The sequence below is a fragment of the Quercus robur genome, chromosome 12, assembly GCF_932294415.1.
Source record: "Quercus robur chromosome 12, dhQueRobu3.1, whole genome shotgun sequence".
NCBI lineage: Eukaryota > Viridiplantae > Streptophyta > Magnoliopsida > Fagales > Fagaceae > Quercus > Quercus robur.
Window position 1 is genome coordinate 11069374 of NC_065545.1, and position 115801 is coordinate 11185174.

A 115801-nucleotide genomic window follows, 5' to 3' on the forward strand; every position below is an offset into this window, starting at 1 on the left:
TGACATCATGGAACTGACATATGGTACTCAATAATTAAAATTTGAAATTGAAACTTTGAAAGTGACTTTCACATGGGTTTGGCAGAAGACACAAAATAAAGCAGGGAATTTATTAGGCAAAAATAGTCAAATATCACATTTTGGTAAAATTTTCGGTAAATTAACACTGTTTCAGAAATATGAAGTAAAATATCACTTTTTTAGTACTCGAGTTCAAAATAGTACTCAAGTTCAGTGAACTCGAGTTCTTAGATGAGTCGTTAGAGTAGCACTGTTGACCTGGAATTTAATCAATTAAAAAAGCAATAGGGGTATTCCATATTGTGAAAATTGAGTACTTTTTTAAGGTACTCGAGCTTAATAAAGTCGAGTGCTTTTTTTTTTTTTTTTTTTTTCTTCTACTTTTTGCTTGGAAATCCCTTTTATCCAAAGCAATCATGAAGAACTACAGCATCTCTCAAGGGTCTTCAAACAAACATAGTATATACAAATAGTTCACTAGATGATCACAACCATCCATCTGGAGAGGGTGGATCCCATCATCTGTCCTTTCATGGTCTTTTAGGTCCAAGTGCCAAGTTCCACCCCCTTCCTTTCGAGAAATTATTGGTTCCTTCGGGAGGACCACTGATGTGGTCCTCCCGGCTCCTGCAGCCAATAAGAAAATGCCACGTGGCCATTTTTCTGATTCAGCTCCACATCAGCACTTACCCATTACCTTAACTCTTGTTAACAAAGTGCCCATTTGGATTCAAATGAATCCAGCGTTTTCAGAGTTTGCGTTTTCTGATTTTTTTTTTCCAAGCCGCATTATTTGACCAAGTTAACCGTGAACAATGCATCCGTGCATTATTCACGGACTCACAAATTCCACTTTTTAACAACTTTTTCATTAAAAATAGGTCCCACGACACTATTCACACATTTAAAAATTATTTTGCTACAGTGTTTTCAGTTTCAGCAAAAATAAGCTCAATCCAAATGGACCCAAAACCAAACCAAGGATAAAACTCAGCTCCACTTACCCACAACCAAAAACCTAAAATCAAAATCAAAATACAGTTCTACTCCTCTGATATGCCGATACTATTGCAAGAAAAACCAAAGGCGACAACAAATCGGTAGAGATCCATCTCTGTATTTAACGGCACGTCTTTTTAGCACATTCCAAATTCACAAGCAAGTTTTTCTTTCTTTTCTTTTGTACTATTATAATACAAAAATAATTGAAATTCAAATCCATTCACAAATAAAGTTTTTTTTTTTTTTTTTTTTTAGAGAATCCACCACAACAGAGAGAGATGCTTCTCTGAATGAACTAAAAGTAAATTTCCTTATTCAGAATCCTTACCAAAACAAACTTGAAAATGCCAAATCCTTTAGGAAACAAGAAAAAAAATGTAGAGAAAACAGAAGAGAGAAACTTTAATTAGTACGCATCAATCTCTACACATGCTTCAACTTCAATACGCATACACTACCAGTTACAATTATGCTATTTCCTCTGTTTGGCTACCGAGAAAGTGTAAGTAAAAAAAGCGAAGAAAATACAGCTTCTAATCTCAGATTCTGCTTAACTTGGCTGAGGCGAGTTATTCCAATCCAAAACCACTTAAAATCTTTTAAAAAAAAAAAAAAACTCAGTTATGCTTTTTCACTTGCTTTGTTGTAGTATTTTCTTGGTAACCAAATGGAGAGCAAGAGTTAAAAAGACCTAGAGATTGGAAATGGGAAGTATCTTCCGAGAAAGCCATTGTAGAGGAGAGAAATTTGGAGGCAACAACGGTGACTCGGATCATGCATGAAGAGAGTGGAGTCACGAAGGACTCACCGGAGAACCCATGGTTTCTGGCAATGGTGGATTGGAATCCCAGAAATCACAATAAACAACAACAATAAACAATTTCCACAGAGAGAAAAAAGAAAAGAAAAAGAAACAGTGAGTTGAGACCGAATATCAGAAGAGGAAGGAAGAAGAAGTGAGAGCCTGAGGCAGAACAAGTCTTTGATTTTGGGTTTCCGGCTATGGGTAAGTGGAGCTGAGTTTTAACATTGGTTTGGTTTTGTTAACAAGAGTTAAGGTAATAGGTAAGTGCTGATGTGGAGCTGAATCAGAAAAAATGACCACATGGCACTTTCCTATTGGCTAGCAGGAGCCGGGAGGAACCAATAATTTCTCCTTCCTTTCCTTGCTTACACCACAGTAGCACAGTTACCTAAGCTCCATACTAACTAGAAGTTACAACACTTGACTGAAATAGAAGAAAATGAACCAAACCAAAGAGTTCAACTTTTAAAAGTAAAAAACTAGCTGACTGACTGACCCATAATGAGAAATGACAAGCATAGATAGAACTTTGTCAAATCAGAGCCAACAAATCCAACAGAGCTAGATTTGGATAGTCCCAAGCGCCTCTTAGTACACCTCCATGCCGGTACATTTTCCCACTATGCTTTGAGATGATAAGATAATGATGGTAGCGTGGGGTACACTAAAAAAGTTTTGAGTTTTTACACAAATAATAATTAGGTCTATACCTGGATTCTAGCTAGGGCTATATGTCGCTTTTTGTGTGAATTAAAATGTTCCCAACTTTGCTTGTTAGTGGCAGTGTTAAAACTCCTACACTGCTTGTGGGTTAGTGAAGTTAACAAACGCATACCCTTTGTTAAACCCTGTGCTGCAAGAAAAAGAAAAAGAAAAGGAAAATCGGGATCCTTAGAGTAGTTAATGCATTTGAATTAATTGTAAGTTAGGGTGGGGAAGCTAATTATAAGCTTAAGTACCTTCGAAAACACTTCTCCCTCCCTCGATTTAAATATTAACATATTATTAACATCAATTCCCACTTTTTTTTGTATGGTATTTTACTTTCCCGAAATCAAGTACTGGGTAAATTTTTTTTTTTTTTTTTTCACTTTTCGTTTTGTAAATTTTATATTATTAAGTGGATTATAAATATTTAAGACAGTAATTAGTATTTAGAGTGTGGACTGTGAAGTGATTTATCTTTTTCTTTTTATCTTTTTCTTTTTATCTTTTTCTTTTTATATGGTACTTTACTTTCAAGAAATTAAGTACTTATACCGCATTACTTTTTTAATCGATCAAATTTTAGGTCAATGGTACCATGTTGGCGACTCACCTAGAAACTCGAGTTCACTAAAAAATGGTAGTTCACTGAACTCGAGTATTTAAAACTTAATTTTGTGAAATTTGAGTACTAAAAAAGTGATAGTTGCTACATATTTTCGAAACAGTGCTAGTTTGACACAAATTTTGCCAAAACGTGGTAACGGACTATTTTCACCTGGTTTGTTGAATGGGCACTGTAGCGACAGTGCTTTGGTTTCAACATGTGCACTGTTGCTCTTTCTTTATTTTTATTGCTGCTTTCTTTTCTTTTCCTTTTTTTTTTCCTCTGTTTTTTTTTTGGGTGTAATATGTCCTGTCCACTTTATATATATATATATATATATAAAGCTGTTAGTTAATACAATAAATTGTCACAATATTTTTGTAATTATTTATATGTTAATTCCTTATAGATTAAAATAAAATATCATACTAAAATCCTTCATAACTAAAATTAAAGATTATGAAAAAAGAAGTGTTGCATCCACAATATTTTTACAACACTTACAAAAATTAAAGGTATTATGAAAAGAACCAAGTTGGTGAATTTGTTGGCAAATAGTCCTCCAGGATGGAAGTCTCGGAAGGGTCCATCTCCCATGTGGAAGTGAGGTAATCAATAAACATCCCCACCACTGCCAAGTTGATCATGCTATGGCTCGCAATCAATCCTGAAGTTCATTGAATTAGAAAACAATCTTTTTATTTTTAAAAAAAAAAAAAAAAAAAAAAAAGAGAGAGAGAAAAGAATACAAATCTATTCTCTGTCAACTCCAACATTAATTAAACTTTTACTTTATTTTCGGAAATTATTACCAAAGATGAATGGCACAGCCTTTGAGAAGAAGATATAATCGTGATACCATTTCCCGACTTTGCCGTAGATCCTCGAGAACCATTCACTACACATTACCATTATGGGTGGGAATCAGAGATTCAAGTACCTAAGAATGATAGAGTTCTTAAAAAAGCAAACACGTTTGGTTAGTGAAACTAAACATAAGTGAACAGGATAGCCTTTAATACTAAAAAGTTAAATTGTTATTTTTAGTACTACTATGTACAAAAAGTGTGCAGCAGTAGAGTATCTTTAATGTTGTAGTTAAATGCATAAAAATTTCTAAAATAGAGGATAACATTATAAAAATAGTTTCTAATAGACTTTCTATACCCGAAATTTTTTTGGCTCATAAATAATAACTCATCAAGTCTAATGGACTATTGTTTATTCTTTAAATATTTTTTTCTATTATAATAATCAGTTATTGAATAAAAAAATGTTAGAAGATATATAGTTATTAAAAAAGAATAAATAATGAATGAATAAATAATATTTAAATGAGATAAATAATGAGATAGAAAATCAGTTGAAAAGTGTATTTGAAAAAATAGATAGATAAAATATAAAAATCACTATTTATTTTCGAAACAATACAAAAATTTGTCCAATATAATAGAGATGCTCTTGGGGGTTATATAAGTAAAAACCTTTACTTAACTCAGCTAAAAGTAAATAATATTTTTTATTCCCGTCGTTAAAATAATATTTCTTTCTTTCTTTTTTCTATTTCTTTTTTTCCTTAGCCGTTTTTTTTTTTTTTTTTTGGCATAACAAAGGATTTTATTGGATAAACATAACAGAGTTTGATAAACAGTACAAGACTACATTACAAGACGCAAATAACAACACAAGACATACACGAGACATACAACACAAGACATACACGAGACATCCGCCATTTCACTCATTCTCTCTTTCTCAAAAACAAAACTCTCACATCTCTCTCAATCTCTCGCCCATCATCCTCCTCATCAAACTCTCACCTCCAATTCATCCATCATCCTCACCGTTTCGGTCGGCCTGAAGCTTAGTTGTTGTTTTTTTTTTTTTTTTTTTTTTTTTTTTTTCAGTGATGGAAAAGAGAGAGCGAACTGAGGGAGAGAGAGTGAAAGAAATTTTACAAAATGAAGACTATAGACTCACCTGTTTCTACTCTCTAAAAGTATTGTTGCGTAAGCTTGTAAACTGAAGGAAAGAAAAAGAAGAAGGGTGCGAATTGGGAAGAGGGAAACAAATAACTCAAGAAGAAGAATGAATAAGGAGAGAAGAAGTATATTATATTATTATAGAGTGGAGATTTTTTTAAGGCCTTGTGGTGCAGATTAAACGTTGGAAGTGAAGCATTATATCATAAAAGTGGATGTGATAAGACATGAGAGTGATAGTTTGCAGGTGAATTACGAGAAAAAGAAAAGAAAAGAAATAGTAATTTTTTTTAGAATTTTTGTTGAGTTAATACTTTATATAATAAACTAGTTAAAAGGTCATGCGATACAAGATTTACTTAAAAAAATATTTGTAAATAAATTAAAATATTTAAAACTATATTAATAATTAGTTAGTCACATTATAAAACACATTAATGCTACAACATATAATTAATGCATACATTTGAGTCATTTTTTATGAGCACAGTATGTAATATATAAATTTTACATATTCAAACATAAAATTATGATGTACAATTAAAATAAATATTAAATTTGTTTTAAATTACTTGAAACTTTTGCTAATAGAATCTTAGATGAAGTAGAATTTTATATTTCTTATAGTTTAGAAAATAGATTGTTATTCATAGTAAATTATTAGTAAAAGAGTTTGATCTGCGTTAACTATCTGTTGTCACTAGGGCTGTCCAAATAAACCGCCCAACCCGCCCCACCCGACCGGATCCGACCCGGAATCACCCGATCCGACAGCTCCGGTGGTCGGACTCGGGTCCCGATTTCAAAAACCCGATGCCGGCGGGTCGGGTGTTAGATCTCTTCCTCTAAAACCCGTGAAACCCGACCCGCCTGACGTCCATTAAAATTCGGCCATTTTTTCTAGATTTCGACCAGTTTTTCCCAAATTCCGACTAGTTTTTCCCAGATTCCGACCACTTTTCCCAGATTCTGACCACTTTTCCCAGATTCCGACAATTTTTTCCCAGATTCCGACCACTTTTCCAGATTCCGGCGGCAACTTTTTCCAGATTCCAGCAACTTTTTCACTTAAATCCGTTGATTTCTGGCACAATAAACATCGGATCTGGCCGAACCAGTGATTTCTCATCACGATTTGGCAGAAATCTCGCCGAATCCAACTGGATCTCACCGGATCTTGGATGGCTCGCTGCGTTTCGAAAGATTCCAGTGATAATCGGGCTCACCCGAAACCGACGACCACCCGCCGGCAATCCTAACCGACGAACCCGTTACTGCTGTGGGTCAGTTGCGGGTTGAAAAATGACCACCCGATCTTGTACGGGTCGGTTGCGGGTTGGGCAAAAACCCGACCCGCCCGACCCATGGACAGCCCTAGTTGTCACTATATTAATAATTAATGACAGTATGCATTTAGTAGTATAACCTATTACCAAAACACTTTAATTTTGAAAGGAAAAAAATTGAAAAGGAATGGGCATTTTGAGGAGATAAAACATGGCATTTGAGGCTCATGAGCATTATTTTGACTTTCCTAATGCATAATATAAACAAAGAATAAGTGTTAACCTTATGTGTGGAGTAAAGTTGCTTGAGATGATTATATAGAGATCTTCACGTGTTTTGTAACCAAATTGACAAACAAACTCTTCATAAGAGTGTCAATACAACGTAAAATAAATACAAAACTAAAACTCTTAACTCATAGAAAAAAAAAATTATAAAACTTAAACTTTTTCAAGTGTGTGGATTGAAAATTTTAACAGTAGATAAATTAACACTTAAATTAAAATTGATGACAAAAAAAGTGTATTGACAATATAAAAATTGTAGATTATTCATATGGTGATGAAGAGGAAAAAATAAGTTGATGTCAACAAATAAGCTAGTTATGATTAGCTAATTATGATTTGTGAGTAGATCGAGTTCAATGTTCCAAGGATGTGTGTGGAAATACTTAATCATAATTTTCATACTTTATTTACTACAAGCTTAGATTGTCTTCTACACATGCTTAAACTGATTTATATGTTTATATTTCACATCTAAAATTATATATTATTATAATAGACACCTTATTCTGCAACCTAGATTTTTAATCTCATATAAAGGGTAGAAGGGTAATTTCATACTTGGAGATATTATATTAATTATATCCATCTGATCTTCAATTGTCCCTTATCAAAATGATGCTAATGTCTTAATGATCAAAACAATTGGTCACAGGCCTCAATCGGACATCTGAATGGAGAGTTATCATTAAATCAAATTTCAATAGCTTAGATGCATCTTCATAAATTGAGTCTAATCATATTTGATAATAAACAAATAATTTTATTGGTCCCATGAAAACTGGCACATGTCAAGCATTTGAAAATTTGTTGGGAAAAACATTGTTCCACTTTCACCTAACCCTGAAGATTTACGATTGTGGCAGCTGTTTGCAAATTGATGGAAAGTTCCTTGTCCCAGGTGAGGTAATCAATCAACATCTCCACCACTGCCAAGTTGATCATGCTATGGCTCACAATCAATCCTGAAGTTCATTGAAGAAAACAACATTTTTTATTTTTACAATAAAAAAAAGAAAAAAAAAGAGAGAAAATAATACAAATCTATTCTATGTCAACTCCAACATTAATGAAACCTTGTGAGGTTGTAACACATACTTTCCATCTAAAATATTTACCCCCAAGAAATCTATAGAGGATTGTCCAATGATCATCTTCTTTTCCGAGAGCATGATCTTGTTCCAAGACAACTCAATAGAGAGCAGATGACTTCTCTTTTTCCAGAGTCATGGATTACGAAATATGAGATGCTCCATCAGGCGGCTAAACCAATTCAATCAAAGACTCCTCTTTTTATCAGAAAAGAGAATGGGGAAGTAGAGACAAAATTCCTGACAGCTCCTTCAGAAAAGAAAGATGTAACAGTCTTTCCAACACAGATTGCTATGTTCCAACCAGTCTCGTATGTTAAAGAAGATGGCCTTGAGATCCAAGGATTTCGAGAAGATGGGAAGCCTTGCTATGAAGGAAAATCATCCACTGGACACATCTGGTGGGATGTTTGTGATTGTATTGATTGCCAAGAAGAAGAGATGTTTGAGGCAGATCCTTCGCAAAGAAAGAAGAAATCTTTCCAGCAAAAACTTAAAGAAAGATATGAGGCAGGAGATCCAGAAGTTGACCTTCTTGGAGAACCATCTGGAAAATTTGACTATTATGTTCTTTACCCTAGAACCAGAAAACAAACCCTTCCCTCCTTCCCTTCTTGCAAAGAAAATCTAAACCAGCACCAGAAACCTTCATTGATCCCATATTACCAAAAGGTCCTTCCACAAATACCAAAATACCAGTCACTCCCTACTACTCAAATACATAACCCACCATCTTGTTACATGTTTGACCAAGCCTCACCTTCCTATTCTCAGAACTTTCCTCCACTAGAAAGTTTTGATCATCCCCAAACCAATACCAAACATATCTGGAAAATCAAAAACCCTGTCGGAACCAATCCAGATGGAACCAAAAAACAAGTCTCTTCTGCAGAAGCAGCCTAAACTGGCAAGCAGAAAATGTTGTGGCTCAAAATAAAGTCCTCTCAAAGATACTTGATAATCAGCAAAAGATGGCAGAGGTGGTTACTCACACCTTCTCAGCCTCAAACGCTTTGGTCCAAGACTTGAAGAAAAAGATTAAAACTATTGAACAGGAATTGGCCACAATTACATCCACAGTCAAAGACTTGTCTGTTTCTTTTCCTCTCATTGGAAAAAAAGAAAAAGAAAAGAAGCAGTTGCTGCTACAGCTTCAAACTATGGAAAGATCCCAGAAAGAACCCACTCTCACTCCTCCCATATATGTCCAAACACCTCTCCAGCCATGACAATCACTATACAAAGACTTGACGGTACCACCGACCTCCCCATTTTCTCTAACTTCTCCTTACCAAAATCTCCAGCCATTGGTTATAACGCATCCTGACTACAATCCCTTCAAACCAAGTGGAATCTTTCCGGCCATCACATATTCTACCTTACCAGAGTCCCAAAATAAAACACAAAATGAGTCCTCCCCAATAAAAAGGGACAAAGAACCATTATACCAACCTCCAGATCCAACCATAGGAGCCTCTTCAAAACCCCCAGACATGAATATGTTAGCCATAAATCCTGATCCCCCAAACCCAATTTCTTCATTTCTCAGAACTCTCACCCTTGAAGATCCCAAAGAACCCTTTGTGCTTCCTATAATAGAAGACTCAGACTTAGACTTGTCTGGTCTTGGTTTGGAGGAAATATTCATGACTGATCCAAAAGAAGAAGAGGAAGAGGAAGATGATGTTCTCCGTCCCCAAAGGCCTCCATCTCCGCCACCAATCTTTTCTCCACCACCTTTTGTCCCAGATCACCAAACCAGATTGTCTTACTCACCAACTACAGATTCAAAACATTTGTTTACCTTTGATAATGTTCCTCCCTCTAAATGGCATGATGAATTTTTTAATATGTACTCCTAGTGCATAGTTGAACTTCAAACTCCAAATGCCACTGTTTCACAGATTATTGCTAAGTTTGTTGCAAGGATTACAGGAAGACTACGAGAATGGTGGATCAATTTGGGAGAATACAGACAGAGACAAGCAGCCCAATGTAATACATTGGAGGATTTATTTACAATTGTCCATAATGAATTTTTGGGTGCACCAACTCATTATAAGGAGGTAGCACGAGAAGAATTCTTGCTGATGAAATGTTGCTCATTTCAAAGAAAAGATTTGGAGAAACATTTTGACAAGATGTCTAGAAGATATTACTCTTTCAATGGTATGGACGATGTCAATGCCAAGCATACCTTCGTCAATTCTCTCCCAGAACCATTAGGGGACGAGACACTTCGCATGATGAATTTTCAGAAAATAACTCTACAACAAGCCTCCTTGGGAGAAATTTATCAGCATGCTCTCATAGCCCTTGAAAAACTCTGCAATCAGAGAAAATTTCTTTCAGAAATAGACAAAGTTCATAGCAAGCTCAGAGATAATTGCAAAAGAAAAGATTTGCAGATAAAGTGTTATGACAAGAATTGTTCCTGTTCAACAAAAAGAAGAGATCATTTCAAGAAATACTCCTGGAAGAAAAAACATTATGCAAGTTCCAAGAAAAGATTTTCAAAAAAGAAAAATTGGAAGTTTCTTCGACGAAAGCAGTTTAAAGGAAAAACTTCAAAAGTCTGCTTTGTATGCAGAAGACCGGGACATTTTGCAAAAAATTGCCCAAAGAAGGAGAAAGCAGCCAAGCTTCTTGAACAAGCCCAGATCCATGCAGAGGATACTCCATTTTCTGACGTAGAATCACTTTTCTCGTTGGATGATGAGTATTCCCCTCAAGCTTTGGTTGTCATGGCTTATTCCACTTCAGAGGAAGATACAGATCTAGACAATGATGAAGACTCAGAACCAGAAATCCAGACCATCTATACATCCCAGCCTATTATAGCTCCTTTAACCAATCCCACCCCTATAGCCCAGGTACACATCCTCCTAGACACCTATTCCAGACCCATCCCAGTAATAGCCCTGTTTGATACGGGAGCAGCAGCCACAATTCTCCACCCCAAAATTTTGCCTACAGAATGTTGGCTACCCCATAATCAAATGTTCAGAGCGGCAAATGGTGAAACATTCCTTATCACTTTGAAAAGCAAACCTCTGTTCATCAGAATTTTTCCGACTCTCATCATTAGACACCAAGTCCTTGGATCCCCTCTCACAGGTAGAGACCTTCTCATAGGATTTGATCTCCTACACCAAATTCCTAACCTTAGATGGTCCTCAAAAGGACTCATGCACAAGCAACACCTTCTCACATGGACCCAAGTTCCTCATCTGTTCACAGTTGACCCCTTTCAGTCTTTAAAACTCCAGATTATCCATGACTGTTGTGCAAATACCCACTCTGAATTCCTTCTTAAGAATTCAAATCCTCTGTGGAAAAACCCCAACTTTTTCATATCCCTTCCCTTCAAGAAAAATGAAGATGTTAATCCCACAAAAGCCAGTCATCGGGGAATGAATCCTGAACATTTAACCTTAGCCAAACAAGAGCTTGCCACCCTCCTTTCCGAAGGCCTTATTGAACCAACAACTTCTCCATGGGCATGTGAAGCCTTTTATGTTAATAAGCATTCTGAACAAGTCAGAGGAAAACTCAGATTGGTGATTAATTATCAGGATCTCAATCACTTCCTTGCAGATGATAAATTCCCCCTGCCAAACAAAAGTGCACTCTTTCAACATCTTTCAAGTGCAAAAATTTTTTCAAAATTTGATCTGAAAGCAGGATTTTGGCAATTGGGAATCCACCCAGAAGAAAGATACAAAACAGCTTTTTGTATCCCTGATCACCACTATCAATGGACTGTTATGCCCTTCGGTCTAAAAAATGCTCCATCCCAATTCCAAAAGGCAATGGTAACGTTGTTCCAGCCACTCCTGAACAATGCATTGATTTACGTCAATGATATCCTCCTGTTTTCCAAGGATGAAGAATCCCATGAGAAGCTGCTCGCTGAATTCTATAATTTAGTGAAATCACAAGGGATCATGCTCTCGGAAAAGAAGATGATCATTGGACAATCCTCTATAGATTTCTTGGGGGTAAATATTTCAGATGGAAAGTATGTGTTACAACCTCACATAGCTGCCTCTCTTGGTCAATTCCCAGATAGGCTCACAAGTGCTAAACAGATACAGCAGTTTCTTGGAATTGTTAATTACATGTCAAATTTTATTCCTAAAATCTATAAGTATAGAAATTCTCTAGCCCAACTGCTGAAAAAAATCTCCCCCAAAATGGGATTCTGTCCATACAGAAGCAGTCCAACAGTTGAAAAAATTGGCAGAACAACTCCCTCCTTTGCAAATCCCAGGAACAGGTAAACGGATTTTGCAAACAGATGCAAGTGATGAGTATTGGGCAGCAACTCTGTTTGAAGAACTTGATGGTAAAAGAAATATTTGTGGGTATAAAAGTGGTGCATTTAAATCTTCAGAATTACACTACCACTCTACTTTTAAGGAGATTCTTGCAGTCAAACATGAAATTGAAAAATTCCAGTTTCATCTTCTTGGGCATCACTTCCTGGTAGAAATGGATATGTCTTCCTTTCCCAAAATGCTTTAGTTCAAAAAGAAAATGCTTCCACACCCCCAGTTACTCAGATGGTCAAATTGGTTTTCATAGTGGTCCTTCCAAGTCAAGCATATCAAAGGAAGAGATAACCTTATCACTGATTATCTTTCCAGAAAGCCTCCAATCCTCAATACCACAATTCTTCCTTCCCCCTTATGTGTATACCCTGTTACAGATCCTTCCTCATCATCAAATCCTTCTCTTGCAATTCCCAGTGATATCCTTAACATGATAGATAATCTCCCTCTAGAAATAAAAGACCAAATAAAGACCTTGACCCTTTAAGCCAGAGCCAAAAGAATTATCAGAATCCTTCATAATTATCTCAGAAATCACCAACCCCACTTCCTTGCTATTTTCCCTGATATTGACCAACCATGGAAAATCCCTTTTGCCTTCTGGATAACAAACTGGACGGTTGCACATTATCTCTACATGTGGTACTTACTTAATGAGTATCATTTGTGTGTCCATTTTGAACCAGAATTTTACAAATATATTTTCCCATGTGAAAATAGATATTTTCATAAATTCTGGTTTAACATTTTGAAAAATGATGCCTATGATGGAGAATGGATAAAATATCCTTCCACAGAACATCCAAGATTTGCAAGCAAGATTACTTCAGCAACTTTGATTGTTAAGCTTAACTCCAAAAATGATGTTCGTACAGAAGGAATTTTCAACCCTGCAGAAATACAGTGGCTTACCAATCCAGATGGCACTTTGCACACACATCGAGACCCATCTTGGCCTAGATCCATGCAGAGGATACTCCATTTTCTGACGTAGAATCACTTTTCTCGTTGGATGATGAGTATTCCCCTCAAGCTTAGGTTTCATTAATGTTGGAGTTGACATAGAATAGATTTGTATTATTTTCTCTCTTTTTTTTTTCTTTTTTTTATTGTAAAAATAAAAAATGTTGTTTTCTTCAATGAACTTCAGGATTGTTTGTGAGCCATAGCATGATCAACTTGGCAGTGGTGGAGATGTTGATTGATTACCTCACCTGGGACAAGGAACTTTCCATCAATCTATTGATAAGAAAATGAGGGATTTTTTGTGGGGGTCCACTGAAGAGAAGAAAAAGATGCACATGGTTAACTGGCATACAGTTACACAGCCTAAGGAGTTGGGAGGGCTGGGGTTATTTCAAACAAGACACAGGAACCAAGCCTTGTTGGCCAAATTGTGCTGGAGATTGGCTTCAGAGCATGAGGCCCTTTGGGCTCGGATGCTGTCTGCCAAATACTTGTCCACAAGAAGACTAACGGAGGAAGGTAGGAAGTTGCCATGCTCAAGAATTTGGGTTGCGTGCAAGGTTGGCGGCCCAGTATATGTTAGAGGCCTTAAGTGGTCTGTTAATAATGGAAGATCAATCAACTTCTGGAAAGACTTCTGGCTACCCTGTGGTCCGCTTAGAAACTTCATTGAAGGACCTCTTGCCCGAGATGAAGATCACCTGACTATGTAGCAAGGGGTGAACTCAGGTTACAATGGAGATGTTTGCAACATCTCTTTTGAGCTGCCGGAACACGTGCTGAGTTTAATCAAGGCTATTCCTTTTGCTCTGAACCAAGACTCCGAAGACTCACTCGCCTGGGCTTTTTCAAAAGATGGTTTCTTTTCTCTCCAATCTGCATACCTGTTAGCAAGGGGTTCAAATCCTTTGAACCTGGGCTTTTCTTCCATGTCGTGGCTTTGGAAGGCTGATACACACCCACAAATCCAATTTTTCATGTGGCTGTGCTCTCATAACAGCCTGCCTACTAGAGAAGTCCTAGGTTCAAGAGGTTTAAACCTCGACCCTTTATGTGCAATTTGCCACCAAGGAAATGAATCGGTGGACCACTTACTAAGAAGGTGTTTTGTTGCTCAAGACTTATGGAAAAAGCTTAAGGTGCCACAAGGCCTCTTACACACGTTTGATCTTTCTCTTGAGGAGTGGCTGGAGGCGAACTGTGTTACTGGGTTTGTCTCTGAGCAGTTGGGCATTCCGTGGAAGATCATTTTTCCTATGGGAATTTGGCATTTGTGGTTAGCCCGCAACATGTTTCTCTTCAGGTTAGGTGTTGTAGATAATATGATCTATATGAAGTGTATTAAGGAAAGTGCGGAGTATTTCGCTATAGGGGCTAAGGTTCGGTGCAACAGAATGAAGAAGGTAATCCGTGTTGCTTGGGAAAAGCCTCCTTTGGGATGGTGGAAGCTCAATTCAGACGAGTCTGCATTGGGAAACCCGGGTAAGGCAGGGGGAGGGGGTTTAATTTGTGATCATCAAGGAAATTGGGTCAGAGGTTATGCAAGGGCCCACAGAAACTCCAACAGCTCCTTAGCTGAGTTATGGGCTCTCCATGACGGCCTTGAAATCGCCAAAGAGCTTGGGCTTGACAACCTAATTGTTGAGATGGATGCCTTGAGCATTGTCATGCTAATGAATAATAATAAGGCTAATCTTTTAATGGAACCTTTACTCTCTGATTGCAGGAGACTGTTAGCTGCTATTACCAACAAGAGGGTTGTGCACATATTCCGCGAAGCTAATCAATGCACGGACACGCTGGCAAGATTTGGGGGAAGCTTCATTTCTAATTTTGTTGTCTTTTTATGCCTACCGCCTGTGGTGGCTGACCTCCTTCTTGCTGATAAGGAGGCTTCTTTTTGTAATAGACTTGTTCCTGCTTAGTTTTTTGGTATGATCTTAATTTACCAAAAAAAAAAAAAACATTAATGAAACTTTTACTTTATTTTCAGAAATTATTACCAAAGATGAATGGCACAGCCTTTGAGAAGAAGATATAATCGTTGATAAGGATAAAAGAGTGGTCAAATAAGAGATATGTGCCGTCAGTCTTTATTTATCGACTGACGGCAGAGTGAAGTGAAGAGTTCCACAGGCTGACGGGGTAATAAAGCTGAAGGTCATCCTGAAGCTGACGGTATGAAGACCGAAGGCACAATATAGACTGACGACACTAGTCAAAGAATGCTTGCTAACCACGTCTGCGTGTATAAGTAAATGACTTGCTCTCCACGTTTCGTGAAACCTAAGAGGGATTCCTATATGGAAAGGATCCCGCGAAATATGCCTAAGGAAACTCCTATAAGGAAAAGACTTCTATTTCAAGGAAAAGGGGTCAAGCCCTACTACTATAAAAACCAAGCACCCTCACGAACAAAGGTACTTATAATTTACCCTCTCTAGCACTCTAGAGCAGTGAGAATAGTTCTGACTTGACCTTTGGAGGGTATTTGGCCGGTACCTCACCGGTACTCTCTGGTAGGTACTTTCTTTTCGCTGTGCAAGTGCTATTTGGAGCGCGCGTGGACCGTGTGGCTTACTGGTGGTATTTTCGGCATCATCAGTTGGCGCCGTCTGTGGGAAACGTGTAGTGTAAAGTCATATTACCGCTTCCCGGACAAAAGTCGCATGGTGCTCACCCGCTCAATGGCAACCACTAACGATATTCAAGAAGAAGAACCACCCACGACCACCCTCGAGAAGCAAGTTAAGACTCTTGCCGCGGCCGTGGAACGTCTCACCTGACAAAACCGCGACCTAGAAGAGCAGCTACGCCAGAAAAACGCAGTGCCAGACAACCAAGGAGCTGATCAAGAAGGAACCAGCGCTGACAGAAGAAACCAAGAGGGACCCCAGGCCAGCAACACCCCGAGCAAACCAGAGCGACAGAATGTGAGCCTCCCTTCCCTCGCAGATACAGCTCCGCCACCTATTATCGTAGAGATGCAGGCAATAAAGGAACAAATGGAGGTTATGATGAACGCTCTCAAGGGACAAGTGTCCAGTGATCTTGACGACCTTGTCAACCGGACTGACTCGCCGTTCACCGCCACCGTCAACTCCTTCCCCCTACCGAGTAAGTTCCGCATGCCGCAGATAGACAGTTATGACGGAGTCAGGGACCCTCTGGACCACCTGGAGACCTTCAAAACCTTAATACACCTTCAAGGAGTAGCAGACGGGATCATGTGTAGGGCCTTCCCTACAATGCTGAAGGGCGTAGCAAGGATTTGGTTCAGCCGATTGACATCAACCTCTATCAGTACCTTCAAAGAACTCAGCGCTCAATTTACCGCACACTTCATTGGAGGCCATCGGTACAAGAAGTCTACGGCTTGCTTGATGAGTATGAAGCAGCGAGAGGATGAAACTTTAAGAGCCTACATATCCCGCTTCAACAAGGAGGCACTCTAGATCGACGAAGCCGACGATAAGATACTTGTCGCAGCATTCATCAATGGCTTGAAGAAGGGAAAGTTTTTGTTCTCCCTATATAAAAACGACCCAAAGACCATGTCGGAAGTACTTTATCGTGCCACAAAGTATATGAACGCTGAAGACGTGCTGTTAGCCCGAGAAGAGAAGCTAAGGAAAAGAGAGAGGTAGGAAGACACTCGACAGGACCAAGGCCGAAAGAAAGCAAGAACAGGAGACCGAAGGGATGAGAGGCGCCCTAAGCCCCTGGGGGGAAGATTTACGAGCTTCACTCCGTTGATAGCCCTGATAGATCAAGTCCTTCACCATCCACATGACGATGCGCTCGTCGTCAGCTTACGGGTAGAAGACTACAACATGCACAGGGTGTTGGTCGACAACGGCAGTTCAACAGATATTTTATACTACCCAGCTTTCCAGCAGATGAGGATCGACAGGGAGCGATTGATTTCGACAAATGCCTCGCTTGAAGGCTTCGGAGGGAGCCGGGTATTCCCCCTGGGTGCGGTCACATTGTCCGTCACTGTAGGTGATTACCCTCAGCAGATAACCAAGGGCGTGACATTCTTGGTGGTCGATTGCTCGTCTGCCTATAATGCTATCCTCGGACGGCCCACGCTCAATTCATGGAAGGCGGTAACTTCAACCTACCACCTGATGATTAAGTTCCCTATTGACTACGGAGTAGGGGAGCTGCGCGGAAGTCAGATGGCCACTCGCGAATGCTACATAGCCATGATGGAAATAGAGGATCAGGTTCAGGCTTTAAGTATAGAAGAGCACCAGACGGTAACGAAGCCGGTAGAGGAGTTAGAAGAGATACCCCTTGACAGTTCCGATCTTGGCCGAACGACCAAAATTGGAACACTCGCTAACCCCGCAATTCGTCAGGACCTCATAACCTTCCTCAGAGGCAATCGAGACGTATTCGTTTGGAGTCATGAAGATATGCCAGGAATAGATCCTTCAATCATGGTGCACAGGTTGAATGTATCGCCCGCCTTTCCACTTGTCTGACAAAAGAAGAGAGTGTTCGCCCCCGAACGAGATCGGGCCATAGCAGAAGAAGTCCGAAAGCTACAGGAAGCAAGCTTCATTAAGGAAGTATACTATCCCGATTGGCTAGCGAACGTAGTAATGGTCAAAAAAGCTAGCGGGAAATGGCGGATGTGTGTGGACTTCACCGACTTTAACAAAGCCTACCCCAAAGATAGCTACCCCCTCCCAAGGGTCGACGTCTTAGTAGACTCAACGGCCAGACACCAGTTGCTGAGCTTCATGGACGTTTTCTCAGGGTACAACCAAATCCGAATGCACGAAGCCGATCAGGAAAAAACGTCATTCATGACTAGCCAGGGCCTCTTCTGTTACAAAGTGATGCCCTTCGGCCTGAAGAACACAGGCACAACATACCAAAGACTTATGAACAAAATGTTCGCACAACAGATTGGGAGGAATGTCCAGGTCTACGTTGACGATATGCTAGTAAAAAGCCGGAGGGAGGAAGATCATCTGGAAGATCTCAAAGAAACATTCAACACCCTTCGCTCTTACAACATGAAGCTCAATCCAGGAAAATGTGCCTTTGGAGTGATGGCAGGAAAATTCCTAGGATTTATGGTGTCCCAAAGGGGAATCGAGGCAAACTCGGACAAGATCCGGGCCATTATGGAGATGGCGCCACCAGGAGAAGAGCTTTTTCTCTATCTAGCCGTCTCCCTCGCAGCCATCAGTGCTGCCTTAGTCAGAGAAGAAGAAAAAGTACAAAAGCCCATGTACTATGCGAGCCGAGCGCTTTGCGGTGCTGAAGAAAGATACCCGCTTATAGAAAAACTTGCCTTTGCATTAGTTACGGCGGCCCGGAAGCTCAAACCGTACTTTCAAGCCCATACGGTAAACGTCCTGACTGACAAGCCCTTGTGGCGGGCGATGAGCAATCTTGAGGCTGCGGGTCGATTGGCGTTATGGGCTATAGAGTTGAGCGAATTTGATATCCAGTACCGCCCACGCACCGCAATCAAGGGACAGATCGTCGCAGATTTCATAGCAGAATTCACTCATGACGAAGACAAGGGGGCAGAAATGTCCCCTCATTGGAGCATATATACGGACGGGTCCTCCAACCGACAAGACAGAGGGGCCGGCATCGTGCTATTATCACCCGAAGGAGATACAATTGAATGTATGGTCCATCTTGACTTCCCCGCTACCAACAATGAATCAAAGTATGAAGCACTGATAGCAGGACTCGACCTCGCCAAAGCAGCAAGAGCCGCGAGGGTAGTCATCTACTGCGACTCTCAGGTCATCACTAACCAAATAAATGGAGACTACGAATGCAAGGGCGAAAGGATGAAAAAGTACCTTGATCAAGTAAGGGCGAGAGTGGATGACCTAGAAGCCAAAATCGTCCAAATTCCCAGAGGAGAAAACAAGCGAGCCGACCGCCTTGCAAAGGCCGCTTCAGCAGAACATATGGTCATCCCTGGTAATGTACTCTCTTTCATTCAGCTTTCTCCGCTAATAGATCCTAGCAACGTGCAGGAAATATGCTCCGACAGTAACTGGACCACGCCGTTAGTTTCATACTTAAAAGACGGGGTATTACCAGACGGAAAGGAGGCTGTAATAAAACTGAAGGTCCAGGCGGCAAGGTTCGTCCTAATAAAAGACGTCCTGTACAATAGAGGCTTCTCCCGACCATATCTGAGATGCTTGGGTATGGAAGAGGCAGACTACGTCATGAGAGAGGTACACGAAGGAATCTACAGAAACCATTCAGGGTCTAGATCATTGGTACATAAGCTTATGCGAGCGGGGTACTATTGGCCCACCATGCAGAAGGACACCGAAGCCTATGTCAGGGCCTGTGACAAATGTCAAAGGTTCAGCAATATTATTAGACAACCAATCGAAGAGCTGACCCCGATGACGGCCCCATGGCTGTTCGCACAATGGGGGTTAGATATTATGGGACCATTCCCTACAGCAGTGCGACAGCTGAAGTTCCTGGTGGTGGGCATTGACTATTTTACAAAATGGGTGGAAGCTGAAACTTTGGCCACAATTACAGAGAAGAACGTGCGAAGCTTTGTCTGGAGATGCATCATATGCGGGTTTGGCATTCCTAGAGTCTTTGTCTCGGACAACGGGAGGCAATTCGACAACGACTCCTTCTGGGATTTTTGCTCACAGTTAGGAATAAAGAACCACTACTCCTCCCCCGCCCACCCTCAAGCTAATGGCCAGGTCGAAGTCATGAACCGATCCTTGCTAAAGATTATCAAGACTTGGCTCGAGGGGGCAAAGGTTATATGGCCCAAAGAATTGCCTAGCATACTATGGGTATACAAGACGATGGTAAAGACACCCACAGGAGAGACACCGTTCCGACTGACGTACGGAGGCGAAGCGGTCATCCCGGCCGAAGTTGGGCTCACGAGCTACAGGGTGCACAACCATGATGAGAACAAAAACGACGAGGCTATACGACTACAGCTCGACCTAGTGGACGAGATCAGAGCAGCAGCAGAACAAAGGCTCGCTAGGTACCAAGACTGCATGGCCAAACACTACAACTCTCGGGTCCGACACAGAGACTTCCAAGTTGGAGACCTTGTTCTTAGAAAGGTCATGGGTTCCGCTAGGAACCTTACCCAAGGGAAACTTGGCCCCAATTGGGAGGGATCTTACCGAGTTACGTCGTGGCAGAGGAAAAACACTTACCACCTGGAGACGTTGGAAGGGCAGAAGCTGCCACACCCATGGAACACCGAGCACCTACGAAAGTATTACTAGTAGGAGCGGCAACATGAAGACCAACCTTTTTATTTACATTCCAGCAAATTTTAGTCTTACTCCTCAGATTTATCATTTACTTTAGTTTTTTGCAAACAATACCTCTTTTTTGTTTTAAGCCCAAAAGACAGGATTCGGTTTTAGAATTACTTTTATTTACGAATGCATGGCAATAAGAGGAGTTTATTAAAAATTGCTGAGTATCTGTTTTAGAAATCTACGGTTTAAACTCCACAGAAGTGGGCAACTAAGTTCACGAAAGTGAACAACCAAAACGACTAAGTCCATAACACACGGACTAAAAAGCTGACAATCCCATAGATGAAGCTATCATCATGTGGACGAGGTCCTAAAACCAACGGACCTACAAAGATGACAAGGTCATCAAGGCTAAGGCTAAAAAGCTGACGGTCCCATAGATAAAGCTATCATCATGTGGACGAGGTCCTAAAACCAGCGGACCTACAAAGATGACAAGGTCATCAAGGCCAAGGCTAAAAAGCTGACGGTCCCATAGATGAAGTTATCATCATGTGAACGAGGTCCTAAAACCAACGGGCCTACAAAGATGACAAGGTCATCAAGGCTAGGGCTAAAAAGCTGACGATCCCATAGGTGAGGCTATCACCATACAGACAAGGTTCAAAAACCTATGGACCTACAAAGGTGAAAAGTTCATCAAGCCCATAATGAACTAAAACCAAAAAACTGACGGCCTCACCAAAACAGATTGGGCCATTATATAGCCAACGGACTTACACTAAGCCCATAAGATGACTAAAAATTAGGAAATTGACGGCCATAAAACAAACAGTGCAACTAACGGGCGAAGCTGCAAGGCCGACGGGCTCCAGGAGACAGAACCAATGCTTGACAATGCAACTAAACTGATGGACCTTGAAAAATGATGAACAAGGCCAAAAATTGAAAAGGAAACTCGTAAAACTGACGAGGTAAGAAGGATATACACATTAGTAGCCAAAAAGTTATACCGACGGAGTCTTCCAACCAGTTCAAAACCTGACGGGTTCCCAAGACAGACGGGAATGTTTACCAGGACTTCGTCTCAATCATTGATTAAGAGATATGAAAGCGATGGAAATAAACATAAACACAGCTGTATATAAACAAAAGCCCGAGAAAACCAAACGGGCACTTAAACAATTGTTTGCCAAATAATTAAAATACAATGATTATTTGCAAAATAAATGAAATACAAGGTCGAAATGCAAAAAAAACTAAGGAGCAGGAGCGTCAGCAGGATTCCCATCGGCTTGCTGATCTTTAACGTTTAAAGTCGCAGCTGGAGTTTTGGAAGTAGAAGGGTTTGCAGCAGGCTGGGCTAGGACAACAACGCCGTCAGGCTCCGGAGTAGGATTAGGCAGAGAGGAGCCGTCACCTCCATCATCCATGGTAATCACAAAAAAATCCAACTCTGGGAAGGCCGATGCGACCTGCTTAAGGCAATCATCAAACCCAGTGCAGTAATACTCGGCACAGGAGTCAATAAAAGATTGCGTCGTTTTAAAATCTCGAATCGCGTCTGCCCCCGCCGTCTGCAACTTTTGGCCTAGATCCGTCACTTCCTTCTGGAGCTTGTCATTCTGACGGTTAGCCTCCACCAGCGTCTCTCTAACTTCCTTCAGCTCCTGGTTTAGGGTACGGACGACATCCTTATACTGAGCCTATTCATTCATCAGATTTGCGTTATGCTTCCGAACTCGGGTGACGACTCCCTCCTTCACAACGCAACGGTCTTGAAGGGCCTTGACGCACACCAAGGCCTAAGAAAAGAACACAACTGTCAGTCAAAGTTTATAAGAACAAAATAAAATCAGTTCAACCGAAAAGTAGTAAGCATACCCTGGTGAGATCAAAAAGGGCTGACGCCCCTAACTCCTCCGTCTCCAACTGATCACAAGGCTCTATGTCCATTGGTTTTATTAGGGACTCAACCTCCCCAATGGCGTAGTCCTTATGGGTCAAGAGGCGGCAGGGATCCTCGTTGACGGGACCAGAAGAAGTCATTACCCCCTTGCCCGCACCGTGGCTTGGCTTCAGAGGGGATTTTTCCTTTATAGCTCCGTCCACAGGAGTGACGGTGGCCTTTTTAGATGGATGGCCGTCACTCCCGTCGGGCTTCCTCTTCGCCACCTTAGTGACGGCCTTAGGGGTTGACGAGGCCTCCCCTCCTGCCTCCTTTGCCCTCTTCTCCTCCTTCTGACGAGCTGCGGCAGCCCTTATCCTTTGTTTTGCGGATTCCATCTCTACAATACAAAAAAGAGACGGTTAAAGCAAGAGACGGAGGAGTAAAATTGACGGAGTCAATAAGAAATCTACTCACGTTGACGTGAAAATTCCTCCAACCTTCGAGCTTCAGGTGACGGCTCTGGACCCCCACAGTATAAATGAATTGTGTCAAGGGTGATCAAATCCCTACACTTACGATCCTCCAAAGGGATTTCCAGAACCTGACGGATGAACTCCTCCTGTTCGTCGGTTATGTGGGGACGAGTATAAGCTGAAAAGGAAAAAGAGAAGGAATGTTAGTAGAGTCACTTCAAAAACAAAAAGAATATAGTTGACGGGATTAACCTGAATCCCTGACAAAAGCCCAAGTATTGTCAAAATAACCATGGGGCATTGTCGCCCATTCCTCCTGATGGTAAACCCAATCCATCCCTTCAACAAAAAAATACCTACTTTTCAAGTTTCTATTGGAATCTGGCATGTCTGATACCAGTCTCAAATTTTTCTCCCGGGCATTAAAATGGTATGTCCCCTTAGACGAGGCGATATGATGGGGCCTGTAGCAGTAGAAGAATTCATCTAAGGTAAGCTGACGGTTTCCTCCACTTAGACGGCCCCATAAGATCTCAGCTCCTATGAAAGTCCTCCAGGCATTTGGGGCAATTTGAGTGACGGATAGGCCTAGGAAGTCAACTAGCTGACGGTGTAGGGCTGTCAACGGTAATCTCAGACCCGCAGCAAACATGGCATCATACATGCCCACGTCAGCGGTTCTCCCTGAGTAACAACTCTCATTCTCCTTAGGGAGACGGATCGGGATATGGTCTGGGATTTGGTAACGAATGCGCAACTCTCTAAAAACCTTATCACTCATCCTAGGTAAAAAATTTTGACGGCCTAATCCTCAGGGAGAATGAAAGGACGGTTATCTCCAGGACCCTCTGAAGTTCACTTGGTCCCTCCTCCCCGTCACTATCACCTCCGTCAACATTTATATCACCCCCCTCACCTTCATCCTCTCCTCTTCCCTCTTCTACTTCATCCTTATCTCCCTCAGTGCAACTCTCATCGCCGTCAGAAGATCGGGCCGACGTCTCTCTCTCTGACGAAGGTGAGAAGTCCTCTGACTCATCGCCGGAAACAAAGGTCTCGTCGTAGCCCGCTTCTTCATGGACTGACGACTCCTCACATGACACGTCACTTGACATCTGACTACCTACAAGTGACGGATCCAATCTAAGTACCTAGGCTGACGTCCTCACAAATGAAATAGACAAAAATGAAAAAGAAAGAGGAAATGGAACTTACTGGTAAGATGACCTTCTGGAGAAGAACTGCTTCAAGGATAGCGACGGATAAGTTGACGGAAGTAAAGGTTGCATTGACGAAAATAAAGGCGATGGTCTCTCTCTCTCAAAGATCAGCAAGAATGAAATCGAGAAAAATGAGGAGGTGGTGCTGCTTTTATACAGGATAAAAGAGCGCGGAAGACGAAGCGACGCCCTCGTCAAAAGCAAGGCCAATAAGAACAAGCCACCTGTCCAAAGCATTAAATGCACGGCGGCTCGAGAAGAATCCTGTGAATAATATTCCCGCCTCTTCAAAAAATAACACAATTGCCAAAAACATAACTCCATAACCCGTCAGTATAAAAAGTGACAGAGATATGGAGTAGGGGCCAACTGATAAGGATAAAAGAGTGGTCAAATAAGAGATATGGGTGACGGTACCTACTGTGCCGTCAGCCTTTGTTATCGACTGACGGTGGGATGAAGTGAAGAGTTCCACAAGCCGACGGGATAATAAAGCTGAAGGTCATCCTGAAGCTGACGGTATGAAGACCGAAGGCACAATATAGACTAACGACACTAGTCAAAGAATGCTTGCTAACCACGTTTGCGTGTATAAGTAAATGACTTGCTTTCCACGTTTCGTGAAACCTAAGAGGGATTCCTATATGGAAAGGATCCAACGAAATACGCCTAAGGAGACTCCTATAAGGAAAAGACTTCTACTCCAAGGAAAAGGGGTCAAGCCCTATTGCTATAAAAACTAAGCACCCTCATGAACCAAGGTACGTATAATTTACCCTTTCTAGCACTCTAGAGCAGTGAGAATAGTTCTGACTTGACCTTCGGAGGGTATTTGGCCGGTATCTCACCGGTACTCTCTGCTAGGTCCTTTCTTTTCGCTGTGCAGGTGCTATTTGAAGCGCGCGTGGACCGTGTGGCTTACTGGTAGTATTTTCGGCATCATCAATTGTGATACCATATTACCATTTCCCGACCTTGCCGTAGATCCTTGAGAACCATTCACCACACATTACCATTGTGGGTGGGAATTTGAGATTCAGGATATTTTTCTGGGGGCGAATTATATATTCTTATGTTAAATTTATAAATATATGGTATACAAAATGATCAAATTTAAAATATAATAATATTATTTCTAAACTCAATCAATGTATCTAAAACTAAAATTGAAAGATAAAATTAGCTAGGGAAAATATGAAATGACGACGAAAGATCAAATTTTTGAAGAACAAAACTCATAAGTTCAAGCAATGTTGCCAATGCACAAAATATACAAAGGAACACAGTGCATTACACTTGTATGCTTTAATTGGATAGGATTTACTTGATAAACTAACATTGGGGCAAACTAACTAAATAGGTCATCGTTTGATTTTAAAGAAAATAATAGGTAAGCTCACGTAAATTGTGATTTATGAAATTTTCGTGGGACCAATCATTACAATTTTAAAAATCCAGCCTATTTTAATAGGGTCCAGTTAGGACACACATTAACAAATCTATTATTGGAAAGGTTTTATTAAAATTTTTTCAATTTTCGATAAATTTTTTTCAAAATTGGTGTCAAAACTTTTCAATTTTGAATAAACTTTTTTCAAAACAGATTAGTTAAATCCATTTTAATATACTATTATAAAAGGATTTCAAAGTTTGGGGGTGGGGGCCATGGCCCCCCAACATTACATGTGCCTCCATCCCTGAATGAATGACTGAGTTCTTAAAAAAGCAAACATGTTTGGTTTTTTGCCTTTTGGATTCATTAAAAAAGCAAACATGTTTGGTTTTTTTGTGTTTTGGATTCACGCGTTTGCATCTGTGTCTAGTTTTTTTTTTTTTTTTTTTTTTTTTTTTTTTTTTTTTTTTTTTTTTTTTTAAACCAGTGCCTCTTGCACTATGTTCATTAAGGAAAATAAACAGTATTTTATGAGTGTGAAGTAATTGAAAATTATTTTTTTATAGATTTCAGTTTTCAACAAAAATAAGCAGTATCCAAACGCAAGTAAAATTAAAGATAAGTGAATAGGAAGAAAATGAAGTAGTGTTAACTTTTTTTTTTCTTTTTTTTTTTGGGGGGGGAAAATGTTAAAGAATTACAAACTATTTTTCAATATTTTTTATAAATTGCTATGCGGACCAGCTATTAAGATTTCGTATTATATCAGCTAGTAAGGGGATATCAGAGCAAAACAAAGTTTTGATTTCTTTGCAAATTTTTGGGAAACAAGAGGGTTGAAATGAAGTAGAGTAAGAAGAAGAGGGCTTGGTAAAACCAGATTTAGCAGACGTTGTTGCTGCAGCACACCATTGCTGCTACTTTTGCTTCTTCTTCTTCTCAGTCTCACTCTCACCACCACATTTGCCAAGCCTCTTCTCTTTTTTCCATTTCACCTTTTGGTTTTCACCCCACATGAATTTCTAATGGAAAGTGAGAGGACATTGTCTTTATCTTCACTCTTTACCCCACATGGTCATGTGACCAACAGACCAAGTGAAAAGACATATGGGTTAAAGCTTTAACAGATGGCCTTGAGGCAAGCTTTCACTCAGGTGACACTAGTCCACGTAAATGGTTTCCACTATTCCATTCTCACATCAATATACTTATATTCACCTATTGTAATAAAAATTTCATATATATATATATATAATTAGTTTTTTAAGTTTTGAAATCATAGATTACCATTATTATCATTGATTGATAGGGTAGGTGACATATGTATTCTAAAAATAAAAATAAAAATATATAAGATGTAGACTTATCATTTTAAATATTTTAACTAATTATATATATATATATATATATATATATATATATAAAATTAGTAGTAATTCTGAAACAGTATACCGATATCGAAATATTTCATTTATTTGACTAAACTGAAACGGCTGCCGATACGGTATTAACTCCCTTAGTGATTATTGGTAAATAAAAAAGTGATATTAGTGGTGTATCTAGATCAGAGGCCAAAATGGCCATATACCACATTTTTTGGAAATTTTTAGCAAAAAAACACTGTTTCGGAAATAAATGGCAAACTACCACTTTTTCCAAAACTCGAGTTTCAGAAACTCAAGTTCCTCATCAGTTCTGCCACCGTGGCACTGTTGAGTTGGATTTGTGCGATTAAAAAAAATTATGTGGTACTCGAGCTTGGTAAACTCGAGTACCATTTACACAATACTCGAGTATACCAAGCTTGAGTACCTTTTATAAATAAAATGCAAAAAAAAAAAAAAAAAAAAAATTTACACAGTACTCGAGTTTACAAAATTTTTTGTTTTTTGTTTTTTTTGTTTGGGGATAAAAAACAAATAAACATAAAGATAAAAATAAGTAGCTTTTTTTTATGTTTTTATTTATTTAAATAGAAGCATTGTAAAATATAGAGATTTTAATTTCGAAATATGAATTTAATTTCTACATTAATTAAAATTGTTCATTGTTTTCTCATAAAAATTGTTCACTGTTTTTTATATAAACAATTTCTACGATTTTGCATAAAATTATTTTCTGTTCAGCATTATTTAAGAAATTGTTCACTCTCTTTTTTGCATAAATTATTTTTTGTTCACTATTTAAAAAATTGTTCACTGTTTTCTCATAAAACACCTAGTGAAATCGTGTTTTCTAAATTTAAACACTAAATCTGAATGTTTTTTCATGTTTGAATTTCACAATAATCGAATATATTTTTCTGAATTGATAAAATCTATTTCTACATTAATAAAATTTTCCCTCTGCACATCATATTTACTGTATATTCAAATTTGCTTACTGCATTCATAAAATCTGTTTTCTGCATTAAGTAAAACTGTTCACTGTTTTCTCATAAAAATTGTTCACTGTTTTCTGCATAAACTATTTCTAGCATTTTGCATAAAATTATTTTCTGTTCAGCATTGTTTAAAAAATTATTCACTCTCTTTTCTGCGTAAATTATTCTCTGTTCACTGTTTAAAAAATTGTTCGCTGTTTTCTCATAAAACACCTAGTGAAATCATGTTTTCTAAATTTAAAAGCCAAATCTGAATGCTTTTTCATGTTTAAATTTCACAATAATCGAATTTGTTTTTTGCATTGATAAAATCTGTTTCTACGTTAATAAAATTTGCTCTCTACATGATGCATACTTGAGCTTGAGCATAGCTAAAAGGCTTGCAGCTTAATTGGTTGGCACCTCTTGGTGTTTTCAATGGGGGACATTCAGGTTTTGAACAATGTTGCACGGACACGGACACGGACATGGACAGGAACACGGACACTGACACGGACACGGATACAGGAATACGGCAATTTTTGAAAAATAAGGACACGACACAGCGGGGACACGACAGTTAAATAATTAATTAAATTTTATATTTAGGCATATTTTTAAATATTTTTAGACATAAAATACGTTTATGTCTAGAATTTAAATTATGTAAGAACTACAAATAAGTAAACTAATACCCAAAGTAGTACAATAATACACATAAAATCTTCAAGCACTTTCAGTATTCATTTTAGTAAAATCACCTACAATATTTAACTTTAATAAATAAATAAAACTATAGCAGGACACACAAAAACAAATTTATAAGTTATAACTAATATATAAAAAAAATAAAATAAAATAAATAAGACAGAGGGCACCCACAGGCCACAATAGCAATTAAAAAAAAAAAAAACAAAATGCATTATAAATAAGTGAGTAACAGTACATTCACCAAAATTAATATCGGAAAGAAAGAAAGAAAAAAAAAAGAGAGAGAACAGAGAAGAGAATCAAGAGATCGGTCCGCACCGAGAGAGAGAGAGATCGGAAGGGACAGAGGACAGAAGGCACGGCATCGACGTCGAAGCTCGCTGATTGACCCGATCTAACTCTGGTGAGGGACAGAGGGCAGCGACAGCGACAAAGGGAGGGTGGGTTGAGAAGAACTTGAGATGTGGTTTCAACTTTTAGTCTAAGAGACTCTAAACTTGCTTTATTATTTTAGGGTTATCACAAAATCAATGGTATTGGTAAGTTTTCCGGTCAAAATCTGTGATTTTTTTTTCACTGCTAGCGTGTTGGAACCACGTCGGTGCCGTGCCGGAGAAGCGAAAAAAAAAAAAAAAAAAAAAAAAAAAAAGGGACACTGCCGGACACTGGAATTTGGCGCGTCGTCCCCGTTCTGGTGTTCGACATGTGTAGGATGCGGACACGACGCCAAAAATGGCGTGTCCATGCAACCTAGGTTTTGAATCCCCCCACCACCAACTATTAAATTATCAACAAAAAAAAAAAAAAAAAAAAATTGAGCTTGTGTATAAATGTAGCCTTCTTCACTTGAGGTTCTCTAGTGTATCCTTGCAAACACCTTGTTGACAAACTTGAGTTATATATTTTCGCATTGAAGTTTTTTGAGTGATTCATACTTATCAAAAGAAAAAATTTGTTAGAGTGATTCTTGTTTGTTTCTCCTTGTAGTTCAGTTTTTATTTTTTGGTGCCAACTCAGTTTTGGCCTTATGGTTTGACTATATTGATTTTTTTTTTTTTTTTTTGGTTTGTGTGTATTTTCACAAAATCAAGAAAAGCTTTCTCGTTTTCTTATGTGGGAAATTTCACTGCTTTAAAATTAGACTCTGCATGAATGCTTCAGCTTCAAGAATCTCATTCCCATTTAGCCATTTTTTCGAAGGATGAGATCCATGAGGATTCTTTGATATCTAGACTTTTATGATGTGTAACTACTGCTATTATTCTCGGGAAGGTTTCTTGGAAATCTAATGGTTTTGACCCCAAGATTTGAAAATTCAAGAGAAAATTGTGTACATTAGATGTACAGATCATTTGAATTTGTAAAAACAAAATTTAGATGTACAGATTGTTCAAATTTGTTGATTGTATAAAATCTTGAAAGTACAAAATAAATTTGTGTAAATTAGATTTCGAATTTCTCAACAAGTCTAGAATATTTGTACATCTAATGTACACAACTTTCCATTGAATTTTCACGATTTGGTACGTTCAACAATTTCGATTTTCCATTAAGATTTCACGATTTTGTACGTTCAACAATTTTGAAATTTTCATCAAATCAAGATGATTAGTACATAGTTTTAAATTGAATTTTCACGATTTTGTACATTTGATGACTTCAAATTTGGAAACAATTTATGCAGAAAAGAGTGAACAATTTTTATGAGAAAACAGTGAATAGTTTTAATTAATGCAAAAAACAGATTTTATGAATGTCGTAAGCAGCTTCGAAAATACAGTAAACATGATGTGTAGAGAGCAAATTTTATTAACGTAGAAACAGATTTTATCAATGCAGAAAAACAAATTCGATTATTGTGAAATTTAAACATGAAAAAGCATTCAGATTTGGTTTTTAAATTTAGAAAACACGATTTCACTAGGTGTTTTATGAGAAAACAGCGAACAATTTTTTAAACAGTGAACAGAGAATAATTTACGCAGAAAAGAGAGTGAACAATTTTTTAAATAATGCTGAACAGAAAATAATTTTATGCAGAATGCTTGAAATACTTTATGCAGAAAACAGTGAACAATTTTTATGAGTAAACAGTGAACAGTTTTACTTAATACAGAAAATAGATTTTATGAATGTAGTAAGCAGATTTGAATATATAGTAAATATGATGTGCAGAGGGAAAATTTTATTAATGTAGAAACAAAATTTATCAATGCAGAAAAATATATTCGATTATTGTGAAATTCAAACATGAAAAAGTATTCAGATTTGGCATTTAAATTTAGAAAACACGATTTCACTAGGTGTTTTATGAGAAAACAGTGAACAATTTTTTAAATAGTGAACTGAAAATAATTTATGCAAAAAAGAGAGCGAACAATTTCTTAAATAATGCTGAACAGAAAATAATTTTATGCAAAATCATAGAAATTGTTTATACAGAAAACAGTGAACAATTTTTATGAAAAAACAATGAACAATTTTAATTAATGTAGAAATTAAATTCATATTTCGAAATTAAAATCTCTATATTTTACAATGCTTCTATTTAAGTAAATAAAAACATAAAAAAACTACTTATTTTTATTTTTATGTTTATTTGTTGTTTATCCCCAAAAAAAAAAAAAAAAAAATTTACACATTACTCGAGTTTACCAAACTCGAGTACTGTGTAATTTTTTTTTTTTTTTTTTTTTGCATTTTATTTATAAAAAGTTCTCGAATTCTAGAAAAAGTGGTAGTTTGCCATTTATTTCTGAAACAGTGTTTTTCTGCTCAAAATTTCCAAAAAAGGTGGTATATGGCCATTTTGGCCTAGATCAGAACCACTAAGAATTATCTACATCAATAATTTTTAAGAATGTTGTAAAATAATTTGTAACCTTAGTATTACGTGTTTTTTATTTTCTTTTTATTTTTTTATTTTTTTTAAGGAAAATGTAGCAGTAATTCTAGTGATACTTATAGTTTGATAGTTGATACCATTACCTGGACGAATATTTTTTCCGCAACAATAGGAAAGTGGGAAGCCAGTAAAAACTTTTGGTTAGTCAACTAATCATCCGTTAAGCACGTGTTTGGAAAAACAAATTCCTTGTGAAGTATAAACTAAGGGAGTCAATACTATACCAGAGACTATCTCGGTTTAGTAAAAAAAACAAAATATTTCGATAATGATTAATACCAGTATACTGTTTTGGAATTATGGCTAATTTATTTATATATATATATATATATATATATATTTCCGTTGAGAATCCAAACCCAAATACTAATACTAAGAGTCTGTTTGGATACTGCTTATTGTCAAAAACTGAAAACACTGTAGCAAAATAATTTTTAAATGTGTGAATAGTGCCGTGGAACCCATTTTTAATGAAAATTTTGCTGAAAAAAGAAGTTAGTGGGTCCCATGCTGTTCATGGGACCCACTAATAGACGCATTCTAATGAAAATTTTGCTGAAAAAGAGATTTGTGGGTCTCGTGAACAGTGCACGGACTCATTGACAGACGCATTCTTCAGTCTTGGGCATTTAATGGATGCTATTGTAGCTGTGGGTCCCACTGACTGCAAATGCCAGACGCAAACGTTGAGGGAAAATGCTGTATCCAAGCACTCACTAAGCCTTCGTTTGGATACCAATGAAAAATAAAAATGATTTCACTATTCTGTTTATTTTTTTACTATTCATCGGTCCCACTGCACTTTTTAGTATTATTTATGGGCCTCACTGTACTATTTCAGCTAACTTTTACCTTTATTTATAGTATTTTCAATAATAAGTTTTCAGTTTCAGTAAAATAAGCAGTATTTAAACAGAACCTAATACTAAAAATGATAGTCACAATAATAGTATAAATTATTTTCTTTTGGATCAATGACATATCAATGACATCATGGCACTGACCTATGGTACTCAATAATTAAAATTTGAAATTGAAAGTTTGAAAGTGACTTTCATGTGGGTTTGACAGAAGACACACAAAACAAAGAGGGGAAATATGAAAAAGTATGCGAGTAAATTTAGCATCATTTTTTATCAAGAATATATGAATAAATTTAATCAAACTTATTTTTTTCACCTTTTTACTTTTCAACTCCAAACCAAACAAAAATGAAAGCAAATAAAATATATTTTCTATCATCCTATTTTTCCATCATCTTACAATTTTTTATCCTCCTACTTTTTTACCCTTCTAGCCATTAGGACCCTTAGAATAGTTAAAATGAACTAGACTAGAAGATAGAAGGCATTTGGGCGAGAGAGCAAAGAAAGAGAAAAAGAAAAAGAAGAAGAAGAAGAAGAAGAAGAAGGAGAGAGAAGGAGCTCGCCAAAACCTGAGCTAACTGCCACAAAGGCAAAATGGTGGTGGCAACGTCAATGTGAGCAGTCAATGTGAGCAACAATAAGTTACTGTGGGAGGAGAGAGAGACTAATTTTTAGTTTTTAGATTTAAATATGATTTTGTAACTTTTGGTTTTGTTTCGGTCCGGTACATATTTTTCATCCAGAATCCTATGTTTTCTTTGGAATGGACGAAACGACCCGGTATGTCCGGTATTCAAACCGGAACGAAACAAAGGTGTTTCTATATCGGCAAAAGTGGAGGAACGGAAAATACCGTCCATACCGGCTAGGACGGTACGGTATTAACTCCCTATGAACCCAGCTTGTCTTTAATGCAATTGGACTATGCAATTCACTTAATTCCCTTGCAACTTTTTAATTTTTTATCTTTAATTTTTTACTTTTACTTATTTTTATCTTTAAATTTCATCCATCTATACCAATTAGAATTACATCAGGTGCAATATCTATCCAAGATATTGCACTTGATCTCAGTCCTTTTCACATATCTACAAAAAAACCTCATGATGATTGATGAGAATGGGAAATATCTCACGTAGCACTGTAGCAGTAAAGAACAGCCATTTTGTTTGATATGTTCCAAGGAAAAGTTATCCTTTTTTTTTTTTTTTAATGGGATGGACTGCAAACTTTGGTCTGTCTTATGCCATTTCTCCCCCACATATAAACCTCCCCTACTTTGGAAAAAAAAAATTTGAGAAAAAGGAAACAAAGCAAGGTGTAGTGGTTGGTCCATTTAAAATCCGACTTAAAACTCACAATTTTATGCCTGTGACACGTTTTTCACTTTTCTAAGTCTTTCTTACAAAGTACTTGTTATTTAATTGGTATTTCCCATATACAAAATTTTTAGAGATTTAAGAGAAAGTATTTGAGCTACGAGATTAGCATCATGTTATTGTATATATTTCTAACTAGGATCAGCCTTCCCAGTAGTCAACTTAGGCAGTTGCCTAATTAAGCTTGGTACAATGGAAAATGTTAAAAATTTACTGGATAATATATCGAATTTACTGGCTTGTAAGTATTTCAGTTGGTATTGAATTTTTTAAAAATTGAAAAATATATGTTAAAAAACATGTTATTTAAGTTAATACATTTGGTTAATGTACCTGGTCTAATATTTATACTTATAAAAATAAGTGATTTTTAAATCATATATTGATAAACATTGTTAAATATGCTAAAATAAATGTGTAAATGGAAACATAAATAGAGCAATACAAGAACAAACAAGGGTTACATGGCTTAACTTGACGGCCTATGTTCACGAATGGAACCTTTAAGGACTATATCTTTTATATATGAGTGTAGCATAAATCATGTGCTACAATGAACTCAACATGAATATATATAGTAGGCTAAGGGTCATCAAATAGCCCACGGCCCATAACCCGACTCAGAAACCCGACGGCCCATTGGGCTAATGGGCGGTCCGGCCCATTGTTATTGAGGCCCATGGGTAGCCCACTAGCCCAGTAGGTTAGGCAGTGGGCTAGTTTTTATGCCCATGGATACCCGGTGGGCTAGCCCAATAGCCCAACCCGTTGCCCAGCCCGTTGGTCTAACCCATTGACCCAGCCCAATAACTCATAATTCATAACAAAAATATATAGGAAGTGTATGAAGGATCGATCTTGAGATATTATAGAAGAACTTCTTAAGAGAACTCCCTCAACCACTAAGATACTCAAAGTAATTGAGCTAAACTTAGTATATTAAATATATATTTTTCTAGTAGTCTAGCAAATTTGAATTAACCATTTGTAGGAACCAAGTACAAGACTTTTGGGCCTTAGGTTACTTGGGCTCACAATTTATTTGTAGTGGGCTTAAGGATTTCCTACAATGGGTCGTTCTCGGCAGAGAGACTCAAAGCAACACTCAGTTTCTACTCTCTCCTTGACTGTTTTCTCTCAATTTTTATGAACCCCTTCTTCTCCCAACTTTCTCCTATTTATAGCTAAGGTTAGTGCGGAGATTATGATTACAGCCACCGTTAGTGCTACTAGAGGTCCAATATTATCTGATTAAAGTGGATGTTTAGGTGAAAGGGCAGTGCAGCATTTATGATCTTGGAACTTGGCTCCATTTTGACCGACTATGTTCGGCAACTCAGTTCCCCGGGAATATCACAATTTCCCGGGAACAGTTCGTATATTTGACCGGGAACGTTCGTCCGATCACCTCTCGGAATTCAATACCCTACGCTTGTTCGTACATGAAGGAAGCTCCAAGAAGGGTGCAGGACAACCGGACCTTTCTGCTGGACCTTTGCCCAAGGCTGGTATGGGATTCGGCCCAGGGCCTGTGTGGGATTGGGCCCAGGGCCTGTATAGGACTGGGCCCAGAGCCTGTATGGGCCTAGGATCTTGGTGCCGTACAATAGCCCCCCCTTGATTCATACTCGGTCGCCGAGAAGAATCAAGGAGCTGTTTGGGCCTTTTGACCTCGGGAACCTTCTCGTCTGGGACTTATGACTGTTACTTTTTACTAATATTCTCAAAAGACGCGCCGTCTCGCGGCGCCAGGCGCAGTCGTCATTATTTCCTGACGGTTCATGGACCGAAGCGGCACGCGAATCGGTTACGTTTGGCAGTCGCTGGGTCGCTCATAAATTGTGCCCATTTATTGCTTGATTAAACGTTTCTTCTCCCCCCACTTCTTTTTGGCTTTATAAATAGTCCCTCTCTGAACACCATTCCATTTTTCCTTCGCCTCTGATCTTTAGTGCTTACTCTTTGCCGACCACATTTCTGTGCGCTTGCTTGCTCAGAGTTCTTTTCCTCCTTAGAACCCAAAGTAAGTCTTTCTTCCCTTTCCTGTTCCTTCAGCTTTGTTTCTTTGAGTTCACTTTTGTAGTTTTAGGCTTTATAGATGGGTTACTCTTACCTTCTAGAATCCCCGGCAGCTTTGGCCACCTTTAGGAGTAAATTTAATATTCCCGATGACGTGGACGTGGCTTACTGCCATGAGAGTGATATGGAACTCCACCGAGGGCAGGGTACAGCCTTCTTTCCTTTGATGTCCATTTTAGAAGGTGGGGTCAGGTTCCCCGTAGATCCACTCTTGATAAGCACACTCACTTACTATGGGCTGTGCCCTGACCAGCTTCCCCCCAATTTTTACCGGGTAGTTAGTTGTGTCAATAAGTTGAACCACACCTTTAACTTACAGTTAGACCACCATGATATTGACCAAATGTACAGCCTCTGTGGGAGCAAATCCACCAATTATTACCTAAAGACAAGGGATGCTCGGGTACGGCTGATATCGTGCCTACTCGATTCGAACAGGAACTCCGCCGGGGAGTTCGTCAGGGTGCGCGGCAATTGGTTTGCCGGGGAGATCCCTTGCCCCCTTACACGGCGTGAAGTGGGTTCGTACATCCCCTCCATATAATTACTTTCCTCCGCCTCTTCTTTTCTTCTTATTGGAGTAAAAAAAAAAAAAAAAAATTTTATTGTTAAAGGCTAATGCGTCACCTGTTATTTTGCAGACGGCAAAGTGTTTGTTCAGGACCTCAGAGCCGTCCACGTCAAGGATTTAAACTTCGTCCTCCGTTCCACGATATACGTGCATTGGGACGGACAACTTCGGGCCTCACACTTGATCCTCGGAGTGGAGCCGGTTTATTCTACTTGGCAGCCTTTCAAGCAGGCATTGATAGTTGACAGCCCCTTGCTATCATACATAGACGTCCGGTACGTAAATTTTTTGCCGCCGAAGCTCACAACCGGGGAAGCGAGGGAATTTGGTCCGCGGTTCACTGCCTCGGACGAACTAGCTCCCCTGCGAGACGAGTCCGTGGAACGGGTATCTCAGCGCCTTAGAGAGAGAGCCCACGAAGCCATACAACAAGGGGACCAAGCCCAAGAGCAGCCCCATCCCGAGAATCCACCCGCCGAGCCTCAACAGCAAGTGATAGAAGCGGCTGCCTTGCTAGTTGAAGCGATCCAACCCGGTGTAAGAATGGTGGCAAGGAGAGTCATGACCCTCGACCGGTTCGTGCTTGGTGCCCGGCAGCCCAACCAGCCCCCGCCTACTCAGGGTCGGGGTCAAGCGTCTCAGCCTCCTCCCCCTACGCAGTCCGGACGGGCCCGTAAGAAGCAGAAAGTAACCGAGCAACCTTCCACGGGCCCGGGGGATGCCGCAGTCCAGACTCCTCCCTGACCAACAGGTGGAATCATTATCCGCGAGCCGCCAACCGAAGCTGGCACGGGGGGCGCGTCCTCCTCCCAAGTGGCTCCAGCGTGGGAGCCAAAGTTCCTTCTGGACGGCAAGCCACTGCCCTCAACCACCTCTGTTCGGATGTGGGATAAGGGCGAGGGCGGCCGTATTGCCCAAACTTTGGCTGAAGCTCTCCAACTTCCCGAGGACGTGCGCGCTTTCGAGGATGGGTCCGAGGAGTCTGTGGGGCGCCGGTTAGAGTGGCACGCCATTGCGGTAATTCTTTTGTCTATCTACTCCTTCATATAGATTTCCTTTTGTTTCTTTTCTAACCTCCGTGCTTGCTAGGCCGCTCAACTGGCTCACATTGTGGCTGCCCGGGCACGGGAGCTTGCCGAGGAAAACGAGCGCGAGAAGGGGGCGCGGGAGTCAGCAGTTAAAACGGCTAAGGAAAAGCTGAAAATTGCTGAGTCTGCTGAGAAGAAGGCTGCTGCTGCGGAGAAGTACCGGGCATTGGCCAAAAAAAGGAATGCGGAGCTTCTGACCAAGCAAAATGAGATGGAAGTCAAATTAGCCGAAGCCATCAGCCTTAACACTTCCAATGCCGAGGAGATAGCCGATCTTAGGGCAGGCTTGGCGGCCGCGGAACAAAAGTGGTATGACGTAGGTTTTGCCGATGTCGAGAATTCCGCAGAGCCGGTGGTTGCTCGGGCTCGGAACATGGGTTTCGAGGCCGGGTGGTTTGCCGCTCTTCAGGCAATGGGAGTTCCTGAAGATTCGCAGCTGAGAGACCCCGGCCAAATTCCATTTCCGAACCCTGTACCTGCCGTCCAGGACGCCCCGGCTGCTTTTGTCGAGGAGGAGACGGCCAGTATGAGGGAGCTGGTTGAGCAAATCGATTCTCACGCCAAGCCCGAGGAAATGGAGGCCACGAGCATCCCGACTGTGCAGGAGCTTCTCGGTGAGGGCCCGCCTTTTCCCCTGACCGTCCAGCAGGAAGTGACACCGCCGACCCAACCTCCCAGCTGATTTTACTTTTATTTACTAGCTTATTTTTATTTCATTGGTTTTATCTTCCTATGTCACCGGGATGTGGTGATTGAACAATTGCCTTAATTTATTGGTTTTATTTGCCTATGTCACCGGGATGTGGTGATTGAACAATTGCCTTAATTTATTGGTTTTATTTGCCCACGTCACCGGGGTGTGATGGCTAAACGATTGCCTTTATTTGTTTAATTAGTAGTCCGTTTTCTTTTTCTGTTTCAATTTGTTGAATGAATTCATATCTATTTGTGTTTTGCTTGAATCATGCCAGTGCTATGGCCGCTTAATAGAATGGTACCCCCGAAAACCTGTTGTGCGGCGCTGTGGGTGATTTGAGAGCGCTATTGGACTTAGTATTTGTGAAAGGGTTAGGTTTTTATCAGGTTTTGGTTTAACCGAGAATTGTGTTCTCGTCCTTAGAGTATTCGTTTGTAAGGTTTCCACCTGTCCGGATATTCGATTTTAACCGAGAGTCAAGTTTCTGTCCTTATAGATTTATTTGTAAGGTTTCCACCTGCTCGGCGATATTGATCGAGCCGAGGGTCAGGTTTCTGTCCTTAATTTGTAAGGTTTCCACCTGCTCGGCGATATTGATCGAGCCGAGGGTCAGGTTTCTGTCCTTAGGATTTATTTGTAAGGTTTCCACCTGCTCGGCGATATTGATCGAGCCGAGGGTCAGGTTTCTGTCCTTAAGATTTATTTCTAAGGTTTCCACCTGCTCGGCGATATTGATCGAGCCGAGGGTCAGGTTTCTGTCCTTAGGATTTATTTGTAAGGTTTCCACCTGCTCGGCGATATTGATCGAGCCGAGGGTCAGGTTTCTGTCCTTAAGATTTATTTGTAAGGTTTCCACCTGCTTGGCGATATTGATCGAGCCGAGATTTAGGTTTCTGTCCTTAAGATTTATTGGCGATTCTCTTGGTGTGCGGCTACAGAGTCAAAAACAGCATATGCAAAAAAGTTCAACATGCTCTTAATTTTATGCAAAAAAGTTCATCATTATGCAAAAAACAGCATATGCAAAAACAGCATAATCTTGCTTACACCGATGATTATGCGTAGAATTTCTTCAAGTTGTTGGCGTTCCATGGTCGGGGGAGCGGCCTCTCGTCAAGGTCTTCCAAGTAGTAGGCCCCTGCACCCGCGATGGCTGTGACTCTGTATGGTCCCTCCCAACTCTGAGCAAGCTTCCCTGCAGCCATGTCCCGCATGTTCCCCACTACCCTTCTTAACACCAGTTCCCTAGCACGGAATTCCCTGGCCTTTACATTTCGGTTGTACCTTTGGGCCAACTTCTGCTAATACTCGGCAAGCCGTACGGTCGCGGCCTCCCTGCATTCTTCTAGCCAATCCAAATGCTCTATCATCAGGTCGGTGTTCTGTACGGGGTCAAACCCGGCGACCCGTGCACTGCATAAGCTCACCTCGGTCGGTATCACTGCTTCTGCTCCGTATGTCAGAGAAAACGGGGTTTCCCCCGTGGATCTCCTGGGGGTCGTGCGGTAGGCCCATAAAACACTGGGTAGCTCTTCTGCCCATCTTCCTTTCGCTCCATCCAACCTTTTCTTGAGCCCGTTCAAAATAGTCTTGTTCACTGCTTCAGCTTGGCCGTTGCTTTGTGGATATGTCGGGGTTGAATACTTGTTCTTGATGCCGAGCTCGCCGCAAAAGGTCCGAAAAGCATTGCTGTCGAACTGTAGCCCATTGTCTGTCACTAGCGAATTCGGCACCCCAAACCTTGTAACTATGTTTCTCCATACAAATTTTTCACGTCAGTATCCCGGATATTAGCCAAGGCTTCAGCTTCAGCTCACTTTGTGAAGTAATCTACAGCCACCAATACAAAACGGCGGTTCCCCGTTGCTCGGGGGAATGGCCCGAGGATGTCAAGCCTCCATTGTGCAAATGGCCACGGGCTGCTGACAGGATTTAGACGTCCTGCCGGCTGATGGATCATTGGGGCGTGCTTTTGACATTGTTTGCAACTCCGAACGTATTCGGCGGCATCCTTCTGCATCTGTGGCCACCAAAACCCCTGTGTCATTGCTCTGTGTGCTAAAGATCGTCCCCCAGCATGCGCGCCGCACACTCCCTCATGCAGCTCGGTCAGAAGCTCCTTGACTCTTTCGGGATGCAGGCACAAGAGGTAAGGGCCCGCGAAGGACCTTCTGTACAACTTTCGGTCCGAAGACAGCCAGTACCTGGGAGCCATTCGTCGAATCTTGTTGGCCTCAGCCTCACCCTTTGGAACTTTATCTTCGGAAAGGAAGTCTATGATCGGGTTCATCCAACATGGCCTGGCCACCGCCACCTGCGCAACCTCTACTCCGGCCTGGTCGAGAACACTCTTTACACAGATGCTTGGCTCCCTTATAAGTTCTATCGTGATATGCCTTGGCGTGTCCTCGGTAGCCGATGAGGCTAACGTGGCAAGAGAGTCAGCGTGCTTGTTTTGTGACCGGGCTACCTGGGATATCTTTACCGTTCCAAACTGACTGATAATCTGCTTTGTCGTACTTAGATAAGCTTTCATTCGGGGGTCCCGAGCCTCGAAGTCCCCAGTGATCTGATAAACAACCAACCGAGAGTTCGAGTAGATCTCCACGTCCTTTGCGCCCAGATGCAATACTGCCCTCAACCCGGCCAGTAGGGCTTCATATTCGGCTTCGTTGTTCGAGGCTTTGAACCCTAATCTGAAGGAGTGTTCCAGTCGTATACCCTCAGGGGTGATTATGACAATACCAGCCCCGGCCCCCATAGCATTTGATGCGCCGTCCACAAATAACCTCCACGGGCGAATCTCCACACTACAGATTACCTTGCCTTCATTCTTGGGTGTAAATTCTGCGATGAAATCGGCGAGAACCTGTCCCTTCACCGAGCTTCTAGGTCGGTATCTTATATCAAACGATCCCAACCGAGTCCCCCATTTGGCAATCCGTCCTGTGAAGTCGGATCTTTTCAACAGTGACTGCAATGGATACTCGGTGAGGACGAACTCTGTGTGCCTGGAAGTAATGTGGTAACTTCCTCGTGGCGTGCACCAGGGCCAAAACTAACTTTTCAAGAGGCAGGTACCTTGTCTCAGCATCGACCAAGGTTTTGCTCACGTAGTACACCGGCATTTGCACTCCCCGGTCCCTTAGTAACACAGCACTCACGGCATGATCGGTGACTGCAAGGTACATAAACAGATCCTCCCCGGGCTCCGGGGCCGTCAACCTCGGCGCCTTTGCCAAATATTCCTTTAGTTCTTGAAAAGCTTCTTCGCAGCTCTCGTCCCATCGAAACCCCTTCCACTTTTTCAGAAGCTGATAAAACGGCCGGCAGCGATCGGCAAACTTGGAGATAAATCGGTTCAGGGCGGCTAACATTCCAGTGAGCACTTGTACCTCTTTGGGATTGCTTGGTGGTTTGAGGCGGTTCACGGCTTCTATTTGATCGGGGTTAGCTTCTATTCCCCGAGTAGAGATCAGATATCCCAGGAACTTACCAGCCCCCACTCTGAAAGTGCACTTCTCGGCATTCAGGCGCAATTTGTGCCTACGTAGTATCTCGAACACTCCCCGGAGATCTTCGGTATGCTGTGACTCAATTCTGCTTTTTACCACCATATCGTCGATATAAACTTCAACCGTGCATCCTATTTTTTCTCGGAACATTCTCGTCATCATTCGCTGATATGTAGCCCCGGCGTTCTTCAATCCAAACGGCATGACCTCGTAGTGATAGTTCGCATTCAGGGAGATAAATGCTGTCTTTTCTCGGTCTTCGGGCGCCAAGGCAATCTGGTGGTAGCCCTGGAAGGCATCTAGGAAGCTCATCCTCGGGTGCCCGTATGTTGCATCTACTAGCTGGTCAATCTTGGGCATCGGGAATGGGTCCTTGGGACATGCCTTGTTCAAGTCTGTGAAATCCACACAAACTCTCCATTTCCCATTCTTCTTCTTCACCACGACAGTGTTTGCCAACCACTTCGGGAAGAATATCTCCTTTATGGCTCCTGCCTCCTTGAGCCGCTGTACCTCCAGGTTTACTGCATCGACGTGTTCTTTTGACGCTCTTCTCGGTCTTTGCTTCTTCGGGGGGAATAGTGGATCCACGTTGAGTCTGTGGACAATGAATTCGGGATCTACGCCGGGCACTTCATAAGGGCTCCATGCGAAAACATCTATGTTCTGCAACAGGAACAACAACATCTCCACCCTTTCCCGGTCATTCATGCTTGTACCTATCTGGAAATATCTGTCAGTATCTGGGAGAATTTTTACCTTCAGCACCTCCTCAGCAACGTCCGCCCCAGCTTCCCCCGGGGGTTTCTGTAATTGCTATGTAGTCTCTTTCTCGGCGTGCTCAGCCTGAGCGAGCTGCTCCTTTTCCCACCTGACCGCGGCTACAAGGCATTGCTTCGCCACCTGTTGGTTCCCCCTTACCTCTGCAACTCCATACTCGGTAGGAAATTTTACTTTCACGTGGAGGGTGGACGGAACAGCCCCCATGGAGTGAATCCACGGCCTTCCCAGGATTGCGGTGTAAGGTGCGAACGATCGGACTACTATGAATGTAACTACAACTCCCTTGCCTTCCATGTCCACTGGGAGAGAGATTTGCCCCTCGGGAATCACAACTCTCCCGTCAAACGAGACCAATGGCGTGTCATACTTCGCCAAATCCTGGGTCTTTAACCCGAGCCCTTCGAAGAGGTCCGGGTACATGACGTCAGCCCCGCTACCTTGATCAATCATCACCCTCTTCACCAAGAATCCGCCTATCCGGGCTGTCACCACCAAAGCATCGTCGTGAGGTTGGATCGTCCCTTCCAAATCATCTTCTCCGAACGAGATGGCCAACCGTCCAACTTTCTTTTTCTTCTTGGATGATTCTCCCTCCGTGCAAGCCACTGTCATTACCCTTTTCGCCGTTGTTGCTCTTCTTGGTGCGGCATGGATGACGTCGATTACCCCCAGGGGTGGTGGAAGGGGGTTCCTTTTCTGTTGGGCCCCCTGCTCGGGTTCTCGGTCAATGGAACCTGCTACAAACTCTTTCAGGTGCCCTGCTTTCACTAGCTGTCCGAGATGGTCTTTTAATACCCTACACTGCTCGGTGGTGTGCCCCTTGTCTCTGTGATAGGTGCAGTATAGGTTTTGGTTCCTCCGAGATGGGTCGCCTCCCATTTTGTTCGGCCATCTGAAAAATGGCTCGTTCCTGATCCGTTCCAGGATTTTGTGCACGAGCTCTTTAAACACCACATTAACCCCTTCGATTTGCACCTCCGGTTCCTGCATTCTGAAGTCTCTTTTCGGCTTTGGCGGCAAAATGCTTTGCCGAGATCTCCCCGCAAAAGGAGCTTTCCCCCTGCTTTGCAGCCGGTCATCCTCCAGGCGTTTGTACTCCTCTATGCGTTTCATCAGTTGCCTCATGTCCTCCGGGGGTCTTCTCGTCAGCGACTCCCGCAATTCAGAATCTTCGGGGAGCCCCATCCTAAAGGTGCTTGCCGCAATTTTCTCGTTTCCTACGCCAATTTCGTTGTAGAGTTCCCAGTATCGGCTGGCATAACTCCGAAGGGTTTCCTCGACCCTCATTTTCATGGAAAGCAATGCGTCGACCGGCTGTTGCACCCGGCTGCATGTTACGAACCTGCTGCCGAATTCCTGAATCAGCTCGGCGAAGCTGTGTATAGAACCTTTCCGCAACCCATTAAACCATCTCAGTGCGGTAGAGCCGAGACTGGAGGGGAATACTTTACACATCAATGCATCGTTGTGCGCATGCAAAGATATCATGTGGATGTAATGACTGACATGCTCCACGGGGTCTGTCCTCCCCTCATAGGAATTGAATGGTGGTCGCGTGAATCTTCTCGGCATGGGTGCCCGTTCAATCTCATCGGAGAATGGAGACCGGGCTGCCATCCGCAGGGCTCTGCTCATGGCGTCCATTGCGGCGTTGTGGTGCCGCCGCTCATCTGGCGACTCTGATCCTTGGTCATCATACCCATGCGATCGGGAACGGTCCCGTCTACGACGTGTCTCCCGGGAGTGTCGATGTGACTCTTGGGAGCGTGATCGGTCTCGGTATTGTTGCGTAACAGATCGGTTGGAACCCTCCTCGCCCCGGTTTCTCCTTGGTTGGGGGTTGCGGTTCCTTTCGTGGCGCCGATCCCTTGCTTCCAGCTCCAAGTCCATTACCAATCTGCGTAACCGCTCCAGCTCTCGGTCTCTATCATCATACTGCCGATGTGCTGAGACGCCTGAAATCGTCCGGTGTGTCTGGGCCGATCCTTCTCCTAATCCGGACCTTTCCTCTCCTCTTGGATGCTCCCTATCCTCCAACCGTTTCTGCCTTCTCTCCCTCCACGTCGATCCCCGAGAAGATCCTATGGAATTGCTCGGAACATGCCCTCCTGAACGCTCCTCAGACATTCCTTTCGTTTGAGTCTCAGTCGAACCACGGCTTCGTAGGAGGGCCCCACGGTGGGCGCCAATTGTAGGAACCAAGTACAAGACTTCTGGGCCTTAGGTTACTTGGGCTCACAATTTATTTGTAGTGGGCTTAAGGATTTCCTACAATGGGTCGTTCTCGGCAGAGAGACTCAAAGCAACACTCAGTTTCTACTCTCTCCTTGACTGTTTTCTCTCAATTTTTATGAACTCCTTCTTCTCCCAACTTTCTCCTATTTATAGCTAAGGTTAGTGGGGAGATTATGATTACAGCCACCGTTAGTGCTACTAGAGGTCCAATATTATCTGATTAAAGTGGATGTTTAGGTGAAAGGGCGGTGCAGCATTTATGATCTTGGAACTTGGCTCCATTTTGACCGACTATGTTCGGCAACTCAGTTCCCCGGGAATATCACAATTTCCCGGGAACAGTTCGTATATTTGACCGGGAACGTTTGTCCGATCACCTTTCGGAATTCAATACCCTACGCTTGTTCGTACATGAAGGAAGCTCGAAGAAGGGTGCAGGACAATCGGACCTTTCTGCTGGACCTTTGCCCAAGGCTGGTATGGGATTCGGCCCAGGGCCTGTGTGGGATTGGGCCCAGGGCCTGTATAGGACTGGGCCCAGAGCCTGTATGGGCCTAGGATCTCGGTGCCGTACACCATTTAACATTTTTTTTTTATTAAAGATAAAAATAAAAAACTATTTAAAGCCTTAATAAAAAAATTAAATAGGTTTCCATCAACAAAACAAAAAATTAAAATGATTTGACTGTAAAAAAATTTGTAATTAAGTATTAAAATTTGTAATTCTTTCCTTTAAAAAAATAGATTGATTATTCCCTTATTAAAAATTGATATTTCCTTATAAAAATAATAAAATAATATGCTAACACAAGCCCATGGGTAACCCATTAGGCCCAACCCGATAGCCCAGCTTGTTAAAGACAAAATGGGCATTGTCCATGGGCAGAGTCATGGGCTGAGGTTTTCTCTTTCGGCCCAGCCCGACCCGGCTCGTTAACTAGTCAATAGCCCATTATGCCCAGCCCATTGTGCCCATGGGCCAAGTAAAAATGGGCCGGGCCGGCCCATTGACGACCGTTAAGTAGGCTAAACTCAAGACTAACCATATAGTAACTATAGTTGATAGACCTGTTATACAAGTATAAGATTTGGCTTGCACACAAATTAGGTTAGGCTTGGGCGTATACTACTGGATGAATATATGCATCCACAACAGTGGAGCTAAAAATTTAGTTTTTTTAGCCCCATCAAAAGTTACTTTATTTATTTTACCTATACACATGCTGCAGCAGTGGATTTATTTTAACTTTCAACACAATAAAATATATAAATATCACAATAAAATAATATATCATCTACAATAAAATAATATACCCCACTATCAAAAAAATATCCACACCACCAACCACAACCACCTCTACCATTAGTCACAGCCACAACCATAGCCACAACCATCACCACCACCACCACCACTAGCCACAACCACCACTCTACTTTGGCAACCACAACATAGAGAGAGAGAGAGAGAGAGAGAGAGAGAGAGAGAGAGAGAGAGAGAGAGAGAGAGAGAGAGAGAGAGAGAGAGAGAGAGAGAACCACAATCACAACCCCATTACCACCAGTCACCACAAACCACTAGCCATGACAACCACAACCACAACCACAAAACTCATAGCCAAAATCCACAAAACCCATTGCCAAAGCCAAAATCATCCACAACCACCACAACCAAAATCTACAAATCCATTGTCAAAATCATCCACCACCACTGTCATAGCCAAAATCAACCAACAACACCACAGCCACCAAACCCATATGAAAATACATAAAAAAAAAAAAATAAAAAAAAAAATAAACTCAATCATAGCATAGCACAGGACAATCATCCACCACCACCACCACCAACAGCAGTCCATAGCAGGAAAGAGAAAACCACCACCCCTTCGCACTCATCCCGTTCTTGACTCATCCGAGTCAACTCCGCCCACTCGTCCTTCATCAGATCGTAAACCCACACCAATTCCAACGTGTTCTTGTTCTTATCGTGCTTGCCCGCTATGTAAACTTGACCCGAAAAGGCTCCGATAGCGAAAATAACGGTAACCCATCTGGCTACTTAGGAATCGGGTCGACTCGGCGATGGGGCTTGAGGTGGGTCGGTGAGCTGGGTCGGCGGAACAGATTGGCAATGAGGGAGCTAGCCGGCGAGTTGAGGGATGAGGGAGCTGGTTGGTGAGCTAGAGAGAAAAAAAAATTGAGGAAGAAAGAAGGAAGATGAGAAGCCGGAGAGAGAGAAAGAAAATAGGAAAGGTTTTTTTATTAAGAGAAGAGAGAGAAGTGTAATAATTTTTATTTTTTTTTTACCTTTGAGCTACAGTACACATCTAAAGATAGATGTGCACTGTAGCTGAGAAGCAAAAAATTTTGCTTATAGCTCCACTGCTGTACTCTTCTTTTGTGATCAGTGGTGCTAAAAAATAGCAATATAGCTATTTAGCACCACTGTTGTGAGTGCTCTAACACCCCTTTCAAACTTAAGGTGGAAGTTTGATGGAGACTTGTGTTTGGATAAGCTTGAGAAGATTCCATGAAGAGATGCCTCAAAGAATTCCTTGAAGAAACCACAAAGATGACCATGAAGATGCCTTAAATAAGCCACGAAGGAGGTTTGAAGAAGGCATGAAAATGTCTTGAGAATGATAGTATAAAAGACTGGATGGATTGGGTGTTATAAAGGAAGAACCATGCAAAAGGAAGAAGATGTTTGAAGAATGTCGGAAGAATGCAACAAAGGCCGGAGAAGGGATGCATCATGACCAAGAAAGGCTACTATAGCTGGAAACTGGCTACACTGATGGCAAAGAAAACGTTGTGATGAAGCATGGATTATGAGTTTTGTGCATATGAGGTGCCCAAAAAGAATGAAAAATGGACAAATTAAGCAATATAGGAGCTTCAAATGAAGAAATGGACCCCAAAATCAAATTTTACACAAACAACTGAGCAAGATAGGCAATACTAAAATCTTTGGTTGTTAAGATTAAAACTATTGTAGATAATGTTTATTTTATTTGTAAATATATTTTTAATTATAGATGACCACTAGAGAATATGAATTTGGGAACTTAGAGAGAGAGAGAGAGAGAGAGAGATCAAAATTAATTGAATCTAAAAAATAATTTGTTGATAATTTTTTTTTTACTAACAATAAATATAATATAACAAAAAATTAAGTGAAAACCTAACAAATGAATTTAAAAAACTCATAAAAAAGAGTTAGATATAATAAAATAATATAATGAAAAGGTAACAATGAAAATATTCATGTTGATGTTAAAACATGTCATATAATAATTCTACATGAAGAAGATTAAAAAAATTTAGAAGAAAATTTGAAAATCAAAACATTGACGACAACATATCTAATTATATTCTTACAAATATTTCTAATTTTGGTAAATTTGAAATTATTGAAACTAATTTAACTATTTAAGAGATTAATTAGAATAAAATTTGAATATAAAAACTTAATTATTAATTTTGTATATCAAAAAGTAAAAAAATAATGAATTTTACTTAAATATAACGGGTAATTATTGGGTACTCCCGGAGTACCATAAATGTGTACTCTCCATTCTCACATAACTATGGATCTTACTAATTAAATTAATGGTGGGACCCACAATTCATGTAAAATGAGAGACTACGCATTTATGGTACTTCCAGAGTATTTAATAACTTCCCAAATATAACATAGAAAACTAAATGCAGAGTAAATAGTATTTAATTAGAATTTTAATATAAAAAATGCTTCATTTAAAGTTGTTGTGTTAAGTGTTACATTTAAACTCTAACTATTTCAATAACTTTTTTTTATTTTTTTTTATTTGAGAAAGTATTTCAGTATTTTGTAACAACAATAATGAATATGAGTATTTATTTACTTTAAAATACACTACCAAAAACTAGTAACTATAATGGCAGCTATCAATAGTGACAAGCAAGGTTGTCAAAATCGGGATCCTACGTAGAATCGTGAGAGATAGGTGAGATCATGAATCATAGGATTGGATCGTGAACTGTAAGATCATACATTATTTGAGAAAAAAACAAAAAAGACACATTTGTATGTTAAATAATTACATAAATTATACATTCATTCATAAAAAACCAAAAAATTGCATCCATTTTATGTAATTACCATACATTACTACATCTATTTGTAAGCATAATTTAAAGAGACTAAAAACTTCAAAACATGACACTCTATTAGGATTTTATTTTTCATTTGAGTCCAAGTGACACTCTATCTTTCTATATTAGACTAGCAAACCTGGTCTATTAGGATATTATGTTTTATTTGGATCCAACTGAGTCTTTTGTCAAGTTAAAGAAGGTTACAAAAAATTAGGATCGTTTGGGATCGTCAGAATCATACGATCCTATTGATCCTAAACGATCACAAAGATCCTTGAAAGATCTTGATTGTTTGGACAAGTGAAATTGTAAAATCATAGGATTCAAATTAGGATTTTGACAACTATGATGACAAGACTAGATTGCAGATTGGCGAGGGATAGAGAACCCAGATATGGAAGGCTATATAGTAACTTTTTTTTTTGTCCCCTTGAATAGCTAGCTATATAGTAAAGTTGAAACCATTGAGGGGTGTGGTCTAGTGGTCTTGGGTGATGCACAAGATGTGCTGAGTGTGTGGTCCAAAGTTCGAGTCCAAATATGAATTCATTTGGGTTACCTCCCTCAGCAGCTCAAGGTTCACTAGTGTCTTTCGTGGACCTGAGAAGCTATAACTCACCATGGTCTTCCTGCACCCCAGCAGACCCTAGATCTATCGGGTAGGATGCTACTATGGTCACACTTAGGTAGGATTGCCACGTTGGTCGCCCCCTCCCCTTTTTTGTTCATAATATATATATATATATATATATATATATATATATGTATAGAGAGAGAGAGAGAGAGAGAGAGAGAGAGAGAGAGAGAGAGAGAGAGAGAGAGTAAAGTTGAAGAAACCAAAAACTGCATCATTCAAAACAATACCTTCCAAGAACAACAGCTAAATCACTACTGATGGTTCCACTAGCTTCCAGGTTCTGATTTCTGTGAATCTGTAACCAGAAGAATTGAGTTCAAGTAGCTCAAAAGTAGCCGTAAATGTAGCAATGTGAGATTTACGGACCTCATGGTTTTTCTAACCGTTGCAACAACAGGCACAAAGCAAAGGAAGTCAGGCCATTGAAGAAAGGACTTTCCTTCAGATCATGATCATATAATGCTTCTGCAAAACTTCTTTGGAAGGAATCACTATTTTAATGTTCAAAACGAGATCGGATTTCTGCAATGTGAATGCTATAATTATGTCTTAGATGAGATAAATATTCAGTCCACTACTACTCATATATAGTTCATAAATTAATAGACCGAATCATGCAACAGGTGGAAACGGGGCTGGCTTAACCATATAAGCAATTGATGCAATTGCCTAAGGCTCCCAAACAAAAAAAGGCCCCCATTTGTAAAAAAAAAAAAATATATATATATATATATATATAATATTTATCTATATATTTTAATTACAAAAAAAAAAAATTAGATACTTTTATTGGTCAATAAAGTGCATTAAAAAAGCCATATTGTATCCTAAAATGCAGAATACTACACAATAATAATGCACACAACTTGATAGGACAAGACTGCACAATACACATAGTACTGTCTTGTCCACAAGCCCCAACACATCACAAGGCCTAAGTTAAGTTGGCCCCCACACTAATTAATAAGTTATCACATTTTTTTTTTAATGCAAACTCTTACTTTATCAATTATTATAAATTACCACACCAATTAATAATTTGATATATATTATATCAACTCATTTGTATTATAGTCATACTAATTTATTGAATCATGTAATAAATTAATTTTTATTTGTACAAATTTAGACTTTAAAGTTTTTTTTTTTTTTTTTTAAATCCACTTACAATTTTCGCTTACAATTTTTGCCTAAGGTTCCTAAATTGTTGAACTGGCCCTGGGTGGAAAGTGGGGTCAAGGGATTAAGTTGTTGCTTTAAAAGGCAAACTTCTTTTTGACTTTGTACAAAGATACTACAAAAATATGCAAAAATTCCATGCAGACTTGATAGCAACGAAGGATGGGTTAAAAATAATTGGGGGTTAACAGTGGATTAGATATGAAATCACTACTCACTGCTTCAGCCATTTGTAAAAAGTTTCGTATAAAAAAATACCTCTCCTTTAACTAAAAAAGATATCTTTCTCGGTCTATTGGCTAACATCAAGTCTCCTTCAACTCAAAATGAAAAAGAGTACTTCTCCTAGTCCTAGTCCTTCCTCGTGTTCCGCATGTAACCGACAATCATTGAGAGGGAAAAGGCAAAGCTAGAACAGGCCTGTGTGTTGGTAGAGAAAGTATTTAAATACTGTAGTGTCTATTTGGATATCGTTTATTTTGTTGAAAATTAAAAATAATAAAAAAATTATTGTTCACTGCTGAATTACTGTTCATTTGCCTTAATGCACTGTTCATAGGACGTGGATGCTAAATCCAAACGTTTACTTATATTTCATGAAAGGTTTCAAATTAAATTTTTACTTCCAAAATTAAAATCCAAAATTCAAGACTGGTTACAAATTAAATCTCATTACTTTGCTAGTTTCAAACAAATCTCGTACTTCTAAAATTATATCACTTTTAAGCTTTAGATTTTTCAAATTTAATTTTGGAGCTTGATTTTTGAGTCTGAATGTATGATTGAGGTTTTAAATGAATACAATTTTAAAAGTTAAGGGTTCCATTTGAAAAAAATAAGTTTAATTATAACCATCTTAAACTTTAATGTTTCGATTAAAACTTTTGAAATTATGAGGCACTCTTGAAGTGTAAAATTTTAAAGGTTCTTATTCCCTTTTTATTTATTTAACTTACTTATTAATGGCTTTTTAAAGATTCTCTTTTTACGTAGAACAGTACTTTACTATTCTTTAAACAAAATCCACCATAAAAAAAGAAAATCCACCATAAAAAATATGCTATGACAATTAACAAACCAAACTTTATGGCACGGTGTCCAGAAATAGTTGGCAACCTCCTCCAGTTTCTGTCTATAAAGTAAACTTTGATGCCGCCATTTTTTCAGAGTTGAACTGTTCAGGTTTTGGTGCAATCATCCGGAACGATAAAGGGGAGGTGATGGCAGCTATGTCTGTCAAAGGACCACCTGTTACCTGTAGCGAAGAGGCAGAAGTTCTTGCTTGCAGGAAGGCGTTGGAGTTCACAGTGGATGCTAGCTTCTCAAACGTGATGCTTGAAGGGGACAATGAAACTGTTATGCGGACTATTTATTCTTCATCTAAGAACCACTCCTGGCTGGGTAATATTTATGATGATATTAAATGGCTTATGCGTGGGTTGCAAGTGCTTTCTGTTAACAGTGTAAAGAGGGGGGGTAATGAGGTAGCTAATATACTAGCTAGACATGCTAAGAATACTGTTGATGGGATGTTTTGGTTAGAAGACTCCCCTCCCCCAGCTGTAGCTGCTTTGTACTTTGACTCTATTCATATTAATGCATAATACATCACTGAGGTGGCTTTCAAAAAAAAAAAAAAAAACTTTATGGCACGAAATTGGAATAAGAGACCTAAAATAAATGTTAAATTATTATCAATTTTATTACCAAACGCTTACAAATAAGTCGTGTCATTGAATATGAGTGGTGTTATATTAACAACATAATAAGTAAATTTTTGAAAAGTGATATTAATGATACGACAAATTTTATTATATAGCAAATTGATGTTTTAATGTCACCCACTATAAAAATGTAATTAAGGTATTTATTTATAATGTTATTGAAATTGAAGTGACACTAGTCATGTAGGGACACGTTTTGCAGCCAAAATGTATGAAATCTTAGCCTAGTGAGCCCAGTATAATAAATTTGTAGATAGTGGGTCAAAGAATTAGGCCCTAATAAATTGGACAACAGCTAGTATGAATTTAGATGATGATCAAGCAAAAACAAGAAGCACTGATCTGAATCAATTCACTATCCAAGGAGGTAAGTCTTCATATAAATCAACTAAACCGAATGCAATTATAATTTTGATGGCTACATTAATCTCTCTCTATTTTTCCGATCCCCTCCTCAAGGAAGGTCACTTACATTATATAGCTCCCTTTAGACCATCTTGGGACGAAATGGGTAATTAGCTATAATTTCCCAACCATTTAGTTAGTAGTTCTAGTTATCAAACTATATTATTTACTAGCATCTCGAGTCTTTTAGACTCGATTTTGACCTATAAATCGAGCATCAAAGTCTCGATTTCTATGCTCTAATTACTTCCAATGTGGCATATTTTTCCACGTGGCGACTACATAGAAATCGAGTCTCTAAGACTCGATTTCTAACGCTTATAAATAGGCACAAATCAGAGAGGAACACCAAAACATTAGAGAAGAAAGCAGAGAAAAAAAAAAAACCAGAAACAGAAAGAGAGATCGAGATCGGAGTGGGTGGCTTCAGATCAGCTTCAGACCATCATGCGCGACCCAGGCAGACCCAGGCCGCGCACAACCCAGGCCCGGCGACCCATGCCGTGCGAGCCCAGGCCGCGCGTGACCCAAGCAGCGCGAGCGACGCAACCCAGGCAGTGCGGCCTGGGCTCACGCAGCCTGGGCTCGTGCGGCATGGGTTGCAGGGCCTGGGTTGCGCGTGGCCTGGGTCTGCGCGCGAGCCAGCTCTTTCTCTCCCTCTGATCTAATCTGAGTCTTTCTCTGCCTCTAAGCTCTTTATCTCCCTCTGATCTGAGTCTTTGGGTTTGGGATTGGGATTGATGTGTTTGAGATTTCTTAAATTTGTATTTGGGCAATTCGGCTTGTCCATGAGACTTAAAATTTTTAAAAATTTTTTTGGGTTAGAAATCGAGTCTTAGAGACTCGATTTCTAGGTAGGTTCCACGTGGGAAAAAAACCACATCGGATGTGATCAATCCATAAAAATCGAGTCCCAAAAACTCGATTTATAGGCCCAAAATCGAGTCTTTTAGACTTGAGATGCTAGTAAAAAATATAGTTTTGAAACCTTAACTACTAACTAGATAGTTGGGAAAATTAAATTAGTTACCTAGATTCCCCACCATCTTGATCCTATACTTGTTGGTCATTTGAGCCCTTACTTGAGTACCTGTTTTATCAGACACCCTTTTTGGCTTTCTGTGAGTTGTGGTAGCCAAGGCAGCATTGTTCAGGAGTCTTCTCCACATAAATGTGGCTAGAAAAGTAGTTGCAGTGCATTTAATGCGGTGGTAGCAGCTTTCCCTTAGATATTTTTGGGTTTCCCTCCATTTCGTATGTTCATGATGCACGTCCCTATCACTAGAGCTTCTTGGAAGGTCACCCTGATTGTTGGAATACATATTTAAGCTGTATTTATCATACCCGAGGAGATATTCCTCCTCGGATCACCTTCCCATTTGTATCTTACTCATTAAATCCTGAGTTTGAACCATTCATTACCATTTGTTAAGGGAAGAAATTGATGGCTCTGAATGAAATGTTGGGAAACCAAACCGAGACTCAACTATGGGCTCTTGAGATGACACCCATAGGCTTTCGGTGTGATGACAAGCCTATCCAAGCAAGAAGAAACAAGAATTGCACTTAACAAAACAGCAACAAAGGCCCAATAAAAAATACGTTACAATACTTAATTAGTATATTAGTGGTCCTGTTTTGATAGTCCAAGGGAAAACAAATTCTCCAGCGGTAAGGGTGAAGTTGATCTTAAGTCCAAAAGGTAAATTGTCCAACAATAGGGGTGGAATTACATGGTCCAACCATCAATAATTAGATAGATTTAGGCAAATTTTAGGTCCTTATGTGTCTCATTCAAGAGGAATTTATTGTGCTTTCAGCCATTATTACATCAATGTGAGGAAAAAGTTCAATTGTTACAAATACATCATACCCTTCAATAGTAAAGTAAAAAGTAAAAATTAAAGGCTCCATAGGAAGAAAAAATGGAGAATTAATTGGCATGGTGTGAAGGGAGAGAAAACCCCCCAGCTTTGTGCAGCAAATTTTAAGCTAAGACTTTAGTGAGTGTAAATTTGTAAGGCATGAATAAGATGAATGTGGGCTACTTTTGAGTTAGTGAGATGGGGTTGATGCTGAGACTGAAGTCTTTTATGGGTAATGGGCTGTTTGTGGTTAGCTGGAAGACACTTATGAGTTGCGGTAGTGTAAAGGGAAAAGAAGAATATTTGGGATCAGATGGGTATGGGTTGAAGGTGATGGATGGTGAGCTAGAAGAAAGTTAAACCACTAGTAAAAATGGCCAACGAATTTCAGAGTCTTAGAGTCTCAGAGGGGTGGCTTAGTTGGTTTTTTGGTTAGCTTGCTTGTGCTTTTATAATGGAGTTATCAGAGAAGCATTTATTGACAAAGCTCCAAAAAACGTGTGACTACTCAGAGGTGATGAATCGAAGTCAAGCTTCCTTGGGATTTTTGCTCAGAAGTAGGAAAATCCATTTAGGGGGTTGCTTTGCTTTTTTGGGTAATGATGGGATTTTAGAGCTTTTTGCATTAAATGCTAGGATTCTTGGGGCTGAGCTTGGTTATTGTGATTTGAGGCATGTATTATGAGTGAACCCTAATGCTGCAATTGAGATTCGGACCCTTGAGAAGTAAGATTTAACACTCCAAGCCAGGTGTCAAGTTCTAGTCTACTTCAGGGGGGTTCCGCTGGAGATCCCTTTATGCCCTCCAAACCACATGTTCCCAATTTTCCCCCTTTAGGATTCATGGGCTTGGCACATGAATCACGTTTTAAACATTTTTAGCATTTTAACATCAATTTGTAGGAGTTTGAACAATTTGGTTTCAGCTCCCTTTTCGCTGGAGGTGCAGTTTTGGAGAAGGTGGTGGAGTTCCATCATTCTTTAGGCTTCAGCTGATGTGATAGCCCTTGGGCACTGTTCACGTCAGGTGGGGGGTGACAAAAAATTGAGGGGACAGCCTTTAGTCCATTCTCAAAGGCTTGGTTCCCTTGTATGAGTCCCTAGTTACTCTTTTTGGTTAGGACTGAACAGGGGCTATTCTCCTTTGCCTTCTGTTGGTGTTTCTTGCTCACATGGGCTAAGTTGTGTGCGCATATTGTCATGGGTTTTTATTCCTCATGGACTTTTATTAGTAAACATTTTTTTTTGGGTTTCTTCATAAATACTTGCAATGGGCCTTTCTTGCTACGATAGCATGCTATTTTTTCTTTGCCAAGCGTTGATAATCTTGGGCTCTTTTCTTTTTGATAAAGTAGTGTTAATGAAAATTGAGTTTTGATGTTGCCAATGAGAATTGGGCTTTGATGTTGCCAATGAGAATTGGGTTTTGATTGTTACCAATAAGAATGCCAATGAGAATTGAGCTTTGATGTTGCCAATGAGAATTGGGCTTTGAATGAATAGCCATGGGTTTGAATCATGGGCTTTGATTATGGATTTTGAATTCCATTGATAAAATTTGTTTTGCCATGGACTTGAATCATGGGCTTTTCAAATATTGGTAAGCATAAGTATTCTTGGGTTTTAAATATAATAAGGTGTGTGTATTTGAAAGTGAATAGGTGGTACTTAAATAAAATTAGGTGTAATAAAAAGAAAGTACCCTAACACCATTCATTCCTCCTCGGACTACTCACGCTCTTGGCCAAGGCTTAAGGCCCAAATATATGATTTGGGCCCTTAATCCTACAAATCACATTTATTAATATGAGTTTTTTTTTTTAGGAAGTTATTAATATGAGGTTAAAAACCTTTTGAAATATATATATATATATATATATATATTTTTTTTGAGAAGACTTTTGAAATAAAATTGGTACTACGTCTCAAATTGTTAGTCTTTTATTCTATTTTGGGATGTCTCAAACTATGGTCATTTTTGAAAACTCAATAAAGAAAATTTTTATTTTACCCTTTTAATTTATTTATAATTAAAAAAAAAAAAATGTCAATACCATTCTTTCACTAATGTTTAAATTAATGTGGATAATTTTGGAAACTTGTACCTATCTTCTATATATAAAAAGCGCGAATGCGCTAATGCACAGTCATAGTGTCTTTTGGTTTATTCAATTGGCACTGTAGCTATAGTGCCTACGGTTTTTTTTTTTTAGTAATCGGTTTGTGCTTTTTTTCTTTCTTTTTAATATTTATGTAAGCTGACATATATTTTGTTATACCGACACAATAAATTTTACAATATTTTCACAATTATTGAGGTGTCAATTTCTTATAGGTTGAAATAAAATAATAAAATATGAAACTATGACTAACCACAACTGTAAATAATTTTTTTGTAAAATTGTTGTAACACTTGTTGTGTGAATGTTTAAAATCTACAGTACTTTATGGTTTGTTCAATATGTACTGTTCATCACTTCATTTTTTTTGTTTTAGTCATTGGTTTGTACTTTAAAATATATATATATATATATATATATATATATCTACAGTACTTTATGGTTTGTTCAATATGTACTGTTCATCACTTCATTTTTTTTTTTTTTTAGTCATTGGTTTGTACTTTAAAAAAAAAAATATATTTATATGAATTGACATATATATATATATATATATATTGTTATACTTACACAACAATTTTTTTTTTTTCAGTCATCGGTTTTGTTTTTTTTTTTCTTTTAAATATTTATATGAGCTAGCATATATATTATTATACTGACACAACAAATTTCATAATATTTTCACAATTATTGAGATGTCAATTTCTTATAGGTCGAGATAAAATATGAAATTATGACCAACCACAGCTGAAAATAAATGTTTTATGAAAATGTTGTAATACTTGTTGTATGAATGTGTAAAAGTTACGGTACTTTTTGGTTTCTTCAATATGTACCGTTCATCACTTCATTGATTTTTTTTTTCCAGTCATCTGTTTGTTCTCTTTATTATTATTATTATTATTATTATTATTATTATTATTATTATTATTATGAGTTGACACATATATTGTTATACTGCCATAATAAATTTCACAAAATTTTCACAATTATTGAGGTATCAATTGCTTATAGGTCGAAATAAAATAATAAAATATGAGATTGCGACCGACTATAATTGAAAATCAATGTTTTGTGAAAATGTTGTAATAGTTATTGTTATCACAATATTTTCACAATTGTTGAGATCTCAGTTTCTTATAAATCAAATAAAAAAATTGCTAAGTCCACAACATTTTCACAATAAATCATAGGTAAGCTACTATTGATGGATAAAAAAGTGATATTAGTCATGAGTCCATTTTAAAATCAGTAAAAACTTGTCATCTAGAATTTGTTATGAAAGTCTTATGGAGATAGCATTTCTATAAAATAAATAATAATATATCAGACCGAAACTTACCACGGCTGAAAATAAAAGTATTGTGACATTTTGTTATGTTCATAGACTTCTTTTTTAGTTTAGTCAAATTTGGTGTGCAAAAATTCATTGTTTCACGCACAATTTTCTTTTGTTGGTTTTTTGTTTGTAAATGTTTTTTTAAATGCATAGTTTAAAGTGGTTATCCTAATTAAAACCCAATAACAATTTACCACCAAGAATTTTTTGTGAAAATGTCGTGGATATAGCATTACTCTAAAATAAAATTATAAAATATCATACTAGGGCCCACCATAGCTAAAATAAAGGTATTGAGAAAATATCGTGACATCTATTGTGCTCCTAATTTTTTTGCTTTTTTAGCCACTTTGTTGAACCAAAATTCATAATTTTACGGACAGTTTTCTTGGGTTGACCTTTTTTCTTTAACACAATATTTAAAGTAAAAAAACACATAGTTTTACCAACAAAAAAGAATTATGGAAAAAAGTATTTTCCCCCTTTATGTTTGGGGTAGTTTCATCCCCCCAATTTTAAAGTTGAATAATTTCCATCTTTATATTTTGTAGACAAGTATATAGTCCTTGTTGTTACTCTCTTAATTAAACCCTAACAAAATCTTATGGTTCCCAGAAAATTTCATTGTGCAATATTTAAAATGCCTCACTAAATTTTAATGACCCAAAAATTTTCTTTGTGTATTTTGAGTTTTATGTGTTAGTCATACTTAGACAGTAAAAATGGTGATGTATGGTATTCTATTTGTTACCTAGAGAATACTAATTTATTAGTGGTTTAAATCTTCTAAATTTATAATTTTATCTAATAGAAACTTCAATGACATATGTCTTTTATTATTTTGTTATTATTATTATTATTATTATTATTATTTTTGTTTTCTTCCTTAAAAACGTGTTCATTAAAAATTATGTAAACTAAGCATTGTAGTTAGGCTCATAAAATAAAATGATAAAGAATGAGGTATGAATAACAAAATATTCATTGCAAATGATTGTAAGTATTTAATTTGATGAAGAGTTTCAATTGTAGCGTATGTCATCATTTATTGCGAAAAGTTAAATATTGTGACAATGTTTTATCAAAATTTAGTTGTTTATTGTTGGAAGATGGCGACATTTGTTATTATTCTTAGTATAATTTTTTTTTTGTGAGTAGATATTGTCTTTAGTAAATAGGTTCTAAGAAATGAAAAAATATTTTGTATCAAATGATATCACGTTATCCATATCAAAATCTAATAAACGAGAAACATGTGTGCAAAAATAACTACCCACTAACATATGTCTTTCAATAATTAGTGGGTTAGTTATTTTTTGCTGACACGTCTTACACTTATTGAATTTTGATATCGTTGACATGGTATCATTTGATACCAAATACCTTCTTCTAAGAAATTATCATATTAAATAGATAGTCATATGTTAAATAACTATTCTAAATTTAAATACATGGTTTGATATTACTTCAAAAAACAATTTTATCTTAAATTTTCTCATTTAAGGGGCAGCACATGCCTTGCACGTATGATAACGCCTTAAAATGTATGCTTGTTATATATTTATGTGGGTGTTATCTCCTTATTACTGTGCTTAATTTGTATAATTAAGCCATGATTTGCATTAGTTCCTATTATTTATCTTTACATAATTTCTTGAATAAGATGCTATTCATTGTGTGTAATTTTCAACTTTTAGGAAATCATGTGAGAAAGATGAGTTTACAGGAATTTGTGAGAGAATGGAGGCCAAACTAGAATTAAAGTGGAGCTAAAGGACCATGCTTAAATGTCTAAGGAGGTGCAGATGGAGTGCTTGGATCTTCTACCATGATTGGAAGCTTCAAATAAGGAAAGAATCAAAGAGGCAGAATCTGAAAAGGAAAAATCTAATTTGAGCACTGATCAGTATTTTGGGCATATCTCTCTCCTCAAAAATCCAATTTACACAAAACTAGATGAGTTGGCACCATGATTTAAATATCTACAACTTTCCAGTTTTGAGTTTTTCGAAATTCTCAATTTTTGATGGCCGAAATTAACTCACAAGTTACTGTTGTAAACCTGGATGGAAATTAAAATAGTAAATGTTTTATTTTTTTTGGACACTTAGACATTAGGGTTTAGAAGGGAGGCTGTGGAGAACGAATTTTGGAGAGAAAACCTTGTATTTTCCTTTCTCTGATGGTAGCCTAAACTCTTTGCTAGGGCTAGGGGTTATGTTTCTTCTATACGGTATGAATATTCAATGTGATTCTTTCTAGGATTTTATCAATAACATATTTGATTGTTCAATTAGATTTCTTTTGATGTATTAGTTTTTCCATGCTTTCAATAAGTTCAATCATGTTTTTCTTATTATTTAGATGAATTTCTAATAATTTCAAATAGAAATCAGGTTTTAAAGTGAATGGGTTTTTCTGAAAACTTTTCTAACCGCATTATTAATCGAGGTTATCATGCGTTCTTGAATTGTCTCAGTTCAACCGAATCATAAGTTTTTAATTGTATAAGAGCAATCAATTATGAAATAGATATTTTCTTAGATCACAATAAATTTCATATTGATATAGGAAAACACCCTGATGCCCTAGTATTTACATTATTGATTTAAATAAGTTATCATTGTTATTATTGTTTACAATTACCAGACAAAAATTATTCGTCATTTTCACCAAAAGTTTTTTTAATTACATTGTCTTTAAATTTACCCTGCTCCTTGTGGTTCGACCTTGGTACTCCAAGAATTATATTGTTGCGATCTCCTGCACTTGGGAGTGAGCAAGCAATTTTGGCGCCGTTGCCGGGGAGCTGCTGCGTGTTCAGAGGCAATTTTTGGGAGCAAAGCACAACCAGTGGAAATTCTTCTATTGGTAACTTCGTTACATTTTTTTTTCCCTTATTTTTTATTTTATTTTTCTGTTTGTTTTTAATTTATTTGATTTGATTGGCATTCATTGATGTATGAGCATTTAGGTTAGAAACAAGAGAGGTAGATTAGAAAATTTTGAAACTTACTTTGGTAATCTTTTGGACACACCTTTGCCCTCACCTTCTTCGTCAATCATGGGTGATGAAACACGTAATAATCATGAGGAGAATAGAAGAACTATGTATGAATTGTTGCGTCCCACACAAAATTCTGTTCCTTCATGCATCATGTTTCCACCTAATGCAACACATGTAGACTGAAACAAGGTTTATTAGCAATACTTCCTGACTTTAGGGGACAAGAAAATGAAAATCCTTATGTCCATGTTAGAGCTTTTGAAGAGGTAATTAGTAGTTTCTATGAACAAAATGTTATTGAGACTACTAAGTTACGTTTCTTTCCTTTTTCTCTTAAGGATAAGGCAAGAAGTTGGCTTTACACCTTGAAACCTAGGTCTATAGGTAGTTGGGGGGAGATGGCCAAAGAGTTTTTTAAGAAACATTTTCCTCCCCACAAAGTCCAGCAAGTAAAAAGAAGAATAGCTAGTTTTGTCCAAGGAGAAAATGAGACCTTATACCAAGCTTGGGAAAGGTACAAAGATCTTTTCAATTTCTGCCCAACTCATGGGTATGAAGATTGGAGGTTAGTTAGCTATTTTTATGAAGGGCTTACACCTAGGGACCGACAGTTTGTTCAACTCTCATGCGGAGTAGACTTTTTACAAAAGGAACCCGAAGATGCAATGGATTATCTTGATGAGATAGCTGAAAACTCTAACACATGGACTGGACCTAGCCCTATGGACTCCACTGATAGGACTAGAACTAACACTACCACTTCTAGTGGAAGTGTTTTCAAGTTGAGGGAAGATGATAACATGAGTGTAAAAATCAGCATGTTAACTAAGAAATTGAGGCACTCAAAATGAAAGGAAGTAAGAGTGTTAGTGCTACCTTTAGAGAGGACCCAAGGGAGGTGTGTAAAATCTATCATGAGATAAACCATGCTACAAATGAATGTGCATCACTTTCATCATTCTTAAATGTGCCAGAAGAACAAGTACATGCATTTAATTCATACTGGCCAAATAATTCTTCATTTTCTAACAATTATAACCCAAATATGCGAAACCATTCGTATTTGAGTTATAAGAGTGACAATGTGTTGAATCCTCCTGCTCCAAGGAATTTTAATTCACCACATGCATCATCATCATCATCTAGACCTTCCTTGGAGGATGCACTTAGTACTTTCATTCAAAGGCAAAGTGAGCAAAATCAAAAGTTTGAATCCATGCTCACTAGGCTAGATGAAGAGGTAAGAGAGACCAAGAGTCATATAACTAGGCTTACAAATTCATTGAGTGGGATAGAGAGAGGGAAGCTTTCTTCCCAAACTCAACCCAATCCCATCAATCAAAATCTAAAAATTGGCTCTAAGGATAAACATGAGGAAGTAAAAGCTGTGACCATTTTGAGGAGTGGTAAAGAGATTAATAAAAGTTCTCCTTTAGTAACTAAGAAATCTAAGGAGACCCTAGTTGAAAAAGAGAAGGATGAAACTAAGTCACTTGGATTTGGTGAAATTGAACAATGCCCAATCCCTCCACCATTTCCACAAGCCTTAAAATTACCTAGGAAATTGGACACCGCATCTGAGATATTAGAGCATTTGCATCAAGTCAAGATAAATTTGCCATTATTGCATGTTATCAAGCAAGTGCTTGCATATGCCAAGGTAATTAAGGACCTATGCACCATCAAGAGAAAGCATCATGTGAAGAAGACCGCATTCCTAACAAAACAGGTAAGTGCAGTTATCCAACATAAGACCTCGCCAAAGTATAAGGATCCAGGTTGTCATACGATCTCTTGTACTATTGGAGATTACATCATGGAGCATGCATTGCTAGATCTTGGGGCAAGTGTTAATTTGATCCCTTTCAGTGTATATCAAAAACTTGGACTTGGTGAGTTGAAACCTACTTCAATAACTTTACAGTTGGTTGATCGCTCTGTAAGGGAATCGAGAGGGATTGTTGAGGATGTGTTGGTGAAAATTGAACAATTTTATTATCCTGTTGATTTTATTGTTCTAGATTACCAACCTGTTTTACATCCTAATGTTCATACCCTTATTATTTTGGGTAGACCTTTTCTTGCCACAGCTAATGCTTTAATTAATTGCAGGAATGAGAGAATGCAACTCACTCTTGGTTCCATGACTTTGGAGCTAAACATATTTCTTGTGGCTAAACAACCACATGAGGATGATGACTATGCTTATGTGAACCTTATATTGGGGCGGTGGTTCAAGAAGAGTTTAATAAGAATTGTTTTTTCTGATCCTTTTGAAACTCTTCTTAATAATTCTGTTGGTTCTTATGATTTAGAATGTGATATTCATGTATTTGAAAATTTTTCTTTGTTGGATTCCTCACAGGTTTTGGAAGAACAACAGATGATGGCAATTAATAAAGGGTGGAAGCCTTGCTTTGAGGAGCTACTAGAAAATGAAAAAAAGCTTGTGCATTCAAGTGAAGAGGCACCACAGCTGGAGCTTAAGCCGCTGCCTGGTGGTCTTAAGTATGCATATTTAGGCCCAAGTAAGTTAAAACCTAGATGGGATGACCCTTTCATTGTAAGGGAAGTGTTTAACCATGGAGTTGTAGTAGTTGAGGACCCTAGAGATGGTAGGATTTTGAAAATAAATGGACAAAGGTTAAAACCATTCTTAGGGGGAGTTATACCAGAGAAGGAGACTATGTCACTGAAGATCCCTTCCTATTGGGATGCTACGTGAACTCTGAAAGAGCCTTATGAAGTTGTACCATATTTGTTTTAATTTTCTTTTTGCCTTTGGTTTTTGTCTTTTTTGTTTTTTGTTTTGTTATTTTTTTTTTTTTTGTGAGCTAACATTTGCAGGTGTGAAAGAAATTTCCAAAAAAAAAAAAAAAAAAAAATTAAATGCTTAAGGTAAACTTCTTCCCTTTATACTTGAATTTATTTTAGCCTTGATACATTGAGGACAATGCAATATTTTAGTTGGGGGGAGAGGTTTAAAATTTTTGCTACACCTTGCATTATTTTTCTTTCTTTCTGTTCCAAAAAAAAAAAAAACCTTGAATTTGAATGCAGAATAGTTATAAGCTTTATTTTTATATCATGTGATGGAATGAATAATGCTGAGTTGGTTATACTATTTGCTATATTAAGACTCTTTCATGAAGAGCACAATTGGAAACTTTTGAGCACAATAGCCAGGTTAGTGGACGGTTGGATGTTGGATATGCATGGATCATGAACAAGCTAGATATAAGTTGAAACTCAACCCATATAGAGAGTTTTTGAGCCTTACTTTTCTTTATGAGAGTATATCTTTGTTTGAACTCTTAAATTTCTCTCATATATTTCAGTTTTTGTAAAAGATCTCTATATTTTTTTTTGGTTGACTACTGGAAACATTATAGGGAGATATACCATGATCTTACTTATTTTTGTCTTTAGGCATGCTGGTTTATGTGAAATTTTAGGAGATGAGAGCTTAAGGCCATCAATCTTTTGTCACCAGCTAAACAAATATTCAGCCTATCTTTACATTAACCATTGTCACCATCATTTGAGTTATGAGAAATACTTCTACAATACCACAACACATTTTTATTTATGGGTATTCTCATGGGGGTTCAAGTTTTGAGCAATCGATGTGTTTAGATACCACCATTGTCTCTCTTTTCTTAAAAAAAAAAAAATCAAAAAGAAGAAGAAAAAAAAAAGAAAAAAAAAAAGAGAAAAGAAAGATAAAAAAAAAAGAAAAAAAAAAGAAAAAGAAAAAGAAAGATGAGACATACATAATCAATCAATAAATCATTGGTGTCTTACACATCTTTCATGTATTTCAGAAGGGTTATATGGTTGAGTAAATGTTATTTTGATTCAAGTTGGTTGCTACTGCTATGAGTTGGGTTTGGCTTGAATTTTCTACATTTGATTGATATACCTCATATTTCAAAGAGAGCAATTTGCCTTTACCTAGCCATAAGATTATACTACCACTGAGCTTAAAGTCTTACTTGATCCTAAAAGTGCATGGCTGGTATGTGTTTGGGATAAAAACTAGGGATGAGAATAGTATTAACCTTATATTTCCAGGAATTCAACATCCTTTCCAAGAGATCTTTTTCCATTGTTTTAGCGGCTGTTTTTGTATGCACATGTGATATTCTTAAAACTTCTTCTTTCCTTTTTCTTCACATTTGATTTGAAGAGAGAAACCATTACTTCTATATGTGTTCTTTCAGAGTGTTGATGACTTAAGAGAGGTTTTGGAGTAGAGGCTCTAATTTAGATTATTCTTGGTCTATGCATGTGTGGAAAAGCCGGTTTGATTGGATGGACTATGCACACACACACCCCGAAAGTGAAGCTAGTGAAAGCTCTTTAATATGATGAATAGTATCCCAACTCAAAATTGAAAGTTCATTTGTATGATATAATGATAAAGCAGACTAACATTTGCTGCTGGAATTTTTAGGAAACCTTTGACTTTTGTGGGTAGAGTCACTGCAAACCCTCACGAGAGTAAACTCATCCACTAGGGTGACCTAGGGGTTCAAAGACTTGCTGCACATAGGAAGTACAGTCGTGTAGCCTACAAAAGTGGCTTGTATTTTAGTTTTAATTTTTTACTTTTAGTAGACATGGGTGCTTTGTGGATTGCTAGGGACTAGCAAGATTTAAGTTAGGGGGTGTGATAACCCCTTAAAATGTATACTTGTTATATATTTTTGTGGGTGTTATCTCCTTATTACTGTGCTTAATTTGTATAATTAAGCCATGATTTGCATTAGTCCCTATTATTTACCTTTACATAATTTCTTGAATAAGATACTATTCATTGTGTGTAATTTTCTACTTTTAGGAAATCATGTGAGAAAGATGAGTTTACAAGAATTTGTGAGAGAATGGAGGCTAAACTAGAATTAAAGTGGAGCTAAAGGACCATGCTTAAATGTCTAAGGAGGTACAGATGGAGTGCTTAGATCGTCTACCATGATTGGAAGCCTCAAATAAGGAAAGAAATCAAAGAGGCAAAATCTGAAAAGGAAAAATCTAATTTGAGCACTGATCAGTATTTTGGGCGTATCTCTCTCCTCAAAAATCCAATTGACACAAGGTCAGATGGGTTGGCACCGTGATTTAAATATCTACAACTTTCCAGTTTTGAGTTTTTCAAAATTCTCAATTTTTGAAGGCCAAAATTAACTTACAAGTTACTACTGTAAACTTGGACGGAAATTAAAATAGTAAATGTTTTATTTTTTTTGGACACTTAGACATTAGGGTTTAGAAGGGAGGCTGTGGAGAACGAATTTTAGAGAGAAAACCTTGTATTTTCCTTTCTCTAATGGCAGCCTAAACTCTTTGCTAGAGTTAGGGATTATGTTTCTTCAATACGGTATGAATATTCAATATGATTCTTTCTAGGATTTTATCAATAACATATTTGATTGTTCAATTAGATTTCTTTTGATGTATTAGTTCTTCCATGCTTTCAATAAGTTCAATCATGATTTTCTTATTGTTTAGATGAATTTCTAATAGTTTCAAATAGAAATCAAGTTTTAAAGTGAATGGGTTTTTCTGAAAACTTTTCTAACCGCATTATTAATCGAGGTTATCATGCGTTCTTGAATTGTCTCAGTTCAACCGAATCATAAGTTTTTAATTGTATAAGAACAATCAATTATGAAATAGATATTTTCTTAGATCACAATGAATTTCATATTGATATATGGAAACATCCTGATGCCCTAGTATTTACATTATTGATTTAAATAAGTTATCATTGTTATTCTTGTTTACAATTACCAGACAAAAATTATTCTTCATCTTCATCAAAAGTTTTTTTAAGTACATTGTCTTTGAATTTACCCTGCTCCTTATGGTTCGACCTTAATACTCCGAGAATTATGTTGCTATGATCTCCTGCATTTGGGAGTGAGCAAGCAACGTACAACCCTTACTAGTTTTAATTAAAAGACAATACATTAAATAATTCTCATTTATAAAGTTGGATATTTCTAAACAACAATGGAAGTATTTTTTATAATAATGTATTTTAAGAGTTAAAGTATCACTAGAGAAAAATTTGTTCTACAATTCTGTAGGATCTAAGTCTATATACACGAAAAATCTTATTACAAATTTACCATTGCAGACTTCGAATCCAATTCTTTTAGAAATCATGTTTATAAAACACATTTATTAAAATAGTAAAAAATTTGAAGAAAAAGTTAACTAATATCTTAAAGGCATTAATTTGTTAATAAAGGTGATGTGAAGCACCGTTAATTTCACCATTTTAATGAAGTGTGTGAGTCGGTGAGACTGTTACGCAACTGCAGGAGTCCACAGATTCCGTCCACACCACACACACTGAATAACACCTCTCAATTTCAAAGAATCCTCACATCACATGCATGAAGAGGATCAGCCAAAGCCAAAGCCAATCCCTGAAAACCCTACTTACCAACGGTCTCTACCCACAAGCCCTCAAAGCTTCTCTTCCAGACCCCAAGCTCACTGACCAAACCTACGCTCTCTTCATCAAGTCCGGTCACTCCTTACACCCTTACCTCTCCACCACTCTCATTTCCCACTTCTCTAAACTCGGACATTTCTCACGCGCTTCCAAGTACCTCTTCGAAACCCATAACCCCGATACAGTCTCATTCAACGCTCTCATTTCTGGGTTCGCCAGGTTTCGCCAACCCAGACCCGTTTTCCAGCTCTTTAACACTTTAAGACATCTGGGTCTGGAACCTGATGTGTTTACGTTGAGCTCTTTGGTTAAAGCGTGTGAAAGTTTGCAGGAAAACGAGGCTGCTCATGGAGTTTGTTTGAGAATGGGGTTTGGCTCAGGAGCTTATTTGGTGAGTGGGTTTATAGAGAACTATGCGAGAGCTGGGGATGTTGAAAAGGCTGAGAAGTGTTTTGGGGAATGTTTGGTATTGGACAATGTGGTTTGGACTGCTATGGTTTGTGGGTATGTGTGGAATGGGGAGTTTGAGAAAGGTAAGGTGGTTTTTGTGGAAATGAGAGGTTTGGGTTTGGAGCTAAATGAGTTTAGCTTGACTGGGGTGCTTGGTGCACTGTTTGATGTGAGAGAGGGGGAACAGGTTCATGGGATTGGAGCTAAGATGGGTTTGTTGTGCGGCAGTTCTATACATTTGAATAATGCTATTATGAACATGTACTGTAAGTGTGGGAATAAGGTGGCTGCAGTTAAGATGTTTGATGAAATTGCTGAACCAGATGTTGTGTCTTGGACTGAAAGGATTGGAGCTGCTTGTGATGGTTTGGAAGCTTTGGAGTTGTTTAAAGTTTTGCATTCTGGGAGTTTGGAGATGAATGAGTATACAATGATCAATGTTTTGTCTGCCATTGCAGGACCAAGGCTGTTAACTTCCAGTAGGCAAGTCCAAGCACTTTGTCAAAAGGTGGGGTTTTTGCAAGTGGTTTGTGTTAGTAATGCATTGATATCCATGTACGGGAAGTGTGGTCGAATGGATGATGCTAGACGTGTTTTTGATGATATGCTTCATCGAGATTCTGTTTCTTGGAATTCTCTGATTGCTGGGTATACTGAGAATGGATTTAGTAGTCAGGCTCTTGAAGTGTTTTCTCAAATGCGTGATCTTTCACTACAGCCAAATGAATACACTCTGGCTAGCATTCTTGAAGTTGTTTCTAACTCGAATTCTGTAATTCAGGCAATGCAAATTCATTTGCATATGATTAAATCTGGCTTTATGTTCAATGATTCTATGGTGTCTTGCTTGATAAAAACATATGGGAAATGCCATGGTATGGATGAAGCAAAAGAGATATTCTCTGCGATTGATAAGATCAATGTGGTACATTGCAATGCAATGGCTACCGCTTTTGTTTATGCTGGTTGTCATGCTGATGCTTTAAATTTGTTCTACACCTCAAGAAGCTCGTACCTTGAAGCGGACAGTACGATCTTTAGTATTGTCCTCAAAGCTTGTGGTGCAATGACAGATTTGGTACAAGGAAGAGTAGTTCACTCACTGTGTCTTAAATTTGGATTTGATCAGGATATATTTGTGGAAAGCACTGTTATTGACATGTACTGTAAGTGTGGAAGCATTGGTGATGCACAGAAGGCTTTTAAGAATACATCTAAAGACAATTTGGCTGCTTGGAATGCCATGATAATGGGATATGCTCAACATGGTTGTTTTCACGAAGTTTCTGAGGTTTTTGAGAAAATGTGTAAATCTGGAATAGAACCAGATGAGATAACTTTTCTTGGAGTTCTTACTTCATGCTGTCATGCAGGGCTGGTGAGAGAAGCAAATGATTACTTAAACTCTATGTTTGAACTTCATGGAGTTATCCCACATTTAGAACACTATGCCTGTATGGTTGACCTGCTTGGTGGAGTTGGACTCCTAGAAGATGCAAAGAGGACAATTGATCAAATGCCTATTCACCCTGATGCTCATATATGGCAGATTCTTCTATCAGCCTGCAACATCCATGGAAATGTCATTCTGGGGAATGTTGCTGCTAGAAAACTTCTTGAGCTGCAACCTGAAAATGAATCTGCTTATCTTCTTCTATCAAATCTCTATGCTTCTGCTGGTATGTGGAGTGATGTTGGCAAACTTCGGAAGCAAATGAAGGAAAAAGTAGTTCACAAAGAACCTGGTTCTAGTTGGATTCAAGTTAGGGGATCCATACATTACTTTTTTGCTGGTGACATGTCACATCCTGAGAGTAAAGAAATATATATGGAACTAATAAAGTTGTATGATCAGATGCTAGTGTCACCAAAATTGGATCAAAACGATGCTTTCCTGATGAAAATATGAACTAAGAAGCAGAGAAGTTTTTTCTAATTTTTTGCGGCAATTAACTCTGCAGGTTGTTTGTGTTTCCAGAACTCATCAAGTGTCATTACATGTCGTCTAAATCAGTTTGGCATATGAATTCCATTCAACATATGTATTAGAGATGACTTCAGAAAATTTATTTTACTAGTGGTCAGAGGTGCAATTCTGAAAAGGCCATAAACTATGGCTTTGCAGCTGTTTGTTCCAAGTTAACTAGCATGACTCTGAGAGATAATTCCCCATAAATTGCCATTAGCCAAAATTATGACCGCACAGGTGTTCATCGCTTGCTAAAAGCTCTGTTGTTAATCTACAGTGGCAGTATTTCTAGCCACAACTGAAAGCAATAATTGGATTCTACTTTCCATCAGGGATACTGTTAACATGTGTGGTCTTATTTTGACTGAAATCTACAACATTAGAAAGAAAAAAAGTGAGATTTTACATGTAAATCAGCATCAATGGTGCTTTTTTGGCTGCTCAAGGTGAAATTTTACATCAGAATGTGGTCATAACAAAGTTGTAGAAGTTTGCTGCTACACTGTCCCCCATGGAGAATGTCTGCTTCTGTCCTTGACTTCATCTGATCTTATTTTCAGCTGTGGCATTCTGCTCCTGATATTTTTGCCAAGGATAGATGAAACTTTGATCAAAAAAGGAAAAATGCTTGACTGATGAGTTGGGAGTCCAGGTGAAGGTAAGCCAGTATATAGTGTTAGAATAATGATTGATTAAAATTAGAGAATCTCCTATCAGATTAAGCTTTTGGGATAACTAGTAGTTTATCATATAACTTTATTAGATTCATCATCTTTTGAAATTGTTTATGGTTCTTGTGGTAGAAAGTGACCAGTGGGTGAATGAGGAATCCATGATGGCTGAGGATATGGCAGAAGATATATAATAATTAGATTTAGGACTGCATATGCTTAGGATATTAGTTTTGTTTCATGTTTACAGTCTCATATTTTATGATGTAAAAGATAGATCATGGAGGCTGCTTTACACATAGTGGCCTCTTGTCCCAGTGAGAACAAGCTTGGCTCGTGACATCTTTCTACAAAATGTAACTTATACAATTTCAAATGACTTAGTAATGAATGTTTATATGCATTGGAATTGGTTATTATTTTAGTGATAGGTGGCATTCATCTATTTAAAATCAGTTCAAATTTGCAAGAAGTAGGATGTAATATCTTGACTTGAGTAAGCTGAAGGTGATATCAAGGGAACTGACATCTAATTTCTTGAGGACACTACGTGTCAAATGGTGTTTCTACACAGAGTTTCCTATAAATTTGATTTCATGTTGTTTCAGGCCTATGCATTTTGGTTTTTGCTTGGCTTTAATCATATTGTTGTGGTTTTTATTGTCCCCTTTTTGACTGATAAATACTTTAGAGTTACTTACATAATCTTTGCCATTCATGAAATTATGCATCTATATTCAATGCTAATATTACCATGAATATTGTAACCTTCTACTTTTTGGTGAAAGTAAAATCTATCAGAATGGAAACACTCCATCTGCAAAAGAAAAAGGGGAAAAGGAAGTAGTAGAAGAAAATTAAGTAACTACATTAATGAGATAATAATCATTGATCATACAGTGTCTGACGTGGATCAATATTTTCAGTTCTTCCCCATATAAATTTTCCTGCTGGAATGTTGGTGATCTGAAAGGGCTCTAGAGAACACAGAGACTATCGAGTGGAAAGCATTTGCTGCTATTCTTGACTTTATCTGCCCCCTTTTTGGTAGAGGCCTTCTGTCCCTCAGACTTTTGGTGATTATAGTAGCAGGAAAATCACTGATTTTGTTACTCATATTGTAATGCAAGGCAATTTGACCCTCTTCCTTCAAGCTGTTCTTGTTTGATAAATGTGGCTATATGACCAAATAGCAATTGTTGTGAGTTTATATAGAGCATAATGTCTGGGGGTGATTGACCCCTGGTGAGTGTAAGATAGAAACAACCTTTCAGACTTGTGGGAGTTGGGGGGCATGCCAGCGAGATTGTCTGACTGTACAAGATTCCTTTCAGCTCAGCTCGAGACAAGTTGAATTCATAGGATGATTTGGTGACTGATTGACTTAAAATATGATCCATAGTTTATTGTGCATGATGGTTTTGATTTGAGCCTGTCTGATCTTGTACACGTGTGGGTTCAGGACATATATAGCAGCTCTCTTGTAAAGTTGTAAACCTTGGTGCTGGTTTCTGGATTTCTATAGTAGGTGAAGAGTACGGGAGGATAAGAATTCCATATGGTAAGGATTTAGTGATTTGCTTCTTTGGTCATTTTGACAGATAGATATTGTTTTTTTAATGCAACTTGGGTTGGTTCTAGCGAGCAAAGCTCTTAGTTATCTCATAGTTATATATATATATATATATATATATATATATATATTTATATACATGTGTGTGTTTTTAAATGACAGTCCTGATTTTCAGGGAGATCTTGTTGGTAATGTCAAATATCTGAATTATTAGTGTTTGTTTAGTTCCAAATTAAAAAAATCAGCTTATTTTACTATTTAGTTTATTTTTACTATTATTCATGGGCCTTACTGTACTTTTTGGTACTATTCATGAATTTCACTATATTATTTCAACTAATTTTTACTTTTATTTACAATACTTTTAACAAAAAATTTTCAATTTCAACAAAATAAGCAAATTTCAAACAGACTCTTAGTATTACTACATGCAGGTCTAGCCATCATGCTCAATTATACGTATATTTCATGCTGAATCACATGGTCATTTAGTTTGTTTTCTAGTAATGTTTGGGTCAATTTTTTAATTATTTTTTTTCACAACTGCATGACAAGGATAACATTATTTTCACATGGGCCACTATTAACATCGCTTTTATGCCAATTATACCACCTCAGAATCATGAAAAAATATTATGAATTTTTTTGTGCTTTTAGACTTATTATTTTTTGATGATGTACAGGTCATGACGATGATGATCATGCCAGGGCCGGCTCAAGGCCTAGGCCTAAGGCCCCACTAAAAAATAAAATTTTTCTTGAGAAAAAAGGCCCCATTTTTTATAGTTAAAGGCCCAAATTTTTATAAAATTATATATATTTTCTAAAGGTTGTACATTTTTTTTATTAGTGATGTACAAATTTTACTATTAGCTTACAAATTGTCATGTTATTAATCACAAAAAATGTGATATAAACATTCATTAGTTAAATTGATGAAATTCATCAATGATAAACAATATCACATTATATTTTGAACATTTTATAGTACTTTTAATTAGCGCATTTTTCTTTTTCATTTCTATTAAAACTCTCAAAGTACGAGACAACCTTAACTCAATTGAAACCCTAAAATATTTCAAAAAGATGTTACAAATGTGTTAAATCATCAATTATAGATTAATCTCCCCTAATAGTTTGAGACTTTGATTTTTGTAAACTAATATCCTACAAAACCATACATCAAATAATATCTCTCTCTCTCTCTTAAAATCAAAATATAAAATTAAAAATTAGATTACAAATTTATTTAACTATGCATCGTCTTATATCCAAAATAAAGTATCTTTTCCAATTGCAATATATTTTTATTTCTTTTTATTAATATTTATAATTCAACTATGATATTCAATTCTCTATATGAAATTGACATTAGTCTAGTTGGTATTATTTATGTATTTAATGTATCAAATTAACCTTAATTTGATTAGTATTAAATAATTTTGTTTAATTAATATTTATCTATTAAAGGCCCCGTATACATTTTTCACCTTAGGCCCCAAATTATGTTGGGCCGCCCCTGGATCATGCTGACCATTGCAATGACCGTTAAGTGTTTCTTCCCTTTAATCTTGTATATATTTTTTTGTATTTCCATTAATTGTAATTTGAACATGAAATGAAAATGGTATAGCATACCACAGTTAACAACTTAAGATGATTTTTGCCGTATATTGTCCATATTATGATCTGTGTAGTCTTGAAAATTTCTGAACAACTTGCAAGTCATGGAAAGGAAAACTGCCCCCCTGTTTTGTGACACATAATATAAAATTGATCAATGCCCAACCTAGTGGTTTTGTTTCTGCCTTTGCCTTAAAAACTCTCTGTGTTTAGCAGTTTAGGTCAAGAGTCAAAAACAAGCTGCGCCTAAACTTTTGTGCCGTACATATAAACAAACATTATAATTACCATATGATCCCAAAACCTAAAGCTCTTCTATCCTATCGAATTGAAGCTTTTATATAAATAATTTAGCCACTCTGTCAGGCGTGCCTCCTAACACCTCCACACTAGGCTAGCTAGTGATCCTATTCTAATTTTTTACTCTCCATCAAATTGGTGCTAACATAGTAAAATTATATATATTTTTCATCGATACAAGGTTGGTGAATTTCATTTTTGTAAGTTCATAAATAAAAATCATTCTATCTTATTATAAATTGACATGTCATCAATTACAATATATATATATATATATATACACACACATATATCCTAAAAAAAAATGGTTATTTCTGGCATTGCATTCTCAAGATGGTCGGGCTCAAACACCCCCCCCCCCCCTCACCACCAAATGCTTTCCCGAGGAAGCTCGGATCCTTGGGAGATTCCACCAATTTGTTATTATCTTTCCTTATCCTTGGCTTACTGATCCCAATATCTATTAAACTGTTCCACTATTCTCAGGCTTCTATTGTCCTCGGGTACGGCTCACGGCCCAACACTTTTGCTCGGCTCATTTACCCTCACAATATATATACACACACACACACATACATATATTCAAATATTTATTTGTTATGTTATTGAAATGACATCAATCACATTCGTTCTTCTTCTTCTTCTTCTTTTTCTTTTTTTGAGGAAGACATTCGTTCTTATGTTAATTTGTAAGTTTTTTCATAATAAAATTGGTAATAAATTTAACATATTAAAAGATAAAATCATGATATGATGGAGTAAATTAAGAACTTTTACTAATTGAAATGAAATTAATCACATTCATTAAAAAAAAATTATTGAAATGACAATAATCATATTCATTATTATACAAGTTCGTAAAATTTTATCATTAAATTGGTAATAATTTTGACATTTTAAAAGGTAAAGTTAGGATATGATTTTAATAATAAGTGCTTAGACTACCTGAAAATAAATGCATAAAACACCTCAGATTCAATGCAGCTGCTAATGCAATGATGCTCCTATTGATCAATGGATTTAGCTTCTATAAAAAGGAATACCATTCAGATTAAAGTGAGCATGGCCGCAGCAATGGCATTTTGATTCTGTGAATCTAAAGAGCACCATATGTCAAGTAGAAAATGGCCATTGCCCCCGAAAGCAAGACCTAGATCAACTCTAGTTAGACAAAGGCTACTTTGTTTAATCATTAATGGGTCTCAGGCTGCCCCCAATTCGGTGGATTCGAATTTGACACAACAATTCTTTTTCAGGAGTAAGAATTTCATGTATTAAATATATGCCTTCTTTCTCTCACATTGTGGGAAACCTACAAACTTTGGAGGTGATCCTTATTGGGTGGGCATTATTTCTCCTTTGAAATTAAAATAAACAATAAAAAATATCAGCTCTGGATTAATTCATATGGGTCGTCTGGTAAAACTTTCGTCTAGTTTTTGATTAATTCGTATGGGTCATTTGGTAAAACTTTCGTCTAATTTTTTAATTTTCTTAGAGCATTCACATTTACCGTACTAAAAGATTTAACATGTGGAAGGGTGCTACTACTAAGGCACAAGTTTTATGTTAGTGTAGCCATTTCTATCTTCCCATATTTGCAATTCTTACGTGAGATGTCCTCCTACAAAGGGAATCACCAAGAGCAAATTCTTAGATTTCATAGCAAGAAAACAAACCATGGCAAAGCACAACAAATGAAAATTTTTCCAAATTGAGATTCCTTGGTTAAACTGAGGCAGAAGACATGTCTCTTTATTCTTTGCCCCTTTCTGTCACATTGGCACCATGTATCAATATTTAACCTCTCTCTCCTGATTTTATCTTTCAATATGACTATGAATTAATCCTCCATTTTTAATTTATACTTTTCAATACCAAAATTTGCTTGGCCAGTCTTATAATGGCCATGGCTGCTGCTATCAATTTCTCAGGCCAGGCACCATGGCCGCGTACATGCTCCAAAGCTGTAACAAGGCTTGCCCATGGCACCTTGCCCTACAAAGAAACTTGTTATTTTAAGAACAATAGTAGGAGAATACAGAAGCATGGCCTTTCTGTTAAAAGGAAGGCTGAAAGTACATTGTTCCGTGACCGTGTACCCGTTATAGTAATGTCATCAAATAGCAATTCAAATTATTGGTTATCAAATAGCAATTCCCATTCCGGATCAAGTTCTCCATCAGAGACAGTCAATAAATTTTACACAAGCATCAATAGCAAGGACTTGGATGACCTACGTGAAATCATATCAGAAGATTGTTATTTTGAGGAGTGCTCGTTTCTCCGTCCGTTCGAGGGAAAAAAGGTCTCGTCTTCTTATCATTCTTCTTAACCAGCATTGGACAATTACTTTTGTTTCCATAACAGGGCTTAAAATGAACTATTGCAGGAAGTTATGCAATTTTTGGAAGAACTTACAGAATCCATGGGTGAGAATGTGAAGTTCAGCTTTGGAAATATTTGTGAAGGAGATGAGTATACCGCTGGAGTAAAATGGCACTTGGGTATTCCTATTTAGTATTTTATCTTATTTTGTTCAGTTGTGTGCCTTTAAGATGATTGATGACTGATAAGGATCTTTTATGACATCGTAGAATGGAAAAAATCACAGATACCCTTCACCAGAGGCTCCAGCTTCTTTGAGTGCTCAAAAGGAGGAGACAGAATAATTATCAAGTATAGCAAAAACAATTAATCCATTAAGCCTTTTATTTGCACGGAATCAAACATTTTCTCACTAATTGGTGTTTCTTTGCAGGAAAGCACAAGTTGTGATTGAATCACCAATCAAACCAGGAGGCTTAGTTCTGGTAATTCTGCAAACCATGTTTCCTCTCAGGGGAAAAAATCCCAATTATTTGAGCTTGACAATACAATGCTTTTCTATCAATAGAATGCACCTTATGGACATTCATGACTATTTCTATTTTCTGACCTTGGATTTTGTTATCATATGTGTTTCGATCATTAAATTCAGACCTTGTTGAAGACAGTGACATCTCTATTTGATGAGTTCCCGAAGGCTACTGAATGTATGTGAAACTTCATCCAAAATTTCAAAACTTCAGTTTATCATAAGCATCATATCTTCATTATGAAACAGTACTGGTATATGTCTGCTGCAGGGTTCCTAAGTAGTCCCCATGTCATCCTACATTGGATAATAAGGATTTACGACAAGCTTGTGGACACTTATATCAACCCACTACTGAACAGCTACATAAAGCTATGGAGTCTCCCAGCTAAAATTTTTCTCTTTGCAATTAAGATTTTGCACCACATATTTAAATAAAGGGCACTGTACATTAAAGTTCTAGTTATATATCAACTCTAGCAGTAAGGAATGGCTTCACATAACCTGTCAGTCATCATTGCTATCACGACTCGACCATGTTTCTAACAATGAGAGAGTGACCAATGGTCCAAGAACAGGTGGGAGAGGTGGAGGCCTGCTGAAGGCAACAATAGGATCATTCTTTTCCTTTGTAACTGGTCCTTCTTCCCCAGAATTATTATTCCCTTGTTTCTTTGGAGTTGAAGTGGCCACGGTACCTGATATTAATAAGACATCATTGTAAGATAAAAAATGTTAATGTACAATTACAACTTAAAGTGTATCAAAAGATTGTTGGGTAACTACCCCATGATCTTGTCAAAGGGTAGATTTGTTTAAATTTGTATTTTGCAGGTGATAACACAGCTGTTCCACGCATGTAGGCTCTAGAATTGGGTTCCTCTTTGAGTCTTTGGCAAACAATACTTGGGCACTAAGAAACTAACCCCTGCAAAGTGGAAACGTGCAAAGATACATCAAGATCATAATTTGGGCAAGGCATATTAATGGTAGAGTATGGACACATAGCCACATCTTGGAAGCATATGATTTAATCAAAATCAAAATCAAATGAAGTGAAATATAATCATGGTTTCAAATTTCAACGCTAATATAGCAATATCACTAGGTGCAAATAAAGTTTCCAAAACATACAACAAATAACTAGGCAATCTCCATTAATGGGTTGAACCCCTAACCTTCAAACCTTTTAATTATTAATCTAGGACTGTAAATTGGATTCCAAATGTAATTCAAAGCAACTTCAAATGTAAGAATGAACAATAAAACAAAAATATTCAACATAACAAACATCAACAACATGCTTATACTGCAGAGTTCAAGACGTTAACTTCAAAAGAATTAGAAAAGGAAAAGCCATGGACATGTAACCTTTTAAGGCAATCTTTTTTAAAAGTAAATTGCCCAAAATGAATGTGACTTTCTTGTTAATAAACCCACTTCGAATTGAGGAATTGCTAAGAGCTTACATAAGCTTCAATCCAAAACGTTGCATTCACAGACATAGAATTACAAGCAGAGAACATATATACTTGAAACGCGAAACCAGATTAAAGAAGAACATGAGAGAGTAAAAAGTCCGAGAGAGTATTACGAGTAGAGAGGAAATTGAATGAGAACAGAGCGAGTGTAACAGTACCTGTAATGGTTCGCTTCCTCTGCAACTAGCGAAAGAGACAGACAACGTTGGCAGGTTCCCTCTGATATTTGGAGAGCCGAGAAGGTGCCGGACTTTTCAAGTTCTATGTATTTTTGACTTTTTAGAATGACCCTTGTTTAAATATGTCAGTTTGATTTATTTTGGTATTTTGAAGCTTATTTTTTATACAATTGAATTGAAATATAAGCTCAATTGTACGGTAATCATTTGTTGAATAATACACTAGACAAATAAAACCCTAAAACCCTAATATTACCACACGGCGTATGACTTGATGATAGGAGTCTTTGTTCAAACATTTAGAGAGGAGCGGTTCAATGAGCCCATATCAAAGCCCCCTTTTTTATTTAGCAAAAAAAAAAAACCCTATTATTATTATTATTATTATTGATAAAATGGTCTCAATTTGATAATTCAATCAAATCCAATCTAATATGATTGTTAGAGATTGGATTGGGTTGGGTTAGACTAAATTTTAAAACTATCATGGATTGAGTTAGGAATTTCTTAGTCTAAATAAGTTAGGATGGATTGAAAATTATCTCAAATTCAATCCAATATGCATACCTTTGATCTCCATCGCTCTTATGAGATGAGTATGAATATGAGCATGTTGAGATTGGGGATATTGGGGTTTTGCCCTTATTTTGCAAAAAATCTAGCAATATGCCTTTGTTTTGAAACTATTTAGATTTGTGTCTTTGTTTTAGTACTCGATTATATAAAAGTTGGCTTCTACACGAAACTCGATCATACTAAAATCGGGTTCAATGTAACTCGATTTTACTATGATCGAGTTTGTTTCACGTTTTTGCCATGCTAGATTGCCACCGTGGCTTTTCCGCAATAAAATATTATAGCTGGACAGTTTAAAACTCAGCAATGTGAATGAATAAAAGCAAATTTTGAATGTAACGTCTCCAAAAAACTTCATCTCCCTCAATCCGATCAGTAGCCTAATACCTCTGTCTCCCTTAGTCTGTTCAATACACCGAAACCTCTCCAACACGCCTCCTCTCCAAGTGTGCTTCCTCTCCAAGTTCTCTTCTTTCTACCAGTAAACCGAAACGCAACCCAAACCATAACCTAACCCTCACCTGCAACTTTCACCATCAAGCTTAGAAATCGGAGTTAAAGGATTAGAACTGCATTAAGGTAATTTCTAAAATTTGAGTTCAATTTTTTTTAGGTTTTCAATCTGGGTGCGAGCTGTTGTTGTTGTTGTTGTTGTCAATCATAATTTATTTTGTGTTTAATTGTAGTTGTTGATGTGGGTTTTAGATAAGCTTGTTGTTGTGTTTAATCGTAGTTGTTGTTTAATCTGACTTAAATGAAGATTTACTTGTGAATAAAAATGGAACATTTGATTAATGACGCAATTCAAGCAGGATTGTTTCTATAGATTTGTGGGTTTTGATTTAGCTTTTAATAAAGAGGCTATGGAGTCAAATTACACTGAGATGATAAATGGAGCAATTCATTGGAATCCTACATTTGTGAGATTTGATCGTGATTAGGAGCCAGATTAAATGCAATCACTCTCCTAAACTCACTTGTAACTAATCATGAGCAAATCTCAGTGTAATCTGACACCAAGAAAGAACTCCGTTTTAGCTTTTATCTGTTTAGTGCTCAACTTCACTGGTTCAATATGTATCTTTTTCATACTCCAGTGTCAGATTTTTCCTTATGTTAGCTTATCATAATGATCATGTCTAAAAATGTATCTGCATTTGCTTTGTATGTACAACTCTGATAATCTAATTTTAAAAAGTGACTCTTGGTTAATGAGACTATTTATGAAAAAGGTAGTGATTGGAGCAATCTCATATTTGGAAGACAAAAGTTCCTAGAATGTTCAATGAGACCATTCTCGTAGTTTGATAGCCTTTGATTGTAGGATTGCTGCTCTTGTTGGGCCTATTGGTTTAGCTTTGGTAATTTGACTACAGTAGTGACTAGTGAGATAAAAATGTTGTGAAATGTAGCTAAATTTGGCAACGCAAAACAACTAAAAACTATTAGGAGAGATGCATAAAAACCATCCAAGTCCAGGGTAACTTCCCTTCCATAGAATTCATGTGTGCTTACTCTAAACATCTCTATGTCTCTTTCTCTTATGCAGAGCATGTCAACAAGAAGGGGCTAAGTAGGCTTGTTGGCACATTCTTTCTGTTTGAATGATTATAGTCCATGCGGTGGTGATTTGCTCTTTAAGTTATTAGAATTCAGAAATTTTTTGGAAATTTGTTTATAAAAATAAGTTCATAGTTATTTTTTATTTTAAAAGTTTATGGGAAGACATTTGATATTTATTTCTATCCTTATCTCCTTTGGATTCACCTAGGAATTTAGAAACTTATTATTTTGAAGAAACTTGGGTTGCAATTAGTCTCAAAGGGCTGCAATCTCTTAATATATTTCTATTTTGTTTAGGCCAAACACAGCTTGTGATCATAGTTGGTAGTTAAGAGAAAAAATAAAAATGCAAGAAAATCTTTGTATATTTGAGTATGTGGAATCAAATTATTTTATACGACATAATGACTTAGGTGTTAATGTGTGTGAAGCCTCATATACACAGTTGGCTCATGTCCTACTAGCTTAAGTTTTTGTGCCAATTGGTTCTCCAACATCAAGAGACGTTAGGTCTTTTTCCTTTGCATTTTTTTTTTCTCTTTTAAGATTTTGCATTTTTTTTCTCTTTTAATATTATAATAGTAGTACATCCAAACTATGTCATAGAAAGTGCTATTCTAATTTCTACCTCAGGGTAGGAACAAAAGCCTTAATACTTTAGTTTCACTCATTCTTTTCTTGGTTATGATACCAGAGGCTACAAAAGATGCATGTGCACTTCAGTTTAAATGCAATCACTCTCCTAAACTCACTTGTAACTAATCATGAGCAAATGTCAGTGTAATCTGACACCATTGGTGGGCTTTGATTGTGGTTTTAGTTTTTCTGATGTGAGATAAATTACCATTTGTTCCAAAAATTTAAACTTTAAGCTTAATGTTTATTAACATGATTGCATGCGTGTCATTTTGTGACAGTTAAGTGTCATTTTTTCAATGTTTGTCTGAGGATCAATGGTTTATTAACATGATTGCATGCATGCCAGATATGCAGCCATTGTCAAACGTGGGTCCTGGAACCAAGGATGCTACACAGTTGAAGTGGCAGTTGGATCATCGATCCACACCGTTGTGGGGGAGGCCCACCGCCGATCAGGTACATAGTTGTACTAAACTTTGGGCATTTGGAAATGATATCTTTTTCTATCTGTGGGGTTCTTTATTCATATTATTTGTAAATAGATGTTGATTATGTTTTGTCATTGTATGTTCATGTCTTTCATTTTCTCTTTTGATTTGGGAAAAATTTTATTTAATTCAAATTAAAATTTTGCATAGGTTTAATTTAGCATGAATAAGCAGAGAGAAAATATGGTCAAAAACTTATGGTGGGAAACATTTTTTATGTAAACGGGGTAGTGATTGTTTCTTGCATATTTTTATATAGTATTTTTATAGTTATTTCGTGTGCACTATCCTAACACAACGCTCTTCCATGTGTAGGTAGTGTCAGGTGTGCTAAAGTGACGACGTTGATCTTGTTCATTACCCCAGGGTGGGCTAGACCCACGAATCACCCGTTACATAAAGGAGGCGGGTTTGGAAGGATTATCTAAGGTTCTAGAATTGAAAGTTGATCACACGTTGATCATGGCATTGGTCGAGCGTTGGCATCCAAAGATGCACACGTTCCACTTACCTCATGGAGAAATGGGTATCATGTTACAAGATATTAAGGTGATGTTGGAGGTTCTTGTGGATGGGTTACTTGTGGTTGGGAAGACAAACTTGAAATGGAAGGAATTGTGCACTGAGTTACTAGGTCATCAACCTCTAGACTCGATATCGCATCCTAATGAAACAAGTCTATCCTTGCTGAGGCGAGGATAAGAGTCAGCTGGCTTAAGGCACAGTTTAGAGGTCCCCTAGTTGTAGATGCTAGTGACGCTGTAGTGCAGCAGCATACCCGCTATCACATACTAGTTTGGTTAGGGTCCATACAGTTTATGGACAAATCGGCAAAACAAGTTTCGGTGAAGCCTCTACAATTCTTGAACTTAATTAGTAATGTAAAGAAGTATAGTTGGGGTAGTATAACATTAGCTTGGCTGTAAAGGCACCTATGTAAGGCATTAGACAAGAAGGCGATGCAAATTGGAGGAGCAGTGATGTTGGTGCAGCTGTGGGTGTATTCGAGGTTCCCATTGATATGCCCTATTACGAGGCCACCACAACAGCTGATGCAGGCAAGTCCCCTTGCCAATAAGTACGTTCTTTTTTTTTTTTTTTTTTTTTTTTTTTTTTTTTTTTTTTTTTTTTTTCCCTTAATTCAGTTTAAGCATCTGTTAGTGAATATGCATACTGTAATGTTTCCAAGTTGCTGAAAATATGTATTACAAAATTTTGTATCACATAAATTGAAAATAGAAAAACAATTAGTAATTGTATTACTCTTGAACAGTTTGTAATATATTTTAGAATAGCCTTGCCACAAGTTTAAATTCAATTAGCTAATATGTTAGTTAATTCAATTAGTTTGTTAGTTGTTGGTTGTTTGTTACTTTTTATAGTTAATTACTGTCATGATTTGTTACTATAAATAGCAAGAGTTTAAATGGCCTAGCCTTGTAAACAAGTTTTTGATGATTTCTAATTGATTACGTATTAGTGGGATATTAAATTCTGATAGTTTTTCTCCATAAGTTTGTTAGTCTTGCATTCTCCATTATACAACTTAGTTCTTCACTGTATGAATGTTGCATAACTTGGCAATGCTCCTAGTTTCTCATGATTTTAGATATTAAGGTCACATGAATAATAGATTCACCTTAAAAATTTTCACTTATTGCAAAGCAAAAATTCCCTAAAAAGTGACCTATATATTCACTTTAAGTGTCTCCAATTTATTGGCCCTTTGCGTATGGGAAAGAAGTAATAAGTTTATAACTAACAAAATCTATGGCTCAACTAATAACTAATACACCCATTAATTGGTTTCCTCATTAGGGAAATTTCCTTTCAATTTTTTTCTTGTTTGCATTCTCTATTAGCCAAATAACATGGAAAAGCAGTTTTGCTTCATTCTCCAACAACACTGCAAACATAGATGCTTGTTGTTGAAAAAGAAAACTACTAAATCTGATCTATGAAATTAATCCTCTCCATCAAATTCAGGATTTAGAAAGAACACTGCAAATTTAAAAACATGAAAACTGGTGAAAATCAACAGTGTTGGAATAAAATGATAATGTTGGCCATGTTCACCTTATTTTCATTGTTTATCAATTTGTTTTGAGGTTCTATGCCACATGAAATTTAATAGCTTCTTTGCACAATGATGAAAGTGAATAAATTAGTGGCATAAGTACTGGGCTGATCAGTAAGGCTGCGTTTGAATTGACTTCAAAGTGATTCCGGAAATGATTTTCCGGAAAATAGGTGTGTTTGGTTGGTCCGGAAAATTCTATTTTCCGGAAACTGAAATCTGTTGACTGAAAAAAAAAAAGGCTTTGACCACGGAAATGAATTTCCGTTCCTATATTCACTTCAAATGAATTCCGGAAAAAGGGAGAGAGCGAGCGCGTGTGAGGAAGGCGAGCTCCAGTCCAGTCTGATGATTGCCGGCGAACCCAGTCGAGCTCTAGTCCGCGCCGCCGATTGCTAAGCGTCGATCGTGATCTCGCCGCGTCGATCGCGATCGTGCCGTGCTTTGCGAGATCGCGATCTCGCCACGTTGATCGCGATCGGCGCAGTGCTTCGCGAGATCGCGATCTCGCCGCGTTGATCGTGATCGCGATCTCACTGCGTGGATCGCGATCTTGCGAAGAAGGCGAGATCGCGATCGACGACACGATCGACGGCGCGGTCGTCGGACTGAATTTGTCGTCGTGGATGATTTTTTCCTGGGTTGTGGCTTGTGTTTTTCTGAATTTGTGTTTTCCTTCTTCTTTTCCAAACACCAGAAAATATTTTCCGGAAAATTTTTTGAAGTGCAACCAAACACCATGGAAACATTTTCCTTTTCCGGAAATTAGCATTTCCGGAAAATATGTATTTTCCGGAAAACGTTTTACAGCAACCAAACACAACCTAAATTGCAATAATTCCATGTAATATCAGACCACTATTTCTTATTCAATTTATACAAAATGGAGGTTAATATATTAAAATTAGGGTAAAACTTAGGTTTCAAATGCTTCCAAATTGAAAAGAACTACATTGTTAGTCATTAACACAATAAAACTGATATTATCTTTTTAAAAGAAAATTAAATTCAATAATGACTAAAGTGATTAATTGGTAAATGCAATCACATGGTTAACTTTAATAGAAAACCTAAATTGCAGCATGTAAAAATAATACATAAGTTTTACCCATAAAATTACAGATAAAAAGACCAACCATTAGTTGTGTTTAGTGTAATCATCCCCTTCTCAGCTAGCAAACACAAAAGTATTTTACATGAGCAGAAAATAACTTTGCTTTATGTGAAAGGATAACGAAAAAAGAAAAAAAAGAAAGAAAGAAAGAAGAAGATGAAAACAACACATTTCCAAGTCACATTTGGAGTCCCCACTTAAATGGTGCAGTAAGTAGTTTACTCATATGATTGCCTTACATAAAAGTTATGCAATTGACACCACATTTGAGCACATAACCAAAAATTGAAGACATTAGATCTGCAAGTATAATAGGTGTCCCCACAAGGTTTTGGTTTGAACTATATTACACAGATGGAATTCTAACACATGCTTATTTTGCTACTACAAGGGCAACACCTAACTGCTCTACCCACCAACAACACACTTAATTGAATAAAGAACAATAATTGCACAACGCAACTCAAATAAAATCTTAGTTATTCTAGGATGACAGAAATGGTGAAAGTTTGTTTAGAGAGAAAATGACTTGGAGTGATTTTTGGATGAGTATATTTGTGTACCTTTGAATTCCTTTGTTCCTTTCTTTTATAGTTGTTCCTTGCCTTAAGAGACAATGAATTCCAACATTTATAAGCAACGGCTAGTATGTTATCAATGAGAGCTCTGAAGTGCACAACTCACTTGTTACCATTGCTCCGTCCGCTACGTTTCATCATTAATGCGTGCAATAAATATGTAACGCTTGCTTTAATTGTCATTAATGAGAATGATGATCCCAGGTTATTTCTTGACTTTTCATGTATGAATGGTGATATTCTAGATTTTTTTTTTTTTTTTTTTTATTATTATTTTTTTTTTATGAACTTGAATCACAATAGGGCTAATAGAATTTATTGAAGTACTCAACAAGAAAGAAAATAAAAAGTTCCTAAAAAAAATTAATAAAAACAAAAGAAGAAAAAAAGTTGGGTCTGAAATTAGAGTGCGACAATTTGAGCATGACTACTAAGACGTCATTTAACTCATTAAATTGTTCTCAGTTTCAATATATATATATATATATATATATATATATATATATATATTAATAACTCATGTAACTATTCTCATGAGTGAGATCGGCTCCTCCCACCTAAACACTTCTGCATGGTTGAGAAAGCAAGAAAAGGAAAAGGCAATAAAGTGAAGTAGAGATTCTGAGTACTAGTCACACCCAAACGATTGTATTCAGTGCCAATAATTATTAGGATTGTAGACAACTCCAAGCACACACCAAAACATTTGAATTGCATGGGAAGCTAACTTTGACTTTGACATAAAGTTGCTCCTTTCTATTTTATAGGCCTTAAAAAGTGTAGCTCTAGTAGCAGCTGCTGTAATCAATTTGAAAAATTTTCAACCACCAGCAGTGTAGCAGTAATCAATTGCTATGGCTTCAATTGCAGTGTAGTTGTAGCTGAAATTCGAAAGGAGAACAATCTGATATTACTTGTAGGTGCAGATGTCGCATACTACAGCTTACAGAAGAGCTGGCTGCTATAGCCAACAGGAAACTCACACCAGCGGAACATAATAATGTCTTCAACTACGAGGACTACCTATCAGAATGAATACCTATGTAAGGCATCGCCTAGTTGAGTTCTATGAGGTGTGTGCTCCATTTGTTACTTTTCATCATCAATGTGTGCAATAAATATGTAACGCTTGTTTTAATTGTCATTAATGGGAATGACAATTGTGGGGGCCGACCCAAAATAACAGGTTGGGGCCTAGGCCCGTCCGAGGACGCAGCCTATCTGAGGAGACGGTGTGACTCAAGCAATCCTTATTCAGACCCACTAGGGCAAAGAAAGCACTTCCGAGGAGTAATTTCTCCTTGGATAAAGCAAAATCCGGAGCAAAGGTACATCCAAGCCACTACAGCCTATCTTCTAAGTACGTAAAAAGGAAGGAAACCTGAAATATCTCAGCAAAGCCTGCCACCGCCTCATTAAATGCATTACAACTACTCTCCTAGCCGCATTAATGTGGAGAAGACCCCTGAACAGTACTACCTTGGCTACCGTAACTCACAAAGAACTGAGAGAGGTGTCTGATGGAACAGGTGCTCAAGTGGAGGTTTGGATGATTAACAAATGTAAAGCCCAGATGATTGGAAAAGACCTATATAATATGGAGAAGTTCGCCAGGAGAGGGGGGAGAAGATTTTAGCATAAAAAAGGAATCCTATGGCATTAATCTGTATCCAATAATTTGTATCCAATAATCAAGTTTTTAGCCTTATCATTTCTGGGGACCTTTGGACACAGTGGCATTTCGTTCTTGTTCATGTATTCCCTTAACTCATACAACAAACCGTTTAAACTAACTGAAACCAAGTTCTTTAGCCCATACTCTACAAAATTTCATTGTGTTGGACTTTTTGGACCAAGACTTGAACGACAAGGATTGGGTCACTAAATTGTTCCCCTACAACAATCTTAGGTTATTTTTTGACTCATCATGTATGAATGGTGATATTCTAGATTATTTTTTTTATGAACTTGAATCACAATAGGGCCAATAGAATTTATTAAAGTATTCAACAAGAAAGAAATGAAGAAGTTTCTAAAAAAAATTAATAAAAACAAAAGAAGAAAAAAAGTTGGGTCTGAAATTAGAGTGCAACAATTTGAGCGTGACTACCAAGACGTCATTTAACTCATTAAATTGTTCTCAGTTTCAATATATATATATATATATATTAATAACTCATGTAATTATTCTCACAAGTGTGACCGGCTCCTCCCACCTAAACACTTCTGTATGGTTGAGAAACCAAGAAGAGGAAAAAGCAATAAAGCGAAGTAGAGATTTTGAGTACTTATCACACCAAAACGATTGTATGCAATGCCAATATTTATTAGGATTGTAGATAACTCTAGACTCACGCCAAAACATTTGAATTGCATGGGAAGCTAACTTTGACTTTGACATAAAGTTGCTCCTTTCTATTTTATAGGCCTTAAAAGTGTAGCTCTAGCGGTAGCTGTAGTAATCAATTGCATAGATTCTCAACCACCAGCAGTGTAACAGTATTCAATTTCTACGGCTTCAATTGCAGTGTAGTTGTCACTGAAATCAGAAAAGAGAACAATCTGATGTTACTCTGTAGGTGCAGATGTCACATGCTACAGTTTGCAGAAGGCTAGCTGCCGTAACCAATAGGCAACTCACACTAGTAGAACGTAATAATGTCCTCAACTACAAGGACTACTTGTTAGAATAAATACCTATGTAAGGCATCGCCTAGCTAAGTTCTATGTGGTGTGTGTATTATCTCTAGGATTAAGTCAATAATGTTAGTACTGTTAGTGTTTAATATGCAGTGCATGCATATTGATGTCATCATGTGTAAGAATATTTAAGTTTTCTGTGTTATGCGTATAATAAATTGGTTCGATATGCAGTACATGCATATTGATGGCATCTTGTGTGAGAATATTTAAGTTTTCTGTGTTATGCATATAATAAATTGTTTAACTCTTCACCCTAAGTAATCATTCAAGATTACAAATAATGTGTATGCTTGTACCGATAATAATAAGGTTTACATTGTCCCCTGAAAGTAAACATTGTTCCCTATATAGTACGAACACAACAATAGTGACATACATACATCTAAAACATAGTTAAGGAAAATAGTTATACAACAAAGTCCAATTAGACCACTACACGATTACTCTTCATTTGACATCTTCACGTCTAACTGATAAATGTCTGCCACAAAAAGTGATTGCATGTATCGTGCTTGCTCGTACAACTTACACTCCACTTCTCGAATCTCAATTTGGGTTTGATATCGATTAAAACATATCTTCATTCGATTGTTTTCTTCTCTTATGTGGTTCAATGCTCTATAAAGTTCGTCTATCATGTCTCTTGGCATCTGCGATGCGAGTTGTTGAGGCATTGACAACTTATAATCGACCAACTCATCATAAAACATTTCTTGTTCACGGAATAACCAAGTCCACTCCTGCTTCATGGTATTGTAAACCCATGCATTATTTTGCAGATTGTGATCGATTGGATAGCTGAACTCATCTTCCAATACCTAACAATGACCCATCGCGGTGAACACGTTGCGAGGCATGTAGATTAAAGGGTTGCCAGAATCAGACATTGATGCTGAATACAATAATATCAAATGATCGAGTTAACAGTGTGCATCAATTGTTGGTAAATAATATATAGTTGCATAAGATGGTACGTGGCAAAGACATTCATAAATTTATGTAGTATTACATGCTAAATGAATAATCGTACCCTAGTGCATAATGCATAGTACTGTGTCAATAAAAGATGATGCTCTGTTCAAGTACGCTGCAACTACTGCACACATCTTGAAATATCACTATAACATTAGGAATATGGGTAATCTTGTTCATATATTATTTTTCCAGCCTATATTGACATGACAAGTCCTAATAACTTATATATATTATAATGCTTGGACCATGAAATGAGGTTATAAATGCACCACAATAATGAATGGTCATCACAGTAGCAAAACCACCATGGTCAACCCTATATGAGAAGAGGTGTGAGTTTGAGGTGTATTATCAATGGCATGGGTTATGAGTTCTTAAGACATGTTCAGCTGAGTAACCTAGAGACAAACCTACCAACATACTTGCTTGTCTTGAACAGGAGAACAATCAAATGCAAAGGTGACTAGACCATTTTCATGCAATCCAAAAAGCTAGGAAACATCTACAGGGGAAGGAGCAAAAGTGACCCATCAAGTCTATTAATGAAATTACTTCGTTAGATGATGAAAAAGATATTTCAGACTTCTCAAATTCAAGCAATGATGATTTTCAAAATTTTCTACCTACAAAGATTAGACCTTATTGTTAATGTCTACATGTTGTGTGTAATACAAAGTGTTATTGTTAATGTCTGACAATGATAATTATATACGTTTAACTTTTGCAAAATAATAACTTCTGCTTACTAGCTACATACACCTTCATTTGCATAATGCAAATTTCTATTTTTTTAAAATTTTCATTTTCCAACATGAAGTATGAAATGCATTAAAGATTTTCATTTTTTCTAATTAAAATTTACAACACCAAAGAACCAATATATATAACCCCAATGTACTCACATAACACTCATCACCCAAATAAGATTTATTGTACATTACTTCTACCAAATCTAAAGATTTTTATTTTTTGTAATTAAAATTTACAACACCAAAGAACCAATATAACCCCGATATACTCACATAACACTCATTCAACAAAATACCAAAGCACAAGCAATACAACCTATGAAATGAAAATTCTTCTCTAATATGAAAATACATTATGGATGATAAACCTTTGCAATATCTAAAACTACTCCTCACCTACGCCATAAAATTTTCTATGTGCATCAAATTCTGATATGGGTTTTTTACCTGAGATGATAGAGAAATAACATCGAATCTAGGGATGTATAGCTGTGGATCTGTGAGGAAAATCTGTGAGTTTGTGAATTTGTGAATCTATGAATGCAAGGGTGTATAGCACCCTAACTCGATTATCTTGAGGTCTAGCATGCTTTTTAAAAAATTCAGTGTACTCGATATTCATAATTGAGTTACATACACGACAAAAAAAAATTCACATGCAACTTGGTGATGAAAATTTCCCTCAAGAACTCGATTTTAATAACATCGAGTTCTGGCTAAATTAAAAATTTGGGAAAAAGCCACGTTGGCAATCTAGCGTGGAAAAATCCCAAAATGAACTGGATCATAGTAAAATCAAGTTACATAGAACTCGATTTTAGTATAGTCAAGTATCGTGAAGAAGCCGATTTATACAAAATCAAGTACTAAAAAAGGGACACAGACCTAAATAATTTCAAAATAGGGACATATGGCTGTTATTTTTGGAAAATAAGGGCAAAAGCTTATCCCTGTTGAGATTGTGATTCAACTACCATTGCACCATATCGGCGAGTTTGCAAGTTCGAGTTCTAGGGCAAGTATATTTACCATTTAGGTAAGTATGTAAGTATTTCTAATTATTTCAAAAAAAAAAAAAAAAAAAAAAAAAAAAAAAAAAAAAGAAGTGATTCAACTGTAGACCGGATAATGGGCTAAGCTAACACATACAATTATACACCCAAGCCCGGACCAGTAATCGGACTACCATTAAACCAAAGCCCAGTCATAAGAACCCAATCCCGGAAACAATGGCCACGATTTCCAAAGCCCCTCTTCTTAGCTAGGAGAATGCGTGGTGAACATGCTAAAAAGGAAACCATTTCACTAGAGTTAAATTGATCAAATCTATTGAAAGGTGAGTAAATTTACCTTTTACAGTATAACTTATAAATTTAGTGGTCTATAAAAGAGTTTTTTAACTTTGTGATAATGTTTGGTCTCTTTTATAAGGTGAAACCAAGTTCAAAATTTCCTTCCCCAATGGTTATAAAGTTAAATTAAAACAGTGATTAAAAAAACATCGTAGACGAGTCTTCTTCATCAGAAGGATCAGTTGCATTATGAAATTTTGAATGTGATTGATTAACCAAAAGGTAAAAAAAATTAAAAAGAAAAAAAAAAGAATTGCAATTCCATTTCAAATTCAGAATCAAATTATTGGACTCCTTTTTTATATATATATTAAAAGAAAACTGTAAATTTCAAACATGAAATAAAATTTGAAATTTAACCCTATATTTGAATAGAGGGAGATGAGAAAAGAGTAAATGAAAAGAGAATGGAAGATGTCTAAAATGGATTAATTTTTTTTAATATATTCTAGCCAACTTTCCCTTTACTGATTTCCTCTCTTCTCCTTCCATCTCTTTTTTATCTAAACATACGATAAGAGACTCTATATTTAGTTTATACCCACATCAAATTCTAAATTCCAACTACAAATAAAATTACTCATGAGTATCACCATGTGATTGGGAATCTTTCTCGACTTACCTTAAATTTCTTAACCTTAATCAAACTAACATTCAATCTCAAACCTTAATAAATAAATAAAATTAAAAAATTTTTTTTTTAAAAATTAAAAAAAAAAAAAAAAAAACTTTAGCAGTTTGAATCAATTTCTAGAGCTGTATAATAATGAGTCAGGCACCATAAGTTTGAATTAAGCTCTCGTGATAGGTTGTTTGAACTTTGGATGATAGTGGGTTATTTTCTAGCAGACTCGATGAATAGAGATAATAAAATGCTTTATTTTTCGTGTCCCGCTTTATCCCATGGGATTTTTTCCCCATACCTTGAAAACAAAATATTTTTTCCATTTTATATGTGAAAATGGAAATTACCTAGTACCTAACCGTCACAAGTTTGTATATATTTTTTATTTAATAAATATATTAAAATATTTATAATTTTATTTTTGTATACATATATGATTTATAATTTTATTTTTTTGGAAGAATATACTGATTATATAACTTAATTGTTTTACACATTTTATATTTTCATTAAAAATACATATTTTACTATATCTTCTAAAATATCTCTCTTTTTTTACAGTCACCTTTCTTGCTTCTATAACAACCTAATTAGGGATGATAAAATACCCACGTCAAAACCTATTTTCATTCTTGCCTCATATTGGTTGTCCCGTATCTCGACTCTAAAAAAGAAGACGAGATGAAAACGGAACACTCATAATCCGCTATCCATGAGCGCTGATTGCGTTGAGGTTAACTATTATAGTTTCCTTGGATGTCAATTTTTTTAACTTCCTTGCTCCAATTAGAGCCTTTTTTTTTTTTTTTTGCGTGTCTTACTATCAATGAGTCTAATAAGTTGATATTTTGCAAAGGGTTGTTTTTAAAGTCACTCCACTTCGAAACTTCCTTGCACGTCATCTCTTCCCAGGTGAAGTATTGACTTACTATTATTAGGACTTCAATATATTCCCCCCACAAACATCATCGTACATTAGAGAGTGAAAATGGCTTCTCTACTATCTCATGCTCCACGCAGCACAGCACAAGTTAGGTGCACATAATTGCAGTGAGACCTAATTGTGAACTATTGCCTATTAGCAATTTTTTTTTCTTCTTTTAATTAATTTTTTAAATAAAAAGAACTTTGAAAAAAAAAAAAGATGGATTTTTCAGCAATAGAATAGTCGATAACAATTAAGCATATCTACATAAAAGCAAATCAATATCTAATTATCTACTGTTATTTTCGCTAAGTTTGTGTATAATAAACACTATGATCTTTGACTAACACGTGTTTCAGAGAAGTACTTTATAATATCTATTCCAGATTTTTGTTTGACTCTTTTTTCGTGGAACTATGCTGAAATTCTTACTTTTGCGTGTTTCATGGGATCTATTGTTTATTTTGTTTGCAACTTTTTTTTGGCTGGTTAAGATTTTAAGCGGTTAAAAAAAAAAAGTAGATGTGTTTGCCACATGAGAAAAGCCATCATGCAAGATCTTGACTCATATGATCATGGCAGTGAATCACCGGCTCTGTCAAGCATCACTTTTGTTTGGTTGTGTCTTCGTTACGGGAAGTAATATATTATTCCTTAGTAATGATTATTCCTTAAATTGAGAATTACTTATTTCTTTCTAACTATTTCTTAGCAATTGTAATGATTTTTAAATTTAAGATATTTTTAAAAATACAAACTTCTCATTTGCACGTGACTTTTATAAAAATTGAAAAAAAAGCTAATCTCTTTGTTTTCATATGCACGTAACACTTAACTTTATTATAATTTTAGAACTAAAATGTATGAATAGTAGTAGTTATATATATATATATATATATATATATATATATATATTTATCTATCTATCTCATACCCTAAGGGAATCTCTTTCAAACTAAATATAAGAAAAGATGTTGACATCTTGAGAACCAAAAGGGTGGCATGAGCTTCACAGGTCCAGCTCAATGAATTTGGAGGCCTTAGGCGAAAACTTTAAGCGGAGCCTTTTATTATATTTAATTATAAATTCATATATTTTTTCAAATAAAATTTATTTTTCTTGCTTTTTGAGAGGCAAAATTACTAATTAAGTTTTTGCATTCAAGTTCTGCAAAAACAAAAGTGTAAAGAATACAACAAAAGTTAAGCCAAAAAAGGGAATGAAAACCCAGTAGCAAAGATAATTCCATGAAGAAGACCAAAGAGGCAAAGAGAAGAGAACAAAAAACGAGCCTGAAATGAAGATCTGTGTACACACCAAGTCTATTGTCAACACCAATTAATGAGTAAGCCAACTAAAAATGGTGTATTTTTTAGAATCAAGATGGAGAGAGTGAGTGTTTTTTTCTTTTTTCTTTTTCTGCCTTTTGTTACTTGTCTATTATTTTTTTTTACTGCCTTTTGTTATCTTTTCTTCTACATTTTGTTACTTGTATATTGAGAAAATCGGTGTCTCTCTTTCTCTCCCTCTCAACATTTCAAGTAATAAACATGGGTTTTCTTAATGAAATGTGGTACAAAGGTATGATCCAGAGGATACTTGGATGTGGTGATTTTTTTCTGAGAAAGCTAAAAATTTGGTGATTTGATTAGACTTCATGTTATTTCAGCTTTTTTGCTTTGTGAGAAACAGTTAGAAATAACTTGTTTCTTCTCAATTTTCAATTAGAGGCTTAAATAATTTGGTTGGGGCCTTAAATCTTTTTTTTTTAATTTTTTTTTTCAAATGAGAAAGCAATATTATATAATAAATTAGTATTATTGGGGGCCCTCTTACAATTGGGGGCCTTAGGCAGTAGCCTAAGTGGCCTATAGGTTTAGCCGGCCTTGAGCTTCACCAAGCTAGTCTTAAATTGTTGTGGAATATCAACACCTACTACTCTATGTTAGTTAGTCTTAAATTGCAAAGCAACACCTACATATCAAGCCGAAGAAAAAATAATATAGAAAAAATTAAATATATTGTTGAACGAAAACGTCACAAGTGACAAGTGATGAGCTTTAGAAAAAAAAAAAAAGAAAAAAAGAAAAAAAAAGAAGAAGATATAATTAGTCACTTCTCACTACACCCTAGTGAGATCTGAATCTGATGCTCGATACAATTGCTATAACCACAATTTTGCTCCCCATGAGTCATGACGGAAGGTATTACGCATATAATAGAGACGTATATTATATACGGAGGAGATTTGAAATTAAATCATCACCCACACTATAAACACCCACTCTTCTATTCTATTTTATCACATATATAGATATAGTTTATGGAAAATTCTATACAACGCCATGTTGGTACTATATCATCATGTATAAAACCCTAAAATAAGATGGGCACGGATTCTTAGTGTGATTTGTTGGGAATATAAAAACCTAAGACTTCTTTAAGTAATTAATATAATATATATAAAGACACATTTTAACTCAAAAGGTCTAAGTCCAATAGATATGTGCTCAATTATGTTATATTAATTATTATTTTACTCAATACCAAAAAGACCACCGCGCATTTTTGGTGCAATGGTCACTCCATAAGTATAAGTACTTGTAGGGTGAGGGGAGTAAGGGTCGGGATTCAAGTCTCTAAAAGGGAGTTTTACATATATATACACTTAGATTAAATTAAAGTAGAATTTCTATCTTGTATTAAAAAAAAAAAAACAAAAAAAAAACCTACAAATTCTTCTCATCATTATTCAATGGGAGACTTCACTCACACGTTTATTTCCAACAAGCTTACCCTCACGTGTGAGTCTTTGCCTCTTTGTGGGTTTTAAGACCTCTCCATAGGCCATGAATAAGTCCTACTCGCTCCCTCTTACTTAGTGAGCTTTTTCCTTTACTAGTGCATCATCCATGGGCCTCCACATGTCAACCCCACATGTCTTTTATCCTCCATGGGAACCTCGCACCTTACCACCATTGGCAATATTATTCCTTTGTTAGGACTTTTCCAATATCGTTTGTGTGGGCTTGCTTGGTGCAATATGCCATTCCCGCTCCAACTGCGAAAGGGCTTCAAGTACTTGCTTGATGCAATATATCATCCCTGCTCCAACTGCGAAGGGGCTTCAAGTACACATACCTTATTCCCGCTCCAACTGCGAAAGGAACCTCAATGACCTTACCACCTTTGCCCCACACCACCATGAGCTCTGATATCACTTGTTAGAAAGATAAAAACCTTAGAGAGTTTCCTTAAGTAATTAATATTACATATAGAGACATACTTTAACCTAAAAGGCTTAATCCCAATGGGTTTATGCTCAATTATGTTATATTAACTACTAATTTTTCTCATCATTATATAATATGGGACTTGACTCATATATATATATATACACACACACTTAACATGATTGAGTTTAGTTTATTTTCTTTCAACTAATTTTGCTTTGATAAGAGTACAATATATAAAATAAGCTATAATAATAAAAAGCTAGCCCATAAATAGAAACTGTATGATGATAGCAATGTGAACCATGTGATTAAGGTTGTGCGGTTGTGATTAGTCTCAATTCGGTGGAGAAACAATGGATTTGGCAGTTAATTAACTTACCTTTTTCTTTTTCTTTTTTGCTGAATTTCAATTAAACCTACCTTGGTTAGTCCATGAAAGTAACCATTTCTAACACCAATCAAACAGAATGCTTTTCTCCATCAAAAAAAACAAACAAACAAACAAACAAACAACATGCTTTTTAGAGTTATCCATTGTGGAAATTAAGTTCTTAAAAAGAGTTACATTCAATGAACAAATATTTAGGATCTGTTTGAATATCGCTTATTTTGCTAAAAACTGAAAACTTATTGCTAAAAACACTATAGCAAAATAATTTTTAAACTATGAATAGTGTCGTGGGACTCATGGCTAACCTACTTATGTGTATTTTTTAAAGTTTGACTGGGTCGTGAATAGTGCTGTGAGATCCAACCAAAAAAAGCAAAACGGCTAATAATCCTTAGGCAAACGCACGCTTAGATTACTTTTTTTCACATGCGAGTTGACCATGATGTAATTACTTGTGAAATGAATCTAGTTTGTTCAACTGCCATTCATGATGTGAATCACTATATAGTACACGGAAACAAAATTGAAATTGCTTTAATTGGATTGTCCTACACAGCAAAGTCATTTGGCAAAGGATTCATTTAATCAATGAAAGGAGGAGCGAGGTCATTTTCTTTCCACTCACTCAAACTATTGTACAAATGAATCATTAGGAATGCCTTTTATAGTTTTATTCACCAAATGACAAAAGAACTAATCCATTTTTATAATTGACTATTATAAGAACACAAGAGGGGTTTAATCACACTGGTACACTTCACCATCAAACTTTGGATTGGTTAGTCCTTCGTTGAATTTCCTTTTCTAACGCTTCTGTTCCCCCAACTTTTTCTAGTTCCTGCCATAGCATAAAAGAGAATTTAGTCACGCCTCTATTAAGTATTAACCCATCCTTATTTGATTAACAAGTCAATCACATAAACACAAAAGAATTAGAAAGAGAGGTCACCTTTGGGCCCAAGAATAACCCATATGGCACGCCATCAAATTTGCCCGAGTGATGAAGCTATTATTCCAACCAAGAAAAGAGAAACAATGAGCAAGTGAAAGAAAGAAAAGAATTGAAAAGCAATGTTTTTATATCTTTTTTTTTGGTTGGGGGGGGGGGGGGGGGGGGAGTTTATTACTTGGTGGGCTGAAGCAACTCTTTGTAAATAAGGGACATTAGCGATTGGCCCAACTGGAAATCGACGGTGGACAAGTCCATCATGCACAAACATGTAGGCCATCCCATACATTGTGAGTCCTAAACCCTGTTTTTCAAGTCCCAAAATTCCAAAACATTAAAAAATAAAAAAGTGTAAGTAACTATCAGGGGAACGTGTCAAACAAAGAGAAGTGGTGAAAAATTGGATTGGACAGTCTTTTCAAAAAGCCAACTTTTCGTAATTAATAAAACAAAGTAAGGTAGGCCAATAAGATTTGGCCACGACAAGGATGTTAGAAAGCCAAAATAGAAAACGACGTCGTTGGAATGGAGATATACTCACAAGGCCCAAACAGAGTCCTGGAACCAAACCCTGGTTAGAGAAGCCGTAAAAAATAAGAGCAATTGCTGGAACCGAGTTGATCATGGCGAAAACATCGTTGAGCTCAAAAGGACCCTCCCTTGGTCGGTGATGGGACTGTAATAATAAATCCAAATTAAACCAATCAGCCATGGTCAACATCAATTTTACTAAATACTTTGCAGCTCAACTACTATTTAAAAAAATATAAAAAGTACCGGCTTGAAATTAAACTTTCACTCTAATTAAATTGATTCAAATGTACGTTTTTTTATGTGTTACTTGTAAATTAATCTTATTATTTGCGTGCACTCTAAACAAATCAAGAATCATGCAATGATTGGATTCAATTTCTCTTTGAAAATAGTGAACTAGTTAGCTAGACTTTTTTAAGCGATTGACCTCGTGCATAGGCCACAATGAAGCATGCCACAGCGCTCTGTGAGCCCACCTTGCCCAATACTCCATTCCCACCTGAAAATCAAGGACACCCAGAAAACTATGATTACTAATAGTAACATAGATCTTGTTCATTTATTACTGTCAAAAGTGTTTTGGAAATGAGAAAAAAATGAAGAGGAAGAAGATCAGAGACTTACTGCAGCACCCACAGAGAGAGCAAATGTACTGAACATTTCCACTAGTGGAATTTCTCCACCCTGGCTAATCATCAAAATTGATTAAGTTAAGCCCCATATATTTAAACGAAGAGAAAAGCAAAAAACATATTAAAAAAATAGGTTACCTCCATTTGCAAAGAAAATCTATAATAAACAGACATAGCAGCCATGGAAGTGATTCCAAAGCTGGACATGATTGCAGCAACTAGGTACGTATATCTTTCTGATGTTTTCCTTGCTAATCTCTCTGACACAACACGTGAGGTTGTTGTTACCTCGTTCCTTACATCATTATCAACGTATTGGACAGCGTTTTCTTTCTGAACTTGACTAATCTCTGTGTTGATCTCTTCCTTGACGAAGCATAGTCTCAAGCTAAAACTCTTTCTACGGAAAAGGGTGGGTGGGGTTGCTTTAAGAGAGTATGGGAATGATTTAAAAAAGGGAATTGGAACCTGGTAGTAAGTCTTATGTTTGAAACGGTGCGCTATTGAGCTTGAAGTAGTAATCGAAACTCCGGTTGCCATGGGAGTCTTTTATTATTGAAACTATATGGTTTTCTTTGTTTCTTTTACATTAATGGATACGTTTTTATACAAAACGCACAACGTTGCTGGTCTGGTGATTTTACTAGTGTGCCCTTCTGTTTTGGGACCGCCATGAGGCGAACGAATCTTCATTTTTGTTTGTTTTCCAATATTTTGACCGCCATGACGTTGATTTGTGAGAAAAATTAGCAATCAAACGTAAGGGACGACGCAGGGTTCCAGAATCTGTGAAAGTTTTAATTAACATGGAGAAGTAGCCAGTAACTTCAGTAAGACAGTAAGTGGATGCCCTGTACACAAAAAATTATTGAATAATTTAAGAGTATTATAAATGTGTATTATTTATTCTCATATAAATGATAAATCTCATCGTAAATTTAATTAATGAGATTCACAATTATGTGAGAAGGAAGAGTATGCATTTATAGTACTAAGGAACAAACATTCAATCAATATCTAATAAATCCAGCATATCAAACTTTAATGTTTTATTGATAAATCAAAGTTTAACAACTAGTCAAGAATCTATGCAATTAATGCATGATTTTTTTAACAAAATATAATTTTTTCACTTTTATTATTTGACTAAATATAAAATATAATTATTACTGTAATTATTAATAGACATTTATTATGATTGTGATACATAAAACTATATATTCTAATATTTAAAGAAAATATATAATCAGGTAAGATTTTAATAGAAAATTTAAATATAAATATAATTTAAAAATAACGTTTAACTTTTGATGGTATAATCTATAATAATATATTCTAATTATACAATTATATTCTAATATTTAAAGAAGATATAATTTGGTAAGATTTTAATAAGAAATTTAAATATTAGTGTGCATGGGATCTCTCCATGTAAGAGGGGGTACATCGTACATATTTAAAAATATATAATTTGGTAAGATTTTAATAAAAATTTAAATATAAGTGTAGGGTTCATTCCATGTGAGAGGGGGGATACATACACTAAACATATGGTAAATTTTTCCATAGCCAACGATGTATAGTACTATAGTAATTCTCTTCAAATATTGTACTTAAAAAAAAATTTTATTTTGACACTTTATTATTTTATTAAATTTTGACACTTTATTTATTATTATTTTTTGAATGAATTTTGACACTTTATTTTAACCCTTCATGAAAATGAATATTTTAAATTATAAAAGGTCAAACGAAAAACTGAAACAAACATGAATATTAAAATCAAAAGGGGGAAATTACAACTTACCCACCTGTGATTTGGTTGAAATTTAAGTTACCTACCTGTGATTTAAAATTTGATATTTTACCCACTTGAGGTTAAATTAGTTAGATTTATGTAACCAACCTCTGTTAAAAACAAGGTTAAATATGCAATTGTGCTCCACTTTTATGTCTCTCTTCTCCAAAAACATAAAAAACATAAAAATACAATATCAAAAAGAATTCAATGGAACACTTACATCATGAGATTTAAAACCACAAGTAGGCAATTTAAATTTCAGTCAAACCTCTGTAAGGTGGTGGGCCTTGTTTGTAATGCTGGACTGCTTCCTACTGCACTAGGCCCGAGTTTTCTGGATAAGGGAGTTGAAACCGATCCAACTGGAACCCACCTTGGTCCGGCTTGTGCACAAACTACACCACGTCTGCCAGGCTTTGGTTACATGCACATGGCAAGCAAAGCCACGATAAAGAAGTTATGGCAGACAGATATAATATGGATAACACAAGAAAATACAATTACTACTTTTAGCCACAATAAATAAAAGTGAGCAACAAAAGGCTCTCCATACACAGAATAAACTAAGTGAATGATAAACAGAGTTACCAAAATCAAAGTGTTAGTTTGCCATGCCAAGTAATTTACGGGATTGAAACCAAGAAGGGAAAATCGTTCCCTCAACACGAGTAATCTCAGAGAAGAAATTAATTGCTTTGAGAGAACAGGTCTAAATGGACTATGCCTAAATACAGATCTTTTGCCTTTTATAGAGAGTAAGACTATTAAGGGAGAGAGGAGATCAACCTATTGGTGCATGTTTGCCGTTCTAAACTCTCTGTTTTTCTTTTTCTCTCGTTACTTCTTACTTTTACTTTCTTTTTGTTTTACTTCTTTTCCTTTTCAATGCTTACTTCTGGTTATGGTTTTTCCTAGAAATTCATATTACTGTGATTTTTCGAATCCCCCTTTCAGTGCACAACAAAGGGTCCTTTATATAGAGCCTACCGTGACTGATATTTACTTTTTTAGCCCTTAACTGCCTTTATTTGATGTGGGTGTCCTTGCCGATCACTTACTGAACGTTAGTTATTTAACCACCACCACTTACCTGTGCTGGCTGTACTGCTCCCCTCTGCCAGACAAAGAAGGCTATTTTTTTTGTTTGTTTGTCGTGGCTTTTCTACCCGTTACAGTGTGTGTGCTTTCTCTCTCTCTCTCTATCCCTCATGGCATGCATCTAGTGGTTCCAACTCATCCTTACTTCTTTTAAGTGGCATGTCATCCCAGTAGGACATTTCTCCCAAAAGAGCCTGAGCAAGAACCCCAGAATATTTTTTTTTCCTCTCCCCACTGCCAGACCATGCTCTCTCTTACCTCTGACCCATGACCCACCACTTCCTATATTGGCTTGGTATAGGCTAGTGGTGTCTGGGTCTTACGCGTGCTTCACCTTCTTCGTTTGCTGCTTATGCATTTGCCGTGATCTGGAAATTGGTCTGTACGTTCTGCCATGCACTTTTGGCTTCTTATGGCGTGGGTTGTTTTCCGATCTGCCATTTTTTATGACTTGCTTCTTTTAGAGGTTGGGCCTTGTCGGATCATGGGCCTTCCTTCCCCCGGCCTACTCTGTATTTACTCTGTGGCCTTGTTAGCATTTCCTGCCATACCACTCTACTATTCCTATTGTAATATTGTTTGACTCAATCCTGCTGGGCCTCTTTGGGCTTGCTGACCCTTTTCCAATCCTGCTTTCCCATTGGCCTTTACTAACTCTCTTGGGCTTCCCTGACTCAATTACTTTATACCTCATCCTTGGGGTTGATGGGTCTTCCATCAGCTCCTTACTTTCTTTGCTTGCATTACTTTGGGCCTGCTGTGGCCCCTTCTCGCTTTTCTATATACTGCCCATGGATTTACTTCTTTTTTCTTTCCGGGCCCATTCAAGCTCGTTTGCTTCCTCAAGACCCACTTTATGAGCCCGTGAGCCGTTCATTCCTACCACTTGGGCTCAATGGCTTTTTCTTGCTTGTTAACTTTGGTCTGCCTGTGTTGCTGGGCTTTTTCTCTTACTGGAGTTGTCAAAATGAGTCTCAACAACCTCAGGTGGGTGAAGTGTTAAATTTTAAATCACAGATAGACAACTTAAATTTTAGTCAAATCACAGATGGGTTAATTGTAATTTGCCCAATAAAAAATTTAGAACATAAAGGACAAATATGAAAACAAATACTAAAAAGTAAAGAACCAAAATTAAAATAAATAAAAAAATAAAACATAAATAGCTAAAAGTGTTTAGGTTGTAAGGAACAAATTTTAAGAACAAAAAGTATTATTTATTAGTGTCTGTTTGGCTAACTTATTTGTTACAAACTTATTTTACTATTTAGTTTATTTTTACTACTATTTATGGGTCCCACTGCACTTTTTGATACCATTCATAGGTCCACTGTACTATTTCAACTAACATTTATCTTTATCTACAGTACTTCCAACAAAAAGTTTTTAGTTTCAGTAAAATAAGCGAATCTCAAACAGTCCAGTCTGATAATAATTTTGCTTCAATGAAAATGACTTGAGTCAGTTGAGAAGTGTCTTATTTAATTTCATGAGTCCGTCAAATGGTAGACGCTGGTCGAAATTAAGGAACACATGGGCCATTCATTGGGGTCATACCCAACCCAAGAAGTGGTTGAAGGCATTGAGTTCGAATAGAATTCTATTCAGAGCCTAAAATATGTCTGATTTCGGCTTATACAGGCCCTCGTTCGATATGGGCCAATACCTTGTATTTCTAGGCCGTGAAAATCCAAAAACAAGAAGTCAAATCAAATGACACAAACTTTTCTGATGTTTATATTCGTCAACTCAATTGCTTATAGAAGTTAGAACAAGAAGTTGGCTTCATCCCCAACTCCAAGCTGAATCCTTTGTTTTGGGCTTTTTCTTATGCATTGCAGTGAAAATATGGCTCAGAATTCTAGATAGTGTGGTTAAAAAATCCCAAATCATGGCCTTAATGATTGTGAAATTACTCAATTAGTGACCTATAATCTTCATGGTTAGTACTAAGTACTAACTCTTTCTATTGTTTTTGCCTACCGATATATATAGTTTTGCACACCTTATGAAACCCATTTACCTTGATGGCTGCTCATAGAAAAACAAAAGTAGAAGAAACAGAAGTGGGTTTCATCTTTCTTATTGCAATTTAGAAACGCTTAGAAGATAATCATGATTAAATGATTTTACTTTTTACCCTTCATCTTTGACCGTTTCCTGTAAAGTAACTGTATAGAGAGAGAAGGCACGATGAGGGAAAATTATTTACCACATGTACGAAGTGTAAAAACTCCATCTAGTATTGGTCTGGGCCCAATAGTCTACTTTCATGGGTCATGTTCGCTAAAGAGGGCGCATATAAATGTCACACAAAGCTGTATCTTGCCCAGTACGATTCTTGTCATCATGTCTACTTTTTTAGTTCTATCTTGCCTAGGTTAATGAGTATTTCAATCAAATTTCATTTCGTTATCTTTATCAATATTTTATCTTCGGGTTAATCTAGGAGCTTTAGGGCAACATTATATTCAATACAAACTCCATGGTTTTGAATTAAAATTGCACTCAGAACTTAAGTCAGTACCCTTTCTTTCTTTCCTTTTTTTTTTTTTTTTTTTTGGTTGTTGTAGAGAAAAAGGTCAGTCCCCTTTGTAATTTGATGGAAAGTTTTTCAAATAAATTTGATGGGACTTAGATATTTAGAAATGTGGCACTTCATATGCCAAGCTACGTGTCACAATTTGCTTCATGCATATAATCTAAAATCTATATATATAAATATGGGTCATGCTAACGAGTGCCCTAAGGGCACTCGTTAAGAATCCATTTTAGGAAAGTTTTGACATCACTTTTATAGGAAATAAAAAAACTGTCAAAACACTAATTACTTTTTTTTTTCCTCATAAAAACTTTCTTTAACTGGATTCTTAACAAGTGCCCTTAGGACTAGGGATGTCCACGGGTCGGGCCGGGTCGGGTTTGTGCCCAACCCGGACTCGACCCGCTCAGGTCGGGTGGGAGAGAATCAGACCCGTAACCGACCACCGATCACCACGGGTCGAGTCGGATCGGATTCTAAAAAACGATCGGTCGGTTCGGTTGAAACCGACGAACGGCGGCGACAGCGGAGAAGAACGAACCGTCATCGGATTTGGTCGGTGGAGAGCGAAACCTGACCGATCAGAGCTTAAACATCGCCGGATCTAAGCCAAAGTTACCGATCTGAGCTTAAATGTCACCGATCCGAGCTTAAACGTCACCGATCTAAGCGATTTTTGAGCTTAAACGTCACCGATCTGAGCGATGTTTTGAAAAATATCGCCGGATCTGAGCCAAAAATCGTCGGATCTAAGTAGATCGGAGCAAAATCATCGCCGGTCTAAGTGACAGATGGCAAATCGTCGACGGATCTGAACGGAGGAGGCTTTCATCTGAAGTGGTGGTCAGGCGGGTCGAGTGGCTGCGGTTTTAGAGGAGAAAACCCGCCACTCGACCTGCCGGAATCGGGTTTGGAGGATTGAGACCCGCCGCCGACCGCCAGAGTCGTCGGGTCGGACGGAGAGCGGGTCGGTCCGGGCGGGTTTCTCGGTTTGATCGGGTGAACGGGTTGCATGGACACCCCTACTTAGGACACTCGTTAGCATTTCCCTATAAATATATATATCTAAAAGTTGAAGCATAGAGTTTAATATTGCCACGTTTTTGTTGAGTTACATTAGCGCCGCATCACCAACCTATTTTCAATATTTTCTCTCTCTTTTTAAATTATGGGTCATGCTAACGAATGCCCTTAGGGCAATGGTTAACAATCCATTTTAGGAAATTTTTTACACTACGTTTATGGGAAATGAAAAAAGCTGTCAAAACATTAATTGCTTTTTTTTTTTCCCCATAAAATCTTTTTTTAAATGGATAATTAACTATTGACTTAAGGGCATCCTTTAGCATTTCTCTTAAATTATTTTTCTCCTTATTAATTTGCCATTTTACAATTATACATTCTCCAAAATTTACTTACTTTTACCTTTTTATCTCCCCACTACTCTATACCTTAACCTAATTACAATATCTCCATCCCTTCATCTTCATTTTATTTTGACTCTTTTTCTCCCCAATTTTTTTACTATAAAAAATTTTATTTTCTATTCCACCCAATCCATATTTTGCTCACACAAAAAGGTAAATACTCTCTCTCTCTCTCTCATAAATTCTTTCTTGCAACTCTATTTTAGATTGATGAATTTTTTTTGTTTCTTTTTCTTTTATTTTTTTCTTTTTTTGGTGTGTGTGTCTCTAGTTTTGGATGATACACTTTGGTGGGGTGTTTTTTGAGTTATTTATCACATGTACTCTCTATCCCTCTTATAGTTTTGGTTTGAGTTAATTTTTAGATATTTTAGAATTGAGATGATTATGTATTTGAATGTCTCTATAAATTATTTGAGTAATATCAATTGTAAATTTGTGATGAGGTTTGGTTATCATGAAAATCTTCTTAAGAGAATGAAAAATTCAAATAATTAATTTTGGAACTCAAAAATTTTAGTTGTTGAAAAAAAAAAAAAAAACTATAACACACTATACACAAGTTTGAATAATATAGATCACTTGAAAAAAGAATACTATTTCTATCTTTTATCACAAAAAAATAGAATAATATCAATCAAATGCAACTAAGTTATTTAAAAAAAAAAAACTCAAAATATTAGAATGATATATTTGTAGAGATGGAGAGATGAAAAATAATCTTAGAAATAATATCTCCATTACATTTTATAGAATAAATCATATATTATACCACGTTACAAAATAGTTGTATATTCTCACGCATTGCGTGAATCTGCAACTAGTTATTAGTAAAAAGTGTACTCTAAACCATGTATCACAAGTTGCTTTTATGCATATGGCCTAAAATTATTAAGAAAAAGTTTATCTCTAAACCGATTTTAAGGAAAATTCTTCCAGTCCATTATATGGCAATTAATAATATCATTTATGTTTGTTTTTAGTCACATAACTAACACGTCAAAGATGTATGAGTCATCATGTAATGAGTTTGAAAAAAAACCTTCTAGCATAAAACATAGTTCGTTGATGACAAATGAAACGAAAGGAAGAGGAAGAAGCATTTTAACATGGTAGTTAAGTGGCTAGGACATGTTGCAAAGAATATTTGCCATTAATTTGAATGGTTACACACCTACAGCCAAGGGCGGCTCTACCCTTTGTTCAGGGAGTTCAAATGAACCCCTTGACTTCAAGTACATTGGATAGACTAGGCTTAGAGGGTCTTTTGTTATTCGTACGTGTACTCCAACTTTATTCTCTAGTGGATCAATTCACCGCTTAGAGGGCGGCGGAGAGATTTTTCGCCGAGTTCTTCGGTTTCCTCTTTGATAACACGTCTTGGTGTTATCTTGTGGTTGCATCTCTCTTCCCTGACTCTTGTTCCGTATTTAGATAAGTTAGAGTAAAAGCAACCGAGCCGTAATTTTTAATTGGGAGTCTAAACAAACTCTTGTGTATGCACACAAATTCGAGCTTTCACTTTACTTATAAATAAGACCCCATTTCCATAAAAAAAAGAAAAAAGAATTACCTATTTCTTTCTAACTATTTCTTAGCAATTGTAATGATTTTTAAATTTAAGATATTTTTAAAAAATACAAACTTCTCATTTGCACGTGACTTTTATAAAAATTAAAAATTGAAAAAAAGCTAATCTCTTTGTTTTCATATGCACATAACACTTCACTTTATTATAATTTTAGAACTAAAATGTATGAATAGTAGTAGTTATATATATCATACCCTAAGGAAATCTCTTTCAAACTAAATATAAGAGAGGCTGTGGAATGTTGACATCTTGAGAGCCAAAAGGGTGGCATGAGCTTCACCAAGCTAGTCTTAAATTGCTGTGGAATATCGACACCTACTACTCTACGTTAGTTAGTCTTAAATTGCAAAGCAACACCTATATATCAAGCCGAAGAAAAAATAATATAGAAAAAATTAAATTTAAAAACGTCACTAGTGACTAGTGATGAGCTTTAGAAAAAAGAAAAAGAAAAATAAAATCAGTCACTACTCACTAGTGAGATTTGAATCTGATGCTCGATACAATTGCTATAACCACAATTTTGCTCCCCATGAGTCATGACGGAAGGTATTACGCATATAATAGAGACGTATATTATATACGGAGGAGATTTGAAATTAAATCATCACCTACACTACAAACACCCACTCTTCTATTCTATTTTATCTCACACACACACACACACATATATATATATATATATATATATATATATATATAGTTTATGGAAAATGCTATACAGCACCATGTTGGTCCAATATCATCACATATAAAACCCTAAAATAAGATGGGCACGGATTCTTAGTGTGATTTGTTGAAAACCTGAGAGTTTCTTTAAGTAATTAATATAATATATAAAAACACACTTTAACCTAAAAAGCCTAATTCCAATAAATATGTACTCAATTATATTATATTAACTACTATTTTACTCAATGCCAAAAAGTACTTGTAAGGTGTGGGGGGTAAGGGTCGGGATTCAAGTCTCCAGGAGGGAACTTTACACACATATACACTTAGGTTAGATTAAAGTAGAATTTCTATCTTGTAAAAAAAAAAAAACTACTAATTCTTCTCATTATTATTCAATGGGGGACTTCACTCACACGTATATATCCAACAATCTCCCCCTCACGTGTGAGTCTTTGCCTCTTTGTGAGTTTCAAGACCTCTCCATGGGCCATGAATAAGTCCTACTCGCTCCCTCTTACTTAATGAGCTTTTTCCTTTACTAGTGCATCATCCATGGGCCTCCATGTGTCAACCCCACATGTCTTTTATCCTCCATGGGAACTTCGCACCTTACCACCATTAGCAATATTACTCCTTTGTTGGGCCTTTTCCAATATCGTTTGTGTGGGTTTGCTTAGTGCAATATACCATTCCCACTCCAACTGCGAAAGGGCTTCAAGTACTTGCTTGGTGCAATATATCATCCTCGTTCCAACTGCAAAGGGGCTTCAAGTACACACACACCATTCCCGCTCCGACTGTAAAAGAAACCTCAATGACCTTGCCACCTTTGCCCTACACCACCATGGGTTCTGATACCAATTGTTAGGAATATAAAAACCTTGGAGAACTTCCTTGAGTAATTAATATTACATATAGAAATATACTTTAATCTGAAAGGCTTAATCCCAATGAGTTTATGCTTAATGATGTTATATTAACTACTAATTTTTCTCATCATTGTACAATATGAGACTTCACTCATTCCTATATACTTAACAAGATTGAGTTTAGTTTATTTTCTTTCAACTAATTTTTCTTTGGTAAGCGTACAATTATATATTTTATATATTGTACTCTTATCAAAGCAAATAAGCTATAATAATAAAAAGCTAGTCCATAAATAGAAATCGCACAGTATGATGATGGCAATGTGAACCGTATGATTAAGGTTGTGCGGTTGTGATCAGTCTCAATTCGGTGGAGAAACAATGGATTTGGTAGTTAATTAACTCTGTTTATTCACGTTTTTTGAGGTTTGGCTGGGTCGTAAATAGTGCCGTGGGACCCAACCAAAAAACGCTAAACACCTAATAAATAATAATCCTTAGGCAAACGCACGCTTAGATTACTTTTTTTCCCATGCGATCGAGTTGACCATGATATAATTACTTGTGAAATGAATCTAGTTTGTTCAATTGTCATTCATGATGTGAATCACTATATAGTACATCGAAACAAAATTGAAATTGCTTTAATTTGATTGTCCTACAAAGCAAAGTCATTTCGCAAAGGATTCATTTAATCAATGAAAGGAGGAGCGAGGATATTTTCCACTCACCCAAACTATTGTACAAATGAATCATTAGGAATGCCTTTTATAGTTTTATTCACCAAATGACAAAAGAACTAATCCATTTTTATAATTGACTATTATAAGATCACTACAAGAGGGGTTTAATCACACTGGTACACTTCACTATCAAACTTTGGATTGGTTAGTCCTTCGTTGAATTTCCTTTTCTAACGCTTCTGTTCCCCCAACTTTTTCTAGTTCCTGCCGTAGCGTAAAAGAGAATTTAGTCACGCCTCTATTAAGTATTAACCCATCTTTTTTTTGATTAACAAGTCAACCACATAAACACAAAAGAATTAGAAAGAAAGGTCACCTTTGGGCCCAAGAATAACCCATATGGCACACCATCAAATTTGTCCGAGTGATGAAGCTATTTTTCCAACCAAAAAAAGAGAAACAATGAGCAAGTGAAAGAAAGAAAAGAATTGAAAAGCAATGTTTTTATATCATTTGGGGGGAAAAAAAGTTTATTACTTGGTGGGCTAAAGCAACTCTTTGTAAATAAGGGACATTAGCGATTGGCCCAACTGGAAATCGACGGTGGACAAGTCCATCATGCACAAACATGTAGGCCAACCCATACATTGTGAGTCCTAAACCCTTTTTTTCAAGTCCCAAAATTCCAAAACATTAAAAAATAAAAAAGTGTAAGTAACTATCAGGGGAACGTGTCAAACAAAGAGAAGTGGTGAAACATTGGATTGGACAGTCTTTTCAAAAAGCCAACTTTTCGTAATTAATAAAGCAAAGTAAGGTAGGCCAATAAGATTTGGCCACGACAAGGATGTTAGAAACCCAAAATAGAAAACGACGTCATTGGAAGGGAGATACACTCACAAGGCCGAAACAGAGTCCTGGAACCAAACCCTGGTTAGAGAAGCCGTAAAAAATAAGAGCAATTGCTGGAACCGAGTTGATCATGGCGAAAACATCGTTGAGCTCAAAAGGACCCTCCCTTGGTCGGTGATGGGACTGTAATAATGAAGCCAAATTAACCAAATCAGCCATGGTCAACATCAATTTTACTAAATACTTTGCAGCTCAACTACAATTTAAAAAAATAAAAAAAAGTACTGGCTTGGAATTAAACTTTCACTCTAATTAAATTGATTCAAATGTACGTATTTTTATGTGTTACTTGTAAATTAATCTTATTATTCGCGTGCACTCTAAACAAATCAAGAATCATGCAATGATTGGATTCAATTTCTCTTTGAAACTAGTGAACTAGCTAGCTAGACTTTTTTAAGCGATTGACCTCGTGCATAGGCCACAATGAAGCATGCCACAGCGCTCTGTGAGCCCACCTTGCCCAATACTCCATTCCCACCTGAAAATCAAGGACACCCAGAAAACTATGATTAATAATAGTAACATAGATCTTGTTCATTTATTACTGTCAAAAGTGTTTTGGAAATGAGAAAAAAATGAAGAGGAAGAAGATCAGAGACTTACTGCAGCACCCACAGAGAGAGCAAATGTACTGAACATTTCCACTAGTGGAATTTCTCCACCCTAATCATCAAAATTGATTAAGTTAAGCCCCATATATTTAAACGAAGAGAAAAGCAAAAAACATATTAAAAAAATAGGTTACCTCCATTTGCAAAGAAAATCTATAATAAACAGACATAGCAGCCATGGAAGTGATTCCAAAGCTGGACATGATTGCAGCAACTAGGTACGTATATCTTTCTGATGTTTTCCTCGCTAATCTCTCTGACACAATACGTGAGGTTGTTGTTACCTCGTTCCTTACATCATTATCAACGTATTGGACAGCGTTTTCTTTCTGAACTTGACTAATCTCTGTGTTGATCTCTTCCTTGACGAAGCATAGTCTCAAGCTAAAACTCTTTCTACGGAAAAGGGTTGGTGGGGTTGCTTTAAGAGAGTATGGGAATGATTTAAAAAAGGGAATTGGAACCTGGTAGTAAGTCTTATGTTTGAAACGGTGCGCTATTGAGCTTGAAGTAGTAATCGAAACTCCGGTTGCCATGGGAGTCTTTTATTATTGAAACTATATGGTTTTCTTTGTTTCTCTTACATTAATGGATACGTTTTTATACAAAACGCACAACGTTGCTGGTCTGGTGATTTTACTAGTGTGCCCTTCTGTTTTGGGACCGCCATGGCGTTGATTTGTGAGAAAAATTAGCAATCAAACGTTTTATCCACAGCAGTGGAGCTAAAAATTTAGCTTTTTAGCTCTACCAAAAGTTACTTTATCTATTTTACCTACATACATGCTGCAGCAGTGGATCTATTTTAGCTTTTAACACAATAAAATAATATAAACATCACAATAAAATAATATATCCATTACAATAAAATAATATATCCACTACAATAAAATAATATATCTTATACAATAAACAACAACCACAACCACCTTCAACCGCCACCGCCACCGCCGCCACCACCGTCACCGCCGCCACCACCGCCGCCGCCATCGCCGACGACTTTTTTTCCACCGCCATCGCCGCCGCCGCCATCACCGACGATTTCTATATCCCCGTTCATGATACCCGTGATAAATGTTAAGTCTCTACGTAACTCTGTGTCCCTACGTGACTCCATAAAATTAGAAAAAATATATATAAACTTCCCTGCACATAGAAAATTTCCAAACTAACATTTATATCGACACAACAAATTACATAGATAAATTACACAACAAACTTACATTTATATTACAGAGACATTTATATTACATTTATAGACAAATTACAGAGACCACACAATAAATTACAGTGACCCAATACATTCATGTGGTTTTATGCAACACAGTAATATAGTTTTGTGCAACACAATAATTTACAGAGATCAGGTTTTGTGCAACACAACAATTTACAGAGACCACCCATACAGAGACCACCCATACGTAACTCTGGCTCTGTGCAACACAACAAATTACACTAACAACAAAACATAAAAACTTTCCCGCACAAATTACAGAAATCACATAATCCAGACAAGAAATTTCTGCAAATAGAAAATTCTCAATTCAGAGCCCACATAATCCACACAACCAATTCCTGCAAACAGAAAATTCCCAATACAGAGTGCACAAAATCCACACAACAAAATAACAGAAAATTTCCAAAACACAAAATTTCCAATACAGAGACCACATAATCCACACAACCAATTCCTGCAAACAGAAAATTCTCAATACAGAGAGCACAGAATTCATGCAACAAAATAACAGAAAATTCCCAAACAAAAAATCCCAAATACAGAGACCACAAAATCAGAATAACCCAGAAAAATTAAGCTATGAAAAAATTCACTACAAAAGAAAAGAGAGAGCACTGACCTGAAGTGGATCGGCTGGGACGGCGACGGCGACGGCGACGGCGTGGAGAGCTTGATGAGTGAGATGAGAGCCTGCGACGGCGACGGACGGCGACGGTGATGAGTGAGGGAGATGAGCTGGAGTGCGATGAGTGAGGGAGATGCGGCGACGGACGGCATGGGCTGGGCTGGTCTGGGACGGCGACGGCGTGGGCTGGTTTGGGCTGGACGGCGACGGATGGCATTGGCGAGGGCTGGTCTGGGACGGCGATGGGTGAGAGAGATGAGTGCGATGGGTGAGAGAGAGGAGTGAGGGAGATGCGGCTGGGACGGTGTGGGCTGGGCTGGTCTGTGGCGGCGACGGTGATGAGTGAGGCAGGAGTGATTTGGGAGATGAGAGTGAGGGAGAAGGAGATTGAGAGTGACGGTGAAGGAGATAGAAAATAAAAGAATGAAAAAAAGGGGAAGGAGTGATTATTTTAATCGGGCTGCTGCTTAAAATTTTTTTTTTTTTTTTTTTTAGATGAGTGCTACAGTGCACATCTATAGATAGATGTGCACTATAGCAAATCAGCCAAATATTTTGGCTTTGGCTCCACTGCTGTGAGCTTGTTTTGCAATATTGGTGGAGCTAAAATAGCATTATAGCTTATTAGCTCCGCTGCTGCAAATGCTCTAAGGGACGACGCAGGGTTCGAGAATCTGTGAAAGTTTTAATTAACATGGAGAAGTAGCCAGTAACTACAGGAAGTGGAAATATGGAATACATGCCATGTAAAGATTACACCAAAAATTACTAAATATTTCGGGAGTATTATAAAGGTGTATTATTTATTCTCACATAAATTATGAGTTTTATTATAAATTTAATTAGTAAGATTTACAATTATGTAAGAGGAAAGAGTATACATTTATAATACTCAAGAACAAATACTCAATCAATATCTAGTAAATCCAACGTATCAAAGTTTTAATTTTTTACTGATTAATCAAAGTTTTAACAGCTAGTCAAGAATCTGTGCAATTAATGCATGATTTGTTTAACAAAATATAAATTTTTCACTTTTATTATTTGACTAAATATAAAATTTAATTATTATTGTAATTATTAATAGACATTAATTATGATTGTGATACATAAAACTATATATTCTAATATTTAAAGAAAATATATAATCTGGTAAGATTTTATTAGAAAATTTAAATATAAATATAATTTAAAAATAACATTTAACTTTTGATGGTATAATCTATAATAATATATTATAATTATACAATTATATTCTAATATTTAAAGAAGATATAATTTGGTAAGATTTTAATAAGAAATTTAAATATTAGTGTGCATGGGATCTACTCCATGTAAGAGGGGGGTACATCGCACATATTTAAAAATATATAATTTCGTAAGATTTTTATAAAAATTTAAATATAAGTGTAGGGTTCACTCTATGTGAGAGGGAGGATACATATACCAAACACATGGTAAATTTTTCCATAGCCAGCAGAGTATAGTATTATAGTACTTTGCTTCAAATATCCTACTTTTTTTTTTGACACTTTATTTTTGTATTAAATTTTGACACTTTATTTATTATTATCTTTTGAATGAATTTTGACACTTTATTTTAACCCTTCATGAAAATGAATATTTTAAATTAGAAAAGGTCAAACGAAAAACTGAAACAAACATGAATATTAAAATAAAAAAAATGGGAAATTACTACTTACCCACATGTGATTTGATTGAAATTTAAGTTACCTACATGTGGTTTGAAATTTGACATTTTACTCACTTAAGGTTAGATCAGTTAGATTTCTGTTACCAACCTAAAACAAAGCTAAATATGCAATTTTGCTCCACTTTTATGTCTCTCTTCTCCAAAAACACAAAAAACATAAAAATAAAAGATAAAAAAGAATCCAATGGAACAGTTACATCTTGAGATTTTAAACCACAGGTAAACAATTTAAATTTCGGTCAAACCTCAGGTAGGTGAAGTGTCAAATTTTAAACCACGGGTAGACAACTTAAATTTTAGCCAAATCACAGGTGAGTTAGTTGTAATTTGTCCAATAAAAAGTTTAAAACATAAAGGACAAATATGAAAACAAATATTCCTTCCGTCCCAGTTTATTTGTCCTCTATTCCATTTTAGGATGTCCCAAAATACTGTCATGTTTCTAAAAATAAAAATTATTAATTTACTAATGTTCCTATTATACCTCTACTTTATTTTCAAAACTATTTGAAAAGAAAACTAACAAATATTTAAAAAATCAATCTAATTGGGGCTCATGTTTCTAAAAATAAAAGTCATTAATTTACTAATATTTCTATTATACTCCTACTTTATTTTCAAAACTATTTGAAAAGAAAACTAACAAATATTTAATAAATCAATCTAACTAAGACACCTCTTTAATTGCATCATCAAGAATAATTCTTTTAAAAAAAGCTAATAAATTTATTTAAGAGTAGTTTTGTAAACTTATTCATTTTTATAAGGCAGACAAAACAATAAATGATATTCTCTTAAGAAGTTTGACTTTTCAAACTGGACAAACAAATTGGGACAAAAGGAGTAAAAAATAAAGAAGCAAAAAAAAAAAAAAAATTAAAACATAAATAGCTAAAGTGTTTAGGTTGTAAGGAAAAACTTTTAAGGACAAAAAATATTCTTTAGAATGTGTTTGGATATCACTTATTTTGCTGAAAATTGAAAACACTGTAAAAAAATAATTTTTAAATGTGTGAATAGTACTGCGAGATCCAGTTTTAAAGTTTTTTTTACTGAATAAAGTATTTATGGGTCTCATAAACAGTACATGTGACCCACTGAAAAACCAAAAAATGCTCTTCTCTTCTTGCATGGGACCCACAGTACACGTTCTCAAAAAAAAAAAAAAAAAAAAAAAGCGCCAAAATGCAGACGCTGGCCTTTATCATTAGTCTCCAAATGGGTACTTAGTGTCTGTTTGGCTAACTTATTTGTTGCCAAATTATTTTACTATTCAGTTTATTTTTACTATTATTTATGGGTCTCACTGTACTTTTTGGTACTATTCATAGGTTCACTGTACTATTTCAACTAACATTTATCTTTATTTACAGTACTTTCAGTAAAAAATTTTTAATTTCAGTAAAATAAGTGGATCTC

The 115801-nt window shown here is 36.9% G+C and overlaps 4 protein-coding genes and 1 long non-coding RNA gene across 8 annotated transcripts; 3 read left to right on the forward strand and 2 right to left on the reverse strand.

Moving 5' to 3' along the window:
- Positions 1-61765: 61765 nt before the first annotated feature.
- On the forward strand, positions 61766-63643 carry LOC126708126 (uncharacterized). Its single transcript, XM_050407942.1, has one exon. The coding sequence runs from the start codon at positions 61766-61768 to the stop codon at positions 63641-63643; it is 1878 nt and encodes a 625-aa protein (XP_050263899.1).
- Positions 63644-67232: 3589 nt separating this feature from the next.
- LOC126708927 (putative pentatricopeptide repeat-containing protein At3g25970) lies at positions 67233-69882 on the forward strand. The gene has a single exon (XM_050408933.1). It carries the CDS (start codon positions 67323-67325, stop codon positions 69741-69743), a length of 2421 nt encoding a protein of 806 aa, XP_050264890.1. The 5' UTR covers positions 67233-67322; the 3' UTR covers positions 69744-69882.
- Positions 69883-69989: 107 nt separating this feature from the next.
- Positions 69990-71402, reverse strand: LOC126708929 (uncharacterized). Its single transcript, XR_007649288.1, has 2 exons — positions 71228-71402; positions 69990-70379 (listed from the first exon to the last, which is right to left on the reverse strand). It is a non-coding gene; the product is annotated as an uncharacterized LOC126708929 (long non-coding RNA).
- A 4075-nt stretch (positions 71403-75477) lies between these two features.
- LOC126709929 (uncharacterized) lies at positions 75478-77630 on the forward strand. Its single transcript, XM_050410302.1, has 6 exons — positions 75478-76278; positions 76363-76477; positions 76568-76649; positions 76732-76783; positions 76951-77005; positions 77099-77630. The coding sequence occupies exons 1-6, from the start codon at positions 75874-75876 to the stop codon at positions 77263-77265; spliced, it is 876 nt and encodes a 291-aa protein (XP_050266259.1). The 5' UTR covers positions 75478-75873; the 3' UTR covers positions 77266-77630.
- A 19410-nt stretch (positions 77631-97040) lies between these two features.
- On the reverse strand, positions 97041-111394 carry LOC126709803 (beta-carotene hydroxylase 1, chloroplastic-like). 4 transcript variants are annotated; one of them, XM_050410143.1, is made up of 7 exons: positions 110941-111392; positions 98587-98646; positions 98390-98461; positions 97970-98104; positions 97607-97732; positions 97429-97485; positions 97041-97317 (listed from the first exon to the last, which is right to left on the reverse strand). In XM_050410143.1, exons 1-7 carry the CDS (start codon positions 111340-111342, stop codon positions 97243-97245), a joined length of 927 nt encoding a protein of 308 aa, XP_050266100.1. In that variant the 5' UTR covers positions 111343-111392; the 3' UTR covers positions 97041-97242. The 4 variants fall into 4 exon arrangements, with proteins under 4 accessions (XP_050266100.1, XP_050266099.1, XP_050266101.1 ...); XM_050410142.1 differs by lacking the exon at positions 110941-111392 and adding an exon at positions 98733-99183; XM_050410144.1 differs by lacking the exons at positions 97041-97317; positions 97429-97485; positions 97607-97732; ... (1 more) ...; positions 98390-98461; positions 98587-98646 and adding exons at positions 109352-109544; positions 109657-109713; positions 109818-109943; ... (1 more) ...; positions 110602-110673; positions 110799-110858 and having other exon boundaries at positions 110941-111394.
- Between the last annotated feature and the right edge of the window lie 4407 nt (positions 111395-115801).

What these genes read in the sequence shown, in the direction of transcription:
- LOC126709803 (XM_050410143.1), bottom strand. Translation starts at nt 111,342, where the DNA reads ATGGCAACCGGAGTTTCGATTACTACTTCAAGCTCAATAGCGCACCGT. An exon ending in GATTTTCTTTGCAAATGGAG is followed by an intron (nt 98,647 to 110,940) that starts GTAACCTATTTT and finishes ATGATTAGCCAG; the next exon opens with GGTGGAGAAATTCCACTAGT. An exon ending in CTCTCTCTGTGGGTGCTGCA is followed by an intron (nt 98,462 to 98,586) that starts GTAAGTCTCTGA and finishes CTTGATTTTCAG; the next exon opens with GTGGGAATGGAGTATTGGGC.
- LOC126709929 (XM_050410302.1), top strand. Translation starts at nt 75,874, where the DNA reads ATGGCCATGGCTGCTGCTATCAATTTCTCAGGCCAGGCACCATGGCCG. An exon ending in GTCCGTTCGAGGGAAAAAAG is followed by an intron (nt 76,279 to 76,362) that starts GTCTCGTCTTCT and finishes GAACTATTGCAG; the next exon opens with GAAGTTATGCAATTTTTGGA. An exon ending in TGGAGTAAAATGGCACTTGG is followed by an intron (nt 76,478 to 76,567) that starts GTATTCCTATTT and finishes ATGACATCGTAG; the next exon opens with AATGGAAAAAATCACAGATA.
- LOC126708927 (XM_050408933.1), top strand. Translation starts at nt 67,323, where the DNA reads ATGAAGAGGATCAGCCAAAGCCAAAGCCAATCCCTGAAAACCCTACTT.
- LOC126708126 (XM_050407942.1), top strand. Translation starts at nt 61,766, where the DNA reads ATGAAAGGAAGTAAGAGTGTTAGTGCTACCTTTAGAGAGGACCCAAGG.